General features: G+C 43.6%; 3 protein-coding genes across 5 annotated transcripts; 2 read left to right on the top strand and 1 right to left on the bottom strand.

Annotated features, from left to right (window-relative positions):
• Window positions 1-7,875: 7,875 nt before the first annotated feature.
• Window positions 7,876-61,601, bottom strand: fbxl6 (F-box and leucine-rich repeat protein 6). Of its 2 annotated transcripts, none has more exons than XM_060825231.1 (10): window positions 61,567-61,601; window positions 59,792-60,360; window positions 59,330-59,488; window positions 55,455-55,518; window positions 41,627-41,758; window positions 35,765-35,872; window positions 32,224-32,337; window positions 26,032-26,263; window positions 17,772-18,012; window positions 7,876-9,401 (listed from the first exon to the last, which is right to left on the bottom strand). In XM_060825231.1, exons 2-10 carry the CDS (start codon window positions 60,274-60,276, stop codon window positions 9,218-9,220), a joined length of 1,719 nt encoding a protein of 572 aa, XP_060681214.1. In that variant the 5' UTR covers window positions 60,277-60,360; window positions 61,567-61,601; the 3' UTR covers window positions 7,876-9,217. The 2 variants fall into 2 exon arrangements, with proteins under 2 accessions (XP_060681214.1, XP_060681213.1); XM_060825230.1 differs by lacking the exon at window positions 61,567-61,601 and adding an exon at window positions 60,473-60,806.
• A 12,320-nt stretch (window positions 61,602-73,921) lies between these two features.
• On the top strand, window positions 73,922-90,440 carry slc52a2 (solute carrier family 52 member 2). Its single transcript, XM_060825235.1, has 5 exons — window positions 73,922-74,108; window positions 75,683-75,835; window positions 82,080-82,890; window positions 84,570-84,693; window positions 89,270-90,440. Exons 2-5 carry the CDS (start codon window positions 75,706-75,708, stop codon window positions 89,480-89,482), a joined length of 1,278 nt encoding a protein of 425 aa, XP_060681218.1. The 5' UTR covers window positions 73,922-74,108; window positions 75,683-75,705; the 3' UTR covers window positions 89,483-90,440.
• Window positions 90,441-106,369: 15,929 nt separating this feature from the next.
• si:ch73-196l6.5 (riboflavin transporter 2) lies at window positions 106,370-128,901 on the top strand. 2 transcript variants are annotated; one of them, XM_060825234.1, is made up of 4 exons: window positions 106,370-106,612; window positions 113,396-114,500; window positions 122,235-122,358; window positions 127,953-128,901. In XM_060825234.1, the coding sequence occupies exons 2-4, from the start codon at window positions 113,446-113,448 to the stop codon at window positions 128,163-128,165; spliced, it is 1,392 nt and encodes a 463-aa protein (XP_060681217.1). In that variant the 5' UTR covers window positions 106,370-106,612; window positions 113,396-113,445; the 3' UTR covers window positions 128,166-128,901. The 2 variants fall into 2 exon arrangements, with proteins under 2 accessions (XP_060681217.1, XP_060681215.1); XM_060825232.1 differs by lacking the exon at window positions 106,370-106,612 and adding an exon at window positions 107,856-108,000.
• Window positions 128,902-144,179: the final 15,278 nt, after the last annotated feature.

Here is a 144,179-nt window from a genome sequence, read left to right on the forward strand (position 1 = left end):
CCTCTCGCTGGAAGACCTCTGGCTAGGATGGAGCTGCATCTGCCTCATCATAGTGTTGCTGCTGCTGCCACTGAATGCCTCCTCCTTCATCATTTACTCTGACTCACTCCTGTCTGGGCCTATGCCACCATCTTTGTCCACCTTTCCATGTGAGGCCCACCGTCGCTGCAATTGAGGTGAAAAAGGAAGAGAAAAGATTTAGAGAAAGAAAGAAAAAAGGCAAAGAGAAGCAGACGGATGTTGACTAGCCTCCAGCTCAGTAACCCGAACAGTGCCACTCCACCACTGCCATCTTGAAACATTTGTGCAGTGCTGTGACACAACACATCGATGCTTGCTGAATTAACAGGAGGGAATGTGGTCAGGTGACCCACAACCTCCTGGAGTGTTACAGAAATATTGACACTTCTTTCATGAGCACAGTAGGTCAGGCAGCATCCGAAGAGCGGGAGAATCAATGTTTCAGGCATAAGTCCTTAATCAGGAATGTGGCTTGTGGGCCAAGGGGGCTTGAGGGGAAGGTAGTTGAGAGTACGATAGTAGATGAAGGTGATAGGTTGGAGAGGAGGGTGGAGCTGATAAGTGGGAAGGAAGAAAGATGGACAGGTTAAGAGGGCGGTGCCGATTTGGAAGGTTGGATCTGGGATAAGATGGGGCGAGAGCAAATGAGGAAACTGATGAAATCCTCATTGATCCCATGTGGCTGGAGGGTCCCGAGGTGGAAGATGAAACGTTCTTCATTCAGGCAGTGGGTGGTAAGGGTTTGGCAATGGAGGAGGCCCAGGATCCTTGGCATTTTAGGTGGAGGAGTTCAAGTGTTTGGCCACAGGGCAGTGAGGTTGCTTTGTGCATGTGTCCCAGAGATGTTCTCTGAAGCGTTCTGCAAGTAGGCATCCTGTCTCCCCAGTCTAGAGGAGACTGCATCAGGAGGAACAGATACAGCAAATGACGTGTGTGGAAGTGCAGGTAAATCTCTGAATGTGGAAAGTTCCTTTGGAGCATTGGATGGAGGCAAAGGTCGAGGTGGGGGGGGGGGGTGGATGTGGGCGCAGACGCTATGGCACACACGCCATTTACTGTATCTGTTGCTTGAAGAACTCTTCAGAGAACATCTCCAGGACACATGCACAAAGCAACCCCACAGCCCCGTGCCTGAACACTAATTCCCCCTCCCACCCCCCCCAAGGACATGAAAGGCCTGGGCCTCCTCCATTGTCAAACCCTTACCACCCACCGCCTGCAGGAAGAACACCTCATCTTCTGCTTTGGGACCCTCCAACCACATGGGATCAATGTGGATTTCACCAGTTTCCTCATCTCCCCTCTCCCCACCTTGTTCCAGATCCAACCTTCTAACTCAGCACCACCCTCTTGACCTGTCCTACTGGTCCATCTTCCTTCCACACCACTCTCCTCTCTGACCCATCACCTTCACCCTCGCCTTCATCTACCTAACATTTCCAGCTACCATCCCCCCACCCCTTCCTTGGCCCACCTGCCGCATTCCTGATGAAGGGCTTATGCCTGAAACGTTTCTTCTGCTTCTTAGATGCTGCCTGACCTGCTGTGCTTTTCCAGCACCACACTCTCGACTCAGTATGTAATGACCATTGTTGCGCAGTTCTGGTTGCCACACTGTAGGAAGGACGTGGAGAAGGTGAGGACTGCAGATGCTGGAAGTCATTCTTGATGAAAAGCTTATGCCCAAAACGTCGACCCTCCTGCTCTTCATATGCTACTTAACCTGCTGTGTTTTTCCAGTCTCACACCTTTTAACTCTGTAGGAAGGATGTGGAGGGTTTGGAGAAGGTGCAATTGAGATTTAACAGGACGATCGCTGGATTGGAGTCTATTAGCTATAAGAGGTGGGACAAATTTGGATTGTTTTTGCTTGTGCGTTGGGAGGCCAAGGAGGGACCTCATAGAAATATATAAATAATGAGAGACAAGGATGGCATAGATAGTTGAAATCTTTTTCCCAGGATGGAGATTTCAATAGTGAGGTGGGGGTGGGTGGGTAAGTAGGGGTTAAAGTTAAAGGAAATATACAAGTCAAGTTTTTTTTTACTCAGAGGGTGGTAGGTGGCTGGAACATGATGCAGGGAAGCTTAGAAGCAGATGTTTAAGAGACATACTCTCAGACATTCGAGCAGACAAGAAATAGAGGGATATCAACCATGTACAGGCAAGTGGGATTAATTATAATGGTATCATGGTTGGCATAGACTTGATGGGCCGAAAAACTTTTTCCAGTGCTGTACTGTTTGAAAGCTCAGGCACAGAGGCGGCAGAAGAGTTTGACATCACAACGCGTATTGAATTCGTTGATGTGTGGGCGGGGGGAGATGAAGGCAAGGCCTTTGCTGAGAATCTGATCATTCGTCCCTCAGTCTGAGGGATAGAGATAACTCAGCAAGGCTGAGAGCTAGAACCTGGTATAGGGCTGGAGCTGGGTGTGGGGGTGGAAATGGTGACTGAGATGACCTTGGTAGTGGGGGGGAACAGGGGTAACGTCATTTTGGAAGTGATGCCCACTCCGGGATTCTGGGGGGCAGTAGTGACAGTGGGGGGGAGGAAGAGCATATCAGCAGTGTTCAGGTGAGTGGCATCAGTGATGCAATGATGGCAGCTGTGGGGCGGAAGTGGCAGAACTCGTGTCGTCAGTGAGATGGGGATGAAGTGACGAAACACAAGGAGTAGGTGATGTTGGGGGTGGAAGTGGCTGAGGCAGTGGCCATGAAGGGAGTGGAAGTCACAGAACGCGTGGCGTGTGAGATATTGGAGGGGGTGAAGTGGCTGCGGCAGCGGCAACAGGGAGGCAGGGCAGAAGTATGGTTTCAGTTGGGCCTTGTTTTGATCTCGGTGGTGGCAGATCCCATGGCGATCATGGTTGTCTGACCAGCAGCCGTGGCTGCAAATGCCAGTCAGCAGGGGCAGAAATGACATCATCGATCACCATGGTGATGGCGGATGGCGCAGCCTCATGGCTGATGGTGGCCGTGCAGTTCCGGAAGCCAAGGCAAGCTTCTGGAACGTTCGAGGAGTGGGAATATAAAATTTGTTGTCCTTACAGTTTTTAATGTTTAAAATGGTGCAGAAATATTGTTTAGGTAAAAACAATGACTGCAGATGCTGGAAACCAGATTCTGGATTAGTGGTGCTGGAAGAGCACAGCAGTTCAGGCAGCATCCGAGGAGCAGTAAAATCGACGTTTCGGGCAAAAGCCCTTCAGGAATAAAGGCAGAGAGGCTGAAGCGTGGAGAGATAAGCTAGAGGAGGGTGGGGGTGGGGAGAAAGTAGCATAGAGTACAATACGTGAGTGGGGGAGGGGATGAAGGTGATAGGTCGGGGACGGGGGAGGGTGGAGTGGATAGGTGGAAAAGATAGACAGGTAGGACAAGTCATGGGGACAGTGCTGAGCTGGAAGTTTGAAACTAGGGTGAGGTGGGGGTAGGGGAAATGAGGAAACTGTTGAAGTCCACATTGATGCCCTGGGGTTGAAGTGTTCTGAGGTGGAAGATGAGGCGTTCTTCCTCCAGGCGTCTGGTGGTGAGGGAGCGGCGGCGAAGGAGGCCCAGGACCTGCATGTCCTCAGCAGAGTGGGAGGGAAGAGTTGAAATGTTGGGCCACAGGGTGGTGTATTGAGTGTATGAATTCTTCTGAGGATATAATACAGTTTGGGTCCTTTGTAGTTCTGAGAGAGTGTGGCCCTCAGTTGAAGCATAGCTGACTGTAGAGAGGTTAAGGTGGCTGCGATAGCTGCGAGTGTGGAGTGGAGGATCCGGAAGGAGAACCGTTGGTGGAGGTTTTGAATTTGTAGTCTGTATTGGTTGTCCTGTTCAGATTCAAATTGCGTTGTTCCAAATGTGGTTCTAAGTCCACATGGGATCAGTTGGCTCCGTAGGCAGGCACTGAGGAAGGAGATGTGGCTGTGGGTAGCAAGTCTGTTTCAAAACGTGGTTGAAGAGCTTCAGGGCAGAGGAGATGACTTGGGGGTTGCAGTGAGAGAGGGACTCACTCAGATCCTTGTAGACAGAGGAGGAGAACTTCTTCAAGGTGAGCATCCTCAGAAGAGGATTTGCTGTAAGGTTAAAATCAATGAGGCGAAAGTGAGTACTGCAGATTCTGGAGATCAGAGTCAAGATTAGAGTGGTGCTGGAGAAGCACAGCAGGTCAGGCAGCGTCCGAGGAGCAGGAAAATCGATGTTTCGGGCAAAAGCCCTTCATCAGGCACGAGGTGGAGAGATAAATGGGAGGGAGATAGGGCTGGGGGCAGAGTGCAATAGGTGGCTGGAGGTGGGGGCAAAGGTGATAGGAGAGGAGAGTGGAGCGGATAGGTAGGAAGGAAGATTGACAGATGGGACAGGTAATGAGGACAGTGCTGAGCTGGAAGGATAGAACTAGGATAAGTTTGGGGAGGAGGGAGGAGAGAGGAGGGGAAAATGAAGAAACTGGTGAAGTACACATTGATGCCATGGGGTTAGAGGGTCCTGAGGCATTAGATGAGGTGTTCATCCTCCAGACATCGGGTGATAAGGGGGTGGCAACGGAGGAGGCCCAGTACCTGCATGCCCTCGGCAGAGTAGGAGGGGGAGTTGAAATGTTCAGCAACGGGGTGTGCGGTCTCTGAAGCGCTCTGTGATTAGGCGTCCAGTCTCCTCAATGTAGAGGAGACTGCATCGGGAACAATGGATACAGTAAATCCATGTGTGGATGGGCAAGTGAAACTTTGATGGATGTGAAAGGCTCCGTTGGGGTCTTGGAGGTGAGTGGGGAGGTGTGGGTGCAAGTTTTGCAATTCCTGTGGTGGCAGGGGAAGGTACCAGGAGGGGTGGGTGGGTTGTTAGGGGGCGTGGACCTGACCAGGTAGTCGCAGAGGGAATGGTCTTTATGGAAAGCAGATAGGGGTGGAGAGGGAAATATATCTCTGGTGGTGGGGTAGCAGGGAGACCAGAATTGAATACAGTATTCCAAACGTGGCTTAACCAATGTCCTACACAGTCACAACATCGGCAGCAAGGAAACCTCCTGCTGATTATCACATACTGTCCTTCCTTGAATGACAGATCAGTACTCCTCCTCCATGTTGAACAGTTAGAGGCAGTACTGAATGTGGCAAAGAAACAAAATGTACTCTAATTGGGAGACTTCAATGTCCACCAACAAGATGTAGCTCAACAGCAGTGCTACTGACTGAGCTGGTCAGGTCCTAAAGGACATAGCTGCTGGATTGGATCTGCAGCAAGCGGTGAGAAAGCCAACAGAAGAGGAAAACATACTTGTCCTCATCCTTACCAAGCTGCCACAAGATAAACCTGTTGGACTAGAATCAGATGTATTTGAAATTACAAGCTTTTAGAGACTCACTTCAGCTGACAAAGGAGCAGCGCTCCAAAAGTTTGTGATTTCAAATAAACCTGTTGGAATATAACCTGGTGGCTGGTGACTTGAGACTTTGTCCATCCCAATCCAAAACCAGCATCTCCACAGCAAAGGAGCATCTGTCCATTACAGTATCATTAAAAGTGACCACTGCAGTCATTGAGAGGATGAAGTCCTACCTTCACATTGAGAATAAACTCTATCATATTGTCTGGCAGAGTCACCAATAATTAACAGAACCAGCTTCAAACAGATGTAGGAACTCAAGATGGGGATTTCATGAGGCACGGTGAACAAGCAGCACAGCAGAATTGTACTTCAGCACAATCTGCAATCTCATAGCCCAGCACATCCCCCACTCAAAAACTCAAGCCACGGGATCAACCCTGATTCAGTGGATCGAGCAAAACTACAAATGAGGTGTCAACCTGGTGAAGCTCCCAGGACTACTTGCGTGTCAAATAGCATAAGCAATAAGTGATTGAAAGACCTAGCAAATCAGATCTAAACTCGGAGGTTCTGCCACTACCAATCATGAATTGTCGTGGACAATTAAACAACTCACTGGAGGAGGCAGGTCCACAAATTTCCCCAACCTCAATGATGGAAGAGCCCAGCACACCAGTACAACAGGTAAGACTGAAGCACTTGCAGCAATCTTCAGCCGGATGTGCCAAGTGAATTATCCCTCTCCTCCAATCAGTCAATTCAATTCACTCCACAATATCAAGAAATGGTTGGAGGGGTAGATACAAAAGGCTTTGGGCCCTGACATTTTGGTGGTACTGAAGACTTGTGCTCCAGAACTAGCTCCTCTAGCCAAGATGTTCCACTACAGCTAGAATTCTGGCATCCAACAATGTGGAAAATTCCTATACACAAACATCAGAACAAATCCAACCCAGCCAATTACTCCCAGTAGTCTATTCTAAATAGTCAGCAAAGTAATGGAAGGTGTCATCAACAGTACTATAAAGCAGCCCTTGCTCAGCAATCACCTCAGTGGGTCCAGCCAGCTCCTGACCTCACTGCCTTGGTTCTGATATGAACAAAGAGCTGCGCTCCAGAGGCGAGGTTAGAGTGACAGACCTTGACATCAAGGCTGTATTCGACCAAGTGTGGCATGAAAGAACCTGAGCAAAACAGGAATAAATCGGAATAGAGGGCAAGCTCTCTGTTGGTTGGCATCCTTCTTGGCACATAGGAGGATGGTTGTAGTTGTTAGAAGTCAGCCACCTCAGCTCCAAGCTCTAGACACAACCATCTTTAGCTGCTTCATCATGTCAGAATTAGGAATGTTCATGATGATTGCAATGTTCAACACCATTTACAGCTCCTCAGATACTGAAGCTGCCCATATCCAAATGCATTAAGATCTGGCAATATCCAGGCTTGGGCCAGAAAGCAGCTAGTAACATTTATATCACACAAATGCCAGAGTAAAAAGTGAGGTCTGCAGATGCTGGAGATCAGAGCTGAAAATGTGTTGCTGGTTAAAGCACAGCAGGTTAGGCAGCATCCAAGGAACAGGAAATTCGACGTTTCGGGCCAGAGCCCTTCATCAGGAATGAGATTTTTTGATGAAGGGCTCTGGCCCAAAACGTCGAATTTCCTGTTCCTTGGATGCTGCCTAACCTGCTGTGCTTTAACCAGCAACACATTTTCAGCTCACACAAATGCCAGGCAATGACCATTTCTAATGAAAGACAATCTAACCACCTGGTGACATTCAATGGCATTATCATCACTGAATCTCCCACAATCTACATCCTGGAGGTTACCATTGACCAGAAACTCAACTGGACTCACGATATGAACACTAGCTACAAGAGCTGGTCAAAGGCTAGGAACTCACCTCCTGACTCCTCAGACCCTGTCCACCATCTACAAGGCTCAAGTTAGTAGGATGGATGACTTTTCACTTGCCTGGAAGAAAGCTACTCCAACAACACTCGAAGCTTGACACCATCCAGGAAATAGCAGCCCATTTGATTAGCACATTCACAATTTTCCATGCCCTCCACCACTACTGTTCAGTCATAGCAGTGTGTACCACCTACAAGATGCACTGCAGAGATTTGCCAAATACCCTTCGACAGCTCTTTCCAAACCAACAACCATTCAAAAGGACAAGGGCAGCTGATGCATGGGAACATCACTAACTGCCAGTCACTAATCACCCTGACTTGGAAATATTTTGCTTCAGTGTCACTGGGTCAATATCCAGGAATTCCCTCCAAAATGGCATTGTTTAGATGGACAGCATCAGTTCAAGAAGGCAGTTCACCATCACCTTCTCAAGGGCAATTAGTGCTGGGCAATAAATACTGGCCCAGCCAGCAACACCCATGTCCCACAAAAGAATTTAAAGAATTTTAAAAAATACTAAACCATTCTGGCACATTTTCCTTGTTTAATCAAAATCCATCATGATCATATTGTAATCAAATCTTCTGGTCACATTCTAATTTAAAAATGGAAATAACTAAATAATTAAATTTTACAAATATTTAATGATATATGTATATTTACATATTCCATTTATCTATACATTGACTTTATTAATGAGTCTAAAACATTTTTGTAGAATATATACTGCAAGATCATAAAAGCTGGTTTTTCAGCTGCTGAACATTGTAGTAGTTGGAATGCTCTCCTGTTCTCACTGGAACATCACCCACCAATGCCAATGTGCCTCCTCCAGCTCACAAAGGAACTTAATGGGATGACAGCTCAATGGCTCTTAACCACGTGCCAATCAGCACATGCAATTCTTGACACAAGAGTGTGCTATGGGATGCAACTGCCAGGTCTAGCACTTTCCCAGCCCAGGTTCTTACACTGGTTTCTGGAGCAGGACTTTGAAAATCCTTTAAACAACTCATCCCTGGAGGAAGGGTTGTTGGTTGTGTAAAGAAATTCCAGGCCAGGCTAATCTCCATGTAATCTGGGAGGAATGTATCTAGCACCCAATCTGCACGGTTGCTTAACCATTTAGGAAAGCTACCTTACTTTTCCTGAGAATGAAAACGCCACAGCCCAAAACATTATATAAAAAACTTTGAATTTGATTTGATATTTTCAGGAAAACACCATGATTCAAATAGTCACAACATGACCTTTGCTCTTCCACACAAGTATATAAATAAAATGACCATTTAGCACCGTCGAGAAGAGGAAAGAACTTCGATTTAAGCATGAGGTTACAAAAAGATGATGGCTACAGAGAAACAAACAAGGCACTACCTGTTCCCCTTCCCAACAGTGTTCCTATTAAGTGGTTTAAAAAATACTAAATTGTACAATGGACTTATAGGGATGGGAGACCAGTTGGCAGTCTACATTCAGCAGTTTAGAAAAGAGGAAGCAGAATTTTGTAGCTGCTGCATACAATCTCAAAAGAACCCTTATTCTACACTTCAAACCAGGCTCAGTTACAGCGTTCCTTGTCTGGGCTGTTACTTTTAAAGTCACATTAACCTTGCAAATTTTCCTCAACATCAACAAAGCACCATACCTCCAGTACAGTCCAACAATTCTGTTTCAGTATATCTATTACTTGGTATTGTTGTTTGATGATTTCTAACTGTGCAGTCTTTACTGCTTGAAACTGATCTCAAATTGGAGCACAGATTTTTTTTAACATTTTTTATTTACTGATTGTGCTTTGAACTTTTTGGAGGGAGCTGGAGGCACAGATGTGTGCATACACATACACACAGATAAACCTATATGCACGCGCGCGCATGCACTTTGTTTAAGAAAGTGAGTCAGTCACACCACTCATTGATGAGCAACATAGCCTTTGCTGGTATTTGAGAGCAGGCCACTTGCTTCACAACTGCCCCTCGTGGTCCACGCTCACTGTCGCGCTGCTGTTCTTTGTGCTTTCCAGCAATCTGTTGACAAAGTGGGAGATCTCATCCTCGCCTCGGTAGACGCGTTTAAGCCCACGGGGGAGGCAGCGGCAGGAAGTCAGGTTCAGGTAGTTCAAATTGGGACTGTTGCTCACCACAACTCTGCAGGATAAAGGCAAGTAAAAGGAAGGGCAAATATTACTCCAATGACCATGAAAAACAGCCAGAAAATCAGAAGTTTCCTGAGAGAGTTAAGATCTACGTGCGAGCGTTCAGCATCTGGATAGTTACATACTATTGAACAGAAATAGGCTATTCCATGTAACCACACCCAGACCAGCATTTAAGCTGCATGTGAGCTTCCTATCGTTTCTTTTCATCCAACGTTATCAGCATATACTCCACTATACAAGATCTAAACAGGAGGATAACGTCACGAAGCCTACTATTCCATTCAGCAAGATCATGGCTGAACAATTACACGGTGGCTCAGTGGTTAGCACTGCTGCCTCATAGCGCCAGGGACCCGGGTTCAATTCCCGACTTGGGCAGCTGTCTGTGTGGAGTTTGCACATTCTTCCTCTGTCAGCCTGGGTTTCCTCCCACAGTCCAAAGATATGCAGGTTGGGTGAATTGGCTATGCTAAATTGCCTGTAGTGTTAGGTGCATTAGTCAGGGGTAAATGTAGGGGAATGGATCTGGGTGGGTTGCTCTTCGGAGGGTCGGTGTGGACTTGTTGGGCCAAAGAGCCTGTTTCCACACTGTAGGGAATCTAATCTAATCGAATCTTAATTTTATTTCCTTACTCCCATGTCTCTTAAATTCCCATGTATCTCCTTAAAGAACAGTACTTCGACATCACAGGTTCAGGTCCTATCAAAGCCGCTGTTGGAATTAAAATTCAATTAATTAAATCTGCAATTGAAAACTACTCTGTCATGCTGACCTTGAAACTATAGTTGATACTGATAAAACCCGACATGCTTCACTACTGGCCTCTTGGGAAGTGGATTTCTGTCCTTACCTGATCTGGTCCACATGCAATTCTAGATCCACAGGAATGTGATTGATCCTTAAATGCCCTCAGAAATAATCTAGCAAGCCACTCAGTTCAAGAGTAATTAAGGATTGGCACCAGATACAGCAATGCCCACATCCAATGACAGAAAACGCATGCCAAGGTGTTTGCTATATCTGCATGTTACATGTGCAAGGACCAATTCCAAACCCTGCAAAACTACATTTACTGATCTCTGGGTTCTTTATTTTTTTTTTAAAACTGCTTCTCCATCTTCAACCAAAGTGGATAATTTCATGTCTCCCCATATCATAACTTCATCTGCTAATTTCTGACTCAATTACCCAGTTTATTTTATTTTGCTTCTCTTCACAGCTTACTTTCCATCTTCTGTAGAATCAGCCAACATGAACATATACTCAGTTCCTTCCTTTCATTCTTGATATTCATGTCAGAGTTAATAAGCAACTGAGGCTCAAGTACAGGTCAGTCTGCTATAACATGACAATTGTGTTCCTCTGTGACCTCGCGCTATAGAAAAATCACACTATGGGAAACTACTGTAGCAAATTGCGCTGTAGAAGCGGACTAATAGAAAATCACCATACTCATTTAGTAAAACATTCATGTTATCCAAACAATGCCCACAATTCATCAATTCTATTATAGCTAATTGGCACTGACAAAACATGCTTTATAGCTGAACGACCTGTACTGAAAGTTTCTTTCTCACAGCTATGTTTACAGAAGTAAATCCACCTTTAAATGCATCTATGCTTTCACCTCAATATTCTTTATGCTTCAGCTAATTCAGTTTAGTTGGTCATCTATCATAATTTGAGCTCAAAGCTGCTGAGGTGCAAGTATTGTGAATAGGATAGTCAGAAGGACAGTGATACACCTAGAGGATTTATATGCAGGTAAATGGTCATGAAATTTAATTCAGAGAAGTGGGAAATGATCAATGTTGGAATGAACACAAAGTAAGGGGTGCAATGCTTGTGGCACAGGGGTAGTGTACTTTCCCTAGCTCCAGGCCAGGGGGTGAAGGATCAAGCCCAACCTGCGATGGAAATGTGTCACATGTTTGAACAGGTTTATGTAAAATACTTTCAGGTCTTGTGGCGTAATGACTGTGTTTCTACCTCTGAGCCACAAGACCTGGGTTCTAGAGGCATCTGTTTGACAGGTGTTAAAACATCAGAATATACCTGCCATTGTAAAGGGGAACCAGGAGCAGGAGAATCTATGAATCATTGAAGTGGGAAGGGCAAGTTGAGAATGAGATAATGAATCAAATTGGATAGCTGAGTGTTATTAATCGTAATTTAGAGTACCACAGTACAAAAGCAAGGATATTATAACAAAAGTCTGAAAAACATTTGTTGAGAATATCATTTTTTTTTTCATTTTTATCATCTTTGGTTTGAAACAGAGTTGCAGTTGAGAACTGAACTTTGAACAATAACGCATTTCAAAAAAAAAGAACAAAAACAGGTTTGCTCTTGGGGACTGGGATGGAAAAACAAAGCAGGTTAATCACTGCTTCAAGAACACAGTGTATACGAACCAGCATCAAGATGTTGCTATGCTCAGAGACCTGCAGCTGGTTGCATGCTGAAATGGTCCATCAAGGGAGGAGAAAGACAAACTAGAGGGTCAACTGTTTTCTATTGGGTTTTTTTGGGCAGGAGAATGCTTTAGAATAACAAAGAAAATTACAGCACAGGAACAGGCATTCGGCCCTCCAAACCCGTCGTCTATTTTCGTATTCCTTTGCTCCCTGCCTATTCATGTATGTCTACATCCATCTTAAATGACACCATCGTGCCTGCCTCTGCCACCTCTGCTAGCAACACGTTCCAGGCACCTAGCACGCTCTGGGTAAATATCTTTCTATGCATATCTCCCTTAAACTTTTCCCTCTCACCTTGAACTCATGACCCCTAGGAATGTTTCCCACTCGAGGAAAAAGTTTCTTGCTATCCACCCTGTCTATACCTCTCATGATTTTGTAGACCTCAATCAGGTTCCCCCCTCAACTGCCATCTTTCTAATGAAAATAATCCTTCATAGCTAGCACCCTCCGTACCAGGCAACATCCTGGTGAACCTCCTCTGCACCATATCCAAAGCATGCACATCCTTTTAGTAATGTGGCGACCAGAACTGTACGCAGTATTCCAAATGTGGCCGAACCAAAGTGCTATAGAATTATAACATGACCTGACAAATTCTTGTACTTAATACCCCGTCCGATGAAGGAAAGCATGCCATATGCCTTCTTGACCACTCTATCGACCTGCATTGCCACCTTCAGGGAACAATGGACCTGAACACCCAGATCTCTCTGTACATCAATTTTTCCCAGGGCTTTTCCATTTGCAGTATAGTTCACTCTTGAACTGGATCTTCCAAAATGCATCACCTCACATTTGTCCGGATTGAACTCTATCTGCCATTTCTCTGCCCAAACTCTCCAATCTCTCTATATTCTGCTGCATTCTCTGACACCCACACCAACCAACCCAACCGCCCGTAGCTGAACACCAACACCCCCTCCCATTCCACCAAGACACACAGGTCCTTGGCCTCCACCATCGCCAGACCCTGGCCACGACTCCTGGAGGAAGAGAGGCTCACCTTCCGCCTAGGAACCCTCCAACCACACGGGATGAATATAGATTTCTCCAGTTTCCTCATTTCCCCTCCCCCCACCTTATCTCAATCCCAACCCCCAGATTCAGCACCGCCCTCTTGACCTGCAATCTTCTTCCTGACCTCTCCAGCCTACCACCCTCCTTCCACCTATCCTATTCCCAGTGCCCCTCCCCCAAATTCCCTGCCCCCTACCTTTTATCTCAACCCAATTGGCACACCAGCCTCATTCCTGAAGAAGGGCTTATGCCCGAAACGTCAATTCTCCTGCTCCTCGGATGCTGCTTGGCCTGCTGTAATTTTCCAGCATTTTTCAACTCTGGTCTCCAGCATCTGCAGTCCTCACTTTCTCCTGCATTCTCTGACAGTCCTATTCACTAGCGGCAACTCCACCAAACTTAGTGTCATTTGCAAACTTGCTAATCAGCCCAACTATACCTTCCTCCAAATTATGTATATCACAAGCAACAGTGGTCCCAACACGGATCCCTGTGAACACCACTGGTAATAGGTCTTCATTTTGAGAAACTCCCTTCCACTACTACTCTGTCCCTTTCCGCCCAGCCAGTTCTCTATCCATCTAGCCAGTATACCCTGGACCCCATGCAACTTCATTTTCTCCATCAGTCTACCAGGGGGAACCTTATCAAATACATTACTGAAAGATTGTAGAATTAATTAGATTACCATATCGGTCATCTGTGTTCTGCTAAAGTTACAAAATTAATTAACAATGTATTGAGTTATAAACTTGGGTGTCTAAGGTCAAGTCAAGAAGTCAAAAAGTGTGTCAAGAAGTCAAGAAGGAGAGTTCACGCTTTCGGCGTAAGCCTTTCATTAGGAATGCCTGAAGGGTTTATGCCCAAAACATCGACATTCCTGCTCCTAGGATGCTGCCTGACCAGCTGTGCCTTTCCAGCTCCACACTTTTTGACTCAGACTCTCCAGCATCTGCAGTCCTCACCTTCACCCTGTCATTCATAAAGTCTGGTTAGGAACAACTGAGCAATTTTGAGGGTTATCAAATGCTTAATGTCATCATGTTGTGAATCCAGTGGACAGAACGCCCCTGGTGCTCACCTTCCCCCCTACAAACCTTCGCATAAACCAAATCATCTGCCGACATTTCCACCACCTCCAAAAAGACCCCACCACCAAGGATATATTTCCCTCCCCAACCCTTCCGCCTTCTGCAAAGACCGTTCCCTCCGTGACTACCTGGTCAGATCCACACCTCCCTACAACCCACCCTCTCATCCTGCCACCACAGGAACTGTAAAACCTGTGCCCATACCTCCTCCCTCACCTCTATCCAAGGCCCTAAAGAAGCCTTCCACATCCAAAGTTTTACCTGCACATCCACTAATATCATTTATTGTATCCGTTGCTCCCGATGCGGTCTCCTCTACATTGGGGAGACTGGGCGCCTCCTAGCAGAGCGCTTTAGGGAAGATCTCTGGGACACCTGCACCAATCAACCACACCGCCCTGTGGCCCAACATTTCAACTCCCTCTCCCACTCTGCCGAGGACATGGAGGTCGTGGGCCTCCTTCACCGCCGCTCCCTCATCACCAAACGCCTGGAGGAAGAACGCCTCATCTACCGCCTCGGAACACTTCAACCCCAGGGCATCAATGTGGTCTTCAACAGTTTCCTCATTTCCCCTTCCCCCACCTCACCCTAGTTCCAAACTTCCAGCTCAGTACTGTCCCCATGACTTGTCCTACCTGCCTATCTTGTTTTCCACCTATCCACTCCACCCTCCTCCCTGACCTATCGCCTTCATCCCCTCCCCCACTCACCTATTGTACTCTATGCTATTTTCTCCCCACCCCCATCCTCCTCGAGCTTATCTCTCCACACTTCAGGCTCACTGCCTTTATTCCTGATGAAGGGAAACGTCGATTTTGCTGCACTATGGATGCTGCCTGAACTGCTGTGCTCTTCCAGCACCACTAATCCAAAATCTGGTTTCCAACATCTGTAGTCATTGTTTTTACCAGCGAGTCCAATTCAGTCTGGCTTGCTATCTTGGTGTCATAAAACACTGGTTCAGCCTATTCGTACATAGGTAGGAAGTTGGCATCACTGACCAGGCAAGCACTTATTGCCCATCCCTAATTGCCCTGAGGGCGGTTAAGAGGCAATCTCATTACCAAGGGTCTGCAGTCACATGCAGGCCAGACCTGGTCAGAAGTTTTCCCTCCCGAAAGTACATTTGCAAACCAGATGGATTTTTCCAAAAAATTGACAATCATCATCATCATTGCCTCTTAATTCCAAAACTTTTATTGAATTCAAATTCCACCAAGTGGATTCTCCAACACTAACTGGGTCTCTTGAATAAATAGTCTAGTGGTATTATCGGTGGGCTCTCTGTTCTCCCCCCTCCTGATTACATGTCGTGTTTGGCACTGGATATGAAGACATTAGAGGGGCTTCAGAAAGGACTCTAGAATGGATCCAGGGATTAGGAAATTTGGTTATGTGGATAAATTGGAGAAGCTGTGGATATTCTAATTGGAGAAGAAAAAATTAAGGATATTTAATAAAGTCTAAAAGCAAATAGGGATAAACTGGTGGAAAGTTAAGATGCAGATTCAGTGATCATACCCAGGGATCAAACTAGTGAACTTTCCCTGGTTTGTCCCCAACTCCAATATATCTATCCTTACTGAAGGGGCCCACAGTATTCTAGATATGGTCTAAGGCTTGCAGTTCTAACAAGATTTCCTTGTTTTTGAAATAAAGACCAACATTTCATCTAGTTTTCCAATGATCTGTTGAGCTTATTTGCTAGCTTTCTATGACTCATGTACAAAGACTCCAAATCTCCCTGTCATGCAGATTTTCTCTATTTAACTGATCATTCCCACCAAAATACATAACTTCATACATTGCCACATTATCATTTCCATCTTGCAAGATTTTGTCCATCAAATTTTTTTCTGCCATCCTCAACACCAACATTTGTCCCATATAAATATTTCCTACTTTAAGCGGTATGGTGCTATACAGAAATTAGCTGCCTCATTTCTGAGCTTGCTGGCAAATAACTATATGAAATCTAAGAAATGTTTTTTTTAATACTATATAGTTTTGTTTTACTATTATAAAAGCTCTCTCCTCCATCTTAAAGAGATGCTTGTATAGCAGCTCAGTGGCTGACAAACAAAGCGCAGCTTAGGCCTGTTATCTGCAGCACAAGTCAAACAAAGAGAACAAAGAAAATTTACAGTCCAGGAACAGGCCCTTCGGCCCTCCAAGCCTGAGCCAATCCAAATGCACTGTCTAAACCCATCGGTCAATTCCTAAGCATTTGTATCTCTTTGCTCCCCACCTACTCATGCATTTATCCAGACACATCTTAAATGAATTGACCATGCCTGCCTCTACCACCTCTGCTGGTAATGCATTCCAACCCTCTGTGTGAAGTACTTACTGCATATATCCCCCTTAAACTTTCCACCTCTCCCATTGAAAGCATGACCTCTTGTTATTGAATCCTTCACCCTGGGAAAAAGGTTGTCTCTATCCACCCTGTCTATACACTTCATGATTTTGTAAACTTCAATCAGGTCCCCCCCTCAATCTTCTTTTTTCTAGTGAAAATAAACCTAACCTACTCAACCGCTCTTCATAGTTAGGACCTTCCATACCAGGCAACATCCCTGTAAACCTTCTCTGCACCGTCTCCAAAGCGTCCACATCCTTTTGGTAATGTGGCGACCAGAACTGCATGCAGTATTCTAAATGAGGCCGAACCAATGTCTTGTACAATTTTAACATGAATTGTACATTATATTCCATCTTGCAGGTCCTAAAGTAATTCATTGCTAAATCTGATAAGATTCAATTGACCCATAAGTAAACAATTGTCTGAGTAAAAGGTTGTAAACAAAAAGCTTGAGAGAATGAAACCACTTTAGAAAGAGTTTTCAAATATCAACAAATTGGATGAGTATATTCAGATCATTGCTGACCAGCAAACAATAGGCCAAATGGTCTCAGATGTTTACAACACAGAAGGCTATAGTTTCACCTACTGCAACCCGTTAGCCAGCTCTAGAAGACTGAGATCAAAAGAAATTCTCACCTCCAAGTATGGAGATGAGCTTTCTCCATCCAATTTTCCTGCTTTGGGAATAGTAATTCATTCATAGGAGACTGTCCCCATCAGTCACAGATCCCTGATCTGGGTCAGTAACTTAATACCTGAAAGCCCCATGTTCATTTTACCTCAGGCTGACATTCATTCCTGGGGCACATGCTCTGGTAATGGCCATCACCTTCTGAAGATAAGCTCACTTCTGCCACTTTATTCCAAAGAAAAATGTCAATGTCATTATTTGGTGTCTATAAAACAGGGGAAGGGTTGCTTGTCTTTTATTCATTCATGTGATGTGGGCATTGTATACTAGGTCAGCAGTTATTGGCAGGTCATGGTCAGATTTATATTGAATTCAAATCTCACCATCTGCTGTCGTGGGATTTGCACCCATGTTCACAAAACATTAGCCTAGGCTCTGGATTACAAGTGCAGTGACAGTACCACGTCGAAGGGTTACTGAACTTGAAACATTAAAGCTGCTAGACTAGAGTTTCTGCAGCAATTTCCGTTTTTGTTTCAGATTTCCATCATCCTCAGTTCTTTGTTTTATTCTATAAGCATAAACAATTTCAGTCCATTGTCTTTCCCCATAACCCAACAAATGTTTCTTTCCTCAATACATATCCAATTCAGATTTTGATGCAGAATCATAGAACTTGCTTAATGTAATTTTGTCACTCTAATTTTCCTTACAATTTTTAAGAGAAAAAGACCATACTGATTACCACATCTACATGATGAATACCTGATGGCATCCAATGTGACCTTTGTTCCAGCCAGGTTTAAAGATCGCAGAAGATGGTTTCCCTCAGTCCCTGCTAGGATTTGCATAGCCAGCTCGAGGTCTTTTTCATTGTAGCACTGCCCGGTGAGATCCAGTTCTTGTAAAGAATGCCTCCACTTCAATGCCATCTGCTCAGAGCCCTGTTTAGCCAGCAACAGGGTGGTGGTACTACAGTAAAGTCCCAGGAACAGCCGTGCCAGGTCTAGAATTGAAACAAGTAGAGTTTCATAAGAAAACAAAGGTAGTCCTTGAGTTTGCACAGATGTGTAGAAGGCATGGGCTGCAAGCTTATTGAGTTGACTATCAGGAACAGTCTGAAGTAATGCAATCATCATTCCTGTGCTAACTTACATCAGCTCCCAATCTGGCAACTCCATTTTAAAATTCTTACCTTAAAACCCAATGGCCTCAACCTTCTGAATGTCAGTAACCACCTTCAGCCGTACAATCCAGATCTCTCTGCATTTCTCACATTTGGAGTGCAATGACACTAGGTTATAGTCCAACAGGTTTATTTGAAATTGCAACTTTCGGAGCTCAGCTCCTTCCTCAGTACCATGCCTGAAGAAGGAGCAGTGCTTTGAAAGCTTGCAATTTCAAATAAACCTGTTGGACTATAACCTAGTGTTATTTGATTTTTGACTCTGTCCACTCCAACCCAACTCCAGCATCTCTATCCACATCAGGTTTATAAAATAATAAGGAGCATGGATAGGGTAAATAGACAAGGTCTTTTCCCTGGGGTGTGGGGAGTCCAAAACTAGAGGGCTTAAGTTTAGGGTGAGAGGGAAAAAATTTAAAAGGGACCCAATCTGGCAACTCCATTTTAAAATAACACAACAAGCTTCAATCTGCAATTTGAGAGGGAGAGGGTACAATCGGAATTGACAATTTTTCAGGTGAATAAAGGGAACTATGGAGCTATGAGGGAGGAGCTGGCTAAAGTTCAATGGTGCAATACCTTAGCAGGGATGACCGTGGAGGAACAATGGCGGATATTTCTGTGTATAATGCAGAAGTTGCAGAATCAGTTCATTCCAAAAAGGAAGAAAGATCCTAGGAGGAGACATGGGTGTGGGTGGCCGTGGCTGACGAGGGAAGTTAAGAAACATATAAAGTTAAAAGAGAAAAAGTATAACATAGCAAAGATAAGTGGGAAAACGAAAGACTGGGAAGCTTTTAAAGAACAGCATAGGATTACAAAGAAGGAAATGCGCAGAGAAAAAAATGAGGCACGAAGGTAAACTGGCCAATAATATAAAGAAGGATAGTAAAAGTTTTTTTAGAAATGTGAAAGGCAAAAAAAATGGTTAAGACTAAAATTGGGACCTTGAAGAAAGAAACAGGGGAATATATTACGGGGAACAAAGAAATGGCAGAAGAACTGAATTGGTACTTCAGATGTGTTCACTGTTCACTTGCTTGGGGGAAGACACAAGCAATCTCAATGAGGTAACAGTGGCTGAAGGACCTGAACTGAAGGGAATTTAAATTTGCCAGGAATTGGTGTTGGAGAGACTGTTAGGTCTGAAGGTTGATAAGTCCCCGGGGTCTGATGGTCTACATCCCAGGGTACTGAAGGAGGTGGCTCGAGAAATTATGGATGCGTTGGTGATTATTTTCCAGAGTTCGATAGATTCGGGATCAGTTCCTGCAGATGGAGGGTGGCTAATGTCATACCACTTTTTAAGAAAGGTGGGAGAGAAATTAAAGATCAGTTAGTCTGACCTCAGTGGTGGGAAAGATGCTGGAGTCTATTATAAAGGATGAAATTACGACACATCTGGATAGTAGTAACAGGATAGGTCAGAGTCAGCATGGATTTATGAAGTGGAAATCATGCTTGACTAATCTTCTGGAATTCTTTGAGGATGTAACTCTGAAGATGGATGGGGGAGATCCAGTAGATGTAGTGTACCTGGACTTTCAGAAAGCTTTTGAAAAAGTCCCACACAGGAGGTTAGCGAGAAAAATTAGGGCGCATGGTATTGGGGGCAAAGTACTAACTTGGATTGAAAGTTGGTTGGCTGATAGGAAACAAAGAGTAGTGATACACTGCTCCATTTCAGAATGGCAGGTAGTGACCAGTGGGGTACCGCAGGGATCAGTACTGGGACCGCAGCTTTTTATAATATGTTAATGATATAGAAGATGGCATTAGTAATAACATTAGCAAATTTGATGATGATACTAAGCTGGGTGGCAGGGTGAAATGTGAGGAGGATGTTAGGGGATTACAGGGTGACCTGGACAAGTTAGGTGAGTGGTCAGGTGCATGGCAGATGCAGTTTAATGTGGATAAATGTATGGTTATCCACTTTGGTGGCAAGAACAGGAAGGCAGATTACTACCTAAATAGAATCAATTTAGGTAAAGGGGCAGTACAAAGAGATCTGGGTGTTCTTGTACACCAGTCAATGAAGGTAAGCATGCAGGTGCAACAGGTAGTGAAGAAGGCTAATAGCATGCTGGCCTTCATAACAAGAGGGATTGAGTACAGAAGCAAAGAGGTTCTTCTGCAGCTGTACAGGGCCCTGGTGAGACCACACCTGGAGTACTGTGTGCAGTTCTGCTCTCCAAATTTGAGGAAAGACATTCTGGCTATTGAGGGATTGCAGGGTAGGTTCATGAGGTCAATTCCTGGAATGGCGGGATTACCTTACGCTGAAAGACTGGAGCGACTGGGCTTGTATACCCTTGAGTTTAGAAGACTGAGAGGGGATATGATTGAGACATATAAAATTATTAAAGGATTGGACACTCTGGAGGCAGGAAACATGTTTCCGTTGATGGGTGAGTGCCGAACCAGAGGACACAGCTTAAAAATACGGGGTAGATCATTTAGGACTGAGATGAGGAGAAACTTCTTCACCCAGAGAGTGGCAGCTGTGTGGAATGCTCTGCCCCAGAGGGCAGTGGAGACCCAGTCTCTGGATTCATTTAAGAAAGAGATGGATAGAGCACTCAAGGATTGTGGAATCAAGGGTTATGGGCATAAGGCAGGAACAGGATACTGATTAAGGATGATCAGCCATGATCATATTGAATGGTGGTGCAGGCTCGAAGGGCAGAATGGCCTACTCCTGCACCTATTGTCTAAGGGGCAATTTTTTCACGCAGAGGGTGGTACCTATATTGAAGAAGCTGCCAGAAGATGACGGAAGCTGTTTTAATTATAACAGTTAAAAGGCATCTGGATGGGTATATCATTAGGAAGGATTTAGAAGGATATGAGCCAAATCCTGACAAATGGGACTAGATTTATTTCGGATATCTGGTCAACATAGACAAGTGGGACTGAAGGATCTATATCTGCGCTCTACACTCCAATTTTATATGGCCTCTTGCAATTCCCAATTTTCATATTCTATACTGTTGTATAATGGCCAGGCCATAAAATTGTGAATTCCTCCCTCATGTCCCTCTCTCTTTCTGTATTATTTCAACTGTCCTAACAACTCTTTTTATGACTTGATATCAAATTCTGTTTGATAATCACTCACTAGAACCTCCCATTGTGCTTGTCAAGTTAAGAGGAGGTACTTAAATGCAGACGTTGCATAGACAGCGTACAAATGTACACACAATTCCTCTAGGGTATGATCTTGACAACTGTACAGCCACAGACCAACGAGTAGGCTGGCAGGAGGATAGGAGTACAGTTTATAGCAGCTGCAGATTTAACATAGAATTTTGCTTTGGACAGCTTCACCTCTTTGCTCAATTCCTCTATTTAAAACCACCAGAACATAGCAATAATAGCCCAATATCTTTAGTCAATAATCTACAAGTGAATTGAATGGAGATCCAGAAATGGTGGACAACAACACTCCCAACAGTCAAAAGAGAGCACGTGAGGATGCGATGGAGTGCCATTGGTAAAGACAATGAAATGCACTGAAACTCTATTTCTCCAGCTTCATAAGACTGTCATGAAAGTTAAGCTGTATATTTCATACAAATGACCCTTTAGGCCAAGGAGAAATTTCAGAGGTCAGTCTCCTGGGTGAGTTTTGTCTTTGATTACAAACTGAAAGTAGATGGGATGCATCTGATAAATATAAATTGCACAAGCTTGATTAAAAATATACATCATTCCCCAAATTAAACATCAAGACTAGACACCAAAAATCAGTGCAGCTGCACAATAGTCTGGACAAGGGCCTTATGCCTTGCAACCTTCAAGAATTGGGCCAAGATTGTCTCAAATTTGTCAGTTTGTTAAGAATTTAATAGGAGCAGATCACATGGCTCAAAGATCCCACTTCCACAATCAGCCTGGAACTCAAATCTCTTTTCCTGCCTGCATCAGATTCCTTGATACACAGACATCAGAAACCTCTCCATCCTATTGGATACACAATGATGGAACAAAACCCTCTTGAGTAAAGAATTTCAAAGATTCACCACTCCGAGTGAAAAACAGCTTACTTCAATCTGAAATGGCGAACACCTCAACTCTGCATTATTGCAGTGACTGCACCTCAACAGGGTTCGATTGGCTAGACAGCATTTCATGTTGCCCAGTAAAAATGACAAGTACTAGATCAATGCTGGTCTTTTCTCTCCCTCTTACCCAGAGACTGCACCAGTGTTCCACATTTTCCAGCCAAGAGAAACAATCTCTCTCTGCCTACCCAGTAAATCCCTGCAAAACAACTTCAATAAAATCACTTCTCCTTCTTCTAACCTACACAGAAAACACCACACTTACTCAGCCACTCATGACAGGTCAACCTCCCTTATATTAGAAACCCCGATAGACACATTACTTCAAAGAGCTGCTTCAACCCTGATCACATCTTTTGTTGACAGGTACAATGATTAAAAAGGAACTTGGCTCACTGAAATGCTGCAAAGAACAGCACTGGACAGTGCAGGCACTGTCTCCAAATGACCGACCTCACGCCTTCTCTCTCTCCCCACGCACGCCAACCACCCCCCGCGCCCACCCTTTCTAAACCATGCATTATCTACTAAGTTTCTATTAAATCTCACCTTAACCTTCTAAACTCTAATGAATACAATCCCAGGATCCTCAGCTGTTCATTGTATGTTAGGTCTATGTGAATCTCCGCTGGACACACTCCAGTGCCAGTATGTCCTTCCTGAGGTGTGGGGCCCAAAAGTGGGCACAATATTTGAAATGGGGCCTAACTAGCACTTTATAAAGTGTCAGAAGCACATCGCTGCTTATATATTCCAAACCTCGAGATAAATGACAACATTACATTCGCTTTCTTAATCACGGACTCAACCTACAAGTTAACCTTTAGATAATCCTGGACTCCCAGATCCATTTGTGCTTTGGCTTTATGAATTTTCTCACCGTTCAAAAAATAATCCATGCCTGTATTCTTTTTTCCAAAGTGCAAGACCTTGCATTTACTCACACTGAATCTCATCAATGAATTTGATCATTGTGGCACTCCCAAGTTACAAGCTACCAACTCAATAATGCCCCATTTATCCCTACTCTCTGCTTCCTTTCCATTAATCATTTCTCCTTCTATACAAATATCCTCCAATCCATAAAACCTTTGTGTATTAATATTTCATGTGGCATCTTATCAATGCTTTTCAGAAATTTAAGAGTACAATTTCAATAATTCCCCTTTAACCATCCAACTAATTACTTCTTCCAAAAATGCAAATATATTTATTAAACACTATTTCTTTTGTAAAGCCTGGCTGACTGCCACACTCTAATTTTATAAATATGTTAGAGTAATAAACCCTAGCATGTTCCTGACTATTTGTACTCTTTTCTTGAATCACCCTGTCACATTTGTTAACCCATTGAATCTACAACTGTTTTGATAACTGTAGGATGCAGGCAATCAGAATCCCAGAGATTTGTCAGCTTCAAGCCTTAAAGTTTCTTTAATATTTTACAAGATGTTCCTCATTCTTATTAGCCTTTATTTCTGCTGTCTAATGCGTTTTCTTTGGTTTAGACATGGACCATTTGCTATTCAGGCTATGATAAATCCACGCATGTCTGTTTTATTCATGAATAATGAGTAGAGGAGTTGTGTTTGGATCTTATTGCAGGTTCCAGAAATCCAAAGTGCTCAAGGTCTTTTTTAAATCATGAGTTACTGAGACAGATGGTTTCTTTCAGGTCTAAATGCAAGGATATGGTCACTGTGGTAAGAACAGTGCATTTGTTGCTGGAGATCCTCTAAAATTTACCTACAGGATAACGCATCCAAAATCAATTAAAGAAAGCAAACTGCTACCAAAATTGCACAAACACATACATGGGTTGGACTGTAGAAGTACAAGACAAAAGCCCACCACCATAACGTCAAGGCAACAAGCTATGGTCAACAAGTGATGCATGCGTGATCTCCTCTATTGTTTGAAGGGCCAGTGTACAAGGCATTTTACTCAGTATCGCAACTGCGCTGTACTTATCCTGGGAACGCTCGACAAGAAAATGTTGACAAAACTTTATATTGTGTGGAACTGCTGTACTTGCCTTGAGAACTTTGCATTGGAAACTTTATTTCATATCTAACCCATACTATACATGGCTGGGAGAACGCGACAGGACATAATGATGTCAAAGAGTGTGGCGTTGGAAAGCACAGCCACTCAGGCAACATCTGAGAAGCAGGAGAATTGATGTTTCGGGCACATGCCCTTCATCAGGAATGAGGCTTATGGGCCAAAGGGGCTGAGAATGCAATATGGGTGAAGATGATAGGTCAGAGGGGAGGGTGGAATGGAAAGGCAGGTAGACAGACTGACAGATAGGACAGGTCAAGCTCAAACAGCTACCTGGACATCTACTATAAACTCACCGACTCCCACAGTGACCTGGACTACACAACCTCCCACAGTGACCTGGACTACACCGCCTCCCACCATCTCCTGTGAAAATGCTATCACTTATTCCTAATTCCTTCACTGCACCTGTTCCCAGGATGACCAATTTCACCACAGAACATCCCAGATGGCCTCCTCCTTCAAAAGACCACCATTTCCCCTACCACATGGTCGATGATATCCTCCAGCGTATCTCCTCCGCTTCCCACATCTCTACCCTTGAATCTTACCCCTCCAACCGTAACAAGGTCAGAACCCTACCCTGTCCTCACATTCCACCCCACCAACCTCCGGATACATTGCATTATCCTCCGCCGTTTCCCCCACCTACAAACAGATCCCACCACCCAGAATATATTACCCTCCCCACCCCTATCTGCGTTTCGTAAAGACCATTCCCTCCATGACTCCCTTGTTAGGTCCATGCCCCCCACCAACCCACCCTCCGCCCCCGGCAGCTTCCCCTGAATTGCAAAGCCTGTGCCCATGCCTCCCCCTCACCTCTGTCCTAGGCCCCAAAGGATCCTTGCACATACGTCAGAGATTTACCTGTACTTCCACACATCATCTATTGTATCCGTTGCTCCCAATGTGGTCTCCTCTACATTGGGGAGACAGGACACCAACTTGCGGAATGTTTCAGAGGACATCTCTGGAACACGCACAGAACAACCACACTGCCCTGTGGCCAAACACTAACTCCCCCACCCACTCCGCCAAGGACATGTGAGTACTGGGCCTCCTCCACCGCCAAACCATTACCACCCGACACGTGGAAGAAGAATGCCTCATTTTCCACCTTGGGACCCTCCAACCACACAGGATCAATGCAGATTTCACCAGCTTCCTCATTTCCTTTCCCTCTATCTTAAACCAGGTCTAACCTTCTAACTCGTCACTTCCCTCTTGACCTGTCCTACCTGTCAATCTGCCTTCCCACCTATCTGCTCCACCTTCCTCTCCATCCTAGCAGCTTCACCCCCAACTTCATCTACCTATCGCACCCTCAGCTACTTTCCTCCAGCCATTTATCTCTCAGCCCCCTTGGCCCACAAGCCTCATTCCTGATGAAGGGCTTATGCCCGAAACATTGATTCTCCCGCTCTTTGGATGCTGCCTGACCGGCTGTGCTTTTCCAGTACCAAACTCTTCAGCTCTGATCTCCAGCATCTGCAGTCCTCACCTTCGCCTAGGACATAATAATGCTTATCTGCATATAAAATATTTTGCACTGGACTTGGGAGTGCCTGAGAATATCAATGAGCTAGAAGATTGATTTATTTGTAGCAATACAACTCAAATGTTAAACAAGCATAAAACAAATTACCCTACTCATAATGAAGGTAAAGTGGTCATAAAGGGTGACTTCAGAGGAACATGTCCTTACCTTGGCAGGGTAGAAGTCGTAGCCCCGCTGATGTGATCCGATAGCAGCCTCTCAGATCTAATGTCCGTAGTCTCGATGACAAGTGCAGTAGCTTTACCAGAACTTCATCAGTAACCAATGAAAATGATGACGTGGCCAAGCACAATTCCTCCAATTCAGAGAAACCAACCTCTGGTGAAACAATCATAGTGCAAGCCTTCGGAAACCAGGTTAAGTTCAGGAGTCTCAGCACCTGCACAAGAACTTGTTAGATTAGGTTCTGAATACCTAGAATGATAAGGGATGAGGTCTAAACTGTGTTGCTGTATCTACAGGAAAAGGATAAGAAATCACAGTGCAAAACTAGGCCAGCTACTGCAAGGCCCTTGTTAACAATGATGATCTGAGATGAATGTTAATTTGTTCCTTTTGGTTAATTTGTTAAAGCATTGTTTTGCTTGCTGTACAGACAGATCACACCATACAAATTGCATCAGGTAGCAGAATAGAGTGCACAATAACTGTTACACTGTACACTGGGCGGCAGAGTAGCTCAGTAGTTAGCACTGCTGGCTCACAGCGCCAGGAACCTGGGTCCGATTCCAGTCTCAGGTGACTGTGCGGAATTGCACATTCTCCCAGTGACTGTGTGGGTTTCCTCCGGGTGCTCTGGTTTCCTCCCACAGTCCAAAGATGTGCAGATCAGGTGAGTTGGCCGTGTTAAATTGCCCATACTGTACAGGAATGTGCAGGTGCGGTGGGTGAGCCATAGTAAGTTCAGGGTTACAGCAATGATGGGGGCGGGGGGAATGAGTCCATGTAGACTTGATGGGCTGAATGGCCAGCTTCCACACTGTAGAAATTCTATGGTAACAGTATTACAGCTGCAGAGAAGGTGTAGCAAAGATCAACATTAATGTTTGAGAGGTTTGTTTAAAAGTCTGCTAACAGCGGGGAAGGAGCTGTTCTTTAATCTGTTGTTCCATTATATGCTGCTTTGCTTTACTATTGACTGATTAATTTCCTGTCACTGAACCTCCCACCCCCCCCAACTCTTGCTCTCCCATTGCCGTCTCTCAAACCTTCCCTGTGAGCACTGACAGTATAGAGACGGACTGCATCAATTCACCAAATTTGATTCAACAGCAACTTGGATAACGGCATAGAAAGTTATATATTTGCCAAAGATACAAAGTTAGGCAGTATTGTACAGTGTGGAACTGCTATACTTGCATTATAGACAGTGCAAATAGCAGCACAAAATTAAAAAGCAATATTGATAGACTAGCGGAATGGCTGAAAATGTAATAGATGGTGTTCAATGAAAGCAAGTGTTAAGTTATCAATTTTGGACTGTGGGGGGATAGATCAGGGTACTTTCCAGATGGCATAAAACTAAATACAGTGAATGCTTAAACAGACTTGGAATTTCAGGTGCATAGTTCTTCAAATGCTATGAACCGATGCTGAAAATAATCAAGAAAACTAATGGAACGCTGCCCTTTACCTCTAGAGGACTGGAGTAGAAGGATGCAGAAGGAAAGAACATAGGAAGGAATAAATTGGTCTTGGAGGGAGAACAACATAGGTTTACAAGAATGATATCTAGACTTCAGAGGTTATATTATGAGAAGAGATTCAAAGTTTGGGAGAAGATTTGTAGCTCGGGTGCTCGTTGTTGTGGTTCTGTTCGCCGAGCTGGGAGGTTGTATTGCATAACCAATGTAGTGTACAAAATCCCATGCAAGAACTGCACAAAACACAATAGGACAAACAGGAAGACAGCTAACGATCCGCATCCATGAACACCAACTAGCCACGAAGCGACACGAACCAGCTCTCCTTAGTAGCCACACACGCAGTTGACAAGCAACATGAATTCGACTGGGACAACACTACTATTATAGGGCAAGCCAAACAGAACAGCCAGGGAATTCCTAGAGGCATGGCACTCATCCACAGATTCAATCAACAAGCACATCGACCTGGACCCAATATACCGGCCACTGCAGCGGACAGCTGGAACTGACAACCAGAAGCGGTAGAGACAAACCACTACAAATGCCGGAGGAAAGATCACAGAAGCGCTTCACAGGAGGCTCTCAAGCACTGAGGATGTCACCTAGACAGGGGACGAAACGTTTGCAACACAAATTCCCAGCTCGGCGAACAGAACCACAACAACAAAAAGAGATTATACAATGTAGGACTGTTTTCTCTAGAATTTCAAAGATTAAGTGTGGTCTGGTCACAGTCTTCAAGATTTTAACAGGAAAAGACAAGGTAAAGATAAACTAATTCCAATGGTTGGAGATTCTTATGCTATGGGGCTAGTCTCAGAATTAGAGCCAGACTATTCAGGAGAGATGTTAGGAAGTACTACTACAAAGGATGGTAGATCCACAGCTTTCTGACCCATAGACCGCAATCAGTGAAGATAGACAACTGCACCTCCAGCATGATAACACAACACTGGAACCCCCCACCAACAAGGACACGTCCTCAGTCCTCTACTGTAGTCCCTGTAAACCCACTGCCAAATTCCAAACAAACACCACCTACAAGTTCACTGACGACATCCCCATAGTTGAATAGATATCCAACAACAATGAGTCAAAATACAGAAGGGAGATAGAGGACTTGGTGATGTGGTACAATGAGAACAATCTCTCTCTCAACATCAGCTAAACTAAAGAACTGGTCAATGACTTCAGAAAGAAAGGAGGAGAAAATGCCCCCATCTACATCAACAGAGCTGAAGTTGAGAAGGTGGAGAGGGTCAAGTCCCTCAAAGTGACAATAACCTACAATCTGTCCTGGACTTCCCATGTAGATGTGATGGGCAGGAAGGCACAACACTTCTTCCTCAGGCAGCTCAGGAAATCCGGCATGTCCATAAGGACCCTTGCCAACTTTTACAGATGCACCACTGAAGTGCATAAGGCCTATTATGGAACTGCTCGCTTGGGACCATGGGAAACTATAGAGGTAGTTTGCATAGCCCAGACTTTCACTGGAGCCAACCTCCCACCCATGGGCACCATTTACATGGCTTGTGGCCAAGGAAAGGCTGCCAATATCATCACAGATCCACTGCACCCCAATAACAATCGCCTACAACCTTTTCTATCAGGCAGAAGTTAAAGGAGCCTGAACACACACACACACACACACACCAGCGGTTTCAGGATAGTTTCTTACAGGCCATTATAAGACTGATGAATGGACACTCTAGCCTCAAATAACGTTGACCTTGCTAAGGTTGCTCTCGCTTAGTGCACGCTGTGTGCAATGTAACCTGTATGGGTCTGCCTAAGTCTTTCTGATCTGTACATTCTTGCTTACTGTGATCTGCTGTACTGCTCATAAACTAAGCTTTTCACTGTACTTCGGTAGACATGACAATAAATAAATAAATAAATGTTTGGAACTCTTTTCCACAAATGGCAGCTGATACAGAATCAATTGTTGATTTTAAATCGGAGATAGATAAATGTTTGACAAGTAACGACGCTAAGGAATATGTGCCAAAGACAGGTATATGGAGTTAAGCTTTCCTGACAAAAGACTTATGCCCGAAACGTCGACTCTCCTGCTCCTCAGATGCTGCCTGACCTGCTGTGCTTTTCCAGCACCACGTTTTTTGACTCAGATCTCCAGCATCTGCAGTCCTCACTTTCTCCTCTATGGAATTAAGGCTACAGGTCACCCATAATCTCATTGAATGGCAGAACAGACTGGTCCTGTTATCACTTCCCAAGCTTGCTGGCCACTTAGAAATATAGAAACGTTGAAAACAGGACAAATAGGCCACTCAACCCTTCAAAAGCCCTGCTCCACCACTCAATATCATGGCTGATCATCCAACTCAGTATCCTATTCTCACTTTCTCCCATAGTTATGATCCCTATAAGCCCCAATAACTATATCCAACTCCTTTCTGAAAGCAGTTAATATTTGGCCTCAATTGCTTTCTGTAGCAGGAAATTCCACAGGCTCACCACTCTCTGGGTGAAAAAAAATTCTCATCTTAGTCTTAAAAGGCTTAACTCAAGTCCTGTGACACTTGGGTGTGCAACCTTCTTCCCAGAGGAAGAAGAAAACAAAATGGACCAATGTAACAATTTTGGTGCTGTAAGGTTCAGTTCCTAATAACTCTATACTAATTATGCTCAATTGTACATGGGTTGTATATTTAACTGAGGATTTAAATTTTGCCCTCTTAGCTGATTTGAAGTCCTCACCTGCTTCAAGACCACTACCATCATCTCGGTATCAAAGAAAACTCATGCAGTATGCCTCAATGACTACTGCCTGGTCTGGCTTCCAGAATGATGAAATGCTTTGAAAAGTTAATCATGGCTCATATCAGCTCTAGCCTCCCAGCCAGCCTTGATCCCTTGCAATTTACCCACCACTGCAACAGGCCCCTAGCCCTATATTCATCCCTGGAACATCTAGATAACAAGGAGACCTGCTTAGGCTCCTAATCATGGAATACAGCTCCGACTCCAACAAAATAATTTCAACCAAATTAATCTCCAAAATCTAGGTCTCTGCTCTGCCCTCTGCAACTGGATCCTCAATTGCCTGACCCACAGACAGCAGTCAGTGAGAAGAGGCAACAGCACCTCCTCAATGAGGATCCTCAAAAGTGGCATTCCCACAAGGCTGCAAACTCAGCCCAGGGAGTACAGCAAAGGGCTGAGTTTGCAGCCATCTAGAGCTAACGCCATCTACCTTTTCACTGACAACACCAACTTTGTAGATCAGATCTCAAACAATGACCAGACAGAATACAGGATAGAATGCTTGATAAATGGAATGAAGAGAACAATCTCTCCCTCAACATCAGCAAAACAAAAAAGCTGGTCATCGACTTCAGGAAGCAATATGGAGGGCACAACTCTATCTACATCAATGGTGTGAGGCGGAGATGGTCAAGATTGGTCACCACCAATCTGTCCTGGTCCAGCCAGGTTGATGTGATGGTCAAGAAAGCACAACAATGCCTGTTCTTCAGGAGGCTAAGGAAATTTCACATGTCCATAAAGACACTTAGTATTTTTGATGTATAGACCATGGAAAGCATTCCATCTGAATGTATCGCAGCTTGGGATGGCAACTGCTTGCTCAGGACCATAGGTAACAATAGAGAGTTGTGAATGCAGTGTAATTCATCACCCAAGCCAACCTTCCATTCACTAACTCCATCTACACTTCTCATTGCCTCGGAAAGGCAGCCAACATAATCAAAGACCCCTCCCACCCTGGTCATAATCTCTTCAAACCTTTTCCGTCAGGCAGAAGATACAAAAGCTTAAACACATGGACTAAGAGTCAAGAACAGCTTCGTCCCTGCTGTTATTAGACTCTGAATGGACCTCTCAAATTTCAAATTTAATGCTGACCTCATTCTTTGTGCGCTCTCTTTGCAGTCGTAACATTATATTCCTCACTTTGTTCTATCACCCTATGCATTTTGTATGGTATGATCTGCCTGCACTGCATGCAAAACAAAATTTTTCATTGTACCTTAGTACTGGACAATAATAAATCAAATCAATTTCAGTAGATAGACTAAAATTGTGGTTGTTGGGTTAGCTGGGGTATGCAGTAATGTGCAACTCCACAAATAGAACGGTGTAAAGATTAGCTTTAATTCTACTCTTCAAATTGATTTCGGGATCAGAGCAATAGATTAGATTACTTACAGTGTGGAAACAGGTCCTTCGGCCCAACAAGTCCACACCGACCCGCCGAAGCGCAACCCACCCATACCCCTACATTCGCCCCTTACCTAACACTACGGGCAATTTAGCATGGCCAATTCACCTGACCCACACATCTTTGGACTGTGGGAGGAAACCAGAGCACCCGGGGGAAACCCACGCAGACACGGGGAGAACGTGCAAACTCCACACAGTCAGTCGCCTAAGGCGGGAAATGAACCTGGGTCTCTGGTGCTGTGAGACAGCAGTGCTAACCACTGTGCCACCGTGCCGCCCAGCAATAGCCTGATAGGAGGGATTGAAACTGACATTTGAGAGGAATCAACATACAAACATCCTGGAGGGATTTGAAGGTGAAGGGAAGTTGGAGACGGGCCATTAGTTTGCAAAAATGGATGCTGTATTTCTAAGGAAGGGCACTGAAAGGGTGATGGACTTCCTATCTAAAAGATAAGACAGGAAACAATTTCTCCTGAAATACCTGCAGCTTGGGACAGCCTGCCTGCAACATTTCAATGCAGAACTGGAAGTAGGGGTTGGTCTGCTTGATTTCAGTGTTCACCTCCAGCAGTCGAAGTTCAGTACAGCAGCCTGCCTACAGGGCAGAAACATAAGAGAAAATGAGTGAATAAAGCAGGCAGCCAATTGGAAAATGTTTCATTGTAACTGATGCTGCTCTGTCAGCTTGCTCCTCTGAACAAACTGGAACAGAACATCACTTTCACACAGAATGGTAACAGCACAGGAGTCCTTTCAACCAATCTAGTCTGTGCAAGACATATGATGGAGCACTTCACAAAGTGCCACTCTCAAACTTTTACCTCAGTGTTGAAATTTTTCCTTTCCAGATAATGATCCAATTCCCTTCTGAAAGGCTCAAATGTAGCTGACCTCACCACAGTCTCAGGCAGTGCATTCCAGATCTTAACCTCCTGCCACCTGAAAATGTTTCTCTTCATGCCATCATTGCTTCTTTTGGCAATTATCTTCAAATTGTGGTCTTCAGTTCTCAATCCTTCTAGTAAAGGGAACCGTTTCTCCCTATCTACTCTAGCCCCCCAGCACCCTCATGATTTTGAACACCTCCATGAAATCTCCTCTCAGCCTTCTCCAAGGACAGTCCTAACTTCTCCAATCTATGCTATTGGCTCTAAGGACAAAAGGAACTTCAGTCTCATGAATCTTTTCTCCACTTTATCTGTGCGTCTTTCTCAAAATGTTGTGTCTAGAAGAGGATACAATACAGTGTTTATATAGGTTGAACATAACTTCCTTGGCTTTTAGATTAGATTACTTACAGTGTGGAAACAGGCCCTTCGGCCCAACAAGTCCACACCGACCCGCCAAAGCTTAACCCACCCATTCCCCTGCATTTACCCCACAATCTAACACTATGGGCAATTTAGCATGGCCAATTCACCTGACCCGCACATCTTTGGACTGTGGGAGGGAACCGGAGCACCTGGAGGGAACCCACACAGACACGGGGAGAACGTGCAAACTCCACACAGTCAGTCGCCGGAGGCGAGAATTGAACCCGGGTGTCTGGCGCTGTGAGGCAGCAGTGCTAACCACTGTGCCACCGTGTCGCCCATTTTGTGCTCTGTCTTTACTGATACATTCAAGGGCAGTATATTCGTTTCTCCTTCTACCGTCCATAATTTATGCAAATATACACCGAAGTTTCTCTGTCCCTGCAATCCTATTATATTTTATCTCTGCACTTTTTCCAGCAGAACAAATCTCTTCACAGTTTGTTGCATTCAACATCATTTGCCAGTGTCTGCCTATTACCCTGCAACCAAGCCCTTTCAAAGCCCCACACTAACATAAGACCATCGGGTAAAGGAACTGAATTAGGCCATTTGGCAAATCAAATGGGCGGCACGGTGGCACAGTGGTTAGCACTGCTGCCTCACAGCGCCAGGAACCTGGGTTCAATTCCCGCCTCAGGCGACTGACTGTGTGGAGTTTGCACGTTCTCCCCGTGTCTGCGTGGGTTTCCTCCGGGTGCTCCGGTTTCCTCCCACAGTCCAAAGATGTGCGGGTCAGGTGAATTGGCCATGCTAAATTGCCCGTAGTGTTAGGTAAGGGGTAAATGTAGGGGTATGGGTGGGCTTCGCTTCGGCGGGTCGGTGTGGACTTGTTGGGCCGAAGGGCCTGTTTCCACACTAAGTCTAATCTAAAAAAAAATCTGCTCAGCCATTTGATCATGAATATGTATCTTGACTCCATTCTCCTGTCTTCTCCCTGAAATCTTTGATCTCTTTCCTAATTATGAACCTATCTCTATGTTAAACACACTCAATGACTCCACAGCCTTCTGCAGTAATGAGTGCCAAAGATTCACCACCCCCTTGCTGAAGAAACTCCGCCTTGTCTCAGTTCTGAAGAGTAGCCCCTTTGCTTGGAGGCTCTGCCCTCAGATCCTAGTCTCACTTCTGGAAAGATCTTCTCCATGCCCACTCGATCCAGGCCTCAGTATTCTGCAAGTTTCAATCAGATTCCCCCCTCATCCTTCTAAATTCCATCAAGTATAGACCCAGAGTCCTAAACTGCTCTTTGTATGATAAGCCCTTCATCCCTGCTATCATTTTCATAACCTCCTGTGGACCCTCTCCAAGTCCACTTTAGATACCAGGCCCAAAACTGCTCACAACATTCCAAATGCTTGGCAAATTCTCCCTGTTGCTTTAACAAAATAAGATTAACTGGTCAGTGGCTGTGTCTGTTGGTACCATGAACAAATCCCACTCCAGGAATTCATAATAAAACTAAAAGCAGCATCCCAGTGCTGTACTGAGGGAATGCTGCACTGTTTAGAGGTGCTCTTTTCATATGAGAGTATAAATCAAAAGCTTCACTGCTCTTTCAAGTGGAAAGATCCCACAGTATTATTTCGATGGGGGAAATTAATCTGTGTCCCACCCAATAAATATCCATCAATCAACACGACTGATACTGATCTGATCATTATCAGATTGCATTTTTGCAGGAGGCTACAGATCACAAATTGGTTGCTACATTTACTACATTATAGCAGTGGGTAAATTTATAATTACATTTATAATTATAATAGCTGTCAAATGTTTAAAATCTATTAAAGCCCAGCCGTTTAGGGATATATAATATTTCCTGAACTCCCTCACTTTCTGTCCTGCTGCTGCGCTGACACACAGTTTGGCCAATCCATCTGTGAGCCCCACATTCTGTAGAGGTATGTAAATGGACAGCCATGTTGGGAATGGGAACATTCAGAAATAATGGGCATTTACTTGACATTTTACAAAACATCACAACTCCAAAGACTTTACAGGTAATTAAAATTACTTTGAAAAAGTAATCATCACTGGAATATATAAAACTCAGCAGACAATTTGTATATTGCCAAATATATTGGATAAATATTGGCCAAGGCACCAATAAAAACTCCATTACTCTTCAAGGAAACTTTTTCTATGTTCACTTGAAAGAGAAGGTGAGGCTTCAGTTTAATTTCTCCAAAAGACAACACCTTCCCCGTACAACATACTGAACCCATATCCTTCTGATCCAGAGACTGCCTCACTAAATCACAGGAAAAGTCAATGGCAACCTGAGAGCAATAAAACAAGAGGAAAATAATGAAAAAACGATCAAAATAACAAAGTAATATCCAGTAAGCTTTAACTTAAAATATTAATTTATTACAATAACATATTAAACAAATGAAGGCCATGTGCATCAGACAAGCCTTGGCCAGCCAGTCAGTCTATTCAGCCTCCTCAACATTATTGCACCTTTTCCTGTACTCTGGTGGTGGAATACAAGGACAATATATAGAACTTACTTTACATTCAGCAAAAGGTTTTCTCTCCCATTCAAACATAATAGGCTCCTGAGGGGAAAAAATGTTCAGGGATGCATGGTAAAGATGGGACAGTGGGATTAAATGAGTTTGTCTTGCAAAGACACAATAGGCTAAATGGCTTCCTGCTGTTAACCATTCCATGATTCTGGCTTGATGCTACAGCATGCCTTACCACAATGGCATTGAAGATGTTGTGCAGGCGACTGTTGTATGTCACACAAAGCTGTCTGAGATTTGAACCTGCTGCTTCAAGAAAATTAACAACAGCGGCAGTGTCAACCTGCAAAGAGCAAACAACATGGGAGTCAAAACTAAAAGGAAACATCTTCCCGCTTTTCAGAATCCATAGTTCTAAAAGGTCTCCCTGACCAAGTCTCAGCAGCTTTTTGAAGGGTTCCGAGAGTGCTCAGAGGCAAGGATAGCATGCTAAACAAAATCAGCCTCATTATCACTGGATTCTCAACCCAGTGAAATTAAAATAGTCAGTGACCCTCAAAATTTCTAAATTGATCCAAACCAAACCTTATGAATAAAGATCTTGTCACAGCAAGTTCATAACTTAAATAAAAATAAGAAAATTATTCATAATGTAACTTTAGCTAAACACAGATAAACAAGACAATCTTATTAATATCTACAATCTAAAGTCTAATTCTCTTTGATCCTAACTCTCACTCTCAAGCAGACAGACACAAACAGAGTTGAGATAAATTCGAAAGAAAACAAAAATTTAATTTGCCAGTTCAATAAACTGTTTCAAACAATGGATACCAGGCCTTCCTGAAATCCTTGGGTAATGGGCTGTTCATAGCCAAGTAGAACTGTATATCTTGCTTCAATTCCGAAGTCACCGGTTAATGCAGCCAGTTTCAGCAGACTTCCAGAATTATTTACTTATTTCTTACAGACTTGGATTCTTTTCTCAGAACAATCAACAATTCGATAACAGAAGAGAAACTAAAGAGAGAGCAAAATAAAAGAAAGACAGTCTCTAGAAATTTCCAACATCATACTGTCTCCTACCAAACCAAGTCAGAACTCGTTCTTTTTGTTTTTTCTTTTCAAACTACATTGGTTGGTTAGCTCTTGTCCTCCCTTGATTGAACAATTCAACATCCAAACCAGGTGCCAACCTTGAGCATTGTAACCACTCGTTGTCAAGTTACCTACAATGTCCTTAGAGCAGTAATTAAGTTGTTTTTCTTCCCAGGCAAGTTTGCCACTGTAAATATCTATCTTTGATCTCTTCTAAACCAAGCTGCTGTTCAAAGTTCAATACTTTACTTCAATTCTTAGTTCCAAACAAAAAGTGAGAATAATAGACGAAAAAGTGACGGTCTCAACATGCGGATCAAGGAAGTTATAGCAATAGGGCTGGAAAGGATAACAATGGTTTTTTTGAGGATAGCGAGAACTATGAATTTGCTGTCATGATACAAAAAGAACAATCAACACAATGGCTGATGGCCAGAAGGTGAACAGGTAAGAAACCAAGGGAGCAATGCAATAGACAAGGTGCATTTATAGCAACATCAATTACTTTACACAGGAATGCCCTACCTGCTAATGTACTCAACTCAGCCACATTAGGGAGATTTAACCAATCCTTAGATAAGCACATGGATGATTTTGGGATAGTGTAGGGGGACGAGCTGTGAACAGTTCACAGGTCGGCGCAACATCGAGGGCCAAGGGGCCTGTTCTGCGCTGTATTGTTCTAAGTAGTAGGAGCCATTTGGCCCCTCAAGCCTGCTCTGAATTAGATAAGATTATGGCTGATCCAACGGATGGTCTCAACTCTACTTTTCTGTCTACCCCCATACCCTCTGACTGCTTTGTCAATCAAAAAAATCTCGCTCATTATCTTATTAATATTCACTTCTCTCTTGGGAAATTAATTCCAGATCTCAATCTTTGTTGAGAGAAAAAATGCTTCCCCCCTCTCCATCCTAAATAGGAGACATCTTTTCTTTTTAAACTCTATGCTGTAGGTCTGGTGTCAACCACAAAGGGAGATACGCCATCATCAATCCCTCAGTCAAGCCCTCTCATGATCTGTGCTTTAAATAAGACCACCTTCCAATTTTCTAAACATTAGCAGATACAGGTTCAACATGTCTGCAGTTTTCCTCGTGAATCCATAATGGCATGTTGCCTCCATGGTACTGGGGTGAATGATGTCATTAAGCAACTCTAAAGAGGGAGAGTAAAACAACCAGCAGCTCTGGTCCACACTGGATTCAAAAGCGTGTAGAAAAATGGATGGAATCCTTCATTCAGAATTTAGGTAATTAAGTAAAAAACAGGACAGAAGTAGTCCAGATTATTTCCACTGTCATGTACGAGTGAGTATAGAAGTAAAAGGAAAAGGCAGATAAATACATGGGTGGAGATTTGGTGCAGGAGAGTGTGTTTTAGATACATGGGATCAGTTACACAGCAGTAGAGATGTCCTTTAGTCCAGCATGTTGTGTCAACTTATCTGCACTAGTCCTAGTTTCCAGCACTACTGGGCAAATTGAGATCTCTTCAGGTGAGGTAGTCCTAGTTCTATTCAAGTGTAAACTAAGATCCTCACAGGGTATTTTGCTAATGCTATTGAGAAAGGTTTAAACAAACAAGGCAGAATGTGGGAACCAGTAGGTAATATCATTTAGGAAGACCAAAACGGAAAACTGTGGGAAAAATGGATTGGTCAGCTAATACATGCAGTCATTACAAGAGAAAGTAATAAAGTTTAAAACAAGGCTAGTGTGAATGCATGGAATGTATTAAGTAAGATTTAAGACCTACAGGTACAGATTACAAAGTGAAAATATAACATTATGGCTAAAATAAAGATTTATCTCATGGAAGGACAGGACTGGTTGAGAGATATTTCTTGATAGAAAATGTTCAGTGTGACGTCTTAAATGCTTTCTATAACGGAGAATTCCACAGTCTCACGACTCCTCATCTCAATCCTAAATGGCCTACCCTGTATTCTTAAACTGCGACCTTTAGCTTGGACCCCTGGTCGCTGGAAAGATCCTTCCTGCATTAACCCCGTCTGGTCCTAGAATTTTTATAGGTTTCCAAAGGTAACTGAATCAGTGGTTTCGATCACTGAAATTACAGGAAAAAATATTGAGAAAACAAAAAAAATTATGATAACTGAAGAATTCAGAAATAGCATTCTTGTAAGCCTAAAATGATTTAGATGACCATCAAGTGCCAAAGTACAGAGAAGCACCAAATTCTGGCAGGTAACTATGATGTCTGTTACAAACAGCTATAAATAGGGAGATAGTCATACTGAAATCCCAAGGGAAGTGTGGAACAGAAAATCTGTGAACGGAAAAGGTATTAGATATAGAGAACAAACAAAAGATGCCAGTGCAGTAAAAAGGGAAAGGCTCGACCCAAAAAGTCTCAAGAAAAGTCTAAAAATAAACAAAATAATGTTTTCACTGCAATAAGACTAGATGTATCAAAGCAGCCCAACAAGTCCACATTGACTCTCCAAAGAGTATCCCAACCAGACCCATTCCCCTACCCTATTATTCTATATTTAGGTGGCCCTCCTGGACGAAACCCACGCAGACATGGGGAGAATGTGCGAATTCCACACAATTAGTCACCCAAGGCTGGAATCGAACCCAGGTCCCTGGCACTGTGAGGCAGCAGTGCTAACCACTGAGCAATCGTGCCAGCCCCTATAAATTGAATATTAAATGGAAGACTAACTACAGTATGAGTGTCTAAAGAATCCTCACAAGAAGGGGAAATCAAACAAGGAAATTAGTATTAAACTGAAGCAGGAGTACAAAGAAAACATTTCCTTAGAATGTAATAAGGGGACAGGTAAGAAAATTTGTCTCCAATTATTCATAAAGACAATCAGACTACTGGAACACTACTGGATTACATAGATCAATGCAGTACAGGAGCAGGCCCTAAAGCCCACCATGTCTATGCCAACTGTGACAACACTCTAAACTAATCCCATCAGAAAGATATAAGAGAGACCTAAGGGGCAACGTTTCATATGGAGAGAGTGGTACGTGTATGGAATGAGCTGCCAGAGGAACTGGTGGAGGCTGGTACAATTGCAACATTTAAAAGGCAACTGGATGGATATATGAATAGGAAGAGTTTGGAGGGATATGAGCCGGGTGCTGGCAGGTGGGACGAGATTGGGTTGGGATATCTGGTCGGCATGGACGGGTTGGACTGAAAGGTCCGTTTCTGTGCTGTACATCTCTATGACTCTCTATATGTTACGAATGATCCCCTCCCCCACTCACCCATTGTACTCTATGCTACTTTCTCCCAACCCCCACTCTCCTCTAGCTTATCTCTCCACGCTTCAGACTCTCTGCCTTTATTCCTGATGAAGGGCTTTTGCCCGAAATGTTGATTTTGCTGCTCCTCGAATGCTGTGCTCTTCCAGCACCACTAATCCAAAATCTGGTTTCCAGCATCTGCAGTCATTGTTTTTATCGAGCTTGTATAAAAATTCTGCTTGAATCCAGGTTTGGTAAAATATAAGTTGATGTAAACTATGTAGTAACATGGTCCCTCAAAGACCTTATTGGTAATATGTTAAAATGAAAATGCAGCAGTAAGATTCCAAACAGCATGTCTTTACATTGATAAAGTCCACACATTGTTACAATAGCTGGGCTGAACAGCCTGTTTCCACACTTTTGACTAGAACCCCTTTTTCGGTTGAGCCACATTTGCCTGCTCCAGTCAGGTTTATTAGAATTAACCAATATGGCTGTCTCATTCGGGCCAGCTTATTGGCGGCCCTAATCATGCAAGCTAAACAAGTTAAACTGCATTTTTTTTTTAAGATTACTTACAGTGTGGAAACAGGCCCTACGGCCCAACAAGTCCACACCGACCCGTTGAAGTGCAACCCACCCAGACCCATTCCCCTACATTTACCCCTTCACCTAACACTACGGGCAATTCACCTAACCTGCACATTTTTGGAGTGTGGGCGGAAACCGCAGCACCCGGAGGAAACCCACATAGACACAGGGAGAATGTGCAAACTCCATAGAGTCAGTTGTATGAGGCGGGAATTGAACCCGGGTCTCTGACGCTGTGAGGCAGCAGTGCTAACCACTGTGCCACCCGTATGATTGAGATTTCTCATGGGCTGATCAAAATAGAATGATTTCACTCCTAACACTGGAAATGCTTTCACAAAGTAACAGCCTGTTTATTAAGGAGCCAAGCTAGTGAAATTTCTACTCACTGATGTTAGCAGGAAGCAGTACCCCACCCTCAGCTATATGTCAGTTTGTGAACTCAGCTGTTTCCACATTCTTAGCCAATAAGATTATGCCCATGATTATTATTGCAATGGCTGACCCATTGTTAATAAGTATTGCTAACCCAACCGGCCAGAAAAGGTTCAGAGAACTTAATAGTTCTTAATAGAACTTAATCCGCCATCTAGAAATTGAACATTTGCCTTCTATCCAATTAAAATCTCCAACCATTCAATAAACTCCAGGTCTGCACAAGTTACACAGAATTCACATCTACAGCAGCTCAAGGGCTAATGGAGAGGGAAGTACAAATTTGAAGGCCAGAATCTCAATCAGATTAGCCATTTATTGAATGGTCTCAAGGGGCTAAATCAGCTATTGCATCTATTTCAAACATTGATACCTCTAATCCTAATATTACAAAGGTTAACTACAGACTGATTAGACTCACATTAGTGCAAAACTCCTAGAAATTATGTTAAGGGATAAGACTGCAGGGGTTAGTGAATCAATAGCAAAAAACATAAACTCAGGATTTTAAAAAAAACAAAGTTTTCCCAATGTGAAAAACCAGGAAATAGTCACTGAAATAAAGTTGACCATAATGAAAAGGGATTTTTTTTTAGATCAAGTTTGTTTTAAAAAAATGAAAGTTATAATGAACTATTATTAGCCTACACACGATAGGCTGACTAAACTCTTAGTTAAACTGGTGCAATTGTGCACATTAACTGGAGTGTAAGCCCACAATTCACAAGTAGCTCACTTACCACTGAATGCTGCAGGTTTAAACTTTCCAGCTTCTGGCAATGGGTGGCCAATGCCTCAAAGACATCAGATGTGACACCAGTGCAATTGGTCAGCCGCAACGATATTAAGTGTGGACAGGATTCAGTAATGGTCTGGAAAGAAAACAAAACAGCATTGCTGTTTTGTAAAAATGATCACTTAATACTACAGAACTGGAATAATAAAGAGAAACATGTTGCCAAAGCTTTTCATCTTGGACTCATCAGGGTAAAACTTCACAACAATTTATCTTACTGAAGGCAAGGATGATTGACTGAGTGATTGGTTGGCATTTAGATTCCAATTGGCCAAGGTGTTGCCTATGATAAAGAAACAGTTACAAGTGCAGCCTTTACTGTACTTAGCATCACATAACATCAGAAATAGGAGGAAAAGGCCATTCAACCCCACAATTCTGCTACATCATTCAAAAAGATAATGGCTGATCTGCTCTAGGCTTCAACTCCTCATATCACCCAGCTCCCATTACCACAAAAACCTCATCTTTCAATATTTTCAGTGATCTAACCTCCATAACAGGAATCCTGATGAAGAGCTTATGACAGAAAGATCAACTCTCCTGCTCCTCAGATGCTGCCTGACTCGCTGTGCTTTTCCAGTGCCACACTTTTCAACTTTGATTGTGTTAAGCTTTCTTAAGGATAAATTTCTTCCTTAATAATTGACCTTAGCTATTTCCCAATGACAGATGAGAGACTAACTGGCCTATAGTTTCCTGTTTCTACCTCCAGCCTTCTGGAACAGAGGTTCACAGTAGCAGTTTTCAAATCTGCTGGAACCCTCTTTGATTACTGGAAGCTATGCAGTATTTTGATCAATATCTCCTCTATCTCTGCAGCCACTTCTGTTCAAAGCCTTGAATGCAGGTCATCAGGTCCTAGAGCCTGTCCACCTTTAGTCCCATTAGTTTGCCAAATAACTTTATGCTCATGATAAAGACTATTACAAAATCTTTGCTCCTAATAGGTTCCTGATTATCTGTTTTGTTTATAGTGCCCTCTACAATGAAAACCAATACAAACTAAGTGTTTCAAATATGTGGAATTACACTATAGGATCCTTGGAAGATGGGACTGGGGAATTAATGAAGCGGTATCATTTACCCCTGGGAGCAACAACCAGGGGGCTGCTGGAAAGGTCAATGACTGCTTTAAAAGCTTACTTCATGAAAGGTGGAGCACATGCTGAGCAGGAGCAGACATGGGACAGCTGAATAAGTGAAATAATATGTCTGGGTATTCGCATTACCCGAAACACTACCTAGGTACCAAAGGAAAGAGTTCTGTCCGTCAGATTGGTAAGGTAACTAGTTTTTTTTATTCTTTATTTTTCAATAGTCTCTTTGGGAATTTAAAATAGTGGGGATGGAGGTTAGGGCAGTTGAATGTACCTTCTGCAGAATGTGGGATGTAAGGGTCACCAAGAATGTCCCTGCTGACTTCATCTGCAGGCAATGCATCCAACTCCTGCTCCTCAAAAACCATGTTAGGGAGCTGGAGCTGGATGAACTTCGGATCATTTGGGAGGTGGAGGGAGTTATTGAGAGGAGTTACAGGAAGGTAGTCACACCTCAGGTACAAGAAAAAGGCAGGTGGGCTACAGTCAGAGGACGGAAAGGAAACCAGCAGACAGTACAGCAATCCCCTGTGGCTGTTCCCTTCAATAACATGTATATCATTTGGATACTGTGGGGCGGGGGGGGGGGGGGGTGAAGACTTCCCAAGGGAAAGCCGTGGGGTACAGGTCTCTGGCACAGAGTCTGTCCTTGTTGCCCAAAAGGGAAGGGGGGAGGGTGGGGGTAGGGGGAGAGAAGAGCAGAGCATTAGCCATTGGAGACTCCATAGTTAGGGGGAAACAGATTAACAGTTCTGTGGGAACGAGAGAGAGAGACACCCATGGTTGGTGCGTGGCTGCCTAGGGTTCGTAATGTCTCGGATTATGCTTTCGGGATCCGTGAGGGGGAGGGGAAGCAGCCCCAAGTCATGGTCCACACAGGCACCAATGACATAGGTAGGAAAAGGGATGGGGATTTAAGGCAGAAATTCAGGGAGCTAGGGTGGAAGCTTAAAGCTAGAACAAACAGTTACCATCTCTGGTTTGTTACCTGTGACATGTGCTAGTGAGGAGAGGATTAGGGAGAGAGCAGTTGAACACGTGGCTACAGCGATGGTTTTGGGCTCATTCTGATGTAGATGGGACCTCTACAGGGTACTAATATCCTACAGGAGAGAAATTTGCTTATGCTCTTCAGGCAAGTTTAAACTAATTGAGCAGGGGATGAGAACCTAAATTGTTGTTCCAGTGTCCAGGAGGTTGAAAGTAGCAAGGTCAGAAATAAGGTTTCAAAGTCACAAGAGTGCACCGGCAAGCATGAAGGTGGTTTCAAGTGTGTCTACTTTAATGCCAGGAGCATCCGGAATAAGATGGGTGAACTTGCAGCATGGTTGTTATCTGGGATTTTGATGCTGTAGCCAATGTGGAGACATGGCTGGAGCAGGGACAGGAATAGTTGTCGCAGGTTCCAGGATTTAGATGTTTCAGTAAGAACAGAGAAGATGGTAAAAGAGGGAGTGGTGTGGCATTATTAGTCAACGACACAAATACGGTGTCAGAAAAGACATTCAAGGTCTTGTCTACTGAGATAGTATGGGATGAGGTTAGAAATAGGTAAGGAGGTGTCACCCTGTTGGGGATTTTCTATAGGCCTCCAAATAGTTCCAGAGATGTAGAGGAAAGGAAAGCAAAGACGATTCTGGATAGGAGCGAGAGTGACAGGGTGATTGTAATGGGGGGGGGGGGGGGGGGGGGGGGGGGGGACTATAACTTTCCAAATATTGATTGGAAATACTACTGTTCGAGTACTTTAGATAGGTCAGTTTTTGTCCAATGTGTGCAGGAGGGTTTCCTGACAATATGTAGACAGGCCAACAAGGGGTGAGGCCACATTGGATTTGGCACTGGATAATGAACCTAGCCAGGTTTGGAGGTAGGTGAGCACTTTGGCAATCGTGACCACGATTCCGGTTATGTTTACTTTCGCGGTGGAAAGGGGTAGGTATACACTACCGGAAAAGCGTTATAGTTGGGCGAAAGGCAATGATGATATGATTAGGCAAGATTTACGATGCATAGGATGGGGATTGAAATTGCATGGGATGGGCACAATTGAAATGTGGAGCTTATTCAAGGAACAGCTGCTGCATGTCCTTGATAAGTATGTACCTCTCAGGCAGGGAGGAAATGGTCGAGCGAGGGAGCCGTGGTTTACTAAAGAAATTGAATCTCTTACCAAGAGGAAGGAGGAGGCTTACGATAGTATGAGACGTGAAGGTTCAGTTAGGGTGCTTGAGAGTTACAAATTAGCTGGGAAAGACTTAATGAGAGAACTAAGAAGCGCCAAGTGACATGAGAAGTCGTTGGCAGATAGAATCAAGGAAAGCCCTAAAGCTTTCCATAGTTTTATCAGGAATAAAAAATGACTAGAGAAAGATTAGGGCCAATCAAGGACAGTAGTGGGAAGTGGTGCATGGAGTTAGAGGAGATAGGGTAAGCGCTAGATGAATATTTTTCATCAGTATTCACAATGGAAAAAGACAATGTTGTAGAGGGGAATACTGAGATATAGGCTACTAGACTAGGTAGGATTGAGGTTCACAAGGAGGTGAGATTAGCAATTCTAAAAAGTTTGAAAATAAATTGGCCAGATGGGATTTATCCTAGGATGTTCTGGGAAGAGGAGGAGATTGCACAGCCTTTGGCTTTGATCTTTCTGTCATCATTATCTACACGAATAGTGACAGAAAATTGGAGGATAGCAAATGTCGTCCCTTTGTTCAAGAAGGGGAGTAGAGACAAACATGGTAATTATGGGCCAGTGAGCTTTATTTCAGTTGTGGATAAAAGGTAGGAAATATGTGGAAGCTTTGGAAAGGGTTCAGAGGAGATATACTCAGATGTTGCCTGCTGTGGAGGGATGGTCTTATGAGGAAAGGCTGGGGACTTGAGGCTGTTTTCATTAGAGAGAAGAAGGTTGACAGGTGACTTAATTGTGACATATGATCAGGGGGTTAGATAGGGTGGACAGGGAGGCCTTTTTCCTCGGATGGTGATGGCTAGCATGAGGGGACATGACTTTAAATTGCAGGGTAATAGATAAAGTACAGATGTCAGAGGTAGTTTCTTTCCTCAGAGTAGTAGGGGCATGGGACGCCCTGCCTGCAACAGTAGTAAACTCAACAACTTTAAGGGCATTTAAATAGTCATTGGATAGGCATATGGATGATAATGGAATAGTGTAAGCTAGATAGGCTTTAGATTGGCTCCAAATGTCGGCGGCCTATGTTTACTTGAGTTACTCTATTTTTGTACACCTGCAGAAGCTCTTACTATTTGTTTTCATTATTTCCTGCCAATTTACTTTCATAATCGATTTGTTTTATTTATTAGCTTTTTAATCATGTGCTGCTGGTTCCTAAAAAATCCCCAATCTTCTGGCCTGCTATATTTCATCACTTTATGTCCCAGTTTTTGACTGAATGCTCCCCTTGGACATCTTTATTAACCAGATTATTATTAAGCAAAATATAGCCACTGCTGTCTAAGTGGTAATTCCCTCCAACAGGATGCCGCTGTTAATCCAAAAAGCCATTCTGCATATCACCTCATTGAGTAACATAGTTTACAAATTTTAGTGCCAGTACAAAGGGCATACATACACTGTACGGCCCAGTCATTGGCTGGTCGAATCAACAGTATGTTCCCTCGATAGTTTGTAAAAGGCAGATATCAGACTATAAGCAGACAGCTGTGCATATAAAATTCAGAAGAAAATCTCTACACTTAAATGTAATTCTACATTTCAGCAACATTCATTGAAGAACTGAATTCTGTAACAGCTACATTAATAACCAACATAATCACTGGAAGTCACGTTTCATTGACGCTTACTGAGAGCAACAGATATTCAAATCCATACACTCATTCTCTGCAAAGAAAAGGAATTTTTTCTCAAGTGTCTTACACAGATTTGAAATTATCAGGTAATCTAGGGAGCTATAGTTGCCCATGGCATTCTTCAAGGTAACAGCCTGTTCTGTTTAAGCCGATCAGTACCCTGTCCTCCTGTGAGAGAAATTGTTGTGATGGTTTGAAATTTGATATTTTGCATTTGTCCTGACAAGTTCAAGACAAAAAGCTTCAGCAACACATCTCTCCTTTCAGTAATATTGTAAAAATACTGGGACAGCAGCAAGACCAGGAACACTGCTTCTATGTCAAACAGGATGGGGTGATGTTATATGTGATATTACAGGAATTAGACTCAGTTCCAGCACGAGTATTCGATCAATTTTCATCCTCTCTCAACATTAGGTGACAAAGCAGATAAACTGTACGACATAAAAATCACTTTAAATCACCAATATCACTTTCTAAATTGCAGGATAAAGCTCATTTCTCTCCTTATAAAGTATGCTCATTTCTCTCCTTATAAAGGATGAAACGGTAAAGCTCCTTCTGCAGTTTAACTACACAGTACAATTGTATCTTAATCAATGGTCCACTGAGGAAGTATATAAGGTATGAGCAGGTAGGGAAACAGTTAAGCTTTGGATTGTGTAACAACAGCTCAGCTAGCATGACATTGACCAGATAAGAACTTGCAGTAAACAATGAGTGCTGGAGGCAAGGGTAGTGGGTTGACAAGGTGAAAAACATCCATTATGTAATGCCAGTTTACAAGGTTAGGAACATCCACTGTGTAATACCAAGTGGCTTAATCTTTACTGTTGATGCTTGTTGATTGTAACAGTCACCCAATCAATATAGATTGGGCCTTATTTAGATGTTGCTCCCTGTAAGCAACTATATAATTCCTTAAGAATCTGCTGTTTGAGAGAAGACCAAGAACTAATGTCTCTGTGCACATGGGTGATCATTCTCTCTGCCTCCAGGGCCCAGAATAAAGATGAAGGAGGTAAAGCCATACTGTGTCTCCGAGTGTTTGCATCGACTGATACGGGGATAGGGAAACTGGACGATAATATGGCAAACCAACTAGGAGTCCAAACAAATAGTTACTATCAGCCGGTGTCAGCGATCATCCGGAACATCGCTATCTCATGATGTACAGGCCCACAAGGTAAGATTTTAAACCTTGGTCTCTCTTGATATTCCTGTGTGTCAGAAACTGTCACTTTGTTTAATTGCTTTGCATTCTAAGGACTCCTGGAACGGTAATTAGTTCAGTTGAGAAACAGTTTCGTAAACACGCTAATGAACGGGGGTTCAAGTCCTCTGGGCTGAAGTGACATTCGAGTCCCCTGGGCTTGGATTGGGGTTTGACTCCTCTGGGTTTTGATTGGCGTTCAAATGCCCTGGGTTTTCATTGGGGTTCAAGTCCATTGTGTTTCATTGGGTTCAAGTCCCCTTGGTTTAATTGAGGTTCGAGTCAATTATGTTTGATTAGGGTTAGAGTACCCTAGGGTTTAATTGGGATTAGAGTTCTCTGACATACAGAGTTCGAGTCCCTGTGAGAAAGGGGTTAAAGTGCCCTAGTGGCAAAATTTGAGGCTCTACAAGTCTTTGTTCTTGGGGCGGGGGGGGGGGGGGGTAAAAGAGCATGGCTTGGACTGCAGCATCGTGTGTTATGCTGCGAGGTTTCTTTCGTCATGATGGTATGGCTGGTCTTTCTTTCCTTCGCAGCCTCATCTAGTAGTGGAGTGGCATTCCTTAGTCCGGTTTCCACCGAGGTGAGGAGGTTTCAGTGATCTTTTTTGTGCACGCATGCCAGGTGCTATGGGGTTCGCGAAGCTTTGTGAATCTTGGACCAATGCTTGTGTTTTCTTTTTCCTGTGCTGTGGCGGTTGATTGGGAGTCTGCGGACGTGACTCATTTTTGTCAGATGCTGGTGTGGATCTTTTGAGGGCCCCTGCTCCATTTTTTCGCTCCTCGTTTGTTATTTCATGGATCATCACTGGGTGAACTGGGGGGGGCTTTCAAATGTGCACATTTTTCCCCCGTATTAAAATGAAGATGATGTTTGACTAGAGGCTCTTCAAAACAAAAAAAACGAGAAATGCTCAAGTTAAGATTGTACTAATACTTGGGTCAAAACCAGGAAGTTTAAATCTAAATTGTGCCATGCTAAGAATGTTTGATATTTAATTATTTTGGTTTGTTAAAATCCTGGTTCAGAAAATCCTTTTAAGTATCTGTTTTGCTTTGTTTGAATTAGGATCTCAATGAATATGTTTTCTGGGCTATGCAACGGGGCAGATTTTGTTTTTACATTGAAATTGTATAACATTATGTCCTTTTTAAAATGATCAAACTTGTAACAAAGAACAAAGAAAATTTACAGCCCAGGAAAATGCTGGCTGTTCAGCCCTCCAAGCTTGAGCTGACCTGAATCCACTGTCTAAACCTATCGCACAATTCCTAAGCACCTGTATCCCTCTGCTCCCCACCCGCTCATGCATCTGTCCAGACGCAACTTAAATGAATCTACCATGCCTGCCTCTACCACCTCTGCTGGCATTGCGCTCCAGGCACCTACCAACCTCTGTAAAGTACTTGCCGCGTGTATCCCCCTTAAACTTTTCACCTCTCACCTGGAATACGTGAGCTCTGGTTATTGAATCCCTCACCCTGGGAAAAAGCTTACCTTTATCCACCCTGTTTATACATTTCATGATTTTGTAGACCTCAATCAGGTCCCCCCGAACCTCCCTTTTTCTAATGAAAACAATCCTAACCTACTCAACCTCTCTTCATATCAGGCAACATCCTTGTAAACTTTCTCTGCACCCTTTCCAAAGCGTCCGCTTCCTTTTGGTAATGGGGCGACTAGAACTGTACACAGTATTCTAAATGCAGCCAAACCAGTCTTGTACAATGTTAACATGATCTGCCAGTTCTTACACCCAATACCCCGTCTGATGAAGGCACGCACACCATATGCTTTCTTGAATACTCTATCCACCTGTGCAGCCACTGTCAGGGTTCAATGGACCTGAACTCCCAGGTCTCTCTGCTGATCCAACTTTTTCCAAGGCTCTTCCATTTTCAGTATAGTTTGCTCCAGAAGTAGACTTTCCAAAACGTATTTCCTCACATTTGCCTGGATTGAACTCCATCTGATACTTCTCTGCCCAACTCTCCAGTCTATCTACACTCTCCTGTATTCTTTGACAGTCCCCTATGCTTTCTGCTACTTCACCAATCTTAGTGCAATCTTCAAACTTACTAATCAGACCACCAATGCCCTCTTCCAGATCATTAATGTATATCACAAACAACTGGATGTAGGTTTGCTCGCTGAGTTGGAAGGTTCATTTTCAGACACCATACTAGGTAGCATCTTCAGTGAGCCTCTGGACGAAGCACTGCTGATGTTTCCTGCTTTCTATTTATGTTTGGGTTGGTGAAGTCATTTCCTATGGTGATGTTGTTTCCTGTTCTTTTTCTCAGGGGGTGGTAAATGGGGTCCAAATCAATGTGTTTGTTGATAGAGTACCGAATGGAATGCCATGCTTCTAGGAATTCTCGTGCATGTCTCTGTTTGGCTTGTCCTAGGATGGATGTGTTGTCCTAGTCAAAGTGGTCTCCTTCCTTATCTTTACGTAAGAATACTAGTGAGAGTGGGTCATGTCGTTTTTTGACTAGTTGGTGTTCATGTATCCTGGTAGCTAGTTTTCTGCCTGTTTGTCCAATGCAGTGACACACAAGAATTCCGAGAAGCATGGCATTCCAACCAGAACTCTTCGTCCGGAGGCTCACTGAAGATGTTACCTAGTATGGTGACAAAACGTCTGTAAATGAACTTTCCAGCTCAGTGAGCAAATATACATCCAGAACCTCAACCTGAGCTACAAATCTTCTCAGCACTGATCACTGTGGAACACCACTGGTCACCTTTCTCCATTTTGAGAAACTCCCTTCAACTGCTACTCTACCAGTTCTTTGTCCATCTAGCTAGAACACCCTGCACACCATGTGACTTCACTTTCTCCATTAGTTTACCATGGGGAACCTTACTAAAGTCCATGTATATGGCATCAACAGCCCTTCCTTCATCTATCAACTTGGTCACTTCTTCAAACAACTCTATTAAGTTGGTAGGGTACAATCTCCCCTGCACAAAATCATATTGCCTATCACTGATAAGCCCATTCCTTTCCAAATATAAATACATTTTATCCCTCAGTACCTTTGCCAGGAACTTTCCCACCACTGACGTCAGGCTCACTGGTCTGTACTTACCTGGAATATCCCTACGATTCTTCTTGTATGGGGGAAACAACATGACCAACCCTCCAATCCTCCAGCACTTCACCTGTGTTCAAGGATGCTACAAAGTTATCTGTCAGGGCCTCAGCTATTTCCTCTCTTGCCTCCGCCAGCAACCTGGGACAGATCCCATCTGGACCTAGGGATTTGTCCACCTTAATATCCTTCAGCCTACCCAACATATCTGCCCTGCTTATGTCATAGTGATCCCAACTTCTGTCTCTAATCCCAACATTCATCATGTCCCTCGCCTCAGTAAACACTGACACAAAGTTATCATTGAGAATCTCACCCTTAAAACAAACTGAGTGCCTTGAAGCCCTGATTTGGTTGAAATTCTACAATACCTCTTTTAAAAAAAAAAGTTGGGTCAGTGGTCATGCTTTAGCCAGATGAGTGTATTGTATTAAAATATCTTAGCTGCTGTTTTTTAAACACAGAGTGCTCACTAAAAGAAGAGTGCATTTTGAGTTTGATGTTTTGTTAAGGTTTTAGAGAATATTAGAACTTGAAACTGTTTCAGCTCTGCTAATTATTATTAAGACTTCATTGGCCCCCTTCATATTGCAAACTCAAAGAATGTTAATCTCTACCAAAGTTGCCACTGTAATTCCAACTGTTTCATTTTGGCGGTTTCATTTGGAGAACATATTTTAAAATATTCTACATTTGTTTCCCACGACTATTTGAGATTTAAATCTGAACTGAAACTGCCTCTTCAATTATTAAAGCACATTAAACTTTTTGTTGTTTTCTTTCTGTTCCAGACTTTCAAAATACTTTTTGTGACGTGTTTCTCATTAACCAAGTATTAATTTGTTAAAGGAAAATTTTTGAATAACCTCAATGTGGTCCCCTGAGGGATTTGATTTTAGGACCACTGAACGTTGTTCATAATTGATGGAATTGTTTAGACAGTACAATTTAGATATTTATGGATTGCATAAAACTTGATAATGTCATAAATAGTGAACAGAATAACAGACTTCAAGATAACTGAGAATGTTGATATAGGCAGACACAATTTAGTGTTGTTAAATATGTGACTGTCTTCATACTGATAATCACCTTTGTAAGAGGGAATGAGAGAGGAAATACAAAGATACTTTCGGCAGCTAACATCTTTTCTCAAATTTCTCCATTCACAGGTAAAACATGCCATCTGACCACCACCAACCCCTCCACAACCTGATCCCCCGGATTCAATCAGCTTCAATCAGAAAAGTGAAAAAGCTAACAACAGTGAAGAGGAAGTCGATATGCTTTTTGTCAGTGGCCTTCCTATAGACCTTAAACCACATGAGCTTTACCCTGTCTTTCAATTATTTAAGGGATATGAAGGTTCACTGATCAAGCTAACATCACAACAGCCAGTTGGTTTTGTTACATTTAACAGCAGAGCTGAAGCAGCGAAGAATGCAGGGTTCACCTGGCCTGCTGCTTCATCCATCCATCCTCCAACTGAAGCATCTCCGGAAGGATGGAAGTCTTGTCAGTTTTGTTAAGTATTTAAATGCCCTTTTCTAAGAAATCAGATTTCTCCATGGAATGGTGCAGAAGGACAGACTGGATTTTGTTTTCAGGTTGGACTTTACTGCGTTTCCACTCAAATTGGAGGGGATGAAGTGGTCATTAAGGAATGTTAATTTAAGAACTTTACTCATGAATTTTTTCCACATGGGAGGATCCTAGAAATTCTATTTACTGCACAGACTGGTAATTTTTGTTGTTATAATGATTGTATGCTGTGTCAATAACTTGCTTAAGCACTGGCTGTCAATGTTTTATGAAAGCTGGTAGTGCCATCTAAATAGTTATCATCGTACTTTTCATCAGTATTCACTCAGGAACAGGACACTGTTGCTGATGTGAATATGGAATCACAAATAATTAGAATGGATGCCCTGGAAATATGCAGGGAAGAGGTTTTGGGAATATTGGAAAGGATGAATATAGATAAGTCTCCTGGGCCTGATGGCATTTACCCCAGGATCCTATGGGAAGCTAGGGAGGAGATAGCAGAGCCATTGGCCTGGATTTTTATGTCGTCATTGTCAACGGGAATAGTACCAGAGGACTGGAGGATAGCGAATGTGGTCCCATTGTTCAAGAAAGGGAGTAGGGATAGCCCTAGTAACTATAGGCCAGTGAGTCTGACTTCAGTGGTGGGCAAAGTCTTAGAGAGAATGGTAAGGGATAAGATTTATGAACATCTGGGTAGGAATAACGTGATCAGGGATAGCCAGCATGGTTTTGTGAAGGGCAGGTCGTGCCTCACAAACCTTATTGAGTTCTTTGAGAAGGTGACTATGGAAGTGGATGAGGGTAAAGCAGTAGATGTTGTGTATATGGATTTTAGTAAGGCGTTCGATAAGGTTCCCCATGGTAGGCTAATGCTAAAACTTCGGAGGTATGGCATTGAGGATACATTAGAGGTTTGGATTAGGAATTGGCTGGCTGGAAGGAGACAGAGGGTAGTAGTTGATGGATTATGTTCATCTTGGAGCGCAGTTACTAGCGGTGTACCACAAGGATCTGTTTTGGGACCATTGCTTTTTGTTATCTTTATAAATGATCTAGAGGAAGGACTTGAAAGCTGGGTAAGCAAGTTTGCGGATGACACAAAAGTCGGTGGAGTTGTGGATAGTGAGGAAGGAAGTGGTAGGTTACAGCGGGATATAGATAAGTTGCAGAGCTGGGCGGAAATGTGGCAAATGGAATTCAATGTAGCTAAGTGCGAAGTCGTTCACTTTGGTAGGAATAACAAGATGATGGATTACTGGGCTAATGGTAGGCTACTTGGTAGTGTGGATGAGCAGAGGGATCTTGGTGTCTATGTACACAGATCTCTGAAAGTTGCCACCCAGGTAAATAGTGCTGTGAGGAAGGCATATGGTGTACTGGGCTTTATTGGCAGAGGAATTGAGTTCCGGAGTCCTGAGTAAAAAATGAGGTCTGCAGATGCTGGAGATCACAGCTGCAAATGTGTTGCTGGTCAAAGCACAGCAGGTTAGGCAGCATCTCAGGAATAGAGAATTCGACGTTTCGAGCATAAGCCCTTCATCAGGAATAAGAGAGAGAGAGCCAAGCCGGCTGAGATAAAAGGTAGGGAGGAGGGACTAGGGGGAGGGGCGATGGAGGTGGGATAGGTGGAAGGAGGTCTTCCGGAGTCCTGAGGTCATGTTGCAGTTGTATAAGACTCTGGTGAGGCCTCATCTGGAGTATTGTGTGCAGTTTTGGTCGCCATACTATAGGAAGGATGTGGAAGCTTTAGAACGAGTGCAGAGGAGGTTTACCAGGATGTTGCCTGGAATGGTAGGAAAATCTTATGAGGAAAGGCTGAGGCACTTGGGGCTGTTCTCATTGGAGAAGAGAAGGTTTAGGGGAGATCTGATAGAAGTGTATAAGATGATTAGGGGTTTAGATAGGGTAGATACTAAGAACCTTTTACCGCTAATGGAGTCAGGTGTTACTAGGGGACATAGCTTTAAATTAAGGGGTGGTAGGTATAGGACAGATGTTAGGGGTAGATTCTTCACACAGCGGGTTGTGAGTTCATGGAATGCCCTGCCCGTATCAGTGGTGAACTCTCCTTCTTTATGTTCATTTAAGCGGGCATTGGATAGGCATTTGGAAGTTATTGGGCTAGTATAGGTTAGGTAGGACTCGGTCGGCGCAACATCGAGGGCCGAAGGGCCTGTACTGCGCTGTATCCTTCTATGTTCTATGTTCTAAGAGCAGGTAGGGAAGGAGTTCAGTTTTGGGCTGTGTAATAAAGGTTCAGCTAGCATGCTGGAGGCAAGGATAGTGGGTTAACAAAGTGAAAAGCACCCTTTGACAAAAGAATTGGACTCGAAACGTCAGCTCTTTTCTCTCCTTACAGACGCTGCCAGACCTTCTGAGATTTTCCAGCATTTTCTCTTTTGGACCCATTATGTAACATGGTTAGGAACATCCATTGTATAATGCCAGATGGCTTAATCTTTACTGTTGATGCTCGCTAATTGTAACGGTCACCCAATGAATACAGATGTTGCCTTTTTTGGATGCTGCTGTGAGTGACTATATAATTCGATAGAGCTAAAGCCATACTGTGTCTCGAAGTGTTTGCTTCAACTGGTACAAGGATAGGAAAACGGGACGACAACACTACCAACACCAGCATTGTCATTAACCTAAACTCTGATTACCAACCCCCACTGAGAAGCAAGCAGTCTGTGTCTTTGCCTTCTTTAAATACATTTTGTCAGCTAAGTTGATTACTATTAACCTATCATTCTCTTTGTATGCAAAGTATAAAGCAGAACTAACCTATGCAAGATACAGAATAGTAAATGGAAAACAAAATTCGACACTGGTCCCAGTGAATTGAGAACTATTGACAGATTATTCACTTAAATATAAGCGAGATTGGTGGATATTTCTACAAATGACTTTACATGACTTATGAAGTGAGTGTTGTTAACCAGCTGTACACGAACACTCTATTTTCAGTCTTACCTTCATGGTGTAACTCACTAGATTATTCCAGTGGCAGAGAGAAAATTCCCGAAGCTGTGAAAACCTGTACGTTTAAAAACAAATGCAAATAAAATCAGCTATAACAGTACAACTTACCACGGAGACTGACTCCTTCATTTTGAAAGCCAGCAACTTAGCTCAACAGAAATGATTCACTTTCCCTGAAGTCTAAAAATAAGTGCATGCAAATCTGAACTTGAAAATAATTTAAGCAGTTCTTTCTTTGCTACTGGGAATAATCAGGTCTTTTCACTTCACACCAGCTATAAGCCTTAAATGGGGGCCTGAGAGGTTCAGGGGAATTACTGTGAGAAAAGAAAACAGGGCTGGGACAAGAGAGTGCAGTCCAAATGCTTATACAAGACAAGATGGTTTTCATGGAAGGGGAGAGAGGTTGAGAGCCACAGTTCCTCGAAAGTAACTTTCAAGGATGCCATATCCTACCCCAAACCAAGTCCAACTGAACCATCACCCATGCTATTGACATACATTAGTTCTCAATCTTACAAAATCTCAAATGCCAGAGCCCTAAATTCAAATCTTTCTGTGGTTTCACTCCTCATTATCTCACCATTCCATAACATTAAGACAGTGGAGATCTTCCAACTGTAGTTTCCTCTCCCTCACTTCCTTCATTTCATCAATTGTTAACTATCTGGATTTTAAACTCGAAGACTGTTTCTAAACCTAGCCACCTTTAAAATGTTCTTCAATACCAAAAATCCATCAGCTGCCCCAACATCTCAATGTGGCTTGGTGTCAAGTTTTGTTTGGAAATGCTACCATGAAGTTCCTCAGGTCGTTTTACAATATTAATTGTAAAACCATAAGACCATCAGGTATTGGAATAAAATTAGGCAATTCTGCCAATCGAGTCAGCTCCACCATTCAACCGTGGCTGATGTTTCCCAAATCCATTCTCCTACTTTCTCCACATAACCCTTGATCATCTTACGCTCTCTATCTGTCTTAAATACACTCAATGACTTGGCCTCCACAGTCCCTCAGCAATGAGTTCCACAGATTCATCACCCCCTGGCTGAAGAAATTCACCGTCTCAGTTCTAAACAGTCGTCCCTTCAGGTCCTAATCTCTCCTACTAGTGGAAACATCTTCTCAATGGCCACTCCAACCAGGCCTCTCACTATTCTGTAAGTTTAAATCAGATCCCTACTCATCCTTCTAAACTCCATCAAGTACAGGCACAGAGTCCTCAATTGCTCCTCATATGACAAGCCCTTCATCCCCAAGACCATTTTTATGAGTGTCCTCTGGTCTCCCTCCAATGCCAGCACATACATTCTTAGAAACCAGGCCCAAAAACAGCTCACAATATTCCAAATGCAGTCTGACCAGAGCCTTGCACACCCTCAGCATATATCTCTTCTCTTGTATTCTAGCCCTCTTGGAATGAATGCTAACTCCCAATTGAACCTACATGTTAACTTGAAGAAAATCCAGAACAAGGAATCTCAAGTCCCTTTGTTCTTCAAATTTCCGAGGTCTTTTCCCATTTAGAAATTATCTACACCTTTATTCTTTCTACCAAAGTGTATAACCTCACATTTTCCAACATTGTATTCATCTATTCCCAGTATCCTAGCCTTTTCATATCATTCTGCAGCCTCCCCAGTTCCTCAACCCGAACTTGTCCCTCCACTTAGCTTTGTGTCAAACTGAGTAACAATGCCTCAGTCCCTTCGTCCAGATCATTAAAGAATGACATATACAGCTGTGGTCCCAACACTAATTCCTGCAGAACTCCACTAGTCTCTTGCTGCCATACTGAAAAAAATCCCTTATCCTTTCCTCTATCTTCTGCCAGTCAGCAAATCCTCTATCTGTGCCAGGAACTTGTCCTTAACACCATGGACTCATTTTCTAACAGCCTCCTGTGCTGCACCATGTCAAAGTCCTTCTGAAAATCTAAATGGATCACATCAATTAGTTTCCCTTTGTCTAACTTGCTTGTTCCCTCCTCAAAGAATTCTAACAAATTTGTCAACACGACCTCCCCATGACAAAGCCACGCTGACTCAGATCTATTTTACCATGCACTTCCAAGTACTTCATACGGCATGGTGGCACAGTGGTTAGCACTGCTGCCTCACAGCACTAGAAACCTGGGTTCAATTCCAGCCTTGGGCGACTGTCTATTTGGAGTTTGCACATTCTATCGTGTCTGCGTGGGTTTCCTCTCAGTCCAAAGATGTGCAGGTTAGGTGAATTGGCCATGCTAAATTGCCCCTAGTGTTAGGTGAAGGGGTAAATGTAGGGGAATGGGTCTGGGTGGGTTGCTCTTCAGAGGGTCAGTGTGGACTTGTTGGGCCCAAGGGCCTGTTTCCATACTGTAAGTAATCTAATAATATCGTCCTTAATAATGATTTGGAGATGCCGGTGTTGGACGGGGTTGTACAAAGTTAAAAATCACACAACACCAGATTATAATCCAACAGGTATATTTGGAAGCACTAGCTTTTGGAGCGCTGCTCCTTCATCAGGTGGTTATAGAGTAACCACAACCACAACCACCTGATGAAGGAGCAGCACTCCGAAAGCCACTGCTTCCAAATAAACCTGTTGGACTAAAACCCGGTGTTATGCAATTTTTAACTTTATATCCTTAATAATGGACTCTAAAATTTTACCAGTGACAAAGGTCAACTTAAGGAGCCTATAATTTCCTTTCTTCTTAAACAGGATTATTACATTAACATTTTCCAGTCCTCTGGCACCCTCCCTAACCGCAGTGATTCCTGAAAGATCACCAACAATGCCTCCACAATCTCCTCAGCTATCTCTGGTCTGCGTGATTTAACCATCTTCAGACTTTTCAGCTTGCCCAGATTGCCACCCACCTCTGTCCCTGACTCTTTTGAGGTTCTTCCATTGTGAAAACTGATGCAAAGTACCTATTCCGTTCCTCTACCATTTCTTTGTTCCCCACTACTACTTCTCCAGGCTCATTTTCTAACACTCCAAAGTCCATTCTTCCCTCCCTCTTACCTTTTAGATATCTAAATACACTCTTGCAATCTTCTTCATCATAAATAGCTTACTGTCATATTTCACTTTACTCCACTATTTGCTCTTTCAGTTATCCTCTGCTGGTTTTTACAAGGCTTCCCATTAATATTCATAGTGCATGCTTTTCTTTTATGCTATCTCTGCCTGTCCTCATCAGATACAATTCCCTCATCCTCCCTTTAACATGGTCCTTCTTCCTTGTGGGATATGTAATGTAACTTTTTCTGCTGTTCCAACAGTTGGCCCCATAAGATACCACACATTGGCCCCACTACTTACACTCCCATTCCCTTATTTCGACTGCCAAATGAGAAAAGACTGGATTGACTGGGCTTGTACTCACTGGAATTTAGAAAAATGAGGGGTGGGGAGGGGAATCTTATACAAATGTATAACATCCTGATGGCAATGAACAGGCTAAATGCAGGAAGAATATTCCCAATGTTGAGAAAGTCGAAGAACTGGGGTTACAGTCTAAGAATAGGGGGTAAGCCAATCAGGATTGGGATGAGGAAGAATTTCTTCACTTGGAGAGTTGTGAACCTGTGGATTTCTCTACCATAGAAAGCTGTTGGGGCCAGTTCATTAGATATGTTCAAGAGAAAACTGGATATGGCACTTGCAGCTAAAGGGATCAAGGGGTGGGGGTATGGAGAGAAAAGCAGGAAGAGGATACTGAAATTGCATAACCAGCCATGACCATATTGAATAGTAGAACAGGCTTGAACAGCCAGATGGCCTATTCCTGCACTTATTTTATATGTTCTATGTTTCTCCACACCCACCATAAGCAACATGGTTTCTTCAGCAATCAGACTTATACAAACCGGTTGTCTTTCAGCCAGTTGAGGGTGTTTTGGATTTTTCTCTGAACTGGCGGCACCAATTTCTTTCCAGATTCCACCCAGCAATAGGAGATTGTGACTTTCTGCCAGAGTTTGGGGTTAGCAGCAGCTCCATACCACAGATGACATACTCGGGCCATCCTGTTTAAAAACAAGGGAAAGCTTGGACAGATCAGTTCAAACAACCACACAGACTGAAATGCAAGAGCTGAGTTGAGTGGAAAGCTATAGCAAAATTATATGGACCAGATCTAACCATAATCTGGTCTTATTAGCTATGGCTAGCAGTTCTATCTGGAAGTCTGAATCCTTCACAGTCTTTACAAAAGGGGAAACCAATTAACAAAAATCTTTATACAGTGTCAGCTACTCCCATCTCACCACTTTTGCAGTTTGCAGGAGGTCACATTTCAACAAGAAAGAAATCCTCTTTATCACACACACCTACAGAGAAATGGCACAGCGCCATTCGATGACACTATATAATGGAAGATATGAACCAAGACTTCAATTGGAAGTTGTTGACCCCATCGGTCTAGGACTTCTGGCTTCTCAGGCTCCAGATCTGAATCAGTTTGCTTATGCTGGCCTGCCAAGCCCACGGAGCTGGCCTCCTTCAACCCTGCATTTTTCAGGAGCCCCTTGTTTTTGTGGGAGCTGCGCTGTGTGTTTAACTTGCAGCTGCTTTTCTTCCCTGCCAGTTTCCTTGGCCTCTTGTGCATCCCGTTTTCATTAGAAATGATCAGGAGCATGTCGTTGTCAGTATCATGGATTGTATAGTCCCTGGTGTTCCACCTTGCTGTTCGCCGCACTTTCCTCACTGGCTTAGAAGTCACTCGGACACGTGACCGGCTCTGGCTTTCCACACTCCCTTCCCTCTTCCGGGAAGGGGTAGGCCTAGAGGTGTGGGGAGTTGAAGAGCCTTCCATCTCGGTATCCCCTCAGTCCTCCTCATGAAATTCTTCAGTTGCACAAGTCCTTATTCAATGTTAAAGAGGAGTGTCTCAGCGTCACTAGAAGAAGAAAAAAAAACATCACTACAGTCACAATTACCAAAACAATATCACAAATAGATGGAGGAAAAACAGTATTGAGGACTGGAGTTCAGATGGAAGGATGTCTTACTGCAGCTATACAGGGCCTTAGTGAGACCACAGCTGGAGTGCTGTATGCAGTTTTGCTCTTCCTAAGACAGAATACATTCACCACAGAGGAAGTCATGGAGGTTCATGAAGCTCATAGTAGGGACAGCTGGTGAGGAGGAGGGTTTGTTTCTATTGGAACTGTAGTCTTCAGAGGTGATCTGATTAAAACATATAAAATTTTAACAGGGTTGGACATACTAGATGCAAGGAGGATGTTTTCCCTGCTTGGGAGAGACAGAAAAAAACTTCCCTACCCAAAAGGATAATTAATTATCTACCACAGCTGGTTACGGATGTCAAGCTACTGAATATGTTCAGGAAAAAGAAAGATTATTTTTTGAATATTAAAGGCAAACATATGAAATTTCACAAACAGGCAGCCAAATAATATAAATTGCAAGCAAAGACTCGCTGTGTCTGTTGTGCTGTTATTTGCTAGTAGCTGGACATTGACACATTACTGTTATAGAGTTTGTTGGGGGGGGGGGGAGAAGGGGGGTGGGGGGGAGAAGGGGGGTGGGGGTGAGAGGGGGGGAGGGGGGTGGGGGGGGAAGGGGAGGGGGGGGAGGGGAGGGGGGGAAGGGGGAGGGGAGGGGGGAGGGGGGGAAGGGGGGAAGGGGGGGAGGGGGGGGGGAAGGGGGGGGGAAGGGGGGGGGGAGGGGGGACGGGGGATGGGGGGGATGGGGGATGGGGGGGATGGGGGAGGGGGGAAGGGGGGGAGGGGGAGGAGGCGGGGAGGAGGGGAAGGAGAGGGGGAGGAGGGGAAGGAGAGGGGAGGGGAAGAAGAGGGGGAGGGGGGGAGGAGGAGGGGGAGGGGGGGAGGGGGAGGGGGGGAGGGGGAGGGGGGGGAGGGGGTGGGGGGGGTATGTGAAGGGGAGGGAAGGGGCGAGGTCCAGGGGGAAAAAGTGAGAGGCGGGAAGGGGGGAGTAGTGTGATGGGAGTAAGAGGGTGCTGTTGGTGGAGGGGAGAAAGGACTAATGAGGGGCGTAGGGTGTAGTTGAGGGTGAGTGAGGTGGGTCGAAGCTTTCACTCTATTCTCCCCCCGCCTCTCACTCGCGGCCCTCACTCACTCACCGCCGCCATCTTGTTCCGCTCGCACTCACCGGAAGACACCGTCACCAAGTCCCGCCCTCGCCTCACGCCAATTGGCTGTTTCTCTGCGGCACCTTCAGAGGGACCACGCAGTCCTCGCAGTCGATTGGTCCAAGGTTCCTGTCAATCACCACACGCGCGCTTCTCCCGTAAACTTAAAGGTAACGATTTAAAGGGGAGGGGACAACGACCGAAGCGACTGAATTTTTTTAAACTGGCAGAATTTTTCATTTTAAAACCTTAAATATATATTTTATTTTTATTTTGCGTTAAATGCGTGGCACAAAGCAAAATGCTGACGTTTATTTTGTAGTTGCTCATTTGCATAAACAGGTAGTTTTTGAAGTTTTTAAAAAACTGTAGCAATTTAATTTAATCGCACGATTTAATTTATTTCTTTTACTTGACGCTTTGCATTTCTGCGAATCACCACAGGGTCTACAATTCTTTATCGATCTAATGACTGTTCTAAGTTATTAAAGAAGGAAACTCGCATTTCATGTATAGACAATTAAAGAAACACGTTGGACATGGAAACTTAATGTACAATGTAGCGCAGGGCAGGCCATTCGGCCCAACAAGTGTCTCCTGTGGCCATGCTCATTCATGGATAACTACTGGACTTAAGGTTGGTGTCAAATTCAAATGAAAACTGCACAATGCTGTGAAGATGCATGGAACCATGGAAATGATATAGCACAGCAGGGGTGATAGCTGCAAATGTGTTGCTGGTCAAAGCACAGCAGGTTAGGCAGCATCTCAGGAATAGAGAATTCTATGCTGCCTAACCTGCTGTGCTTTGACCAGCAACACATTTGCAGCTGTGATCTCCAGCATCTGCAGACCTCATTTTTTACAGCAGGGGTGATATTCAATCCATTTTGTTCTTGCTGACCCAAAGAGACCCCGATTCTTTTAAAAAGAATTTAGGTTCTCCCTGCCTCCACCACCAAGTCAAGCAGTTAATTCCAGGCACCCATCAGTCTCTGCATTAACAAAAGATTTTGCTCTCCTCTAACCCTTCTGCAATTTCTCTTGAATCTTTGCACCCTGGCTTCTACCAAGGGAAACATGTTGCCCCTTGTCTACTCAACCTCTACCCTTCACAATTTTGTATAATCTCAATCATGTCAGCCCTCAGCCTTCTTGATCGCAAGGAAAACAACCCCAACCTTATTTTCCCAGACTTGGGAAGTCCAAAAGTAGAGCGCATAGTTTTAAGGTGAGAGGGAAAGGATTTAAAAGGGACCAAGGGGCAACATTTTAATGCAGAGGGTGAAATAAGCTGCCAGAGGAATTGGTATAATTACATTACAGATTCATGGTTCCTTAAAAGTGGAGTACCAGGTAGACAGAATAGTGAAGAAGGCATTTGGTATGCTTGTCTTTATTGGTCAGTGCATTGAATACTGGAGTTGGGAGGTCATTTTGCAAATTACAGGACATTGGTTAGGCCACTTTTGGAATATTGCATTCAATTCTGATCTTGCTACAGGAAGAATGTTGTGAAATTTGAAAGGGTTCAGGAAGGATTTACAAGATTGTTGCCAGGGTTGGAGGGATTGAGCTATAGGGAGAGGCTGACTAGACTGAGGCTATTTTTCCTGGAGCATTGGAGGCTGAAGTGTGACCTTATAAAGGTTTATAAAATCTTGAGAGGTATAGTTGGGTTGAATACCCAAGGTCTTTTCTCCTGGTTGGGGGGTCCACAACTGGAGAACACAGGTTTAAAGTGGGAGGAGAAAGATTTAAAAGGAACTTAGTGAATTTTGAGAAGATGTGTAGCTCAGGTTGAAGTTTTGGATGTAGGTTTGCTCGCTGAGCTAGAAGTTTCATTTCCAGACATTTCGTTACCCTACTAGGTAACATCTTCAGTGGGTTTCAGGCGAAGCAAGGTAGAAAATTCCTGCTTTCTATTTATATGTTTGGGTTTCTTTGTGTTGGTAATGTCATTTCCTGTGGTGATGTTATTTCCTATGGTGAAGTCACTTCCGGTTTATTTTCTTGGGGGTTGGAAGATGGGGTCTAACTTGATGTGTTTGTTGATAGAGTTCTGGTTGAAAACAGCAGCTAATGAACTTGAAAAACCCTATACAGACAACGAGCAAAACTAATGTCATTTACAAAATACCATGCAAGCACTGTAACAAACACCACATTGGACAAAAAGGCAGAAAATTAGCCACCAGGATACATGAACATCAACTAGCCACAAAAAGACATGACCCTCTCTCACTAGTATCTTCACATATGGATGAGGAAGGACACCACTTCAACTGGAACAATACATCCATCCTAGAACAAGACAAACAAAAACACACACGAGAATTCCTAGAAGTATGGCTCCTACCAGAACTCTATCAACAAACACATCGAGTTAGACCCCATCTACAGGAAATAACATCACCACAGGAAATGACATTACCAACCCAAAGAAACCCAAACATATAAATAGAAAGCAGGAATTTTTAGCATTGCTTCGCCTGAGACCCACTGAAGATGTTAGGTAGTGGGGTAACAAACATCTGGAAATGAACCTTCCAGCTCAGCGAGCAAACCTACATCCATTTAAAAAGGACCTAAGGGGCAACCTTTTCATATAGAGGGTGGAATAAGCTGCTAGAAGAAACAGTGAAGGCTGGTATAATTGAGTGTATGAATAGGAAGGGTTAGTGGGGTACGGGCCAAATGCTGGCAAATGGGACTGGATTAATTTAGGATATCTGGTTGGCATGGACAAGGTGGACTGAAGGATCTCTTTCCGTGCTGTGTAGCTCTATGACTCTTAGACAAAGGAAAGATTTCATGTGTTGTCATGTGTTTATTATCACATGTATCTTGTTACAAAATACAGTGAAAATATAGTGTCACCACTCTCTGACACCATCTTAAAATACTGAACAATAAACCAAGACATTGAACATAAAGGCTGAAAATTGAAGAAATAAAGAAAGTGTCCAACTTGATAGTCCTTCGTGTTAAATTTCCACCATGAGCCATCAGTCTGGTGGCCAGTACAATTTCTCTTCGCTTTGTCACCACCACAGGAACAAAGATTGTCACTCTTCAGCACCATCTCACCTCCACCTACACCCTTGCTGGACCTTGCCAATGCAAAAGCTCATATGGGCCCAAACTTGCCTCTGCCAGCAACTCCATGAATCTGCAATGGATGCCATCAAGAATCTAAACTCACCTCTGGCGCAGCAGCCATGAGTTGGTACAAGGACCGCCTCATCGATTCAGAGGCCGCTGCAAACCCAAACTCTCTCCAACGCTGCTGCTGTGAGTCTGCACCACTGTGCCCACTCGATTCCATACTGCTGGGTCCACTCACCACCGCTGAAGCTGCGACCAAGCTCTTCACCAAGAGATAAGTAAAATAAAATAAAAAAGAGAAAAAAAACTAGATAGAGAGCTTAGTGGCATGGTGTAAAGACAACAATCTCTCCCTCAATGTCAGTAAAATAAATGAACTGGTCACTGACTTCAGGAAAGAGTCAAGATTACAGTGGTGCTGGAAAAGCACAGCAGGTCTGGCAGCATCCGAGGAACAGAAAAATCGACGATTCAATTTTCCTGCTCCTTGGATGCTGCCTGACCTGCTGTGCTTTTCCAGCAGCACTCTAATCTTGACTCTAATCTCCAGCATCTGAAGTCCTCACTTTCACCTCGTTGATTTCAGGAAAGAGTGTGGCGAACTCGCCCCATGTATCAATGATGCTGAGGTGGAAGTGGTCAAGAGCATCAAGTTCCTTGGAGTAAATATCACCAACAATCTATTTTGGTCCATCCACAACAACACTACAGTTGAGAAAGTACTCCAATGCCTCTACGTGCTCAGAAGGCTAAGGAAATTTAGCAGTCTCTATAATGACTTACCAATTTATGTAGATGCACTATAGAAAGAATCCTATATAGATCCATTGCAGCTTGAAATGGTAACTGCTCCGCTGAAGACCACAAGAAATTACAGAGAGTTGTGAGCACAGCCCAGTCCATCACGCAAACCAGCCTTCCAACCATTGAGAAGAAAGTGAGGACTGCAGATGCTGGAGATCAGAGCTGAAAATGTGTTGCTGGAAAAGCGCAGCATGTCAGGCAGCATCCAAAGAGCAGGAGAATGGAGGTCCATTCTCCTGCTCTTTGGATGCTGCCTGACCTTCCAACCATTGACTCCGTCTGTACTTCCTGTTGCCTCAGGAAAGCAGCCAACATAATCAAAGAGCCCGCCCACTCCTCTTACCCTCTTCCATCGGGCATAAGATACAAAAGTTTGAAAACACGTACTAACAGATTTAAGAACAGCTTCGTTCCCGCTGTTATCAAACTTATGAACATACCTCTCAAATATGAGAGTTGGTCTTTCTCTGCTCCTTCTGTGCAGCTGTAACACTATATTCTGCATTCTGTTCTATTATCCTGATGTACTTCACTAAGGTATGATTTGTCTGGTTTGCATGCAAAATAATACTTTTTATGTGACAATAACAAAATCAAATAACAGCACCCCACAATGTTGAACTAACGAACACAGTTGATTACTGGTGATACTTAATAGAGAGAGAAAAAAAAGCAGACCCACGGGGACCTCCTTGTGCTGCAGTGGTAATGACCCTACCCCTGGACTGAAAGGCCTAGGTTTAAGTCCTGCCTACTCCAGAGGTGTGTACTCACATCCGTGAAAAGGTTAATTTGAAAGATAGGTTAAAAAAAGCAGACCCATGGGAGCCTTCTTGTGGTGTAGTTGTAGGATCCCTAAAAGTAAACTCCCACAGGACTGCCATCTCCAAAATAACAGCAATCCCACAGTACTGCCCTCCCCAATATAACAGCAGTCCCATAGTACTGCCCTCCCCAATATAACAACACTCACATGGTACTGCTCCCCATCAATATAGTAGCAATCCCACAGTACTGCTCCCTTTCAATATAACAGCACTACCACAGTACTAGGTAAAAACATTGACTGCAGATGCTGGAAACCAGATTTTGGATTAGTGGTGCTGGAAGAGCACAGCAGTTCAGACAGCATCCGAGGAGCAGCAAAATCAGTACTGCCCTCCCCAATATAACAGCACTACCACGGTACTGCCCTCCACAATATAACAGCACTCCCACAGTATTGATCCCCTTCAATATAACAGCAAAACCACAGTACTGCCCTCTCCAATATAACAGCACTCCCACTGTACTGCTCCCCTTCAATATTACAGCACTCCCACTGTACTGCCCTCCCCAGTATAACACCTCTCCCACAGGACTGCCCTTCCCAAAATAACAGCAGTCCCAAGGAATTGCTGTCCCCAATATAATAGCACTCCCACAGTACTGCCCTTCCCAATATAACAGCACTCCCACAGGATTGTCCTCCCCAATATGACAGTACCCCCATGGTACTGGCCTCCCCAGTATAACAGCACTCCCACAGTACTGCCCTCCCCAATATAACAGCAATCCCAAGGTACTGCCGTCCCCAATATAATAGCACTCCCATGGTACTGTTCCCCTTCAATGTAACAGCACTCCTACAGGACTTCCCTCCCCAATATAACAGCACTCCCACAGTACTGCCCTCCCAATATAACAGCACTCCCACTGTACTGCCCCCAATGTAACAGACTTGTACTGTAGTGCCCCCGATATAACAGCACTCCCACTATAGTGCCCCCAATATAACACTCCCACAATGCTGCCCTCCCCAATATAACGTAGACAGGCAGGAAACTGGAAGAATACTGCAAGCCAGGCAGCATTAGGAGGTGGAGAAGTCAACGTTTCGGATATAACTCTTCTTCAAGATTGGAGATGGTGGGGGGGGGGGGAGATTTGGAAGGGTTTTGGGTGGGCAGAGTGGCAGAATGGTGACATAGTGATAGATGAACACAGGTGGTGGGTAGGACCTGGTTGGTTGATGGGTGGGATGAATCTGGTTGGTAGCTAGAAGGAAGGTGGAATGGAAGGGAGGAGATGGGCTGGAAAGGGAGCCGGTAGATAGGTGGGAAGATTATTTGAAATTGGAGAACTCAATGTTGGGTCCTCCGGGCTGTAGGCTACCCAGACGGAAGATGAAGTGTTGTTCCTTCAATTTGCAGTCTGATTCACCCAGGCAATGAAGGAGGCCGAGGATAGACATGTCGGAGAGGTAGTGGGAAGGGGAATTGAAATGGGTGGTGCCTGGAAGGTCAGATCGGCCTTTATGGTCCCAGCTGAGACGCTTGGGGAAACATTCACTTACTTTATGTTTGGTCTCACCAATGTAGAGAAGACCAGATTGGAAGCTGGAAGATGTTCTTGGCGGTGGGGGGATTTGGAGTTGGCAGAAGTGTATGAGGATGATACTTTGGAAAGTGACAACAAGGAGGAGCCTGGCTTTATTATGTATGAGTGGGTTTGAGGTTTAAAGCAATGGGGTGAGAATGCAATGGAAGGCTTTCTGGGTGACAGGGGATGGGAAAAGAACATTGTTTAAAATAATTGGACATCTGGGCTGCTTGCTCATTAGCACAGATGTGACGGAGACAAAGGAATTGGGAAAACGTGATAGAGTTTTTGCAGGATATAGGGTGGGAGGAATTGTACTCCAGGTAGTTATGGGAATCTATGGGTTTATAGTAAATGTCAGTCGGTAAACTGTCACCAGAGATGGAAATGGAGAGGTGAAGAACGGGGAAGGAAAAGTCCAAGACAGACCAAGTGAATTTGAGGGCGGGTTGGAAGTCAATGAACTGCCACGGTTCAGCCTGGATGCAGGATGCAGCACCAATGCATCAATGTAATGGCAGAAGATTTGGGAAATAGTACTGTTGTACATACTGAAGAGGGACTGTTCAATGTAACCGACAAAGAAGTAGGCATAGCTAAGGCCCATGTAAGTGCCTATGGCCATCCCCTGGATTTGGAGAAAGTGGGAAGAACTGAAGGAAAATTATTGATGGCAAGGACTAATTCAGCGAGGCAGAGGACGGTAGTGGTGGGGGTGGGAACTGGATGGGTCTGTTGAAGAGGAAAAAATGGAGGGCCTGCAGGCCATTGTTGTGGGGTATGGACGTGTATGAGAACTGCTTGTCCATAGTGAAGATGAAATGCTGGGGCCAGATACTGGAAGGTTCCGAAGAGGAGGAGGGCATGGTTTGTTTCTCGGATGTAGGTGGGAAGGAAAGGATGGAGTTGAGATAGGAAGAAATGAGTTCGGTGGGATAGGAGCGTGCGGAAATGGTTGGGGTAGCTGGGCTTGTTGATCTTGGGGGCAGGTACAACTGGGCATTGTCGGGTTAGGGGTTTATGAGGTTCAAGGTGGTGAAGGGGAGATCACCAGTGGCAATGAGGTCATGGACGGTGTGGGAGATGATGGCTTGGTGGGCCAAGGTGGGGTCGTGGTCAAGGTCAAGGTAGGACATGGTGTCAGAGAATTGGTAATTGATATCTGCAACGTAGAGGTTCGTCCTCCAGACCACCACCCTGCCTTTGTCAACAGGTTTGGTAGTAAAACGGTGATTGATGTGAAGAGAGTGGTGAGTTGCTCGTTCAGAGGCGGGGAGGCTGGAGTGATTGAGGGGTTGTTGAGAAATCGAGGTGGTTGATGTCACGTCAGTAGTCAACAATAGAGAGATCTAGGGTAGGTAAGAGGCCACGGGGGGTTGTCCAAGAGGAAGCAGAAGGAAGCCAGGGAAGGGGTCCTCGGAGAGTGGTTGGGTGTCCTTATCAGAGAAAAAGGCACAGAGACAGAGGCGGCAGAAGAAGAGCTCCACATCATGGCAGGCATGGAACTCATTGAGGTGAGGGTGGAGGAACACGAACATAAGCCCTTTACTCAGGACAGACTGTTCGGCCTCAAAGAGTTTGAGGTTGGGTGGATGGTAAATATGCAGCAAGTTTCACGTGCGGGGTTTTGGGGGGATTCGACGAGGCTAAAGGAAGGGAGCGAAGAGCGAGAGCATGTAATGGGTGAGAGTTGGATGTGGTGTGGTGGGAATATGCGATGGGTGAGAGTTGGATGTATGTGTTGGGAGTACATGATGGTCGAGGGTTGGATGTGGTGTGCTGGGAGAATGTGATGGGTGAGGATTGGATGTAGTATGCTGGGAGCACGTGATGGGTGAGAGTTGGATGTGGTGTGGTGGGAGCATGTGATGAGTGAGGGTTGGATGTATGTGTTGGGAGTACGTGATGGTTGAGGGTTGGATGTGGTGTGCTTGGAGCATGTGATGGGTGAGGGTTGGATGTGGTGTGGTGGGAGCATGTGATAGGTGAGGTTTGGATGTGGTGTGGTGGTTTTTTTGTTGACCTACTGTGGATTCCAGCATTGGCATTTTTTTTGTCAGTTAATCTCGGACTCTTCCCACCTCTTTTCCTCTCCATTTCCATCTCTGGCAACAGTTTATGGACTGTCATTTACCATAAACTCACAAACTCCCATAACTACGTGGACTACACCTCCTCCCAGCCTTTATCCTGCAAAAACTCCATCCCATTTTTCCAATTCCTCTGCCTCTGTTGCATCTGCTCTGACAAGGAGATGTTTCATTCAAGCATCCCAGATGTCCATCTCTCTTAAACAACATTCTTTCCCCCCTTTATCATCCAGACAACTTTCCACTGCACCTCCTCCATTCTCCGCTCCATTGCTCTAAACCCCAAACCCCATCCAAACATAATAAAGACAGAATCCTCCTTGTCCTCACTTTCCAACCCCCCAGCCTCTGCATCCAATGTATTACTCTCAAACACTTCTGCAAACTCCAATGTACCCTCACTACCAAGAACATCGTCCCTTCCCCACACATCTCTGCCTTCTGCAAGGACCATTCCTTTCACCCTCCTTGGTTCACACCACACTCCCCACTAACCCCCCAAGCCCCTCCAGCACCTTCCCCTGCAACCCTAAAAGATGCAAAACCTGCTGGCACACCACCCCCTTCACCTCCATCCAGGACCCCAAGCAGTCCTACCAGGTGAGCCAGAGGTTCACCTGCATCTCCTCCAACCTAGTTTACTGCATTCGGTGCTCCTGATGTGGTCTTCTGTACATCGGTGAGACCAAACATGAAGTAAGGGAACATTTTGCTGAGCATCTCAGCCAGGACCAGTTGCGGCTGTACAGGACACTGGTTTGGCCACTGTTGGAATATTGCATACAATTCTGGTCTCCTTCCTATCGGAAAGATGTTCTGAAACCCAAAAGGGTTCAGAAAAGATTTACAAGGATGTTGCCTGGATTGGAGGATTTGAACTTTCGGGAGAGGTTGAATTGATTAGGGCTGTTTTCCCTGGAGCGTCGGAGGCTGAGGGGCGATGTTATAGAGGTTTATAAAATCATGAGGGGCATGGATAGGATCAATAGACAAAGTTTTTTCCCTGGGGTGGGGGAGTCCAGAACTAGAGGGCATAGGTTTAGGGTGAGAGGGGAAAGATATTAAAGAGACCTACGAGGCAACTATTTCACTCAGAGGGTGGTACGTGTATGGAATGAGCTGCCAGAGGATGTGGTGGAGGCTGGTACAATTGCAACATTTAAAAGGCATTTGGATGTGTATATGATTAGGAAGGGTTTGGAGGGATATGGGCCGGGTGCTGGCAGGTGGGACTAGATTGGGTTGGGATATCTGGTCAGCATGGACGAGTTGGACCGAAGGGTCTGTTTCTGTGCTGCACATCTCTATGACTCTATGACCATAGACCATGACCGGCCTGACCTCCCAGGCACCGCCCATTTCAATTCCCTTTCCCACTCCCTCTCTGACATGTCCATGCTCAGCCTCCTCTGTTGCCAGGGTGAATCAGACTGCAAATTGGAGGAACAACACCTTCCACCTGGGCAGTCTACAACTCAGAGGACTCAACATTGAGTTTTCCAATTTCAGATAACCTTCCCACCCATCCCCACTGGCTCCCTTTTCAGACCCGCCTCCTCCCTTCCATTCTGTCTACTGACCCTTCCTTCCAGATACCAACTGGATTCATCCATCCATCAACTAACTGCCTATGTTCACTGATCACGACATCAGCATGTTGCCTCTCTCACCAAACTATTCCCCCCCTCCTTTGTCTGCAACTTCACCTATCCCACCTCCAATCCTGAAGAAGGGTTATCCCCAAAATGTTGTCTTCTCCATCTCCTGATGCTGCCTGGCTTGCTCTGTTCTTCCAGCCTCCTGCCTGTCTACTTTACGTTCCAGCATCTGCAGTTTTTTTGATCCCAAAATCATAGTCTTCCCCATTATAACAACACTCCCACTGAACAGTCTTCCTCATTATAACAACACTCCCACTGTACTGTCTTCCCCATTATAACAGCACTCCCACTCTAGTCTTCTCCATTTTCACAGCACTCCCACTGTAGTCTTCCCTATTATAACAATATCGCCACTGTAGTCTTACCTATTATAACAACACTCCCTCTGTATTGTCTTCCCCATTATAACAGCACTCCCACTCTCCTCTTCCCCATTATAACAACATTCCCACTATAGTTTTACCTATTATAACAGCACTCCCATTGTACTGTCTTCCCTATTATAACAGCACTCCCACTGTACTGTCTTCCCCATAATAACAACACTCCCACTGAACAGTCTTCCCCATAATAACAGCACTCCCACTGTACAGTCTTCCCCATAATAACAGCACTCCCACTGAACAGTCTTCCCCATTATAACAACACTCCCACTGTACAGTCTTCCCCATTATAACAACACTCTCACTGTACTGTCTTCCCCATTATAACAGCACTCCCACTGAACAGTCTTCCCCATTATAACAGCACTCCCACTGAACAGTCTTCCCCATTATAACAGCACTCCCACTGAACAGTCTTCCCCATTATAACAGCACTCCCACTCTAGTCTTCCCCATTATAACAGCACTCCCACTGAACAGTCTTCCCCATTAAAACAATACTCCCACTGTACAGTCTTCCCCATAATAATAGCACTCCCATTGTACAGTCTTCCCCATTATAACAGCACTCCCACTGAACAGTCTTCCCCATTATAACAGCACTTCCATTGTACAGTCTTCCCCATTATAACTCCCACTGAACAGTCTTCTCCATTATAACAACACTCCCACTCTAGTCTTCTCCATTTTCACTGCACTACCACTGTAGTCTTCCCTATTATAACAATACCCCCACTATAGTCTTACCTATTGTAACAACACTCCCTCTGTACTGTCTTCCCCATTATAACAGCACTCCCACTCTCGTCTTCCCCATTATAACAACATTCCCACTGTATTTTTCCCTATTATAACAGCACTCCCACTGTACTGTCTTCCCCATTATAACAGCACTCCCACTGAACAGTCTTCCCCATTATAACAATACTCCCACTGTACAGTCTTCCCCATAATAACAGCACTCCCATTGTACAGTCTTCCCCATTATAACAACACTCCCACTGTACTGTCTTCCCCATTATAACAGCACTCCCACTGTACTGTCTTCCCCATCTTAAAGCACTCTCACTGTACTGTCTTCCCCATTATAACAGCACTCCCATTGTACAGTCCTCCTCATTATAACAGCACTCATATTGTAAGTCTTCCCCATTATAACATCACTCCCACTGTACAGTCTTCCCCATTATAACAACACTCCCACTGTACTGTCTTCCCCATTATAACTCCCACTGTACTGTCTTCCCCATTGTAACAACACCCGCACTGTACTGTCTTCCCCATTATAACAGCACTCGCACTGTACTGTTCCCCATTGTAACAACGCTCCCACTGTACAGTCTTCCCCATTGTAACAACAGCCGCACTGTACTGCTTCTCCGCTTTAGCATTCCTGTAGTATTGCTTCTTCACTGTCTGTGACAGTGTAACACTTAGACTGTGGATTATAGCCTCTGGAAGAGTCTTGAACCATGATGATGTAACACAAGTGATGTTGGCCATGAGAGCGTAGTGGGGTGCCCTGAGCATTTTTATCCACGTTCCCACTTGCAGTACGTGCCCCAGAGCAGATTCCCGGACTAGCTGGCTGTGTAGTGTTCATTCCGTTCCTTTTTTCTGCAGATTGCTAGCCGCTGTTATGTGTTTCGTAATGTGACATTTCCTCTTGTGAAATTCGCTGAGCCTTTCACGATTGGATTTCTGCATCTTATAAAGGAGTCATCTTTTTTGTTTGGGATTGATTCCTGCATATCTCCCGAGTTACCGAGTGAGCGAAGGCCAGGGGCAGGCATTGACATGTTTCTGTCTTCTTGTTGGAGGCTGAAACGTTTCGCTGGAAGTTTGCATTTTGTCGACAAAATATTGGATCATCCCTTGAAGAGGGTGCCCCTTTAAGATAATATGCACCTCGATTGGATGGTTTAAGTAAAACAAAGCCAATCCGTATACTTCTTATTGTGGAGTGTAGATGTGTTGATGAGTGTGGATAATAGGGTCTGTTTAAATGATCTCAGGTTTGCCCTTTTTTTGTCGGAGAGGAGTTGTTGAATGGGAAAATAATTTTGGATAAAGCACTAGTTGCGTTGAGTTATTCAGCACTGACCACGAAAAGTACAGCACACCAGGTATAAGTACTGTCAAAGTTGGCTTCTTAGTTCTAGATAGTTTGCTCCTTGCTAAATTTGCACCTTTCGTGGTAAAAAATAATGATTGTTGCCTTTCTTTGACAAGGTCATTAACCGGGGACTTAACCCCGTGATCAGAGCTGCTAGGAAGTATTTCTTTCTGTAAAAGATAGCAATTTAGAGCCCCCACCCGAAACCATTAAAATTGGAGGTCAATTGACAATGTCAAAAGTTTTTTTTTAAATATGTGAAATAATGTGGATACTGGAAATCTGAAGTACACTCAACATTTTCTACGTGCATGTTTGCAGCCTAAGTAACTGAAGTGGGGAGTGAATTGTTTGGGACGGTGACCAGCTATTGATCTTTCTTTTGTTCTGCAAGGTTTACAGAACCATGTTAATATTGATTAGGGATTTGTTATTCTTTAACTGAATGGGAGATTAATGTTAGAACGTAACTGAATAGCCTTCTGTTTTAAAGCTCTCAGATTCACTGGTTTAAAAACTATCCAGTTTATTTTATTTGTAAAGACTATAGTGGAGGGTGGGTGTGTTTGTTAAAATGATCGTAGCACAACAGAGAAGAATAAGTTCAGGAAACCAAGATGTGGAAATAATAGTTGGGGTAGATATAAAGGCAAGAAATCTCCTGTGGGAGTACTATCATTCACAACATGGTACTGTGGTGTACAAACAGTAAAATAATGAGAGCATATCAGAAAGTGATTAGTCATGAGGGTTCTCAGTCTTCATATTGAGCTAGAAAATGTAGGTGGAATGTTTGCCTTTATTAGCTGAGGCATTGAGTTTAACAGCAGTTATGCTGGAACTGATTGGTTAGGCCACAGAATATCACGTATGGTTCTAGAATCCACATTATAGGAGGGATGTGATTGCATTAGTGAGGACCCAAAGGAGATTTACTGGAACATTGCCTAGGCTGGAGAGTTTCAGTTATGAAGAGAGATTGATCCTCCTTGGAGCAGAAGAGACTGAGAGGGGATATGGGCTAGATTAGAGCGGTGCTGGAAAAATACAGCAGGTCAGGCCGCATCCGAGGAGCAAAAAAATCGATGTTTTGAGCAAAAGCTCTTTATCTTTCATTCCTGATGAAGGGCTTTTGCCTGAAACATCGACTTATTTTTTTTTCTCTGCTCCTCGGATGCTGCTTGACCTGCTGTGCTTTTCTGGCACCACTCCAATCTAGACTGATTTCCAGCGTCTGTAGTCCTCACTTTTGATTGAAATGTACAAGATTGAGGAGTAGACAAATCCTTTGCATGCAAGCATGAAGGATGAAATGCATCCCCTAGCATTCCTGTGATTTGAGTTTGTCTCTTCGTGCAGTGCCTCCAGCATCCACTGGAGGGTGAAGTTCTCACTTTTAATGTACATTAATCAAGTGTAATTGACTTTAAATTGTTTCAAATGTGGGAGGGTGTTGGTGTGGACGGGTGGGAAAGGGGCAATGGGATAGTGATGATAATGATGGGAGTTGCGACCAAACCCAACTCCCAAGTTAATACCTACCTTGGTTACGTTGAGTGACACTTCTCTTTGCTGCTTTTCAAGGAATCGGAGCTCCTTACCACACGATGCCGACACAAGAATTCAGAAACACCCTCTTCACCCACCTGCTGGTGGCCATGTTTGGAATGGGGTCTTGGGTTGCAGTGAACTCTCTATGGGTTGAGCTTCCAGTAATAACAAAGATTCTCCCTGAAGGTGAGGGTGACCAGATACGTTTCTTCATAACATCCCTTCTGGTGGTTTTGGGTATTTAGATTTAGAAGTTTCTGGATTGATTTTCCTGGATGCCTAAGTTTGTTTTTATTCATTTGTGCGGTGAGTGTGTAGCTGGCTCGACCAGCACTTATTGCTTATCCCAGAGGTCAATTGAGAGCTGTAGGCCTGAAGTCACAAGCAGTCCAGACTAAATGAGGACAGCAGTTTTTTTCCCTAAAGGACGTTAGTGAACCAGATGCAATTTTCTGACAAACTTTAATGGCTTTGTGGTTGTTCTTCAATCCTTTAATTTCAGATTTGTGTTGAATTCAGAATTCCACCGATTGCTTTGGAGTATGGACCTGGGCTCCCAGAACATTTATCTGGGTCTCGGGATTAACTGTCCAGCCGTTTTCCTTTCTTTTACACTAGCTGTGGCCAGCCCACTTTTTGAGTCAGTCCCTGAAGTGGGGGGGAGCTCCATTCCTTTGTGACATTCAAGTGTTTCTGCAATTATGCAATCTTCAACTTTTTTTAAAAAAAAATTTTTCTTGATGTGGGTGTCATTAGCCAGGTCAGCACTTATTGCCCATCCCTAAGTGTCCAGAGGGCAATGCAGGGTCAACCACATCACTGTGGGTCTGGAGTCACATGTAGGCCAGACCAGGTATAGATGACCTGTTTTCTTCCCTAAAGGGCATTAGTGAATCAGATGGGGTTTTCTGACCATTGACAAGGATTTCATGATCACCATTTGACTCTTAATTCTAAATTTTATATTATTGAATTCAAATACCACCATCTGCCATGGTGAGATTCAAACTCAGAACATTATCTGGGTCTCCCTGAATTAATACTTTAGCAGAAATACCTTAGGCCACTACCTCCCTTTTAAACAGAGTTACACTCTGCCTGGGTAGTGTAGATGTGTGCATAGAGCACAGTCATCCACATGTACTTGCAGTTGAAGAGCTTCCCATTTTGCTGTCTAGTCCTCTAAGGGATGCAGATTCCTATGAGGGAATCTGTCTCAGTCTTCAGTCTAGCAACAGAGAGATGATGTGCAAGTTAGGTAGATCGGCAGTGCCAAATTGTCTGTAGTATCCAGGGATGTGGAGGCTCAGTGGACTGGCCATGAAATGGAGAGTGACAGAAACAAGGTAGAGGGTGGGTCTGGGTGGGATGCTCTTTGGAGGGGTGGTGTGGACTTGATGGACCGAATGGCCTGCTTCCAAATTGTAATGATTCTGTGAAGTCTCGCTGTGCATTCCAGCAGCTAACTAACAAGGAAACCAACTGAAAGCAAAACCAAAGTCCTCTGGGTCTGTGTGAACCTGACCTCACCCACTCATTTTTTTTCTTCTTATTTTGAACAAACACCCAGGGAGAAACCCAAGCTAGTTACAAACTGCCTGCCAGGAGGAGACATTTTTCTGTACCACATGACAAAACCCCTGTGCAAGAGAGACAGGACTCACTTTAAAGGCACAGAATTGTCTCATTATACACTTTTTTTTACTAATCTGCCCTGCCATCTTCACTGATCTGTGGATAAGGACCCCAAGATTTCCCCTTGTTCCCCTCAGCTTCCCTAATGTCTTGTCATTCATTGAGTACTCCCTTGTCTTGTTTTTATTTTTCTCTCAAACTGCAACCCCTCACATTTATCAGGGTTAAATTCCATCTGCCACTGATCTGACCAATCTACTTGTATCTTCCTGTAACGTAACCTCTTCCTCCACACTGTCAATCACTGGGCCAAGCTTTTGAATCATTTGCAAACTCATTTATCACTTCCCTGCCCCCTTTCCAGCATTCTAATCTAATCATATGAATATCACAAACAATAAGGGACCAAGCATCTGTGGTACGACACTGCACAATGGGCTGCAGTCTCTCAAACAACCTTTATCACTACCCTCTGTCTCCTATCACTAAGTTGATCTGAATTGCCAGAAGTGCTTCCTGCTGCGGCAGTACCTACACCTGCCTGTGAAATGCTTTTAGTGCCCTGAGTTAAAGGTGTGATAGAAATTTGTTTTTAAACATAAAAACATGGGCATGGGTCCATTTGACTGGTGGAGTCTGCTCTGCCACTCAACATAATATGGTTGATCAATGAATCCTTACCTTCCCTCCCTGCCTCCTCCCCTCCCTTCCCCAAACACAATGTTGTTTTGGCCTTAACCACTTTCTGTGGTAGTGAATTCCAGAGGCTTAACACAGTGAAGACATTTCTCCTCTTGTCGTTTTTTAATATAGAAGTTCACCCCATTCCTTAAACCATAACTCCTAGTTCTGGACTCTTTCTCACCCTCCGTCCCCATTGGTAACTTTCTTCCTGTGTGGCCCTGTTAGAATTCCCTACGCTTCTGTGAGATCCTCCCTTCATTCTTCTAAATTTGTGAATAAAGTCCTAACCAACTTGCTCAATCTCTGATAATCTCCTCCATCCTCCTGCCATCCCAGCAATCAGTCTGGTCAAGTGATCAAACTGGAGGAGATTCTCCATGTTCTTGTCCTTCTGTATTGGAGCCATGTTAAATTAGTTAATTATGTAATCAGCACAGCTTCCCATCTCTGACCATAAAACATTTTCTTTGTGCATTTCGTAGAGTAGAAAGACCAAAATGTTGTTGTATAGTAAACTGTCCAGATACTGTTTATTATTCTGGCTGGGTTAACCCCTTCCTGTATCTGATCAGTAAGTTCACATGATAAATATTGAGGATGGCTTTAGATTACAGGAGGGTATAGATGGCCTGGGAAGGAAAGAAATATGATAAACAGTAGGACTCTAGGAAGAGGAGAAAGTGAGGACTGCAGATGCTGTAAATCAGAGCTGAAAATGTGTTGCTGGAAAAGTGCAGCAGGTCAGGCAGCATCCAAGGAACAGGAGAAGGGCTTATACACGAAACGTCGAATCTCCTGTTCCTTGGATGCTACCTGACGGACTCTAGGAAGAACCATGAATCAAAGGTACCTGGGATATATATGTACGTGAGTCTCAAGGTAGCAAGACAGGAGATAAGGTGGTTAAGAAGGCATTTGGATACTTACCTTTATTAGACGAGGCAGGGAGGTTAGGCTGGACCTGTGTAAAATATCGGTTAGGCCTTAGCTAGAACTGAAAATGTGTTGCTGGTCAAAGCACAGCAGGCCAGGCAGCATCTCAGGAATAGGGAATTCGACGTTTCGAGCATAAGTCGAATTCCCTATTCCTGAGATGCTGCCTGGCCTGCTGTGCTTTGACCAGCAACACATTTTCAGCTGTGATCTCCAGCATCTGCAGACCTCATTTTTTACCCTTGGCTAGAACAGTCTACTCTTCTGTAATCTAGGGATATGATTGCATTGGAAAGGGTGCAGAAGACATTTACCAGGATGTTGCCTTGGCTAGAGAAACTGAATAGTCTGTGGTTGTTTTCCCTTAGAGCAGAGGGGACATGGTTGAGATGTGTAAAATTGAGGGGCATGGACAGGAAGAGGCTTTTTGTTTCCCCTGGTGAGGTGATTAATGACCGGGGGCATGGATTTAAGGGGCAGAAGGTTATAGAGGGTATGTGAGCAAGTAAGTTTCACCCAGAGAGTGGTGGGAATCTGGACCTCACGGTCTGTCAGAGTGATAAAGGCAGAAATCCTCCTAACATTGCAAGTGTCCATCTAAATCCTTCTTCAGTGTCAAGGCATGTGAGGCTAAATCCCAAATGCTGGAAAATGGGATTAGAATTCTTGATTAGTGTACATTCAGTGTGCTGTAGACCTCCATGACTACCTCCACTGATGTTAGTCCAGTTCCATCTATCTCTAAATTGCACAGTGCTGAAAGAGACCATTTGACCTGTCATTCCTGAGTTCTTGTGCAGCTGTCATGTTGTGCAGCCAGCTCTCAAGATCTAAATGGAAAGAAAAAGACCTGAACTGATCCTAGAGTGATTGGTTCCTTGTGGAACAAAAATGGTTAGGAGATGACTATGCTTTGGGTTTCTTTTTACAATTATTGCTAATAGGTGAAATTTGGAAGCAGTCTGATTCGTAACTTTGCTGTCAACATGAAAACGGTTGGAGTTACGGAAAGTGGAGGAGGCTGTGAAAGGAGACAGCAAGGTATGGCTTAGCTGGAAAGTGGGGCAGAGAAATGTTACTTGGAGTTTAATTTAGACAAGTGAGGTGATGCTTTTTGGGAGGTCAAATGTAAGAGGAAAATATATAGTTAATGGCAGGACCCTTAGGAGCATTGATATCCAGTGGGATCCTGGATGTAAGTCTATAGCTCCCTGAAAGTGGCAATGCTAGTGGAATAAGGTGTTAAAGGAGGCCTGCAGTATACTTGGCTTCATCGGTCAGAGCATTAAGTATAAAAATTGGTATATAAAACTATACAGAGGAACCTCAATTATCCAAAGGACTTGGCAAGGAATATTTCCTTTCATTAATCGAATGCCAGGTAGTACAGTTTAGCCGAGCATTGGGACTTTGGGATCTTGCTGGATAATCTGATATTCAGATAATTGAGGTTCCTCTGTAGTTAGGCCACATTTGGAACAATGTGTGCAGTTCTAGTCACCACTAGGGGGCATAGGTTTATGGTGAGAAGAAATGTTTTTAAAGCAGATTTGCAAGGCCAATTTTATTTGGAGAGGGTGCTAAGTGTCTGGAATATGCTACTAGGGAGGTGGCAGAAGCAGATATGATAGTAATGCTTAAGAGGCATTTAGACAGACAGAGGGACATGGACCAAGTGCAGTCAAATGGGATTCGTTGAAAGTTGCATCATGATCAGTACAAAGACAATGGGCCAAAGGGCCTGTTCTGTACTGTCCCATATCTGTAATCTTGCAGGGTTGTAGTTAGAGGGGAATTGAACTTTGCCAACATTAACTGGGAGCACCTTTTTGGTGTGAAAGAATTAGACTGGGTGGAATTAAGTTAAAAATCTCACAACACCAAGTTATCGTCCAACAGGTTTAATTGGAAGCACTAGCTTTCAGAGCGACACTCCACTATCACCTGATGAAGGAGCGTCGCTCCAAAAGGTGGTGTGCTTCCAATTAAACCTGTTGGACTATAACCTGGTGTTGTGTGATTTGTAACTTTGTACACTCCAGTCCAACACCGGCATCTCCCAATCATGGAATTATTAATGCATCCAGGAGAACTTTGTGCTAGTATGTAAATAGCCCAACTCTAGCAGTGCTTGGGAATGAAGCTGGTCAGGTGTCAGTGGGTGGGCATTTTGGGAATGGTGACTAACTCCATAAGTTTCAAAGTCCACGTGGAAAGGGATAATGATAGTGCTGAAGTTAACCCTCTTAAACTGGGGAGTGCCAATTTCAATGTCATTAGACAGAATCTGGTAAATACAGACTAGAAGCAGCTGTTTGCAGGTAAGGCTATGTTTTGAAAGTAGTGTGCTAAGAGGAACATGCTGGGTCTGAACTCTTACCAGCAACAGCAGCAAGTCTAGGGAACCCTAGATGCCAAAAGTTTCTCTTACAAACAAAAGGAAGCATATGTCATATTAAATACAGCCTATTTAAAAATAGGTGAGACCCTTAAAGTACAGAGAACTTTGTTTTTTTTTCCACTTTTTAAAAAAAAAAACGAAATTATGAAGGAAAGAGGTGCCACAATATATTTGACAGAGGATTAAAAGAAACCCCAAGGCATTTTGTAAGTATACTAAGAATGAATACTACCAGATTGAGTGGGGCCCATAAGTGACCAAAAGGGTGATCTGTGCATGGACCCATTTGATGTAGGTGAGTTATGAGCATGAGGGTGCTGTACTGTTCTTTACTGCCTGGGATGAAGAGTCTTTTGAGGAGAGTCTGGACAGAATGGGTTTTTTTTTCCCTGGAGCAGAGGAGGCTGAGGGGGGAAACTGAGATATACAAAATTGACAGACCTACACTGCGTAGATCATGAGAACCTCTTTCCCATTTGAAGATGTATCTAAGATCAGAGGGCACAAGTATAAGGTGAAGACCAAGTAATTTAGATGAGATCTGAGAAAAAAATATTTCATGTGGGATGGTAGAAATGTGGGAAATCTTGCTAAGAGGGTGTGGAGGTGGATACTCGTACACTTTAAGAAGCATCGAGATGAATAGGGCACATTAGGATATGGGCCAAGTGTAGGTAAATGGGATTAGTGTAGTTTGGGGTTTGTTGGGCAGAAGGGCCTGTTCTCTGTTTTGTCTTTATGACTCATCTTTTTGTATTCTTTCTTTCTGTTCCCTAGCGTGGAATCTGCCAGCCTATTTGACAGTACTGATTGCCTTTTCAAATGTTGGCCCCCTATTGGTCACCCTTGCTCACCGGTTCTCCCCAGGCCTGCTGAATGAAAGTTGTCTTATATACTCCATCCAAGCACTCGGTGTGATCGCCTCTGTTGCTTTAGCGCTCACCTGGGATCGGATTGTGCTGATTGGCGGGGAGCAGCACAGTGTTGCTTTCTTGACCCTGGCCTTTGCTCTAGCCTTTGTCTGCTGCACCTCCAATGTCACTTTCCTGCCCTTCATGTTCCGCCTATCATCTAAATACATCAAGACCTTCTTTGTAGGCCAGGGCTTCAGTGCTTTCTTCCCATGTGTGGCAGCCCTAGTGCAGGGTGTTGGCCAGCTGGAATGTCGCAACAGCTCGGCTGTCAATGGCTCCCAATCTCTTCAACCACACTACCTTGAGGAGAACTTCACAGCTAGTACCTTTTTCTGGCTTTTAATGGGGCTAATGTCTATCTCCCTCTTGTCCTTTGCTGGACTGGCCCGAAAAAGCAACAGCAAACCGCACACGATGCACGACGGCAAGGAATCGTGCCAACTGAATACGGAGAGTGAGCCAACCCCCAAAACTCCAGCTCCATTCTGCACTACCCGTAATGTCTACCTGCTTATCTTGCTGGCTGTCTCCAATGCTCTGACCAATGGGGTGCTGCCATCAATCCAGACGTACTCCTGCCTGCCCTATGGGAGCACCACCTTCCACCTGGCAGTGGTGCTTGGGAATCTTGCCAATCCATTGGCCTGCTTCATTGCCATGTTTGTGCAATCAAGGTGAGATCATCTTTCTTCTATTTTTTAAAATTACTATTATATCTGCTTCCTACAGAACTTCAGGTAGTGCTTTCTAAATCACAACATGCTGCATTCTATTGTCATTATGATGATCTGGTGTTTTAAGTGCTTTTATCTCCATTATCAAGTTTCATGCAATTCCCCCTATCACAGCTATTCATGATTCTGAAAAATCTCTTCAATTACTTGTTATTTGACCAGGAAAGAACAGCCTCCTCTCCACATTCTCATTGCAAAATTATACAGCATGGAAAAGGTGCTTTGAGTCATTGACTGTACTAGCAAAGCTACACTAAACCTGAACTAATTCCACTTTCCAGCAGTCTACATGTAGTCTTGAATGTTATAATGACATTTCAAGTGCTCATCCAAGTATTTCTTAAGGTTGAGATTTCCTACTTCAGCCACCCTCCCAGGCAGTGCATTCCAGATCCCCGGCACCCTCTAGATGAAGAAAATGTTTTCCTCCAATCCTCTCTAAAGCATATATGGAGTGTTGAGTTCAGTTCTGGGCACCTGTATTTCAGTAAGGATGTTAAAGCCCTGGAGAGAGCTTTTTAGAAAGGAGATTTACTAGAATTAAATCTGGAATAAGGTGAAAAGATTAGAGATTGGGCTTATTCTCCTTGGAGCAAAGGAGATTAAGAGGTGACCTTTATTGAGGTGCTCAGAATCACGAATAATTTGACAGGATAAAAAAGATTTTCTGTTTCTACTAGTTGGCTTGTCAGTAACTCGGGGTAATTATTTCAAGATTGTCAGCAAGAGTTAGGGGTGAAATAAGGAAAACTTTACTCAGTTGTTAGGATTTGGAATGCACTACTGGGAGAGTGGTACAAGTGGATTCCATAAGAGGAGGTTTCAGAAGACAGCTACACATACTTTTTGAAAGGGATGAATTTAGAGGGCTACAGAGAGAGCTGGAGAATGGGCCTAGCTGGGTAGCTGTTTTGGGAGCCAGTACAAACATGATGGGATGAATGCCCATGTTCTGTACATAAAATTGTATGACAAACCTTCTGCCTTTTATTTTAAAATTGTTCCTTTGTTATTGACCCTTTGCCTAACAGGAACAGCTGCTCTTTGTTCACCCTGTCCATGTCCCAATAATCTTTTTACATTTCTTTCAGGCTTCCCCCTGCCCCCACCTCCACTTTCCCTGCTCCAAAAAACAACCTGAGCTTATCCAGCCTCTCTTCATAGCTAACTGCTCCATCCCAGACAGCACCCTAGTGAAACACCTCTGCACTCTTCCAGTGCAATCCTATCCTTCCTATAGTGTGGGGACCAGAATTGCACACAGTACTACATAAGTAGCCGAGCCAGAGTTTTCTGTACAGCTCCCACGTAAGAGGAGGGAAGTTATAACCTCTGTCACATCTGATAAAGCCAAGCAACTCATATGCTGCCTTAGCTACCCTCTTAACTTTTTAGTTAATTCCTGTTTCCTCCTGATAAATTGGCAGCATTCTCCAGTTTACCATGATTAAATTTAACCCTCTGCAGCTCAGAAACCATTCCCTTACCTTGTCTTTCCTTTGCTCATCTATCTCTTTGACCCTTACTCCCATGACCCCCTTTTTTCCTTTGTCACTAATATCAATGCTACAGCAGAATATCCATGTTTAATCTATTCTATGCTGTTTAATTGTGTGCAGGTCCAGTGTTGGACTTGGTGTCCTGGCATTTCTAGGATTACTGTGTGGAGTCTACATTTTGACATTGGCGGCATTCAGTCCATGCCCCCTGCTGCTGGGGAGTTCAATGGGTGTTGTTTTAGTGGTGAGTATAGCAAAGGAAAAAAAGACTACGCTCTGGGATCCCATTCAGGCTATTGTGTAAACCACTAACAGGATCTATGGAAATGTTTTATTGCATAACAATAGGCAACTGGGCTCCGTCTATATTTCTCAAACCTCCTTGACTAACCTAAACAATATACCATTTTATTTTATTGAGACACTTTGAGGGAAAGCTCAATTAAACACATCTATTACGGAGCCTGTCCCCGTTGCTCAGAAGGGAAGGGCGGAGAAAGGTAGAGCGATAGTTATTGGGGACTCAATAGTGAGGGACACAGGTGGTTTTGCAGGGGCGACAAAGACTCACAGGTATGTTGCCTCCCAGGTGCAAGGGTACGTGATGTCTCTGATCTTGTTTTCCGGGTCCTTAAAGGGGGAGGGGGAGCAGCCCCAGGTTGTGGTCCACATAGGTAGGAAGAGGGGTGAGGCTGTTAGGCAGGCTTTCAGGGAGCTAGGTTGGAAGCTCAGCTAGAACAAACAGAGTTGTTGTCTCTGGTTTGTTACCCATGCCACGTGATAGAGAGTCGAGAAATAGGGAGAGAGAATAGTTAAATGCGTGGCTACAGGGATGGTGCAGGAGGGAGGGATTCCGGTTTCTGGACAACTGGGGTTCTTTCTGGGGAAGGTGGGACCTCTATAAACAGGATGGTCTCCACCTGAACCTGAGGGGCACCAGCATCCTTGGGGGGAGGTTTGCTAGTGCTCTTTGGGAGGGTTTAAACTAACTCTGCAGGGGCATGGGAACCTGGACTGTAGCTTTAGGGTGCAGGACCTGGAGTGTAGGGAAGTTAGGAACATGGCATCAATCTCGAAGGAGGGGGCCTGTAAACAGGAAGGTGGCTTGAAGTGTGTATACTTCAATGCCAGAAGTATACGAAATAAGGTAGGTGAACTTGCAGTGTGGGTTGGTACCTGGGACTTCGATGTTGTGGCCATTACAGAGACATGGGTAGAACAGGGACAGGAATGGCTATTGCAGGTTCCAGGGTTTAAATGTTTTAGTAGGGTCAGAGGGGGGGATAAAAGATGGGGAGGTGTGGCATTGCTTGTCAAGGATAGTATTACAGCGGTGGAAAGGACGATAGAGGAATACTTGCCATCTGAGGTAGTTTGGGCTGAGGTTAGAAATAGGAAAGGTGAGGTCACCCTGTTAGGAGTTTTCTACAGGCCTCCTAATAGTCCAACAGACATAGAGGAAAGTATTGTGAAGATGATTCAGGAGAAGAGTGAAAGTAGTAGGGTGGTTGTTATGGGGGACTTTAACTTCCCAGATATTGACTGGGAAAGCTATAGCTCGAGTACGTTAGATGGGTCGGTGTTTGTCCAATGTGTGCAGGAGGGTTTCCTGACACAATATGTAGACAGGCCAACAAGAGGTGAGGCCATACTGGATTTGGTTCTAGGTAATGAACCAGGCCAGGTGTTAGACTTGGAAGTAGGTGAGCACTTCGGGGACAGTGACCACAACTCGGTGACTTTTACTCCAGTGATGGAGAGAGATAAGTGTGCACTACAGGGCAAGAGTTATAGCTGGGGGCAGGGAAATTATGATGCAGTGAGGCATGACTTAGGATGTGTGGATTGGAAAAATAGGCTTCAAGGGAAGGACACAAATGATATGTGGAGCTTGTTCAAGGGGCAGCTATTGGGTGTCCTTGATAAGTGTGTACCTGTCAGGCAGGGAGGAAAGGGTCTTGTGAGGGAGCCGTGGTTTAATAAGGAATTGGAATCCCTTGTAAAAGGGAAGAGGGCGGCCCATGTAAAGATGAGGCGTGAAGGTTCAATTGGGGCGATTGAGAGTTACAAGGTAGCCAGAAAGGATCTAAAGAGAAAGCTAAGAGCAGTGAGAAAGGGACATGTAAAGTCCTTGGTTGGTAGGATTAGGGAAAACCCTAAGGCTTTCTATAGGTATGTCAGGAATAAAAGGATGACTAGGGTAGGAATAGGTCCCGGGATAGTAGTGGGAAGTTGTGCGTGGGGGCGGAGGAGATTGGAGAGACACTAAATCAATACTTTTCGTCAGTATTCACTCAGGAACAGGACATTGTTGCTGATGTGAATATTGAGTCACAAGTGATTAGAATGGATGGCTTTGAGGTATGTAGGGAAGAGGTCCAGGGAATACTGGAAAGGGTGAAAATAGATAAGTCCCCTGGGCCTGATGGCGTTTATCCTAGGATCCTCTGGGAAGGTAGGGAGGAGATAGCGGAGCCTTTGGCCTTGATTTTTATGTCCTCATTGTCTACAGGAATAGTGCCAGAAGACTGGAGGATAGTGGATGTGGTCCCCTTGTTCAAGAAGGGGAGTAGGGATAGCCCTAGTAACTATAGGCCAGTGAGTCTCACTTCTGTTGTGGGCAAAGTCTTAGAATTGTAAGGGATAGGATTTATGAACATCTGGATAGGAATAATGTGATCAAGGATAGTCAGCATGGTTTTGTGAAGGGCAGGTCGTGCCTCACAAACCTTATTGAATTCTTTGAGAAGGTGACCAAGGAAGTGGACGAGGGTAAAGCAGTAGATGTGGTGTATATGGATTTTAGCAAGGCGTTCGATAAGGTACCCCATGGTAGGCTACTGCAAAAATTACGGAGGTATGGCATTGAGGGTGCATTAGAGGTTTGGATTAGGAATTGGCTGGCTGGGAGGAGACAGAGGGTAGTAGTTGATGGTAAAGGTTCATCTTGGAGTGCAGTTACTAGCGGTGTTCCACAAGGATCTGTTTTGGGAGCATTGCTGTTTGTCATTTTTATAAATGACCTAGAGGAGGGGCTTGAAGGCTGGGTGAGCAAGTTTGGGGATGATACGAAAGTCAGTGGAGTGGTGGACAGCAAAGAAGGATGTGGCAGGTTACAGCGGGATATAGATAAGTTGCAGAGTTGGGCAGAAAGGTGACAAATGGAGTTCAATGTAGCTAAGTGTGAGGTCATTCACTTTGGTAGGAGTAACAAGAAGATGGAGTATTGGGCAAATGGTAGGCTACTTGGTAGTGTGGATGAGCAGAGGGATCTTGGTGTCCATGTACACAGATCTCTGAAAGGTGCCACCCAGGTAAATAGTGCTGTGAAGAAGGCATATGGTGTACTGGGCTTTATTGGTAGAGGAATTGAGTTCCGGAGTCCTGAGGTCATGTTGCAGTTGTATAAGACTCTGGTGCAGCCTCATCTGGAGTATTGTGTGCAGTTTTGGTCGCCATACTATAGGAAGGATGTGGAGGCACTGGAATGGGTGCAGAGGAGGTTTACCAGGATGTTGCCTGGCATGGTAGGAAGATCGTATGAGAAAAGGCTGAGGCACTTGGGGCTGTTTTCATTGGAGAAAAGAAGGTTTAGGGGTGACTTGATAGAGGTGTACAAGATGATTAGGGGTTTAGATAGGGTTGACAGTGAGAACCTTTTTTCCGCGTATGGAGTCAGCTGTTACTAGGGGACACAGCTTTAAATTAAGGGGAGGTTGGTATAGGACAGATCTTAGGGGTAGATTCTTTACTCAGCGGGTTGAGAGTTCATGGAATGCCCTGCCAGTATCAGTGGTGGACTCTCCCTCTTTATGGTCATTTAAGCGGGCATTGGATAAGCATATGGAGGTTATTGGGCTAGTGTAGGTTAGGTAGGCTTCGGTCGGCGCAACATCGAGGGCCGAAGGGCCTGTACGGCGCTGTATTTTTCTATGTTCTATATTTAATTAAAATGAAACAAAGGTTGGTTTATGGAGATCTGGAACAAAGTGCAGGAGAAACTTCAGTCTGGCAGTATTTATGGAGCGAAACAATTTGTCTCAAGTGCAGTGAGCTGTCTCCATTATTGTGGAATAATGATGCTGTGGTGGTAATGTCACTGGATATATAGTCCAAAGGTTCGGGATCGTGATCCAGGGCATGGGTTCAAATTCCACCACTTGGGCATTTTGTTTTTTATTCAGTTTATGAACCTGGAATGTGCAACTGGTCTCCGTGATGGTGGTGGTGATTGTAACTGGATTGTCATCAAAACCCTCCTTTCCTAAAGGGAAGGACATTTACCATCTCTGCCCAATCTGGCCTGCACATAACTCCAGCCCCACAGCAATATGGTTGGATCATAACCACCCTCTGAAATGATCCAGCAAGCCACTTTGTCACAAGGGCAGTTGAGAATGGGGAACAAATGCTGGCCATGTCAGTAATGCTGACAATGCATGAAAAATAAGAAAAACTTCTGGAAGTTTCTCCTTTTAATTTGCTACTAGTTTTATTAGTCTTTATCGTCCCTAGGCCTCTCTGCAAGGGAAAGTGTATTTTTGATCTGTGATATACCGGTCTAACCATAACACTGGTCATCCCTCTGACATTCCAATCGGCTTTACAGCCAGTGAAATGCTTTCAAAATATACTCCCAGGAAATGTAGTGGCTAAGCTGCACAATGAGAGAAGTGGCTAGTTTGTGACTTTTAGCTGAGGGATTCATATTGGTCAGTGTACTAAGAGGATCAGATTTGGGGGCATGTTGTTGTGGGTTGGTCAAATTGGTGTGTGGCTATGGCACTGCCTAATCTGCCATCTTTGTGGTTCTTCTCCAGGTGAGTGCATGGATGCTCTTTACTGGCTTGTTCTCCTACGTGAAAGTGGTAATTGGCAGCATCCTCCATGAGGTGGGTCACCTGGCCCTGGTCTGGTGCGGAGCATCCATTCAGGTCGGCTCACTGATCGGTGCCTTAGTCATGTTCCCTTTGGTTAGTGTCTACCAGCTCTTCACATCAGGGCAGGCATGTGTGGATACCTGTGGGCAGTGACTGGCAGAGGGACATCTCATCAGACTGAACCTGGAGGAAGCCTCCAAATCACAGCAAAGACTAATTGCCTATGCAAAGGAGCCTCGAATCCATTGTGCTCGACAATGGATAATCAGAGGGTTTAAACCTTATTGGAAGGTGCTTCATCTTTGTGCAATTGGGCCTGGATTTCTATCACCTGTTCCATATTTCACGTGTTCAAAATTTCATCTCTGTTCTCCATCTTTTCTCCTTCCTCGTCCATGATCGGCACTTCTTTTTAAAAAAAAAATTATTTTCTCCAATCCACCTGTGGGTTAATCACCATTTAAAGATGGAAGACCTGAGATTGACTGACTCCATATTGAGGTAGCAGGGACTAGAAGGGATACTGGCACTCTCAATTGCCCATAGAAAGGAGCCAGTCAGTATTTTAAATGCAAACCTAGAGATTATTATTACTATGTTTTGTTCTTCTCGATGCAATTTTAACTTCTCACTATATTTTTTTTTATCTTGATAAACAGTCACCTGTTTATGCTGCTTGAGATTTCTTTCTTTCAAAGAAGAAACTGGGACAAAGTAAGGTTTCTCAAGAGAATGTTGCAGTATAAAAATGTCAGTGTTTGAAGCCTTTGTCCCTTACATTAGCAGCTCCTCAGCTGGGCTTCATTTGCCCAGGGCAGGGGTTGCTGCTATTGCCTCTGTTGGCTTCACCTTTTATACCCCCTCTTCCATTTCCATATGTAACTTGCTGAGAGCAAATTGCAAAATCATGTTATGCACTCCACGGTCCATTAATTTCTTCAGAAACCTGGGAGCAACAGTACCTTGGTGTGTTAGTAATATCAGGTGAATAAAGGGATGGTTTATAGGATTGGGGAAAGAAACAATAACTTAAAGTCTTCATGTTCTTCATTTTCTCTTCCTGAGGGGAGTATGGACCACTTTTTTAAAAAATAAATATACTTATTTCTCAGTTGTAGTCCCTTTTTTAGCTTTGGTATGTCCATTAAGTGTTTGAACACTTCGTACCTCTAGCCGGTTGCTAAAGTGACCGGGTTCTTGATTCTGAAAGGTTTAAGCGACAATTGGATAGGTGCTTAAGCTAGGACAAATGTTCGGCACAACATCGTGGACCGAAGGGCCGGTTCTGCGTTGTATTGTTCTATGTATCTGCTGAGATCCTCTTACTGCTTACTCTACCTTCTGAGCTTCCAGTATCCATGGTGTTTTAATTTTCATTGCCTTTTGAGACTGAGTAAATTTGAAGACTAGGATTATTATCCTCCTCTAGTGAAACAATCTGAGCACTTTTTTTTGATGAGTCTAATTGCTCATGTTTATTTTCACAAACACAAAGGTTGGAGAAACTCCGCAGGTCTGACAACCTCTAGCAAGAGACTGGATTTGAAACGTTAACTCAATGTGATGCTTCAAGACTGAAAGATGTTAGTGACTTTTTTTAACCTTTTTTTTCTAACAAGTGGAGGGGCAATAGAGGGAACAGATGGTGTAGAGGCCCAGACAAAGGGCTTTTTAGTATAAATCATTGAATCCCTACAGGTGTGGAAGCAGGTCACTCAGTCCAGATTAACCCTCTGACTGTATCCCACCCATAGTAATCATCCTACCCTACCCCTGTAACCCTGCATTTCCCATGGCTAATCCACTTAGCCAACACAGCCCTAGGCAATTTCACACTGCCAATCCACCTTGCCTGCACATCTTTGGATTGTGGGAGGAAACCCCTGCAGACACTGAGTGTGCAAACTCAACAGAGCCAGTCACCCAAGGCTGGAATCAAACCTGTCTCCATTGCACTGAGGCAGCAGTGCTAATCACCGAACGACCATGCAGCAGTGGTGAAAGAGAAATAAAATGAGTGAGGGGTGGCGAGAGAATTAGTCCCTTCTACTGAGAGTAAACAAGAGGATGGTGGGGCTTGGGTTGCAGGGAGAGAAAGGATGTAAGAAAGACAACAGACATAATGCAGTCGGCTTCTGAAGATAAGAAATTCCACTGAGCTCTAGGCTGTAGTGTGCCTACCTGAATAGAAAATGAGTTAACACAACACAAGGTCCTGGCTTATCTTCATTTTCTACAAATTTAAAGCTATAGCCCCAAAATATCATTATCTTATAGAGTCACTCTCTATTACTCACTGTGCGCTGTGAACTCGTGCATGCCTTCTTCATCTCTCAAGGGTTATAAATAAGTGATTAGATTTCTTTTCATTGAGTTCATTAAATTGTTATTTTGTTTGGATCGGAGAGTTTAACTACAGGTCTTTCCGCTAATGATGTGCATTTTGTTGTGAATTCACCATAACACTATTGAATTGGGGACTTTTTTTTTTCTTCCCTTCACACTGATCCAGCTCTGAGTGAACAGAACCTTGGACAGTCCTGTTTATCTTTCTTATTTATTCCCCTGCACTCATGTTGTGTGTGTGCAGGTGTGAGACAATGAAAGACAAGGTGCACAAATCTTTATTCGGTTTCCACCACCAGGAAGTAAAGAAACACCCAAGTGGCCAGTGACAAGCAGTACCCTTGACATCAAAGGGCAATGCTGTGTGATCAAACAGTGAAGGGGAGGGCAGGAGTTAAATCAAAATAGACCTGAACAGGGAAATAATACACTCCACTCCCTGCAGCGCCCACCTCTCCCTGAGCAGCTCCAGCGTGTTGGTGGAGACCGCGTGCTCCTTCTCCAAAGACACCCGGGCTCTAACATAACCGCAGAAGAGGGGCAGGCAGTCAGCCCTAATGTCCCACTCCACAGCCTGCTGCCTGGATCTGTTTATGGCCAGTTTGGCCAGGCCCAGGAGCAGACTCACGAGGAGGTCTTCAAAGGGGACACTTTCTTTAGTACAAACTTTGTGTATTGGTTATAACATGGTTCCGGCCCCCTGTAAAAGATGCTGCTATTATGCAATTTTCATAACACTGGTGGCATGTATGGAATTAGGCGGTTGAGGTAGGTACGATTACGACATCTGAAAATCATCTGGCTGGGTATGTGGATGAGAAAGGTTTAGAGGGATATGGGCCAAAAACTTGCCAATGGGATTAGACCAGTTTAAGATACCTGGATGAGTTGAACAGAAGGACCTGTTTCCATTCTGTATAACTCTCTCCTAACATTCTTCCCTGTTGGCCTTCTATGTCTGTAAAACTGTACAACTTAGGAGCAGAAACACAGGAGCAGGAGTAAGCCATCTGCCCTTCAAGTCTGCTGTTCCATCTAAATAGCCTAGTACTGTCACCTGGTAAAACAAGGACTGCGGATGCTGGAAACCAGAGTCTAGATGAGAGTGGTGCTGGAAAAGTATCGCAGGTCAGGCAGCATCCGAGGAGCAGGAACATCGACGTTTTGGGCAAAAGCCCTTCATCAGGAATAGAGGGAGGGTGCCTGCAGAGTGGAGAGATAAATGAGAGGAGAGTGGGGATGTGGAGAAAGTAGCAGAGTACAATAGGTGAATGGGGATGGAGGTGATAGGTGAGGGTGGAGTGGATAGGTGGAAAGTAGGACAAGTCATGGGGACGGTGCTGAGCTAAAAGGTTGGAGCTGGGATGAGGTGGGGTAGGGGAAAATGAGGAGACTGGTGAAATCCACATTGATGCCTTGGGGTTGTAGTGTTCTGAGGTGGAAGATGAGGCGTTCCTCCTCCAGGTATCGGGTGGTGAGGGAGCAGCGGTGGAGGAGGCCCAGGACCTGCATATCCTCTGCAGAGTGGGAGGGGCACTTGAAATATTGGGCCACAGGGTGGTGTGCTTGATTGGTGCAGGTGTCCTGGAGATGTTCCCTAAAGCGCTCTGCTAAGAGGCGTCCAGTCTCCCCAATGTAGAGGAGACCGCATCGGGAGCGATGGATACAATAAATGATATTGGCGGATGTGCAGGTAAAACTTTGATGGATGTGGAAGGCTCCTTTGGGGCCTTGGATGGAGGTGAGGGAGGAGGTGTGGGCGCAGGTTTTACAATTCCTGCGGTGGCAGGGGAAGGTGCCAGGAGGGGAGGGTGGGTTGTTGGGGGGCATGGACCTGACCAGGTAGTCACGGAGGGAACGGTCTTTGCGGAAGGCGGAAAGGGGTGGGGAGGGAAATATATCCCTGGTGGTGGGGTCCATTTGGAGGTGGCGGAAATGTTTTAGATTAGATTACTTAGTTTGGAAACAGGCCCTTCGGCCCAACAAGTCCACACCGACCCACCGAAGCGCAACCCACCCATACCCCTACATTTACCCCTTACCTAACACTACGGGCAATTTAGCATGGCCAATTCACCTGACCCGCACATCTTTTGGACTGTGGGAGGAAACCGGAGCACCCGGAGGAAACCCACGCAGACACGGGGAGAATGTGCAAACTCCACACAGTCAGTCGCCTGAGTCGGGAATTGAACCCGGGTCTCGGGCGCTGTGAGACAGCAGTGCTAACCACTGTGCCACCGTACCGCCCCGTGTTGTCGGCAGATGTGGTTTATGTGAAGGTTGGTAGGGTGGAAGGTGAGCACTGGCGAGGTTCTGTCCTTGTTACAGTTGGAGGGTCGGGATGTGGACAAGATGCATTGGAGGGCATCTTTAACCACATGGGATGGGAAATTGCCGTCTCTAAAGGAAGAAGCCGTCTTCCCCCATCCTCCTCTCTGACCTATCCCCTCCATCCCCACCCCCATTCACCTATTGTACTGTATGCTACTTTCTCCCCACCCCCACCTCCATCTCATTTATCTCTCCACTCTACAGGCACCCAGCTCTATTACTGTAACCTTCACACCCAACCTCTTTTTTTCCTCCCCCCCCCCCCCCCCCCAATATCCTTTGATTCCTTTTTCCCCATGAAGCTTTAATTTCCTTACTGATTTTAATTTTTTTAACTGTATCCATGTTCCTCTTTCATTCAGTGTGCCTAATCACTGGTAGCGTTTCCACATCTTTGATTTGCATACTTAATACCGTTACCTTTTTTTTAAACACAACCTCTGAATTTGGAATCAGTGTTTATAATTCACATGTTGTAGCAATGAACTTCCAATTTGATAACCAGCTAGAGTCTTATCAAATCACCAGACAGTAGCAGTCAGCATGGATTTCAGAGCCAGACTTGGCTTGTTGAAACATGTTTGTGACCTTTTCTCTAATTCCTTCTTTGTCTGAGTGTGTGATCTGTCCTGGATTGGTCTCTTGCACACTAGTGAGAATTTGCATTTAAAAAGCCCTTGTTATAACATGGTGACACATAATTGCTGTTTTAAACTTTAACAGTCAACAAAAGACATGAAGACAAGTGATCAAAAAGTTGGTCAAGGATGGAATTTTACTTCCATCACATGCTCAGAATGATGAATTTCACTGTTGCCATTTATAACTACTCGGCCACTTAAGCAACTCATCTTCTGAAGGAATAAGACAAGGTCCAGACTTGAAAAGTGATCTTTAACATTTGCAAAATACAAGTGTCAGGCAATAACCATCGCAAACACAGCAATCATAAAGACCTCCACAAAAAGGCCATTTGGCCCATTGCATCAACACTGGTCAAACACAACCATCTACAGTAATCACACTTTCCAGCACTTGGCCCATAGCCTTCTATGCCTGGCATCAAATACACATTTTAAGAAAGCTGCTTAATTGTTACAGGGGTTTCTGCCTCTGCAACCCTCCGAGGCAATGAGTTTCAGATTCCTTCCGGGTGAAAATGTTCTTTTATCCCCTTGCATCTCTTCTAAACCTTCTGCACCTTACCTTTAAATCTCCCCTTCACATTCAATGTCCTAACAATCACTGAATTCTCCACTAGCAACATTTATAACATGATTTATAGACAAGAAAATGGACTGAACTAGCAATATCAATACTTTTGATGACAAGAAGGTCAGAGGCTTTGGACTTCAGCAGAGTAACTGACCTCCAGTATCCCAATGTCAGTCCACCACCTCTGAGGCCACTTGCTTGAAATTCAGGGAAATGCAGGAATGTGTATGGGAGGAATGTTGAGTCAGCATTGGTCCTATTGAATGGCACAGCTGGCTCAAGGGCTGAACAACCTACTCATTCCTATTTCTTATGATCTTATAAACAATAAGGATGAAAGGGTACCAAACAGGTAGCTTCAATCTGCTACATTTGTGGGAACATACAAAGGAAGAGCCCATGTTGGCCATTAGATAAGATTTTGGATGATGATTCCACATTCCCACACCACCCTTGAGGCCTATTTCTCTACCTTGATGGGCTGAATGGGCTATTTCCCCACTGTTGGGATTCTCTGAATGCTCTACAGAGTTGGCCAAGCCAACAATGTTACAACATGGTCATGAGAATTTAATTTGAATGTGAAAATATATTTCACCATTTTCAGCGAGATTTTTAAGGCAGCACGGTGGCTCAGTGGTTAGCACTGCTGCCTCACAATACCAGGGAGCTGAGTTTGATTCCAGCCTTAGGTGACTGTCTGTGTGGAGTTTGCATGTTCTCCCTGTGTCTGTGTGGGTTTCCACTCACAATCCAAAGATTTGCAGATTAAGTGAGTTGGCCATGCTAAATTACCTGAGAGTGAGTTTGAGGAGATTTGTAGCTCAAGTCAAGGTTCTGGATGTAGGTTTACTCAGTGAGCAAACCTCGGTCCATTACCCATAGTGTTCAGGGATGTGTAGATTAGGTGCATTAGTGAGGGGTAAGTATAGGGTAGGACAATGGGTCTGGGTGGATTACTCCTCTTCAGAGAGTCGGTGTGGACTTGTTGGGTCAAAGGGCCTGTTTCCACACTGTTGGGATTTTACAAACCTCTCCCTTAAAGCAATCAATGACTCCACTTGCACCACCTTCGGAAGCAAAGCATTGCAAAATCGCACAGCCCTCAAAGAAACAAAATCACCCAATGTCTATCCTAAAAAAAGGGTGATCCCCTTGGTTCTGAACTCATCCACGACAGGAAACCTGCATTCCATGTCTACTTGGCAAGACCATTCAGTCGTCACCCCATACAGTCTTAAACCTCTGTGGAAACCAGCCCAGTCGATTAAACCGATCTTCCTAAGATAACCCTAGGATTCCAGAAATCAATCCAGTAAACCTCTGAACAGCCTTCAACACATTTCTACCCTTCCTTAAATGAGGAGACCAAAATACACTCAGTATTTGAGATGTGGTTTCACCAGTGCCCTATATATCAAGGCAGACCCTCTACTTTTATGGTCAACATTTCTCGTCACAAAGGATAGCATCCCATTAGCCATCTTAATTATGTGTTGTGCCAAAATACTGACTTTTTGTGATTTGTGCACTACAACACCTAAACACCTTTACATCTTAATTTCTGTTCACTCCTATCATTGCCAATGCAAAGTGAGTGCACTGTGTACCATCTACAACTGCTGAAATTCTACAACTGCTGAAATTCCCCAACACAGCATCTTCCAAGCCTGTAACCACTACCACCTAGATGGAGAACAGATACATGGGAACACCACCACCTCCATATGCCCCATCCTGACTTGAAATATATTGCCAGTCCTTCAGTGTTGCTGGGTCACAACCCTGGAGCTGCCTCCCAGCAGCATTGTGGCTATTGCTACATCTAAGGACTGCAGTGTTTCAAGAAGGCAGGGCACCACTTTATCAACAGCACTTGGGGAAGGGGAATAAATGTTGGCCCAGAAAACATGCATTACATGTCCACTTGTTAAGATTGTTCAATCACCTCACCTTTTAAACTCCTGTGGAAACAGGCCCAGTCTGTTAGATCTGTCCTCCTAAGATAACCCTGGGTTACATTCTGTAAATAAATAAAAACGCCCACACGCTGTATAAATAAAAACCTTCGTTCTTCCCACATGCTCCACTGACGCACTTAAATTCCATTAAATTGCAGAGGCTCTCACTGAGTTTAATAAGTTGCTCACAGGTATACAGTGAGGTGGACCAGAAGGGAAAGTTCATTCGTGCACTGGTGCCACCATCTTCTCAAATGGTTGACGGCCATGAATCTCCACTTCTGCCTTTCCCATACTTTTACACATTCCACCTAGACAGGTAGGTGTAGTTGAATATATTCAACTTACATTTTCTCCTCTGCTTCTCCCTCCTACATTTTCTGTTCATCTTCTCTTGCAATAATTATCTCTGCTTGCCATTGCTCAAATGTTGTGGCCAAAATAGTACTTTTTTTTTTATTAACACACTAATTTCTTCTCTCTAGGCATTTCCACCACTTTTTCTTTATTTTGTCCAGCTGTGGAACTTTGCAGGATTTATAGAACATTCTCTTGTATGTCTGTGTCTCAAATACATTCATCTCATTCTCTGTTGGTTGTCCATGTCACAGAGACATATAACATGGATGGCAATGTGTTGCACCTCAGCACTCTTTGCAAGATTCAGTTCAGTTTCTTTAATGTTTTATTCCAATAAAGTGGTCTTAGCTGTTTCAATTCTCCAATGGATTTCACAACCACACCTCCCACCATGTGTCCCTTTAATCTGTCCAAGGCATGTGAACTTTTCCACTCATTCCAGGACTTGTTGGTTTACTTTAATTTTCACTTCAAGGGTTAGTTCTCTGTTCAACCCAACACACCAGACTACATAAAACCCCAGCAGCACAGAACCATAGTGCTTCATGGAACTCGCACTGATGATGTTATCCAGCATGGTAACAAAACACCTGTATGATAACCTAGCAACTCAGCGAGCTAGCCAACTACCTCAGTTCTCTGCTTATCACCGCTGCTTATTTGTCTTCACATTCATTCTTAACGCATCATTCACATTCCTTGCCTTCCTTTTATTTATGATTTCCTGTACTGCCTCTTTACTCTGTTATCACCTGTGTATCTCAAAGTTGTCAATGTTATCAACTAGTAGATCTTCTACGTCTCTGAAGGTGGTTTTAGTGAACATGTTGAACGGGTTTGGGCAATAACATATCTCTGCTCTCCTCTTTTGATCAGATTAGATTACTTACTTACAGTGTGGAAACAGGCACTTTGGCCTAACAAGTCCACACCGACCCGCCGAAGCACAACCCACCCATACCCCTATATTTGCCCCTTACCTAACACTACAGGCATGGCCAATTCACCTGACCCACATATCTTTGGACTGTGGGAGGAAACCGGAGCACCCGGAGGAAACCCACGCAGACACGGGGAGAATGTGCAATCTCCACACAGTCAGTCGCCTGAAGCGGGAATTGAACCCAGGTCTCTGGCGCTGAGAGGCAGCAGTGCTAACCACTGTGCCACCCACTAATTTTGATTACCTAGCTGTCAGCCAGGCCACTGTAAAATTCTATCATTGATGCCAGCATAGATTCCTTTTATATTTTATATCCTTTTATAATTTATGTCAGTTTCTAGTTTGTAGAGGCACTCCATTATTTTCTCATAGGCTCTGTCAAATGTCTTCTTACAGTAATGAACCATTCAGATACAACCACATCTTTCAAAATCAACTCATTATAAATGCAAACTTTTGTTCCTTTCTTGACTGGCCTATATGACAGGCTAGTCATTTCTTCTCAAAGTTAAAAATCACACAACACCAGGTTATAGTCCAACAGGTTTAATTGGAAGCACACTAGCTTTCGGAGCGCCGGTCCTTCATCAGGTGGTTGTGAAGGAGCGACGCTCCAAAAGCTAGTGTGCTTCCAATTAAACCTGTTGGACTATAACCTGGTGTTGTGTGATTTTTAATTTTGTACACCCCAGTCCAACACCGGCATCTCCAAATCATTTCTTCTCAAAACAATTAAAACCATGTGATTAAAACAATTTTAATTACATGGTTCATAAGACTTATTGTCTTGTGCTCCAAATACTTGAGCTTTTAGGTTTCCTTAATGAACAGCAACTGGATAAGATCCTCAAGTAGGAATCCAGTCAGTGTTGCTGCAGAGCTCTCAGTATTACAATGCTAACAATGTACAGAGCTTTCTGGCATTCTGACAGTGTTTCACTGATTCCTTTTTTTAAAATCTTTTGATGAATGCACTGATTTCTTGTGTCAAATACTGCTTGATACTTCTTGTTAAGTGTAGTTAGGTTTTTTTCTTTACATTGAGTTCTCCATTAAAGAATGTTCTTAGAATACAAAAATCAAAGCGATTAAATGATTAAGCAACAAAGTAGACAAGACAATACATATCAATCTGCAACTCAATGTGTGGTGCTTGGTCAATGTAACGTTCTACATAGAATAGAGTCATTACAACACAGATTGAGGTCATTTGATTCATGGAGTGTTTGTGGGTCTCTGTAGAACAAATCAGTCAGATCCTTTCCACTGCTGTATTGATAGGGTGCAGGAGGCCATTCAGCCCATCGTGTTAGCACCAGCTCTTCAAACAAGCCTGTCAGTTATACAGTCATTGAGATGTACAGCATGGAAACAGACCCTTCAGTCCAACCCATCCATGCCGACCAGATATCCCAACCCAATCTAGTCCATCCTGCCAGCACCCGGCCCAATCCCTCCAAACCCTTCCTGTTCATAAACCCATCCAAATGCCTCTTAAATATTGCAATCGTACCAGCCTCCACCACTTCGAGGAATTAAGGGCTACGGGGAGAATACAGGTAAGTGGAGTTGAAATGCCCATCAGCCATGATTGAATGGCGGAGTGGACTCGATGGGCCGAATGGCCTTATTTCCACTCCTATGTCTTATGGTCTTCCTCTGGCAGCTCATTCCAAACATGTACTATCCTGTGTGTGAAAAAGTTGCCCCTCAGGTCTCTTTTATATCTTTCCCCTCTCACCCTAAACCAATGCCCCCTAGTTCTGGACTCCCTGACCCCAGGGAAAAGACTTTGACTATTTACCCTATCCATGCCCCTCATAATTTTGTAAACCTCTAAGGTCCGCCCCTCAGCCTCTGACGCTCCAGGGAAAACCGCCCCAGCCTGTTCAGCCTCTCCCTATAGCTCAAATCCTCTAACCCTGGCAACATCCTCAAATCTTTTCTGAACCCTTTCAAGTTTCACAGCATCTTTCCGATAGGAAGGAGACCAGAATTGCATGCAATATTCCAACAGTGGCCTAACCAATGTCCTGTACAGCCACAACATGACCTCCCAACTCCTGTACTCAATACTCTGACTAATAAAGGAAAGCATACCAAACACCTTCTTCACTATCCAATCTGCTGCAAATGTTCCTGAGATGCTGCCTAACCTGCTGTGCTTTGACCAGCAACACATTTGCAGCTGTGATCTCCAGCATCTGCAGACCTCATTTTTTACTCACTATCCAATCTACCTGCGACTCCACTTTCAAGGAGCTATGAACCTGCACTCCAAGGTCTCTTTGCTCAGCAACACTCCCTAGGACCTTACCATTAAGTGTATACATCCTGCTAAGATTTGCTTTCCCAAAATGCACACCTCGCATTTATCGGAATTAAATTCCATCTGCCATTTCTCTGCCCATTACCCCATCTGGTAAAGATCCTGTTGTAATCTGAGGTAACCCTCTTCGCTGTCCACTACACTTCCAATTTTGGTGTCATCTGCAAACATACTAACTGTACCTCTTATGCTCGCATTCAAATCATTTATGTAAATGACATAAAGTAGAGGACCCAGCACCGATCCTTGTGGTACTCCACTGGTCACAGGCCTCCAGTCTGAAAAACTACCCTCCACCATCACCCACTGTCTTCTACCTTTGTATCCAAATGGTTAGTTCTCCCTGTATTCCATGAGATCTAACCTTGCTAATCAATCTCCCATAGGGAATCTTGTCGAACGCCTTACTGAAATCCAAATAGATCACATCTACTGCCCTGCCCTCAATCATCTTTGTTACTTCCTCAAAAAAACTCAATCAAGTTTGTGAGACATGATTTCCCACGCACAAAGCCATGTTGACTATCCCTAATCAGTCCTTGCATTTCCAAATGCATGTACATCCTGTCCCTCAGGATTCCCTCCAACAACTTGCCCACCCCCAAAGTCAGGCTCACCAGACTATAGTTCCCTGGCTTGTCCTTACCATTCTTCTTAAACAGTGGCACCACGTTTGCCAACCACCAGTCTTCCAGCACCTCACCTGTGACTATCGATAATACAAATATCTCAGCAAGAGGCCCAGCAACCACTTCTCTAGCTTCCCACAGAGTTCTCTGGTACACCTGATCAGGTCCTGGGGATTTATCCACCTTTATGCGTTTCAAGACATCCAAATCTTCCTCTTCAGTAATTTGGACGTTTTGCAAGGTATCACCATCTATTTCCCTACATTCTGGATTAGCGGTGCTGGAAGAGCACAGCAGTTCAGGCAGTATCTTAAGGAGCAGTAAAATCGACATTTCAGGCAAAAGCCCTTCATCAGGAATCAACCCCACCGCCCTATGGCCCAACATTTCAACTCCCCCTCCCACTCTGACGAGGACATGGAGGTCCTGGGCCTCCTTCACCGCTGCTCCCTTACCACCAGACGCCTGGAGGAAGAACGCCTCATCTTCCGCCTCGGAACACATCAACCCCAGGGCATCAATGTGGACTTCAACAGTTTCCTCATCTCCCCTTCCCCCACCTCACCCTAGTTCCAAACTTCCAGCTCAGCACTGTCCCCATGACTTGTCTGGACTTGTCCTACCTGCCTATCTTCTTTTCCACCTATCTACTCCACCCTCTCCTCCCAGACCAATCACCTTCACCCCCCCCCCCCACTCACCTATTGTACTCTATGCTACTTTCTCCCCATCCCCACCCTCCTCTAGCTTATCTCTCCACCCTTCAGGCTCTCTGCCTTTATTCCTGATGAAGGGCTTTTGCCCGAAACGTCGATTTTACTGCTCCTCAGATGCTGCCTGAACTGCTGTGCTCTTCCAGCACCACCAATCCAAAATCTGGTTTCCAGCATCTGCAGTCACTGTTTTTATCAATTTCCCTACAGTCTATATCTTCCATATCCTTTTCCACAGTAAATACTGACGCAAAATACTCATTTAGTATCTCCCCTATTTTCTGCAGCTCCACACAAAGGCCACCTTGCTGATCTTTGAGGGGCCATATTCTCTCTAGTTACCCTTTTGTCCTTAACATATTTGTAAAAACCCTTTGGATTGTCCTTAATTCTGTTTGCCAAAGCTATCTCATGTCCCCTTTTTGCCTTCCTGATTACTCTCTTAAGTATACTCCTACTGCCTTTATACTCTTCTAAGGATTCACTCGATCTATCCTGTCTATACCTTACATATGCTTCCTTCTTTTTCTTAACCAAACCCTCAATTTCTTTAGTCATCCAACATTCCCTATACCTACCAGCCTTTCCTTTCACCCAAACAGGAATATACTTTCTCTGGATTCTCGTTATCTCATTTCTGAAGACTTCCCATTTTCCAGCCGTCCCTTTACCTGCGAACATCTGTCCCCAATCAGCGTTCGAAAGTTCTTGCCTAATACCATCAACATTAGCCTTTCTCCAGTTTAGAACTTCAACTTTTAGATCTGGTCTAACCTTTTCCATCACTATTTTAAATCTAATAGAATTATGGCCCCAAAGTGTTCCCACTGACACCTCAATCACCTGCCCTGCCTTATTTCCCAAGAGTAGGTCAAGTTTTGCACCTTTTCAAGGTAGATACATCCACATACTGAATTAGAAAATTTTCTTGTACACACTTAACAAATTCCTCTCCATCTAAATCCTTAACACTATGGCAGTCCCAGTCTATGTTTAGAAAGTTAAAATCCCCTACCATAATCACCCTATTATTCTTACAGATAACTGAGATCTCCTTACAAGTTTGTTTCTCAATTTGCCTCTATTAGGGGGTCTATAATACAATCCCAATAAGGTGATCATCCCTTTCTTATTTCTCAGTTCCGCCCAAATAACGTCCCTGGATGTATTTCTGGGAATACCCTCCCTCAGCACAGCTGTAATGCTATCCCTTATCAAAAACACCACTCCCCCCTCCTCTCTTGCCTCCCTTTCTATCCTTCCTGTAGCATTTGTATCCTGGAACATTAAGCTGCCAGTCCTGTCCATCCCTGAGCCATATTTCTGTAATTGCTATGATATCCCAGTCTCATGTTCCTAACCATGCCCTGAGTTCATCTGCCTTCCCTGTTAGGCCCCTTGCATTGAAAATGACAAATTATTTAATTTCCATTTAAAATTATTGATTACCTCCATTTCCACCTTTATAGATGGTGAATTCCAAGTCTTAACTGCTTGATGTGTTTTTAAAAAAACTTTCTCCTCATCTCTTGCCCAATATGCTCAATATACATGAGCTAATGGGAACAGTACTGGTACCGCCCACCATTTTGTACATCTATCAGATTTCCCTTAAAGAGAACAAAAAGAACAAAGATCATTACAGCACAGGAACATGCTCTCCAAGCCTTCACCAATCCATATCTTCTATCTAAACCTGCCACCTATTTTCTAAGGATCTGTATCCCTTTGCTCCCTGCCCATTCATGTATCTGTCTAGATCCATCTTAATTGACGCTATCGTTCCCGCCCCTACCGTTTCTGCTGGTAATGCATTCCAGGCCCCCACCACCCTCTGCATAAAGAACTTTCCACGCATATCTCCCCTAAACCTTTCCCATCTCACTTTGAACTCATGACCCCTAGTCAATGAGTTCCACGCTTTGGGAAAAAGCTTCTTGCTTTCCACCCTGTCTATACCTCTCATGATTTTGTAGACCTCAATCAGATCCCCTCTTAACCTCCATCTTTCTAATGAAAATAATCTTAACCTATTAAACCTCTCTCCATACCAGGGAACATCCTGGTGAGCCTCCTCCGCACCCTCTCCAAAGCATCCACATGCTTTTGGGAATGTGGCGACCAGAACTGTCCGCAGTATTCCAAATGCAGCTGAACCATAGTCCTTCAGCCTTGAAACAAGAAGATGACTGCCTCTATTTTCCAACCTAACTGATCACTTATCCCCGGAACCATTTTGATAAATCTGCTCTATATTCAGTACACATAAAGTGAATTTCATGAAATGTGACAGCCAGGACTGGGCATGATTCTGTAGTTGTGGTCCAACCAGAGCTTTGGAAAGGTTCAGAATAAATTCCGGGTTTTTGTATTCAAGCACAAGATATGTTATGGTTTGTTAACCACTAACAGATTAGCCAGGAAATTCCATGTTCAAGAATTCCCAGGAGAACATTAGTGAATCAAGCTTTTAAAAAGAACAGACAATTGATAATGATTTCATGATTGCCAACACGGTAGGTTTAAATCCCAATTTATGTGTAACTTTTAAAATTCTACTGCCTCATGGTCGAATTTGAACTCTCGCCCTCAGAGCATTTGCCAGATTCTGTGGATGATGTATCCAGGATCATTACCACCACACTACAATCCTGCTCTATAGTGAGCTATCAGTGGCTGTCTTTAATAACAAGGGAACATTTGTTTGGGTTTTTTTCCATTTTGTTGGAGAATTTGCTGATATATTCAATACTTGTTGAGATTACTGAGCTTTCAGGCTGAGCAATATCATCCCACCATGTGACCTGTAAGCTGCCCAATTTGAGAAAGGTATGCAAATTTTCCACAATTCCATAGGATTTTGCAAAGAGAATTAGGACTAGTAGCTTCACTGAGTGCTCAGGGAACCTAATTAATATTAATAAATACAATCAGGAAGTTTTGCTAAAACTATGCAAGTCACAAAATAAACCACAACTAGAAATACTGTGAACAGTTTTGGTTGCCTTATCTAAGAAGACAGTCCAGAAGAGTTTCATTAAATTGATCCTGGGTATGGAGGGCTTTACGACAAGACCTGTAGGTTGGTCCTATACATATAAGAGTCATAGAGATGTATAGCACAGAAACAGGCCCTTTGGTGCAATTTGTCTGGACCAGATATCAGAAATTAATATAGGCCCATTTGCCAGCATTTGGCCCATATGTTCTAAACACTTCCCATTCATGTATCCATCCAGATGCATTTTAAATGTTGCAATTGTACCAGCCTCCATCATTTCCTCTGGTAAGTCATTTCATACATGCACCACTCTCTTGCATGGATAAGTTTCCCCTTTGCTCCCCTCTAAATCTTTCCTCTCTCACCTTAAACTCCATACCCTTGAGAAAACACCTTGGATATTGACCCTATCCATGCTCCCCATGTAGCTTAGAAGAATGATGTGATCTTATTGAAAGATAAACTTCTTTCCGGGGTTGACAGGGTAGATGCAGAGAGGTTGTTTCCCCTTGTGAGAGTCTAGGATCAGGCAGTGTGATGTTAGAGTATGGGGTTCCTGTTTAATAGAGATAAAGAAGTTTCTTTTAATCCTGAGGGTGGTGAATCTGTGGAATTCCTTTCCTCACAGGGTTGTTGAGGCTGAAGTACATTTAGGGCTGAGGTAGGCAGATGTTTAATCTGTAAGGGAATCAAGGGTTATGGGGAAAAGATAAGGAAAGTAGAAGATTATCAAGTCAACCACGGTCCTATTGAATGGCTGGGCTTGAATGGCCTACTTCTGAAGGACTTTTGCCCGAAACGTCGATTTTCCTGCTCCTCGGATGCTGCCTGACCTGCTGTGCTTTTCCAGCACCACTCTAATCTAGATTCTGGTTTCCAGCATCTGAAGTCCTTGTTTTAACTTCTGCTCCCAAGTTTCACAACCTTATGAAATCATTTCCTGGTATGGCAGATTCAGAATGACTGGCCTCTGCACTCATTGCGGGAAATGTTCGTTGCTGCCTGCCTCCCAAGGGTGTGCCAAATCTCCAGGAAATCAAGATTAATTTCCAGGGTGCTATGTAAGCAACTCAGCAGAAAAAAATAATTGAACTATTTGGTAATAAAGGGAATTGGAAAAGGAAGGATTAAGCATATGGTGAGATCACAGCTGACTCACATCAGTAACCCTGACAGCTGAAAACAAAATACACTGTGGTAAAGTGGCAGGCGTGAAGCAAGGAGATATCAAGAAAGTCAGTGTTAAGATCCACAGGAGTTAAGTGATTTATGATGCTAAGTTTTTATGTTACAGTCTAAGATCTGCAAGGAAGAAGTAACCAAAGACTTTATAAAGCTCTGGTTTGGCCCCATTTGGAGTACTGTGTCCAGTTTTGGGCCCCACACCTCAGGAAGGACATTCTGGCACTGGAGCGTGTCCAGCGGAGATTCACACAGATGATCCCTGGAATGGTAGGTCTAACATACGAGGAATGGCTGAAGAACCTGGGATTGTATTCATTGGAGTTTAGAAGATTAAGGGGAGATTTGATAGAAACTTACAAGGTAATACATGGCTTGGAAAGAGTGGACGCTAGGAAATTGTTTCCGTTAAGCGAGGAGACTAGGACCCGTGGACACAGCCTTAGAATTAGAGGGGGTCAATTCAGAACAGAAATGCGGAGACATTTCTTCAGCCAGAGAGTGGTGGGCCTGTGGAATTCATTGGCGCAGAGTGCAGTGGAGGCCGGGACGCTAAATGTCTTCAAGGCAGAGATTGATAAATTCTTGATGTCACAAGGAATTAAGGGATACGGGGAGAGTGTGGGTAAGTGGAGTTGAAATGCCCATCAGCCATGATTGAATGGCAGAGTGGACTCGATGGGCCGAATGGCCTTACTTCCACTCCTATGTCTTATGGTCTAAAGATAAACAAACAAAAACAAAGACTGGAGAAACTCAGCAGGTCTGGCAATATGTGCAGAGAGAGAAAGTTAGAGTTAACGTGTGGAGTTCAGTGGCATGGAAACGCAGTCACTATCCAACCCCAATAAAATGATGCAGTGACTGTTATCCCCTTATGGAGCCTTGTGTTCTGTTTTGTTTTTTTCAGCAAGGATGTGTGTCCACATCAGTTTAAAGGGAAAATTAGAATCCAGAAGCTGATATTTTACAAGATATGGCCATTTTATTTCAGTTAAAGACAAAGCAGTCGTGGGGAAGCGATGGCCTAGTGGTGCTATCGCCAGATTATTAATCCAGAAACGCAGTCTGGGGACCCAGGTTCGACACTGTGGCAGATGGGAAACTTAAATTCAATAAAATCAAATCTGGAATTAAGAGTCACATGGTGATCATGAAAACATTGTTGGAAATCCCCATGGGGTTCACTAATGCCCTTTAGGGAAGGAAACTGCTATCCTTACCTGGTCTGGACTCTTTGTGACTCCAATGAGGTTGACTCTGCATTGTCCTCTGGGCAATAAACGCCGGCCCAGCCACTGATACCCACATGCTGTGAATGAATTTTTTAAAAAAATAGTTGGAGCTTGCGTCATTGCAATGTCGCAATGGAACTGAGGGGTTTTTTTTAAATAAAGACAATAGATTGACGAAATATGGGCCATCCTGTCTCTTGTTTCCTAATTGAAAACTGTTTCTCCCCTTAACGCTTTGTCTCCCGGGAAGAATACACGGTGCTGTGTTGTGTCTCTGCTGTCACTTGAAGCCAGCCCAGCAGCACAGAGCCAGCCAGAATGCTGAGTCACCGCCTCTCTGCCTTGCTGAGCAAGTGGGCAGGACTACTCTTCATTCATTGTAAACGCTGCCTCTTCACACCATGTCGATGGGATTGACGCGCTGTGAGTGGTTTTCCCTTCAGCCTCCATTATGTCGTCTCACTCTGAATGTTTGTGGAGACCGTGTGGTCTCCCACACTGGGTAGGGGGTGGAGGGGAATGTGTTTAAAGCACCGTCCCCATGACTACAATGACCCGGAGTGAAGCCGTTTCTAAAACCTCCTGGTCCGTCACTATATCACCCTGAATCTGGGCTAAAACCTTAATCTGAACATCGGCTGTATCTAATTCCTTGTTTGATTTGAACTGGAGAGAATGTGGTTGTACCAGAGGGAGGGTGGAGCGGACGCGGTCTGTGTAGTGTCGTGTTAGAATAATTTAACATAAAGTTTAAGGTTTTCTAAAATAAATTAGCTCGAAGTGTGTCAGAGGACATTCCCGATTGAGAAGAAATAGGTAGTGAAAATGAGGGAGTGGGGGCTGGTTCCTATGTGTTCCCTTTTTGGGAAGATGCAGTATACGACTTGCTACAAAAAAAAGACTTTGTATCTGTTCCTGGATCAGTGGTGCTGGAAGAGCACAGCAGTTCAGGCAGCATCCGAGGATTTTACTGCTGCCTGAACTGCTCTCCCAGCACCACTAATCCAGAATCTGGTTTCCAGCATCTGCAGTCATTGTTTTTACCCCCTTTGTGTCTGTCCCGTTCATTTCTGTTCTAAGGAAACTGCTCTCCTGTCATTTCTGAGCAGGAGAGATGTCAAGGGGCTGGACAGTGACTGGCGTTGCCGCTGTCCAACCACCAACCGGGAAGGGAGAGGCGGGTAGGTTAATATCACAGGGTTAATTCAGCCCTGATTCAGGGATGGAAACCAAACAGGAGGGTTTGTGAACAACGTTGGAAACGCAATCAAATGATAAATTAATATAAGACAAAGTAAAGTTTTCTTAATCGTAAAACAAGTGTCCCATTTCTAGTCAAAATGCAGTGTGACAAAATGTCAGCTCAAACTTTCAAAGGGTTGTGCATGTTTGGGAATCGCTACCTTCGGACTGTGAAAGCTCAGTCTTTGAGCATATTTATAGTAGAAAGAGATTTCTAAAGACTAGTGTCATTAAGGAATATGGGGATAGTGTGGGAAAGGACCTTAAGAGATTGGTTGGTTATATTATTGATTGTACTGTAATAATTGTACTATTACTGTTATTGTATAGAATGATGAGGAAGGCTTGATGCATTGACTCCTGCTCCTATGTTCTTACATTCCTAATTGTTGTACATACAAACATTTGTTAAACATGAGTATATTATCGATTGTATACTGGAAGGAGGGGGATTCAGAGACACCTGTATTGACTGAGAGATGCATCAATCGATTTTCCTGCTGCCCAGGAAAACAATGGGGGTGGGCAATTTTAAAAAGGAGTCATTCTTGGATGTGGCTCACTCCTGGTTCCCTGGTAAATCGAGACAACTAGGTGTTTAGGTCAGTTAAAGGTCAGTGTGAATTGGAATCACTCATCACCCAGATTGAGTAAGGAAGTTAATGAACCAAAACAGGTCAAAGTGCAGGTTTGGAGAGAGAAGCAAAGTGAATATCTTTCATCAGAGCTGGAAAAAGTTGGAGGTGTGATAGAGTTTTCAAAAGTAGGAAAATGGTGAGTTATAAAGTCTAAAAGAGTAGGTGCCTGATAGATTGGAAGGCAACAGATATTCAATGACAAAGGGTTGATGGTTGAGGCTAAGGTTTATGGGAACAGAAAGAAACAAGGTTGGACTTAGGGTAAAGGTTTCCACTCTTCTTCCAGGAAGGAAGAAGGATTCTAGGAAGGAGCTAAGCTTAGTTAGCCATAGTTAACTAAGGAAGTTAAAAATTGGACTGAAAGAAATAAATTTACAATATAGCAAAGTTCAGTAGTAATCTTAACATCTGGTACTGGGAAAATGGTAGTCTATTGTAAAGGATGCAGTAGCAGAGTCAGCATGGCTTCATGAAGTGGAAGCTTGACAAATTTATTAGAATTCTTAGAGGATCTATCATTACAAGATAGCTAATGGGGAACCAGTAAATGCACTATGTTAGAATTTCTAGGAGGCATTTGATAAGGTACCGCATGTTAGACTACTTAATGCAGTAAGAGCTCATGGTCCTGGCAATATATTACCGCAGAGGATTAGTAATCAACAGAAGACAGAGTTGGAATAAAGGGTTGTGTTCATGGTAAACCTGTCAGTGGATAGCTCCAGGGATCAATGCTGGGCACACAATCATTTACAATATATGTTACTGACTTGAATGAGGGAAGTGAATATACCATAGCCAAGTTTGTGATGACACAAAAGCAGGTGGGTAAGAAAGTAGTGAACATGACACAAATGTGGAAGGATATAAACTGGTTAAGTGAGTGGGCAAAAAAAACTTACTAGAATATATTATGGGAAAATGAGAGGTTATGCCCTTTGGCAGGAAAAGCAGAGGAGTTGAATAATGGTCTGGGCCCTCACTCAATGATAATCCACAAAGGTACATAACATGAAGGACAGCAGAACTAAATGAGGCTTATTGATACAGATGAAAAGGATAAATCAGATATTCATTCACCCACTGTGATTCATACCTAGTCTGGCAGAAACAGTGACCTTTTTTGCTTTCCTGGGTAAAGTAGATAAATGATTATACAAGACGCAGGGACAGTGGAGAACATACTCCTTTCACCCAGTCTCCTGACCCTGCACACGCTGCAGTTTTCAAGGATTTTTTTGATCAACATATCACGAAGTTTGTTATATTTGTATCAGCGTGTTATGAGTGTTACTAAAGACACGTATCCTTGAAACGACTGATTACCCTTGTTGCTGGTACATTAAGTACATCTGGTTTGGCCTTGATTGTTGGAGGGCATAGGGGAGGCTAGCTTTCCTTGGCACTTGGTTCAGGGAATAAGCTGTTGTGCAGTGGTGATGCCTCCCTCTCGCTGCATCTTCTGTCTATTTAATATCTGACTCGAGTCTGTGGCTTGGAGAAAGGTTGTAATCGACAAGGATTTAGTTGAGGTAAGGGTGATTCTTTCTCTCTGGGAGCTGTTGATCTTGATGGGGTGGGAGGGTGGTGTGTTTGAGAAGTAACACAACCTGCTCCTTTTTTACGATAATTGGCAAAAGAACCTGGAGCAAGGTGAGGAGAATGTTTTATTGAAACAGTGCATTGTCATAGTCTGGATGACACTGCCTGAATGGACAGGAAAAGAAAATGGAAAGGGAATTTATAAAGGAGTATTTGAAGGGCTGTAGGGAGAAAGAGGCAACGCGTTTCATCAATTACTGTTTCAGAGTCAGCTTGCTGAACCAAACATCTCTTTTATAAAATTCTATGATTGATCATTAGAAATGTAAAGGAGAGGCAGATTAATGGAAATATAAAGCTTCAAAAATTGACAGGGACTAATAGAGTATTTGAGAAGATTGAAAAATCTTTTAGCATTTAAAATTTAAATAGAGAGGAATGAAAAGGAAGGCACTGGCACAATAGGTAGTGATAAAGAAATAAAACTAAAGATTGTTATATATTTATTCGAGATGTAGAAATTATGTTTTTGGTGAAACTGTAGTAATTGTTTTTTGTTTAAGTGATGGAGCTAAAATTAGCCAACATTATTCATGTAGGAAAGAAGAGATTTTTTTTTCCAACCTGACCAATATTTAAGGGTTAGTGTTATGTGGGGGCAAGTAAATGTGGAAGGAATGAAAGGTTGGCCAAATCCCTATAAATTCTATTAATTAGTTGCAGCTTTGCCTGTGTCAGTGCCACTGATTTGCCCATGAGCGTGCATTATTGCATGCCTATGCATGTGCATTATAAACTCTTGTAATGTACACATTTCATTATGTCCTAGTTTGTCATCTTGGTAGAGATTTTGCATGTTTCTGTGATGTAGCATTTTGTTCAAATGATGCATCTTGGGAAGGGAATGGCAGGCCTTCTCATTAAGGAAGGAGTGCGGCCTGGGCTCACTGCATTGATTCTTGGAAAGAAAGGTGTTCCGTAATGAGAGAATTAATTTAATTAAGCTTCTATTCTCTGGAGATTGTAACTGAGAGTTGGTCTCATTGAACTCCATAACATTCATAGATTGTTTATCAGGGTCTGTTTCCCCTGATTGGAGAGTCAAAGACTAGGGGTCACAGTCTCCAAGGTAAAAACAATGACTGCAGATGCTGGAAACTAGATTCTGGATTAGTGGTGCAGGAAGAGCACAGTAGTTCAGGCAGTATCCGAGGAGCAATGAAATCGACGTGTCGGGCAAAAACCCTTCATCAGAAATAAAGGCAGTGAGCCTGAAGCGTGGAGAGATAAGCTCGAGGAGGGTGGGGGTGGGGAGAAAGTCATAGTCTCCAAGTAAGGAGTTAGTCATTTAAAACGAAGATGAAGGGAAATCTATGTTCTCAGAGAATTGTGAATCTTTACAGATTCTCCAGAGGCTGGTGGATGCTTGGTCATTGAGTGCATTCAAGGTTGAGATAAATAGATTTCTTTGATTCTAAGGGAATCCTAGGATATGGGAATCGGATGGGAAAGTGTGGAGTTGAAGTCAAACATCAGTTGTGATGCATGTCAATATAGAGTAGAGGACCTCAACATTCTACTGTGGTTCCTATTTTGCATTTCTTATCTATCTGTCTCAGTTGTTATAAATTCATGACTTCAACGACTGGTCTAGTCTCTGCAGAGGTGGTGTGATTTCAGGCATGATATTGTTATCGACCTCCACATCTTGGACAGAATAGAACAATCCTGGTTTGATTGTTATCAAGTGACCCCCTGACTGGAGGGAGGGAGGTAGGTAGGGGCTCTGATGGATCATATTTTCTGGTTTCAACTGTGTGCACTCAATTGGGAAAGAGTTGCCGCCAGCTGGAGCTGGAGTGTTTATCTTCCCTCTCTGCATCTTGAAGGTTGAGTTTTGTGCTAGGAACTATAAACCTCATTATCATTGGGAACCAGCCCTGTAATGGTAATATTTTTCTTTTTGTCAAAGTTAACAGTATGAATGGTTCAGCAATTTGTAGAGGTTCAGAACTCACAGCACATCTCTCCCACTTAACAAATTATTATTTCTTTTAGAGTAATAATATTGTGAACTCATCACGAAGCGTCCTGCAATTTTTAAGCCATTGTTAAACTCAGAAAACAGGGGCAGTCTCTCAGTTATTCTGGGGTGGGTGGGATTGGGGGAAAAAAAGAGTTAAAACATTTTTTTGTAACAGAGTGGAAGGAGCCTGTCTCCCTGTTTGCTTGTGTTCTGCCTGACCCAGGGAATGCTTGTTGTTACTGGACACCCAGAGTAGAAAATTCTTAGAGCTTGCAATCATAAATAGTCCAATTTTCATTTGTTTACTGTTGGAACCCCTCAGCAACTTGATGTTTTACTGACTTTGTTTGTTTCTCTTTTGTTTTTGAAGGAGAGCTTTGGCAACTGAGTGGACACTGTTGGAGATCTTTTGAGTAATCGATGAATCCAGCCATTACCATGGCATCGATTGTCCACATATTGGCTGCTGTTTTTGGAATGGGCTCCTGGATAGCGATCAACGGCCTCTGGGTAGAGCTACCTCTCATTGTGCCAGAAATACCCGAGGGCTGGTACCTCCCATCGTACCTCACCATCATCATCCAGTTTGCTAATGTGGGGCCTTTGTTTGTCACGTTGATGCACAAGTTTTCACCCAGAAAGCTGAATGAGTCTGCTGTGATCTATGCCATTGTCTGCTTAGGCATTGCAGCTTCCTTTCTATTGCCTTTCTTCTGGAAAGTGACTAGCGTGTTGGCTGGTGCAGTGCACAGCACGGCACTCCTTGTCTTGGCGTTTTTCCTCTCGTTGGTGGACTGTACATCTTCAGTGACCTTCCTGCCCTTCATGACCCGCCTGCAGCCCAAGTACCTGACCAGCTATTTCATCGGAGAGGGCCTCAGTGGGCTGGTCCCGGGTCTTGTCGCATTAGGCCAAGGTGTTGGAGTTGTTAGTTGCGTCAACACCACCAAAAGTACAACTGGCAACATGTCATCAAACGTGACTGGTGATGGCAGCAACAATTACAGTATTGTAGCTCGATACCAGCCAGCCAACTTTCCACCAGAGATTTTCTTCTTTTTCCTCAGCGGTGTGATGGCGCTATGCTTGGTGGCATTTATTCTCCTCAACTACCTCCCACAGTCCTGTCAACAGCGAACAACCAGTAAATATGTTAAACAGACAGAGGCTGCCAACGGAGGGGCAGAATTGAACAAAATAGAGGTGACAGAACAGAGACCCATGATCAGTCCTTCAGACAGTCAACATGAAGCCAGGATGAAAGCCATTTTTGGGACTGGGAAGTACTCCCGCTCAGAGATGGTCCTGATCTTCCTAATCCTAGGATGGGTAAATGCACTGACCAATGCTGTCCTTCCTTCTGTCCAGTCTTACTCATGCCTACCATATGGGAATTTGGCCTATCACTTGTCCGCTGCCCTTGGTGCCATGGCCAATCCACTGGCCTGTTTCATTGCCATGTTCTACACAAACCGGTAAGCTGTTGTTCCTGTTAACACCTGTATTGAAATACAAGCTACACCAATTCCTGATTGAGAGTCCAACACTGTTTGTAGGTACAGAGTCACACCTTGACCAGGGAGACTCCAACCGCTGAGTCTTATGACATTATTTTGTGGCTGTTCCTGTTGTCAGCTCACAAAGGACCAGATTTATTGATCAGTTTCCCAAAATCCCATTTTAGTGCATGATATCTGGGCTGCAAATGTTCAAAGCTGATGGTCAGGAAAGCCCCGTATGGTCCATTGATACAGTTTCACCACCACGACATCGGGAGTAGCTTGCTATAGGAAGGATATTATTAAACTAGAGAGGACTCAGAAGAGATTTACTAGGATGTTGTCAGGCGTGGAAGATTTAAGTTATAAAGAAAGCTTGGATAGGTTGGGACTTTTTCCACTGGAGTGTAGATGTACATGAATTGGAAGGACTTACAGGGATGTGGGCCAGATGCTGACAGATGAGACTAGATTTTTATAGGAGATTTGGTCAGCATTGGTGAGTTGGACCAAAGGATCTGTTTCCATGCTGTGTGTCTCTGATTCTATGACTGGGCATTTTCTACCTGCTGACTGACACTCTTTCCCTAACACTTCCTTCCCCTCCCATCCCCTCTGTCACCCTGTATGAACCCATGAAGTCATTTGGGGCAGGCATAAAAATTCCAGAAAAGAAATTTCAGACCCAAAAGAAAGAAATGATCTAGAAAACCCATCACTGACCCTTCTCATGTTGTCAAAGCAAAAGATCATATTGACCATTTAGACATTAATTAATTATTAATTCAGTATGTTATAAGAACCATCTTCTATGGTGACTGAAGAACAAGAATTGAGGAGAGGAATATTTTGTTTTAAACCCATGGGCTGTTCACATCCAGTCACTCCTGCTGACCCACAAGGACTACAGTAAGAGGCATTTCACTTGTAGAGCCAGCTGTTGGAATTGCCTTTCACTGCAAGATCTCAAGCTTAGCCAATGTAATTGGCAACTGTTGTATTTAAGTCAGGCTCCTAATTGCACTGCAAGTGCCTGTTTTAAAAATGTTAAAGAGAAATCCTGAGAAACATTCGCTGGCCCTGAAACCCACTGATATAAAAAAGCAATATTTTCACCGATTTAAAATTCTTAATCATATCTCCCTCCCATCCCTTCCCCTGCCTCATCTTGGGGACTTACCTGAACCATTCTTTCACATAGCTGTTGTATTAACATTGCTGTGCTAATACAGGTTTGGTTATATATTGCCCACTATGATAATATGTGAAGATGTTGCTGTTGGACTGGGGTGGATAAAGTCAGAAGTCACACGATGCCATGTTATAGCCCAACAAATTATTTGAAATCACAAACTTTTGGTGTGTAGGGTTAAGGTGGGTCACCTGACAAAGGGGCTATGCTCCAAAAGCTTGTGATTTCAAATAAACCTATTGGACCTGGTTTCGCGTGACTTCTGACTTTGTTCATATGACAATACTATTCCTCCTCCATGTGGGGGCAGTAACCATGCTCTGGAAGGAATCAAAGCTCATGGTCTCCATCTTGTGGTAGTAAAATGGCACTGCAGGTCATTTGACCATTTATGTCTCTGATTGTGTTTTACGGGTCCTCAAGGGGGAGGGGGAGCAGCCCGAAGTCGTGGTCCACATTGGCATCAATGACATAGGTAGGAAGAGGGATGAGGATGTTAGGCAGGCTTTCAGGGAGCTAGGTTGGAAGCTCAGAGCTAGAACAAACAGAGTTGCTGTCTCTGGTTTGTTACCCGTGCCACGTGATGGAGAGTCGAGGAATAGGGAGAGAGAGCAGTTAAATGCGTGGCTACAGGGATGGTGCAGGAGGGAGGGATTCCGGTTTCTGGATAACTGGGGTTCTTTCTGGGGAAGGTGGGACCTCTATAAACAGGATGGTCTACACCTGAACCTGAGGGGCACCAGTATCCTTGGGGGGAGGTTTGCTAGTGCTCTTTTGGGGGGTTTAAACTAACTCTGCAGGGGCATGGGAACCTAGACTGTAGGTTTAGGGTGCAGGACCTGGAGTGCAGGGAGGTTAGGAACCAGGCATCAATCTCGAAGGAGGGTGCCTGTAAACAGGAAGGTAGCTTGAAGTGTATATACTTCAATGCGAGAAGTGTACGAAATAAGGTAGGTGAACTTGCAGCGTGGGTTGGTACTTGGGAGTTCGATGTTGTGGCTATTACGGAGACATGGGTAGAACAGGGACAAGATTGGTTGTTGCAGGTTCCAGGGTTTAAATGTTTTAGTAGGGTCAGAGATGGGGGTAAAAGAGGGGGAAGTGTGGAATTGCTTGTCAAAGATAGTATTACAGCAGTGGAAAGGACGATGGATGAAGACTCGCCATCTGAGGTAGTTTGGGCTGAGCTTAGAAATAGGAAAGGTGAGGTCACCCTGTTAGGAGTTTTCTGCAGGTCTCCTAATAGTCCTAGAGACGTAGAAGAAAGGATTGCGAGGATGATTCAGGAGAAGAGTGAAAGTAATAGGGTGGTTGTTATGGGGAACTTTAACTTTCCAGATATTGACTGGGAAAGCTATAGCTCGAGTACGTTAGATGGGTTGGTGTTTGTCCAATGTGTGCAGGAGGGTTTCCTGACACAATATGTAGACAGGCCAACAAGAGGTGAGGCCATACTGGATTTGGTTCTGGGTAATGAACCAGGCCAGGTGTTAGAATTGGAGGTAGGTGAGCACTTCGGGGACAGTGACCACAATTCGGTGACTTTTACTCCAGTGATGGAGAGGGATAAGTGTGCACTGCAGGGCAAGAGTTATAGCTGGGGGCAGGGAAATTATGATGTGGTGAGGCATGACTTAGGATGCGTGGCTTGGAAAAGTAGGCTTCAAGGGAAGGGTGCAATCGATATGTGGAGCTTGTTCAAGGAGCAGGTACTGAGTGTCCTTGATAAGTATGTACCTGTCAGGCAGGGAGGAAAGGGTCGTGTGAGGGAGCCGTGGTTTAACAAGGAATTGGAATCCCTTGTTAAAGGGAAGAGGGTGGCCTATGTAAAGATGAGGCATGAAGGTTCAATTGGGGCGATTGAGAGTTATAAGGTAGCCAGGAAGGATCTAAAGAGAAAGCTAAGAGCAGCAAGGAGGGGACATGAAAAGTCCTTGGTTGGTAGGATTAGGGAAAACCCAAAGGCTTTCTATAGGTATGTCAGGAATAAAAGGATGACTAGGGTAGGAATAGGTCCCGTCAAGGATAGTAGTGGGAAGTTGCGTGTGGAGGCTGAAGAAATTGGGGAGACACTGAATGAATACGTTTCATCAGTATTCACTCAGGAACAGGACATTGTTGCCGATGTGAATATTGAGTCACAATTAATTAGAATAGATGGCTTTGAGATATGTAGGGAAGAGGTATTGGAAATTCTGGAAAAGGTGAATGTAGATAAGTCCCCTGGGCCTGATGGCATTTATCCTAGGATTCTCTGGGAAGCAAGGGAGGAGATTGCAGAGCCATTGGCCTTGATTTTTATGTCCTCGTTGTCTACAGGAATAGTGCCAGAAGACTGGAGGATAGCAAATGTGGTTCCCTTGTTCAAGAAGGGGAGTAGGGAAAACCCTAGTAACTATAGGCCGATGAGTCTTACCTCTGTTGTGGGCAAAGTCTTAGAGAGAATTGTAAGGGATAGGATTTATGAACATCTGGATAGGAATAATGTGATCAAGGATAGTCAGCATGGTTTTGTGAAGGGCCGGTCGTGCCTCACAAACTTTATTGAATTCTTTGAGAAGGTGACTAAGGAGATGGACGAGGGTAAAGCGGTAGATGTGGTGTATATGGATTTTAGTAAGGCATTTGATAAGGTTCCCCATGGTAGGCTACTGCAAAAAATACGGAGCTATGGCATTGAGGGGGAGTTGGAGGTTTGGATTAGGAATTGGCTGGCTGGAAGAAGACAGAGGGTGGTAGTTGATGGTAAAGGTTCATCTTGGAGTGCAGTTACCAACGGTATTCCGCAAGGATCTGTTTTGGGACCATTGCTGTTTGTCATTTTTATAAATGACCTGGAGGAGGGGCTAGAAGGTTGGGTGAGCAAGTTTGCGGATGATACAAAAGTCGGTGGACTTGTTGACAGTGAGGAAGGATGTGGCAGGTTACAAAGGGATAAAGATAAGCTGCAGAGCTGGGCAGAAAGGTGGCAAATGGAGTTCAATGTCGCTAAGTGTGAAGTGATTCACTTTGGTAAGAGTAACAAGAAGATGGAGTACTGGGCTAATGGTCGGATACTTGGTAGTGTGGATGAGCAGAGGGATCTTGGTGTCCATGTGCACAGATCTCTGAAAGTTGCCACCCAGGTAAACAGTGCTGTGAAGAAGGCATATGGTGTACTGGCTTTTATTGGTAGAGTTCTGGAGTCCTGAGGTCATGTTGCAGTTGTATAAGACTCTGGTGCGGCTGCATTTGGAGTATTGTGTGCAGTTTTGGTTGCCATACTATCGGAAGGATGTGGAGGCACAGGAACGGGTGTAGATGAGGTTTACCAGGATGTTGCCTGGTGTGGTAGGAAGATCGTATGAGGAAAGGCTGAGGCACTTGGGGCTGTTTTCATTGGAGAAAAGAAGGTTTAGGGGTGACTTGATAGAGGTGTACAAGATGATTAGGGGTTTAGATAGGGTTGACCATGAGAACCTTTTTCCACGTATGGAGTCAGATATTACAAGGGGGCATAGCTTTAAATTAAGGAGTGGTAGGTATAGGACAGATGTTAGGGGTAGATTCTTTACTCAGCGAGTCGTGAGTTCATGGAATGCCCTGCCAGTAACAGTGGTGGACTCTCCCTCTTTATGGGCATTTAAACGGGCATTGTATAGGCATATGGAGGAAAGTGGGCTAGTGTAGGTTAGGTGGGCTTGGATCAGCGCAACATCAAGGGCCGAAGGGCCTGTACTGCGCTGTATTTTTCTATGTTCTATGTTCTGTATGACTTTGTTTGCCTACATCCATGGAGCTGGTATGTGCAGACATATGGTAGTAGGCTTTAGTCAGGTAAAGGTAAAGTCACCATAGTCCTGCCAGACCATAGGAATGAAACTGCTCTCTCATTACAGAGAGAAATGACTGATGGTAGTTTAACCTGAGGTCACCACTCTTCAGAAAAGGGCTGAGGTTCAACATCAAACTAGCCAATAGTCGGGTATAGAAATAAAATGATCTGGAACCAAATCAGAGTGCCTTTTTTTTGTTACATTTCCATATGAACAAGTGATGTGGAGCAGGGCTAAATAATTTGGCTTCTTGATTCTACTCATGAGTTGATCTGATTGTGGCATCTTCTCCGTGTTCTCGACTTCTTTGAGATTTCCTGATCAGAAGAAATAACTCCTCAATGTTGACTTTGTTGAATCATAGAGTAAAAAATGAGGTCTGCAGATGCTGGAGATCACAGCTGAAAATGTGTTGCTGGTCAAAGCACAGCAGGCCAGGCAGCATCTCAGGAATAGAGAATTCGACGTTTCGAGCATTCCTGATGAAGGGCTTATGCTCGAAACGTCGAATTCTCTATTCCTGAGATGCTGCCTGGCCTGCTGTGCTTTGACCAGCAACACATTTTCAGCTTTGTTGAATCATAAACATTTTAACCACTTTCATCATATCACCCCTCAACCTGTTCTCCTGATTTAGTCCTTGAACCCTTATTATCACCCTAATTTGCAACACAGCCAGTGATGCCCAGGCATGACCAAATATATATGTTTTTTAAAAAGAATTTGCCCCGCATCCATTCCAAAACTACCAGAGTTGTAGTGCCTGAGCTGAATGCAGTTCATCCAGCTGGGGTCTTACCAAGGAATAGAATAGCCCTTATTGTCACGTGCTCTCGAATGAAAGGTTCGTAATGTCAACTTTCAGTGCAATCTTAGCTACTGGGTACTTAGGTACAGATCATTATAAGTATAATTACAGCATTTTTTAAAAAGTCGATTAGCGTGGGACAGTTGTCCCAAATGTTAATAAAAGTGACAGTAAATACTTAAATCTTCGTCTGTGCTTGCTGGCCCTAGAGTATGAGGCCACACTGCCTCCACATGCTAGCCTCCATCCAGGACTCACTCCGGGAATTGGCTGGCTTGCTCCACTCTGACGCAGGACTCGGTGCGTGCTCGTTCTCTTCCACCATATAACTGTATATCTCTGTATCACTGAACACCCCCACTCCTTCTGCTTTGTGTCCAGTCCAGAGATGATAGGTCAGAGGGGAGGGTAGAGTGGATAGGTGGGAAGGGAGATTGGCAGGTAGGACAGGTCATGAGGACAGTGCTGAGCTGGAAGGTTGCAACTGAGGTAAGGTGGGAGGAGAAATGAGGAGACTGGTGAAGTCCACATTGATGCCCTGAGGTTGAAGTGTTCCGAGGTGAAAGATGAGGTATTTTTCCTCGAGGCATCGGGTGGTGAGGGAGCAGCGGTGGAGGAGGCCCAGGACCTGCATATCCTCGGCAGAGTAGGATCTGGGAGCTAACTGGTCCAGTACAGATTGGCATACAATAGGCTGCCATCCAGTTTTCCCAGGATGTGGGTGATGCTGGCTAGGCCAGCATTTATTGCCCATCTGTAATTGCCCAGAGGATGTTTTAAGAGTCAGTCATATTGCCTTGGGTCTGGAGTCACATGTAGGCCAAACCAGATAAGGACAGCAGCTTCCTTCCCTAAAACACATTAGTGAACCAGATAGGTTTTTCAAACAATCCACAACAGTTTCACTAGACTCTTAATTCCAGATTTTAAAAAAATTGATTTAAATTTCACCATTTTCCTGACAGGATTTGAGTTGAAAAGTGTGGTGTTGGAAAAGCACAGCTGGTCAGGCAGCATCTGAAGAGTAGGAGAGTCAACGTTTTGAGCAAGAGCTCACGTTCGAAACATTGACTCTTAGATGCTGCCTGAGTAGTAGTGCCTGGGCTGAATGCACTTAGTCCAGCTGGGGTATGACCAATGAATAGAATAGTCTTTATTGTCACATGCACTTGAATGAATTCTGAAGGACAGCTCATGCTCAAAACATTAACTCTTCTGATCCTTGGATACTGGCTGACTGGCTGTGCTTTTCCAGCACCACACTTTTCAACTCTGATCTCAGGCATCTGCAGTCCTCACATTCCCCATGTTGCTGGGGTTGGAGGAGCTATAGGGAAAGGCTGAATAGGCTGGAACTGTTTTCCCTGGAGCGTCGGAGACTGAGGGGTGGCCTTATAGATAGAGGTTTATAAAGTCATGAGGGGCATGGATAGAATAAACAGACAAAGTCTTTTCCCTTCGATGGGGAAGTCCATAACTAGAGGGCATAGATTTAGGTTGAGAGGGGAAAGATATAAAAGGGACCTTGGGGGCAACATTTTCACACAGAGTTGTTCATGTTTGGAATGAGCTGCCAAAGGAAGTGGTGGAGGCTGGTATAATTGCAACATTTAAAAGGTATTTGGATGGGTATGTGAATAGGAAAGGTAAAACCGAGTGCTATGGGCCAAGTGCTGGCAAATGGGATTAGGTTGGAATATCTGGTCAGCATGGATGAGTTGGACTGAAGGGTCTGTTTCCGTGCTGTACATTTCTACGACTCTATGGCAGGGTTTAAACCTGGGCTGGTTTTCTGGATGAATAGCCTATTAAAAATATCACCAGGCCAACGCCTCTCTTAGAATGCCATTTCTGTCTCACTGGGTGATGTTATTGTTTTGCATTTTCCATTCCAGATCGCTGCGATTGATGGGATTTCTGACACTCACAGGCACTGGCATGGGATCCTACATCATGGTTATGGCAGTCCTCAGCCCGTGCCCCTGGCTGGTTCAGACTCGGGCTGGCAGTATCCTCATAGTGAGTTATGTTTTACATTTAGTTTGAAGTTCTGAAACTCCTGAAATCAGCCTCAAAACACATCTAGCATTTCTATAGCACCCTTCCCCCACCACAGTGCTTCCAAAGCACTGAACAACAAATGACATTCCTTTTATAGAAGGGCAGTCACTTTGGAATCTAGACGTTTAACTTATCACATCACTACCAACATTTGCTTTCCTCTAGAAAGCTTATTTGCAGTCTCTGAGGTGTGATGGTGCATGTGACTCCTAATATTTACTTTGGCAGTCTGAGTATTTGTTCAGACTTGACCAGTCTTGCTTAATTTGAAAACCTTTCAGCTCCATTTTGCGCTTGGCTTTAAGTTTCTACATGGTATTCCTCAGCTCTAGGGGCTCTGAAGTTTTGCATCTTGACTGAAAATAAATACTTCTTTGCTTTGCTCCATTTAAACTCCATTAATACTTCAGTTGCCATTCGTGCCAAATCATAAAATCTGAACATTCCATATTGCCTCAATCCAGTGATGTGACTTATTATAGTAAAACAAAGAATTGCGGATGCTGGAGATCTGAAATAATAACAGGAATTGTTGGAGAAGCTCAGCAGGTCAGGCAGCATCTGTGGAGAGAAAAATAGAGTTATTGTTTTGAGTTCAGTGACCTAAAGTAGGCAAGACCTAAGTGTCACTGAACTACCTCTTGGTATCTCTTCCTGGGTTTGGAGAAAGTGAGGACTGCAGATGCTGGAGATCAGAGGTGAAAAGTGTGGCACTGGAAAAGCACAGCAGGTCAGGCAGCATCCAAGGAGCAGGAGGATTGAGGTTTTGGGTATAAGCATTCTGATGAAGGGCTTCTGCCTGAAATGTCAATCCTTCTGCTCCTTGGATGCTGCCTGACCTGCTGTGCTTTTCCAGTGCCACACTTTTCAACTCTTCCTGATGTTTATTGTTAAGTTCATCTTGATGTGTGCTGCTTGATGGTAAAAGCTTGTGTTTTGATATGGCCACTCTCCCTGCTCTCAAGACCCTCTGACACTGGCTGAGCAAAGTTCCCACCAATGGGGTACAATAATGGCAATGACCATACCATGTTTCTTCCTGCACCTTCTGCTCAAGGATCAGAACAGCAGCTGTTGCAGGAATGACTCTGACCGTGATTAGATACCTAAAGGAATGCAGCTGTGCAAGAAATCTTCGAGCACAGGAGGTCATGCGGTGTGGAAACTGAGGGAAGAAAAGAGTGACAATGTCTTGGAGAGAAATATTTTATTGTTAATGAGAGGAAGTAGAGGAGTCAAAAGTGCTAGAAAAAATTGGGGACAGATCTATAAGACCATAAGATACAGGAGCAGAATGAGGCCATTCAGTCCATTGAGTCTGCTCTACCATTTGATCACAGCTGATATGTTTCTCAACCTCATTCTCCTGTCTTCTCCCCATATTCACCAGGATACTGGTCCCACCAGGTGGAGTCTGTCCCATTGGAACAGCTCGCTCCTTTCCCAATACTGATGCCAATGTCCCATAAATCCGAACCCATTTCTCTCACACCAATCTTTGAGTCAAGCAATAACTCTTTTATCTGTTGAACCTCTGCCAGTTAGCTCATGCTTCATTCCCGATTACAGCTACATTTTGTTACTCTCTCTCCTCTTGAATGGTCCACAGTACCATAGTGCTATGATTAGTTCCTTCATCCTCTCTACAGTTCCTGCTGTCATCCATACAGGGAGCAAGAATCTAAAGCCTGTCATACAAATTCAAGGACTGACGCTCTGTCGGTATCCCTCTACCTGCCTCGCTCGTGCTCACACCCTTCTGACCCTGGCCACTGAATTCGAGGTGGTTAATCTAGGGGGTGTGCCTGCCTCCTGAAACACAGCACTCAAGTAACTCTCCCAGACAATGATGTGTTGCAATGTTCGAAGCTCTAACTCCAGCTCATCAACTGTGAGCTGGAGTTCCTCAAGAGGCCTGCACTTGCTGCAGATGTGGTCACTAGGAACCACAATGGGGATCAACAGATCCCACATCATGCTGGTACAACACATGGCCTTACCCTGCAACTCTATTTTATATAATTCATTTTTTTTTAAAATTTCCTATTGGTCTTTTTATTTTGTCTTTTACTCTGTTAATATTTGTCCTGTTTACCTCTGAACATGAAATTACCTATACTAGTCAGATTAGCAGCTATCACCAACCAATGAAATGACTGTTTTCCTGTGATGTCACTCCTTCTTTTGTGCTGAGTCCCCAATCCTGGGCTTTAACTGATCCTCTTTAAACTTAAACTGTCACCTTGCCTCTCACTGTGTCTCACACCTGCGCACACACACCATGGGTGCTGGGGATAAAAATAATAAGCACTACCGCAGTTAGGCGGTAGTGTGGGTTAATAAAAAAGAAAAAAAAAGAAAAAAAAACGGGAGTGCACAGGCCACTCGGGTGTTTTCCCAGAGAAGAAAAAAAATATTAAACTTAAACTGTAAAAGCCAGCAGAAACCACCTCTACCCCTCTGCACCAAATTCCCACGCTGTCACCAAAATCCCCAAAGTATATATACAGGAACTTTGATTATCCGGCATTCGATTATCAGACTATCCAGCAAGATCACAATGTCCCGATGCTCGGCTAAACTATGTTATCCGGAATTCGATTAACTGAATGAAATACGCCCTGCCCGTGTCCTTTGCATAATCGAGTTCCTCTGTAGTCACTCAGGCTGTGTCTCACTCCTAATTTGATCTCTCCCTCCTGACGATGCAAAGCCTACTGATCTAAGAGACGTTTTGGTGACGATAACCGCACCATTATTGTGGTAGTCTGATTGCTGGAACTCGTAGCCAGGTGGAAAGCTTCAGTTAGTGGGAAGGTGTCATCATCATCCCTCAAGCAGGTTTCTGCTCTGGCTATGATGTTGATGTAAAGACCATGTGCATAAATTAATGGAGATCTTGGATTGCGATGTAGACAGTGGCAATGATAACTGATTTGTAGCAGAGTTCAAAAGGTTAGCAGTTTGGGAAGATTAACTTGGTGACATTGGTGAGGTTAACTGTTAGTAGGCCAGCTGGGTGTGAGGTTTAGCAGAAGGGTCGGAATTGCAGTTGCAACCAGTCTGGCCATGATTGCGGGTGCCTTAATGAGTTTTTTGGGAGTTCCCAAAAAAGTCTCAGAAGGAACAGTATCCAGAAATTGGCTGTATCTGGGACAGCAGCAAGAGTGTAGGAATGTCATGGAATACTGTACCATTGGGGTAGGAATTGTGGAGCATAACATACCTGGGGTAAAAAATGAGGTCTGCAGATGCTGGAGATCACAGTTGAAAATGTGTTGCTGGTTAAAGCACAGCAGGTTAGGCAGCATCCAAGGAATAGGAAATTCGACGTTTCGGGCATAAGCCCTTCATCAGGAATAACATACCTGGGTCAGACAAAATTGAAAGGAGGCATAATGATAGAGAGGGGCTGAGGAGAGAGGTAAGCAATAGCGTTATAAATAGTAGAGGAAACTAGAAGTAATGGAAATAAATATGAGCCACACCAGGAAACTTCCTATTTTCCTCACCTTACATCTCTCTTCTGAATTTCCAATCTATACAGCTCAACTTGGATCAGATTCACAGGAGTTGCACAAGTACTTGATGTATCCTTGATCTTCAGATTGTACTTGAAACCCAGAATCCAGCAACACTCCTGTCAGCCCCAGTCCCTGCTATTCTATGTTACTTGTATTTCCAAGTGGGTGGTTTGAGTTGAACCCAGTCCAGATAGAAATGTACAATTTGGAAAGCCATAGATTAATTAGACACAGGTCGCCATAGGTTTTTTAAGCAAAGATGTATCTTGATTCAAAATTTTGAGGAGGTAACAATTTTTGTGATGCTTGCTGTAATCCACATAGATTTTAGAAAGACTTTTGACAAGGTCTGACATGGCAGACTGATAAGAAATGTGGAGGTCCGTGACACTAATGGGAAAATGGCTGGTGGATCCAAAATTGGATCATTGGCAGAGAGCAAAGGATAATGTTCAATGAGTTTTGTGACCGAGTCGTTGTCTTCAGTAGGGTTCTGCTGGTTTCAGTACTAGGTTCACTAAGTAAACATTGATGGTTCAGAACTGATTATAAACATGATTAAGCTGTTTTGAGGATGATACAAAAGTTAATTTTGTGGTTATAACACAAGGAACACAAACAATTTGCAGACAGCTAGAAGTTACAATGAACTTTTTTTCTACAATAGCCAGGTTATTTGACTGACCAGTGTGTTGGAAGATGAATATTGTCTTAGATGTCAAGAATTTATCTGCTCTTCTTCACACAGTGCCTTCATTTGGATCATGCTCCTTAAAACCTCCCTCTTTAATCACACGTCCTAATATCATCTTGCATGATTTGGTGTCAAACTTAGTTTTGCTTTAGGCTTGTGAAGTGATTAATTTGGTGGGATAAAGGCAGAGAGATGATACAAAATACCTGGTGGGATTCTACAGGGGGTGCAGGAGCGGAGGGCCTTGAGTGTATATCAGTATAAATCACTGAAGGTGAGAGAGAAGTTAATTAAGCATACAGTATCCTAGGCTTTTTAAAATAGGTAAAAACAATGACTGCAGATGCTAGAAACCAGATTCTGGATTAGTGGTGCTGGAAGAGCACAGCAGGTCAGGCAGCATCCAAGGAGCAGCGAAATCAACATTTCGGGCAAAAGCCCTTCATCGGGAATTAAAATAGGGGGATGGAGTGCATGAGCAAGGAAGTGATGTTTAAGTTTGTATGAAAGAGAAGCTTTTGCTGGAGTGTAACATTCAGTTCTGCAATGCCACACTTCAGTAAAGATGTGAAGGTATTGGAGAGAGTGTAGAAAAAAATCACATGATTCCAGGAATGAGGACCTTGCATAGAAAGATTGAGGAAGTTGTTTTCCAAGGAGAAGAGAAGATTTGGAGCAGACTTAATAGAGGTTTTCAAAATCAGGAGGAACCTAGACAGTATAGATAGGGAGATACTTTCAATTGACGGAAGAATTTGAGAATTGGCGGGGTAAGGTCTAAGGTGTGAAAAAGCAACAGTGACATGTGGAGAAACTTTTATATGCAGTAAGTGTTTGGATTGAAGGTACTGCCTGAAAATGGGGCATTTGAGGCTCTCAAGGAATTAGATTGGTACCTGGAAATAAAAATACAATGCTATGTAAAGAAGGTGGGGGTATGGCTCTGATTTTTTTATTTTCTTCAGAAAGCCAGTACAGAGACAATGGGCTGAATGGCTTCCTCCTGTGATGTAACCATTCTATCTGATTCTGAGGTTACCCTCTTTTTTGCAGTGCTTTGAGATGTTTCACCATGTTAAAGGTGCTGTAGAATTGCAAGGTTTTGTCATCATAAGAGCACTTAGGAAGGCACTTTAACACCTGGTCTGAGTAATGGCAATTTTGCAAGTGTAACACCCCATCAATACACTGGGAGTTTTGGCCTGGATTATATGCTTGAGCCTGTAGAGTGGGGCTTCAATGTGGAGTCTTCTGCTTTGGGATTGCACTGAGCCACAGCTGACATCATATTAAGCTGAAAATCCAACTGGCATCACTTTTTCTCTCCCCATCAGGTCATGTCATGGATCCTATTTGTTGGAACGCTGTCATACGTGAAGGTGATGATTGGTATCATTCTGCGTGATGAAGGTCACAGTGCCCTCGTCTGGTGTGGAGCAGTGGTGCAACTGGGCTCTATGTTGGGGGCGCTCACCATGTTCCCCCTGGTCAGCATCTACAACCTGTTTCAATCTGGTGACCCATGCAACACCAAGTGCTTTCTGTAATTGACACCTACAGACAGTTGGAGGGCAAAATAAAATAAAAAGGTAGCAATAGACTGGAGATTAAGGAGGACCTACAACCTGTTTACTCGTACCATGGGGAGATTACGATACAGATGTCAGTCAAAGCTTCTGTCTCAAGTATTTGCCATCCCTAGGTAACATTAGAATTTACTGAGGTTGGAGCGATTTCTCCCAGTATTATGTCATAATTTCAGAGGTGAGAATAGAGGTCAGCAAGAGCCCCCGAGATGCAATCATTTCTTCCCTTCATGTCCATATATTCAGAAAAGGATGGCAACCAAAGTGATGCATTGTTCTTGGGAATTTTAATTTATCAAAAAAAGGTTTGAATTGGTTGCTTTGTTCAGTTTGTAGAATGCTAGTTCTTCTGTTTCTATGGAAGGGAAGTAAAATTAAATGGATGATTGTATGCCTAGGCAGGGATGGAATCAGTGGGAGGACCTTTGAGGGACCATTCTCTTTGAGCAAAAATGGAAGGTATTCTGCTCAGAGTATGATGCTGCGTAATTTTAAAATATAAAATTAAATGAGATAAACTGTACTTTTCTCTACCTTGGTCTCTGATTTATTCCCTTCTGTTGCCTTTATCCCAACTCTTGCTATTTGTGTATTAAGAAATATTTAATGACTCATCCTCTGGTTCTAGTTTTTAGTGATTTTAATTAAAGACTTGACAGATTTTATTTCAAACTGGCTTGGCATACAAAATATTATACAATAAAGTATCTGTCAAGAGTAAATAACACTCTTTGCATTTGGAATGTTTACTGTGGTTCAATTTGAATTGATGTTTTGTGTTTGATTCATTAAAAAACTTCCCCCTTCTTTGGTAGTACAAAGTATTTTGCTCTTTTCCATTCAATGCTGTAGATTCCAGAACATTTGAAAGACCACCCATGGAAGTATACAAATATAGAAAAGCAACAGTCAATGGTGATCAAGAGTACTGAATTCCAATACAATGCAATCACATGCACCAACCATCTACCATGTCACCTCTCAATCTGTAATGGGAAATTAATTCAAAGGGAGAGAATTGCTATCAATTTACAATCGGGATGATTTCTCTCTGAGCATCTTTGGCAAGCAAGAAGGAATTGCAATTCTCAAGCACCTTTTGAGGATCAGGTGTCTTAAAACACTTTATCACCAATTAAATACATTTGAAGTGTGTCACTATGGGAATATGGGAGACAAGGCTGTCCATGTAATTATGACGAGATGATTTGTTTTTGTGGAAGGATAACCTTGTAGAGATGTATAAAATCATCAGGGGCGTGGATAGGGTGAATAGTCAGTCTTTTTCATGGAGTGGGGGAATCTAAAACTAGAGGGCATAGGTTTAAGGTGAGAGGGGAAAGATTTTATTAAGGAACTGCGGGATAACTTTTCACAGAAAGGATGGTGCGTATATGGAATGATCTGCCAGATGGAAGTGCTGGAGGCAGATTACAGCATTTAAAAGCTATCTTTTTGGATACATGAATAGGAAGGGTTTAGAGGGATATGGGCTAAATGTGGCAAATGGGACTAGGTCAGATTGGGATATCGGGTCAACATGGATGAGTTGGGCCAAAGGATCTGTTATGGTGCTGTGTGACTCTATGACTTTATTGGTCATCACATCAGAGAGAAATCACCTGAACTCCATTTATAGTGCCATGGATTTTTTTTTAACATCCCTCTAAGAGGTTAGAATCTGCCTTGGTTTAATCTCAGTTGAAAAAAAAGCACATTGACATTGCACTTCATGCCTTAGTGCACAGGTACAGGCCCCTGGGCTGGAACCTGAATCCACAATCTCATAATTCAGAGGAGAGCTACCCATAGTTGACACCTAACTGTTTAATTTTGATACTGGGAAAATGAAGATCAGGCTCCCTAGATTATTCTGTTTTACCCTGGATGACAAAGCAATCAGATCCTTCATTTGCTAAAACTCTTTTCTATTCCAGATTCATCCTGGAATGGAGAAATTTCATAGCTTGGTTTCATACTGCAAACCATCTTCTTAAACTCCTCTCCAAACCTCCAGCTTCATTTTCAACGATAAGTGTGAAAAGTTCATGGAGTTCTTTGCAACTAAGGTTAATATAATCTGATCAGCTGTTTCTGTCACATCTCTTCCTTCCATTAGATCCTGTCCTAGTCTTAAAATAGTACTTTTCGAGTCTGACAGCACAGAGGCAGGTCCTTTGGCCCAAACTGGTCCATGCCAACCAAAATGTCCATCCTCACTAAACCCATTTCCCTGCACTTGGCCCATTTTCTTCTAAACTTTTCCTATCCATGTATTTGTCCAAACGCTTTTTAAATATTGCTACTGTACTCATCTCAACCACTTCCGCTGGCAGCTCTTAGCACCCTCTGTGTTAAAAAGTTTCTCCTCAGGTTCCCTTTTATTGTTTCCCCTCTAACTGATGCCCTCTAATCCTCAATTCTCCAACCCTGGGAAAAAGACTGAGTGAATTCAGCCTATTCATGCTTCTCATGATCTGGTACACTTTTATAAGACACCCCCTCAGTCTCTTACACTCTAAATTAAAAAGTACTAGCTTGTCCAACTTCTCCCTATAACTCAATCCCTTGAGTCCTGGCAACCTCTTTGTAATTTCTTATGCACTCTTTCCAGTTAAACATATTTCCAACAGTAAGGTGACCAAAACTGAACACAATACTACAAGTTGCAGCCTCGCCAACATTCTGTACAACTGCAACATAACTTCCCAACTTCTTTACTCAATACCCTGACTGATGAAGGCCATTGTACCAAAAGCCTTACTACTGTTCTGTCTGCCTGTGACTCCACTTTCAGAGAACCGTGCACCTGAATGCCAAGGTCCCTCTGTTCCTTCTTCAGTAAATTCCTGTATCCCTTTTATACCTCCTGGGATTCCCTTGATCCCAGCTGCCTGTACCTGAGCTATGCCTCCTCCTTTCTGGTCAAAGCCTCAATATCTCTTATCAACCATAGTCCTGCCAGCCTTGCCCTTCGCCCTCACAGGAACATATAGACCTTGAACTTTAGCTATCACACTTTTAAAGGCTTCCCACTTGACAGAGGTCCCTTTGCTTTCAAACAAATTACTCCAATCAATCCCTGCAAGCTCCTGACTAATTCCATCAAATTTCACCTTGCCCCAATTTAAAACTTAAACCTTGGACCAGTTTTGTCCTTCTCCATAACTACTTAAAATTAATAGAATTATGGTCACTTTTCTCTCGTTTCTATTCCATTCACCTTTGTTATTTTTGGGCTCATTTCGTCATTTAAACTCACCTTCTGCTTTCTACCTTCTTTCTAGTAAGTACTGATCATTTAATCTTCATACTTGATTCCAATGTTGTCGAGTATTTTTAGCAATTCGTCCTCTTAAGATATTGTCCCCCCTCTTCCTCAAGGAAGGGGTCACCAACCTTCTTAGAAATTCCTCTCCACTTTCCCTTTCCTCTCTCAAGTCCTTGAACATTTTACCTCCTGCATCTTTATGTGCTATATTTCCTCTGTATGCATGTCCATATGTCCACATAGTTTGGGAAAAAGGTGCTGTTTTAAGACATGTGTGAAATCTTTAGTGATGTTACTATGATAAACTGTATTTTCTAGTCATTCCCAGCCTCTCTGCAGCCTTTAACATTGTTAACAAAACCATCCTCCTTCAATAAATCTCCATTATCTTCCAAAATGGGACAAGAAGACCTGCTCTTTCCTGGATCCATTCCTATCCTAGGATAATTGCTTCGTAGTACTGACCTTTAAACATTGCGTAAATGGAAGAGATGTTGAAGCTATTCATACAAACAAGGAACGAGTATGACCCTTCAAGCCTGCACTGCTATTGAATAAACTGATTTTAGCATCAACTCTATATCTGCGTACACTCATGATAATGTTCCATCACGTTGGTATCTACTTCTACCTTAGAAGGTGCTACATTCACTGCTTTTTGAGGAAGGGAATTCCAAAGCCTCTCAACAATCCTGACAGAAAAAGAATTCTTATTTTGATTCTACATGAATGACCTTTTTTTTACATTAGCCTGATCAATTCCTCTCAGGATCTTGTATGTTTCAATTAAGTCACCTTTGACCATTCTAAACTCCAGAGGATACAAAGCCTATATTATCTAGCTTTTCCCCATAAGGCAAATGACTCATTCCAGGAATTAGTTGAGAAGAATGGCACTGGAAAAGCACAGCAGGTCAGGCAGCATCCAAGGAGTAGGAGAGTTGACGTTTTGAGCAAAAGCCCTTCATCAAACCCATTCCTGATGAAGGACTTACACCCGAGACGTCGACTCTCCTGCTCCTCGGATGCTGCCTGACCTGCTGTGCTTTTCCAGCACCACGTTTTTTGACTCGGATCTCCAGCATCTGCAGTCCTCACTTTCTCCTATTCTAGGAATTAGTCTAGTTTTTTTTAAAAAGTGGATACTGGAGATCAGAAACAAAAACACAGAGTGCTGGAAAAACGTAGCAAATTTGGCGGTTTTTAAAAATTAATTTGTGGGACTTGGGCATTGCTGGCTGGCCAGCATTGATACCCATCCCTATTTGCCCTTAAGAAGGTGGTGGTGAGCTGCCTTTTTGAATTGCTGCAGTCCAGTTTTGACCCAATGACTGTGAAGGAATGGCAATATATTTCCAAGCCAGGAGTATCTGGAATAAGATAGGTGAGTTTGCAGCATGGATAGTTACCTGGGACTTCGATGTTGTGGCCATTTCTAAGACATGGATGAGCAAGGTCAGGAATGGATGTTGCAGGTTCCAGGGTTTAGATCTTTTATTAAGATCTGGGAAGGTGGTAAAAGAGGGGGAATGTGGCTTTGTTAGTCAAAGACCGTATAATGGTGGCTGAAAGAAATTTTGACGAGGACTTGTCCACTGAGGTGGTATGGGTTGAGGTTAGAAACAGGAGAGGAGAGGTCACACTGCTGGGAGTTTTTTATAGGCCTCCGCAAAGGTCCATAGATGTGGAGGAGAGGATTGGTATATTAATTCTGGGCAGGAGTGAAAATAACAGGGTGGTCATTATGGGGGACTTTACCTGCCCTAACATTGATTGAAAATGCTACAATTATTATGTTGGATGGATCAGTTTTTGTCCAATGTGTGCAGGAGGGTTTCCTGGCACAGTATGTCAAAGGGCCGACGAGTGGGGAAGCCACACTAGGTCTGGCACTTGGTAATGTACTAGATCATGTGTTATAGATGGGGTCAGGGCAATTATAATGTGATTAGGCAAGACTTCGGAGGCATAGAATGAGGCAGCAAAATGCAGGGGATGAGGACAATTGAAATTTGGATCTGGTTTAAGAAGCAGATACTGCGTGTCTTTGATAGGTAGGTCCCTATCAGGCAGGAAGGAAGTGATAAGATAAGGGAACTGTGATTTACTAAAGAAATTATATCTCTTGTTAAGCAGAAGAGGGAGGCTTATGTAATGTTGAGACAAAATAGTTCAGATGAGGCGATGGAGAGTTATAAATTAGCTAGGAAGGATTTAAAGAGAGAGTTAAGAAGAGCAAGGATGGGACATGAGCAGTCTTTAGGAGGTAGAATAAAGGAAAACCCTAAAGCTTTCTATAGGTATGTGAGGAATAGAAGGATAACAAGGGTGTTGATGTCTGCTTTTTTCGACAAATCTGGACGACACACGTTTTCTGTTCAACAACAGTAGCTCTATTATCGGATAGCCAGCAAGAGATTCAAAGCATCACAAAAGTGGCCGAGTGCCTACTTAAAGCAGCTCTTCTTCACGAATCTCTTACTTACACCCAGAGACAGTATATTTTATAGGAATTGAACAAAGACTTATTAGTCACACAGATGATTGACATCACATAAGTTAAAGCAGGCAATTATAATTTTACAAAACCTGATGAATGTCAGTGTCCTGTAATAATGTGTGAATGGACAATTATCAAATCTTCCATGATTATGTGTTAATGGAAAGGAAGTAAAGCAGAAAGGTTTTGCCTGCCACAAATGGGGAACTCACATACCTATGCTAATATGGAGATGAGGTAACTGGGGGGAATTTACATACCTATGCTAATATGGTGGGAAAGTGATACAATGGGAGAGGGAGGCAGCTAGCTGGTTTGGGGCCAAGGCTAGTAGTCCTGGCTGGAAAGGACAAAGGTTTTGTCTAGGCTTACTTGGAATGGGGGAATCCACATGTGTGGATTGAAAGAGTACAGGCTTTCAGTTGCTGTTGCAGTAAGTTTTTTTTTGGTAGCGAGATTTTTAACCCTAAAGTTCCCAAAGTGCCCTGGAAGAGAAGCAAAGCATGGAACTGACCCTCCCCCCTTGACATTTTAACTTCCTCAAGGGTAGGAATAGAGCCTGTGAAAGACAGAAGTGGGAAGTTGTGTGTGGACCCTGTGGAGATTGGAGAGGTGCTAAACGAATATTTCTCATCTGTTTTCACTCAGGAAAAGAAGAATATTGTAGAGGAGAAGACTGATATACGGGCTATTAGACTTGAAAGGATTGAGGTTAATACGGAAGAGGTGTTCTCAATTCTAGAAAGTGTGAAGGTAGGTAAGTTCCCTGGGCTGGATAGGATTTTTATGAGAATTTTCTGGGAAGCTAGGGAGGAGATGGCGGAGACTTTAGTACAGGTTTAGTATCCGAGAACTGGAGGATTGCAAATGTTGTGTCCATGTTCAAGAAGGGCAGTAGAGATGACCCAGGTAATTATAGGCCAGTGTCCCTTATGTCCGTTGTTGGAAAAGTTTTGGAAAGGATTATAAGAGATAGGATTTACAATCATCCTTCCCCAACATTGATTGAAAATGCTACAATTATTATGTTGGATGGATCAGTTTTTGTCCAATGTGTGCAGGAGGGTTTCCTGGTACAGTATGTCAAAGGGCCGACGAGTGGGGAAGCCACATGAGGTCTGGTACTTGGTAATGTACCAGATCATGTGTTATAGATGGGGTCAGGGCAATTATAATGCGATTAGGCAAGACTTCGGAGGCATAGAATGAGGCAGCAAAATGCAATAAATTGATTGGAAATAGTCAACATAGTTTCGTCAAGATCAGGTCATGGTCTCACAAACCTCGTTGAGTTTTTTGAGAAGGTGACCAAGTATGTGGATGAGGGTAGGGCAGTTGACGTGGTGTACATGGACATCAACAAAGCCTTTGATAAGATTCCACATGGTAGGCTATTGGAGAAAATGCGGAGGCATGGGATTGGAGATGATTTAGCAGTTTGGATTAGAAATTGGCTTTCTGTAAGATGGCAACAAGTGGTGATTGATGGAAAATATTCAGCCTGGAGTCCGGTTATTAGCGGTGTACTACAAGGATTGTCTTGGGAACATTGCTGTTTGTCATTTTTATAAACAATTTGGACGCAGGCATAAGTGGATGGGTTAGTAAGTTTGCAGATGATACTAAAGTTGGTGGGCTGGTGGAAAGTGTGGAAGAATATTGCAGGTTGCAGGGAGACTTGGAAAAACTTGCAGAGTGTCAAGCTCCTGGGAGTGGTCATTAACAACAAGCTTTCTTGGACTCTTCATGTAGATGCACTGGTTACAAAGGCCCAACAATGTCTCTTCTTCCTCAGGCAGCTTAGAAAATTTGACATGATGGTGAATACCCTTGCCAACTTTTATAGGTGCACCATCCCGAGCATTCTCTCTGCATGTGTGGCAACTGCCATTTAAGATCGGAGATGGTTGCAGAAGTGATAAACTTGGCCCGGACAATCACAAAGGCCAACCTCCTATCTATAGAATCCATCCACAAGGCCCGCTGTCAAGAAAAGGCCACAGCATTCTCAAAGATTTATTCCACCCTGGCCATGCTTTTCTACAACCTCTACCATTGGAGAGAAGGTACAGGAGTCTGAACACATGCACCAGCCGGTTTTGAAACAGTTTCTACCCTACTGTTGTTAGAATACTGAATGGACTCACAAACTCTTAGCATTCACCTGTGCCCGTGTTTTGGTTTTTGCCGCTGTTTACCTATTATTTGCTTATCTATGCTATTTAACTCTGTGATCTGCCTGTATTGCTCACAAGACAAAGCTTTTCACTGTGCCTCAGTACATGTGACAATAAATTCAATTCAATTCAATTCTGTGTACAGGGCATACCTGAGCAATTTTCCACATTGTTGGATAGATACCAGTATTGTGACTGTAGTGGAAGAGCTTGGCTAGGGGAGCAGTAAGTTCTAGAGAACACGTCTTCAGTACTATTGCTGGAATGTTATCAGGGCCCATTGCCTTTGCAGTGTCCAGGACCTCCATCCATTTCTTGATATTATGTGGAATGAATGGAATTGGCTGGAGATGGAATCTGTGATGCTGGGAACCACTGGAGGAGCATCTGTGGACAGAAAGCAGAATTAACATTTCAGATCCAGTGAAGTCTCATTTGATTGGATTGTTGATTTGTGATGCAGAGTGATACCAATAGCGTAGGTTAATTCCTGCACTGACTGAGATTGCCATGGAGGTCTTACCTTCTCAACCTTTCTCACTTTCACCCTTAGGTTAAACCACTATCAGTTGTCTCACTCCAATGACTCAGCAGCCCATGACCCATAAGACTTTACTGACTGCTAAAACCCTCATTCATGCTATTTTGCCTCTGGACTTGATAATTCCAACCATTCTTGGCTGGCCTCCCACGTTACCTTCTATAAAACTGAGGTGAGTTAAACGCTGCTCTTTTCTTTACTCATATCAAATCTTGTTCACTTATAATCTCTGTGCTTACTGACACACAATAAAGCAACACTTCAATATTAAAATTATCATTTTCATTTCCAAGTTCCTCAGCAGTATTGCTCATTTAATTCTGACCTCTTGAGCATCCAGGATTTCAGCCCTGCCGCTACTAGTGGCTATGACACTAATTACTGAGATGCTAGCTCTAGAAATGCCGAAGCCACTTTACCTCTTTTTCCTACTTTTTCTTAAAGCCATACCTTTGACCAATCATTTGGCCATCTGCCCTAATATCATCTTATATAGTTCAGTGTCAAATTTTGCTTTCTAACACTCCTCTGAAGTGCCTTGGGATATTTTATCACATTAATTAAAAGTTAGAAGACTGAAGCCATTGTCTTTGGTCTCTGATCCAAACTCGATTCCCTAGCTACTGACACCAGCCCTCTCTTTGACAACTGTCTGAAACTAAATCACAGTGTTCACAATATTGGTGTTATATTTGATCTCAAGTTTAGGTGACCAATTACTGGGCATTCTCTAAGATTGTCCATTTCCACTTTCAGAATAACATTTGGCTTGACCTGTGCTTCAGTTCAGTTGCTACTGAAACACGCATTCATGCCTTTGATACCCCAAGACCTAACTATTGAAATTCACTCCAGGCCATCCACAATCTACCCTGCTAGACTCAAGATCACTTAAAACTCTGGTACCACAGTTATTTTCATTCATCTCCCTTATATTTGCTGATTTACATTGGCTGACAGTCTTGCAGCATCTTAATTTTATAGTTCTCAACTTTGGTTTCAAACCACTCTATGGCACAGTCTTTTCTATTGCTGTAATCTGCTCCAACTCCGCAATCACACAGCTATCTGTGCTAACTCAGTCTGATCTGTTGTTCATCCAGGATTTCAAATGCTCTTCTATGGGTAGCCGTGCCTTCAGCTGCAGGAATATAGAATAGTACGGTACAGGAACAGAACCCTCAGTCCACTATGTCTCTGCCAAACATAATGCCATTCTAAACTAATTCCATCTGCCTGCACATGGTCCATATCCTTCTATTACCTGCCCATTTGTGTATCTGTCTAAATGTGTCTCAAACATTAGTATCATATCTGCTTCTGCCTTCAATGTCAGCCCATTCCAAAAAATAAATTGTCACGCATATCTTTAAACTGTCCCTGTCACACCTTAAACCTATGCCCCCTGGTATTTGACATTTCCACCCTGGGAAAAAGACTTGGGCGATCCACACTATTTGCGCCTCTCATAATTTTATATTCTTCTGTCAGGTCACTCCTCAGCCTCTGAAGCTCTAGCAAAAGCAATTCAAGTTTATCTCTTATTATAACCTCTCCTTATAGCTAAGACACTCAAATGCAGGCCAAATCCTGATGAACCTCCTTTGCACCCTCTCCAAAGCATCCATATCCTTCCTATAGTGTGATCACCAGAACTGCACACAATATTCCAAATGTGACTAAACTAAAGTTTTATACAGCTGCAAATTGACTTGCCAACTTTTGTACTCAATGCCCTGATCAATGAAGGAAAGCATGCCGTATACCTTCTTTACCATCTTATCCACTTGTATAGTTACTTTCCAGAAGGTTTGGCTTTGTACCTCAAGATTCTACTATATATCATGCTCCCAAAGGGTCCTGCCATTTACTGCATACTTTCCTCTTGCAATGACCTCCAAAAATGCATCACCTCACACTTGTCTAGATGAAACTTCATCTGCCATCTCTCCGCCCAACTTTCTAACTGATTTATATCCTACTGTATCCTTTGACAACCTTCCCCACTATCTCATCTCGACCTGTTAGTGTTGTCTGTAAACCTCTTTGACTCTCTGTCTTCTTTTCTTCCTTTGAAATGCTACTTAAAAACCTACTTTCTTGAGCAAAGGTTTGGACATCTGTCTGAATATCACCTTCTGTGGCTTGGTGACTAATTAAGTCTTAAAGTACGGCAATTTAGCAGCTTGGGACATACTATTTCAAAGTGCCAAGAAATATAAGCTTTGTTCAGAAGACTTAGAGTCATAAAGCTGTACAGCATGGAAACAGATCCTTCAGTCCAATTCATCCAATGTAACCAGATAACCTATATAAATCTAGTCCCATTTGCCAGCATTTGGCCCATATACCTTGAAACTCTTCCTATTCACATACCCATCCAGGTGCCTTTTAAATGTTATAATTGTACCAGTCTCCACCATTTCCTCTGGCAGCTCTTCCATACATGGGCCACTTTCTGCGTGAAAAAGTTGCCCCTTAAGTCATTTTTAAATCCTTCCTCTCTGTCCTTAAATCTATGTACTATAGTTTTAGATTCCTCTTTCCTGGGGAAATGTTTACCCTATTTGTGCCCCTCATGATTTTATAAACTTCTATAAGGTCACCCCTCAGCCTCCGAGCTTCAGGGAAAATAGCCCCAGCCTTTTCAGCCTCTTCTTGTAGCTCAAACCCTCCAGTCCTGCTAGCATCCTTGTAAATCTTTTCTGAATCCTTTCAAGTATCACAACACCCTTCCTTTGGCAAGGAGACCAGAATTGCATGCATTATTCCAAAACTGGCATAAAGAATATTCTGTACAGCCACAGCATGACTTCCCAACTCCGATAGTCAATACACTGACCAATAAAGGCAAGCGTACCAAAAGCCTTCTTCACTATCTATCTATTCGAGCCGCCACCTTTAAGGAACTATGAACTTGCACTCCAAGGTCTCTGGTCAGCAATATCTCTATTTGATAATTTGAGCCTACTAAATGATCTATGCTCAAATTGTGATTGGTTAAGTATGAATGTTGACTCAGAGAAAAGTAAACAGACACAAAGGTGCAGGCACTATGGACAGAATGGCCTCCATCCATATTATAATAATTTAGTGATTCTGTGACAGAAACTACAAGACATGGTCGAGATATTTTAAAGGATATTGTAAAAGTTCATGAATAAACTTCTTGTAATTGGAAATGGGCCTTGCATAGATCCAAGGTATTTAAACATTGCCACTGTGTCAGCGGTGAAGGAGTGAATATTGAAGGTAATAAATGAGTTGGCAACCAAGCAATCTGTTTTAGCATGGATAGTGCAAGCTACGTTGAGTTCATTTGGAGCTGCACACATCCAGGCCAGTACAAAGTATACCATCATGACCTCTGCCTTGTACATGGTGGACATGCACTGAGGTGATAGAGAATGATTTGATTTATTATTGTCACATGTACCAAAATACAGTGAAAAGTATTGTTTTGCATGCTATGCAGACAAATCATGTCTTACATTAGTACATCAGAGTAATAGAACAGAACACAGAATATAGTCTCACAGCTACAAAGGAGATGCAAAGAAAGATTACCTTTAATATATGACAAGTCCATTTAAAGGTCTGTTAACAGAGGGCAAGAAGCTGTTTTTGGATCTGTTAGTATATGTTTCCAAACTTTTGTATCTTCTGCCCATTGAAAGAGGATGGAAGCGAGTATAACCGGGGAGTGAGAGATTTTTGAATATATTGGCTGCCTTCCTAACACAGTGGGTAGTATAGATGGAATCAATGGAAAAAAGGCTGTTTTGGGCTATATTCACAACTCTGCCATTTCTTGCAGTTTTGGGCAGAGCAGTTGCCATATCAAACTGTGATGCATCCAGATAGGATGCCTTCTATGGTACGTCTGTGAAAATTGATGAGTCATTGTAGACATGCTGCATTTCCTTAATCTTCTAAGGAAATAGAGACGTTGGTGTACTTTCTTGACTATAGCACATTGTGAGTGGGCCAAGATGGGTTGTTAGAGTTGAAACGAGTGGCACTGGAAAAGCACAGCAAGTCAGGCAGCATCTGAGAAGCAGGAGAGTCAACGTTTCGGGCATAAGCCCGTCATCAGGTACATTCCTGATGAAGGGCTTAGGCCCGCAATGTTGACTCTCCTGTCACTTGGATGCTGCCTGACCTGCTATGCTGTTCCAGAGCCACACTTTTCGACTCTGACTCTCCAGCATCTGCAGTCCTCACTTTCTCTCAGGATAGATTGTTGGTAATATTTATTCCGAGGAACTTGAAGCTCTCAGCACCTCCACCTCAGCACCCTTTATACACAGGCGACTATCTGTGTGGAGTTTGCACATTCTCCCCGTGTCTGCGTGGGTTTCCTTCGGGTGCTCCGGCTTTCTCCTACAGTCCAAAGATGTGCAGGTCAGGTGAATTGGCCATGCTAAATTGCCGGTAGTGTTTAGTGAAGGGGTAAAATTGTAGGGGAATGGGTCTGGGTGGGTTGCGCTTCGGTGGGTCAGTGTGGACTTGGGCCGAAGGACCTGTTTCCACACTGTAAGTAATCTAATCTAACCTACAACTGAAACTGATTGGAAGGAACTTTTACATAATCATTGTAGATATAATTAACTCCTTGTGTTGTAAGAGTGTATGAATCAATAATTGTATTGATTATGCAGTTTAATCCCAAACTCAGAAGCTTTCCTCTTAGGTTTTGTATGTCTTTGCTAGTAATTTACACATAGTTGCATTGTTGTATTTGCTAGTTTGTGCTTGGCATCTTCATCCTCTTATAATATCCTCTGAGGGAGAAAATACCCTTTTAACCAATCTCAGCTGGATTTGAACTCACTCTGTGTTCTGTAGCTTTACCCATCTTCTGGCAGAGGTTTGGAAACCGACATATATAGAAAACTGTATTGGCAATGACCAAAGTCTGTCATTGTTCTACCAGATGTGGGAAAGACTATCATATCTCAGTCACAAGCCGAAGGGTGTTGGCTTGTATTCAGAACTTTAGGTGAGGTAAGGAAACCTTTTGGGTGCAACAAGTAACACAGGGTGCAGATTAACACATTGGATCGCTGAACATAATCACAAAGGGATAATTAAAAATAAGTATGCCTTTGTAACTGGAACAGTTACAAGAAGACCATTAAAACACAGTTTAATTGTGACAGAGGACAGCACAGGGTGTAAATGTCCTACAGTCTTTTATATCCTGTAATGCCAGTTAATGGTGAGAGACAGGCAATTTTGAAATTAACTAGTCTGCCAAGAGATCAATCTATTCAAACTTTGGACTGTTTGGCCCTGAAAACGGAAGAGCTAAGGGAATATCCAGTAAGAAGGAAATGCAATCTCTTGCAATTAATATCATCCTCCTTTTAAACTTTGTCTCCCTTCACTCATTGCTTTGTCTCCCTCTCTCTCCCTCTCCATTTTTCTTTGTTTTCCTGCTCCATCCTTTCTACTTTTATCCATTCTCTCATTGCTTATCTCTTCTGTTAGAGGAATCACTCTACCACATAGTAAACAGGGGACAAGCAAGCAAGTTGCTTGTTCTTAATGCAAATAATGAGCAGGAAATTCTGTAAGATGTTTTCACACTGATGGTCTACGTTTGCAATAAGGTGTTAGATTTGCAGCCATTAGTATCCACAGAATAATTCAATCTAAATAAATCCATAAATGTACATAAGTAATATAATCCGTCAAAAGATGATAAAGAATACCGAAAGGAGGGTCATAAGGGAAAGTGTTTAGCTTCATTTGTAAAGGGGAATATAATGTAGAAGAAAGAGAAAGCTTTTATAAACCATTTTAATGCAACAGTAGAACCAGAGGACTCAGTTTGTGTTTGAAGGTGAGTTGTGCGGTAGGGTTAAATTCAAAACCAATTGGCTGAAATGATGCTTCATAGAAGCAGTGTTCAATGTATGGAACAGGGTAATGGTAGATAATACTGGACAGTTCAAATATGAATTGGATGGATCTAAACAAGTAAGATGAGACATAACATCTAGAAACTCAAATGACAGGATCAGATGTCTTTGGACCAGTATCTTACAAAGTTCTCCACCATATTTCTCTTTCAAATCTCATCCTAACTCTGGAACCTCCTCCATCCCAATAATCTTTTAAGATCTCAGCATTCCTCTAATTTTGGGTCTTTCCCAATTTTCGTTGTACCACCATTGGCTCTTGTGCCTTCAGTTCCTGGATTCTAAGTTCTGGAATTCCTCATATAATCTTTTCAACCTGTCTACTTCTTCTCTAAAGATACCCCGAAAACATTTTAACCAAGTTTTTGATTATCAGACCTAATTAGATTAGATTCCCTAGAGTGTGGACACAGGCCCTTTGACCCAACAAGCCCACACCGACCCACTGAAGAGTAACCAATTTAGAATGGCCAATTCACCTGACATGCACATCTTTGGATTGTGGGAGGAAACCGGAGCACCCGGAGGAAACCCACACAGACATGGGGAGAATGTGCAAACTCCACATGGACAGTCGTCCAAGGCTGGAATCGAACCTGGGTCCCTGGTGCAGTGAGGGAGCAGTGCTAACCACTGAGCCACCATGCCGCCCTGTAATATTTCCCTTTGGTGCTTTCGGACCAATTTTGAATGCTATTCTTCCTATGAAGCTCCTTGGGATGTTTTACATTAAAGCTGCTAATTAATGTTGTTTTTGTATTCCTTGCTCCAGAGCATCAACATTTGTTTGTTGGACTGTCGCTGTCTGCATGTGTGAGCGGGGATTTAGACTTTCATCTAACAGAGTTATATGGTAATAATTTATATTTTTGTTTGCCTGTGGACAGAACTGATTTACTTATAATAAATTGCAGTCCATATTAAGTACAGAAACCTGGTCAGTGTTTTCTGTAACCTGAGTCCAATAAATAGGTAAACTGGGGATTTTGATGAATTTGATTAAATATTTAGTTTTTTTTGATGACCCTGGCAAGAGTGAGGCTCAACTATCAGCACATTTTCCCAAGTGGGTCATGGCGCCAGGTAAGGATGGCAGATTTCCATTGCTTAAGGACACTAGAAAACCATTAAGGCTTTCGCAACAATTAATATTGGCTATTCCAAGCAAAATTACTAAAACTAGCTTTCAATATCAGATTTTGAAGTTAATTCCAAGAGCTGCTGGATGTTAGTGCCTGACACTGCCTGTTCTCCTAAAATTTTATCCTAATTTTATCTGTCTTGCTAATCCTGTCATATTGTCACTTTGTTGCTGTGTTCCTAAGCTGTCACAGGGGAATATTCTAACTATGGCATGAGTGAAGGTCCAAGACATCAAGGCTGTATTTGATCGGGAACCCTAGCAAAATTAGATTTCTTTGGGGTTCATAAGAATGCTCTCCATTGATTAGATCATACCTAGCAAATAGAAAGATTATTGTGATTGTTGGGGGTCAGCCATCTCAGCTCCAGGACATCACTGCAGAAGTTCCTCAGGTACTGTCCCAGGTCCAAACATT

Source organism: Hemiscyllium ocellatum, chromosome 5 (assembly GCF_020745735.1).
Source record: "Hemiscyllium ocellatum isolate sHemOce1 chromosome 5, sHemOce1.pat.X.cur, whole genome shotgun sequence".
Classification (NCBI taxonomy): Eukaryota; Metazoa; Chordata; class Chondrichthyes; order Orectolobiformes; family Hemiscylliidae; genus Hemiscyllium; species Hemiscyllium ocellatum.

Bases quoted from the DNA above. Each gene is read 5' to 3' on its own strand.
- fbxl6 (XM_060825231.1), bottom strand. From the start codon at position 60,276: ATGGAAGGCTCTTCAACTCCCCACACCTCTAGGCCTACCCCTTCCCGG. The intron at 35,873-41,626 runs GTAAGTGAGCTA...TGCTCTTTGCAG, and splicing joins TAAACCTGCAGCATTCAGTG to GTTGACACTGCCGCTGTTGT. The intron at 32,338-35,764 runs GTAAGGCATGCT...TCTGCCCTGTAG, and splicing joins ACATCTTCAATGCCATTGTG to GCAGGCTGCTGTACTGAACT.
- slc52a2 (XM_060825235.1), top strand. From the start codon at position 75,706: ATGCCGACACAAGAATTCAGAAACACCCTCTTCACCCACCTGCTGGTG. The intron at 75,836-82,079 runs GTGAGGGTGACC...TCTGTTCCCTAG, and splicing joins AACAAAGATTCTCCCTGAAG to CGTGGAATCTGCCAGCCTAT. The intron at 82,891-84,569 runs GTGAGATCATCT...AATTGTGTGCAG, and splicing joins GCCATGTTTGTGCAATCAAG to GTCCAGTGTTGGACTTGGTG.
- si:ch73-196l6.5 (XM_060825234.1), top strand. From the start codon at position 113,446: ATGAATCCAGCCATTACCATGGCATCGATTGTCCACATATTGGCTGCT. The intron at 114,501-122,234 runs GTAAGCTGTTGT...TTTCCATTCCAG, and splicing joins GCCATGTTCTACACAAACCG to ATCGCTGCGATTGATGGGAT. The intron at 122,359-127,952 runs GTGAGTTATGTT...TCTCCCCATCAG, and splicing joins GGGCTGGCAGTATCCTCATA to GTCATGTCATGGATCCTATT.